Below are 109,888 nucleotides of genomic sequence, written 5' to 3' on the forward strand. Positions count from 1 at the left end.
ACAATTCCACCGTTTTGGCATTGACAAAGATCTGTACATGGCAGTTTTGCAGACACACATGAACATCTTCCCGTCTCACATTTTCCTTGAACCGCAGTCGACTAACTGCAACACACTCATCCAGGTCACTGTTAACTCCCCATCCTCGACGTGCCACCCATTGCCAACGGGTGAAGGGGCACACATTATAGCTTTCAATGAATGTCTCATTATAGCTGATCGGTAATTTGCCCTTTTGTAGTGTTGGTACAATGTGTCACTTGTCGGGGGCATAGAGAGTAGAGCCATATGAAATCCGTTAAAAATGTTTCCAAATTCCATTATATTTTTTTCCAAATTCCGTTTTAATATTTCAGAATTCTGTATTTTGCTTTGTATGCTCATTTTACCATCAGAAATAGTGTCTAATAAGTGGGAATGAATAAATGTCCACAATTTAATAAGATATAACTCCATTTAATAGGGCTGTCTTAAATACTTTGAAGTTTCGTTAGATGGGCATGGGATTTGAATATGGGGGGAAAAATCTGATTATTTAAAAAAAAAATATATATATATATATATTTTTTTTGTGCTAAATCAACTCTGCCTCTTTGTTAACTACAACAAGCAATGCTGTTTGTTATTTAAGATGAGGTCGGACTCGGCACTGACAGATGTGTTCATTGTGCTGCTTTTATAAAGCCTCAAATGACGGCTTACAATATTTCATGAAAGCAAAGTGTTTAGTTTGTCTAAGATTTTAAAAGGTTTAAACTTTACAGCACTGACAAAGTGCTGTACAAGTCTCACAACATTAAAAAAAAAAATACAGTTGATTCCATTTTTATTGCTCAATTCCGCGATTCCGTGAACGTGGATTTCATATGGCTCTAATGGAGAGTTCTGGCAAAGCCGATGATGCCGTGCAGAATGCTTTATATCTTGCATCATTCACATTCTTAGCTGATGGCTGGCCATACAGGTGGCACACATATTTGCTAAGACCATCAAAGGTAGGCTGGTCTAGGGTAAAACTGCTACCCAGTTCTGTAAATGCAGTCAGGTAGTCCTTTTTTTCCAGAAAAGGTTTTCCTCTTGCCCTTGCCATGACAGGCACTAGTAGAGTCAGATCCTGAGAAGGTATGGATCCCAATAAGTGCTGAACACACATTGGTGCCAAGGGCTGATGACACCTTAGCTATGTCAATGATCCTTGTTCTGTTGCCAACTCCTGTGCAGCATCTCGCCACATAACATAATTCAACCTTGTTTGTTCCATCTGCCGCCAACAGCTCTACGTGACCTCTCTAGATTTTTGATACTCATCTGGATACTGGTCAATCACAAAGTCGATCTGTGTGCACTTGTTCTGCAGAGCAAGTTTGACTATATACTGTAGTATGGTATCAGCGACCTCTCCAAAGGTACTTGGTCTGGCCTGCATGGCTTGGATGACTGCCATACCACCAAAGAGAATAGCTCCACCTTCAGGAACTTGGTCAACTAAGCAGTCTCCATCTTTGGTCTCTAATAACTTCATGAGTGTGATTTGTCTGTTTTAGCCAGTGAACCATCAGTACTGGCTAAAGGATATGAAACAAGGCCCAATGAATAAGAGAATTTCTCTCAGGTCTATCTCTCTACTTTGACCTTTGACCTATGATAAGTAGTCTGGAGAATAGCTTCTTGTCGGCACGCAGAATAACATCCTTGCTATGCAAAAAAATGCTAAAGGTTTTTTCTTTTTTTTTGCCAGGTCACCTAAGGTCTTCAGTTTTTGTGACTTGATGGGTGCGAATTAGGGCTGGGACTTTATCGCATTAATTTCGATTAATTAACTACAGAAAGAATTAAAAGAAAAATATGCATTTAATCGCATGGTGATTTTTATTTATTGTGTAAGAATGTTACCTTTCAAAGGACACCAGACTCATGCATGTACTATAAGTATAACGTATAATAAATCGCAAATAAAATAATTTCTTAGTCTGGTTTGTTCATAAAAAATTTTACCTTGAAAGTGCTTGAGTTTACAAAAGGTCCTTTGCGCTATATATATATTATTCCTAAAATTGCTGCACTTTGTTAAAAAAATGCATTGATCTGTTGGTCTGTGTAGTAGCTAATACAGGATTTTGCTACTTAAACGTATGTATATTCATTGATTCACTCGTATACCAAAATTAATTTGAATTGAAAAAATTTGCTTTTCGCATCAAATATTGATATGCGATTAAAATGTGATTAATTTAGATTAATTAACTATAAAGTCTCGCATTATCAAATCTCTTATCTTGGAATATACCTGTACACCCCTCTGTATTACTATTGAATGATGTTTTTGAGTTTGCAGTACATCCACAGCTAAAGAGATTGGTTTTAACGGGTATCACAGTAGCTAAAAAGCTGATCGCATCACGCTGGTTTCAACCGGAAAAAATGTGCCGGAAAGTTTGGTTTCTTATTCTCTATGTGATTTATCAAGAAATATCTACAGCAAGAATTCTGGGTCTCAATGAATCCAAAATGACAATGTGGTTAGAAGTGGTGGAGAGAATAAAAGCTAGCTTATAATGGTAGTGTCTGGTTAGGAGCGAGGGATAATGGAGGTACTATCCAAAGAGGGGTCCGGGAGGGGGGGGTTCGAGCTGGAGCATATGTGTGTAGGTTTTTAGATAACAGGTATTAGGGGTATATCCTGTATAAGACATTGGTATAAATGGTAATTTCGTTGGATATACACTGTGTATTAATGCTTGTGTATCTTATCGTGTGTTGTCATGTTTGTTTATATGTGTGTTTAAAAAATAATAAAAAAATAAAATACAAAAAAAAAAGTCTCGAATTAACTCGATTAACATTTTTAATCGAGTCCCACCCTAGTGCAAATATATCAACTTTTCGTGATAACAGTCTTTGGTCCATGAACCCCCCCCCCATTTCTCGAGTTGCAACTCTCCCAGAGCTAAGACACACAATGCCATCTTGGTGTGTTTCAAAAGGATTCAGCCATTTTTTTTGGCGAGGGTCTGCATGGGAGGGACACGCCACCCCCCGTCGCTTCCTGATTCTACTGCGCAGGCGCACCAACCGACCTGTAGGAGTCGCTGTCCACAACGTCCGATCCCCACCCACCGGCTTTCCCACCCCCTAATACTGCCAATTGTATTAGTATGAACGACAGCCAAGCTGGTAGCAACTCCGAGAGCTGGGCTCGAACCCAGCATCTCCTGCGTTGTTGGCGAGCGCCTTGCCCACTGCGCCACCTAGCCGCCTGATTCAGCATGGAATCTATGGTGGAAATTATTCCAGTCACAGCCTTTTCATCAGCATGGATACGAGTGCTGTCAAGGTCCTTACGTTTTCGTATTTCAGGAGATTTACCAGCCATTGACCCACATTGTCTCCCTTTCATGTTGCGACAATATCCAGCGATAGACCGCATCTCGATTCTGTGTTATCCCGATCCAACCACCCTTTGTCTTGGAATCTCTGTTGTATGTTTATGGAGGAGAATCCATGGTCACTTTGACGTTGGACTGTCCACTGGCCTTTAACACTGAGCTCATTGTGGCAAGAAGGATGTGTGAGGGGCAAATTGACCTTTTCCAGCCAGTATGAAGGTAAATACCTTGCATAATTCACATGATCGTAAGCAAAGAACCAAATCAAATTTATTTGTAAGGCCCGACAACACGTTAATGTCCCCATGGGCTCGAGAACCGCTGAACGAATTTTGTCACCTGAAAGGGCAATTGACAGGCAACAAATAGGGCTTTAATTAAGGAATGCACACCCAAGCCGCTAGAGGTCGGCAAAGTGGCGCGTCGCGAATCGTCCTCATGAGGGCCCACATGTGGGCCCTTGGATGTTAAGAGGTTCTGTTTTTTTTATTTTTTTTGTAGCCAAGAGTAAATACCATAACCCTATCAAAACAGTAGTCAAAGTGTATATTTTAATTTTTACCGATGTTTTATACGATTTACCGAAAATACGGATTTATCGAAAAAATGCTAATTATATCTCTTATCGTAAAACCGCAAGGAAATGGCTTAATCCAGATTCAACCCTGCCATTGGAAAGAGGAGCCTTTTCCCTATCCATAGATGTATGATTTGGCCATAATAAGGTCATGTTCAAGGTCAAATATGAATTTATAATTAAAATCGATTATCATTTATTACTGTATCTACAAATCCTTCTGTTTAATCATCTTCCCTTTATTCATTTGCTGAATGAGCTCATTGAATGAGCTCGGCTTGCTCACAATTGTAACATGGTGTTATTCACCGGTGCAGATGCAAAAATAAATCATAATTTATATTCTCCCTTTTTGCATTACAATGTACTCAAGCCTAGTAACAGACACACTATTTCTGACACTGGAAATACATACCCCCAGGTCCCTAGATGTTCCTAGATACCAAGAACATGCAAATTGGCCTTGTAGAAGTGGAGCAATCTTCCATTTACTTAGGCATGTACCTTTAGGCGAGATTTCTGAAAATAGGGCTACAGCTTAACAGGTTAAAAAAGACACATAGACATGTTACCAAGAAGTGAATTCACCTCTTGGTATAGCGGTCTGTGATGTGGCCCGTGGTGCGGCAGACCCGGGTTCGAAACTCCCTCGGGGCATCGAAGTTTAACACAGCGCAAAAAGGTGACGACATCAGCCCTGTTACATATATATACACACTGTAGGCGGCACGGTGGTGTAGTGGTTAACACTGTCGCCTCACAGCTAGAAGATCCTGGGTTCGATTCCCGCTTGGGGACCAGGTGGCGGGGTTGCCAGGTACCCAGGTGGGGTATCTCCTGGGCCTTTCTGTGTGGAGTTTGCATGTTCTCCCCCCCAGTGCTCGCAAGGGTTTCGCCTCCAGAAAAAGAGATTAAACCCAATGGGAAAAAATGCCAAACAGCTAACGCTGTTGCATCCCTGACGAAGACGGACAGGAGCACTTGGATTGGTCCCCAGGCGCGGCCCCATGCCGCAGGCCATGTCTGCTCCCGGCTGCCCTTGTGGGGGGGGAGGGAGGACGATGGGATGGGTCAAGTGCAGAGAGACATTTCATCGGCGACTCAGTGCATGTGTGTGTGTTCCTGAGGCCCATCTTGCATGTGTGTGTTAATCTGCATGACACATAAAGATACTAGTTACGCTGCTGGCCAGTATGACTTACTACCATAGTGTCTTTACACCTGTATCACTGTACATATTAACACTACAGCTCTGTAGATACATCTGATTAGGACCATAACATTACACAGTTGTACTAATTTATATATTTTATACCCAGTTTAATCACCTGTACATTTTTTATTACTATTGCACTTTACTGTTACATTTGCACTCTGGTTGGATTCCAAACGTCTTTCCGAAGACCACGGCGTAGGGCTGGACCAGACGGGGAGCCGGGACCAGACGAGGAGCCGGGACCAGACGAGGAGCCGGGACCAGACGAGGAGCCGGGACAAGTCGAGGAGCCGGGACCAGTCGAGGAGGCCGGGCGTAGAAGCCGGACCGGGTGTAGCGGCTGGGTCAGGCGTGGGAGCCGGACCGGGCGTAGCACCTGGGGCTAAGCTAACAGGGGCTAGGCTGGCAGTAGAGGCTGGGTTAGCTGAAGAAGCCCTGCTAACTGTGAGGGCTTTACTAGCCTTTCTAGACTTGCTAGCAGTAGCAGGGGGAGCTAAGCCTGTACTAGTCTAAGGGCCGGAACCACACTGAGTCTCCTAACTGAGGAAGCCATAGGTTTAGCTGTAGGGCCTGTAGAACTAGCAGTGGCTGACCTAGCAGGGGATGCTAAGGAGGTAGCTGACAAAGCTATATTGGCTACAGGGGCTACAGGGCCTGGGCTAGCAGGGAGAGCTGAGGTGCTAGCTGTAGGTGCTAAGTTAGCGGCTATGCTAGTAGCCGGGACTGTGTTAACAGAGCAGGGGTTAGCAGTACTAGCTGGGGAAGCTAGGCTAACGGCTGGGCTAACAGCCTGGGCAGTGTTAACAGAGCGGGGGTTAGCAGGACTAGCTCTGGAAGCTAGGCTAACGGCTGGGCTAACAGCCTGGGCAGTGTTAACAGAGCAGGGGTTAGCAGTACTAGCTGGGGAAGCTAGGCTAACGGCTGGGCTAACAGCCTGGACTGTGTTAACAGAGCGGGGGTTAGCAGGACTAGCTCTGGAAGCTAGGCTAACGGCTGGGCTAACAGCCTGGGCAGTGTTAACAGAGCAGGGGCTAGCAGTACCTGCGGAGGAAGGCGTGCTGGTAACCGGAGGTTCGGGAGCAAAGGACAGGAGCTCCCGAATCAGTTGAGTATATATACGACAACAACTATGGAGTTGCACAAGGGAGTTGCTTAGGTCCTTTACTCTTCTCCCTTTACATGTTACCGCTGGGTGATATCATCAGAGAACATAATGTAGATTTCCATAGCTATGCGGATGATACACAACTGTACATATCTGCTGAACCAAATGATACAGCGATTAGCTCCATTACAGACTGCTTACTGGCAATAAATAAATGGATGAGTAAGAACTTCCTGAAACTAAACGAGAACAAAACTGAAATTCTAATTATCTGCCCCAAAACTAAAAAAGAAACGTTAATAAAGAACCTGGGAGGACTAACCCCTTGGATCAAATCTGAGGTCACTAGTCTCGGGGTTATCATAGATTCAGAACTGAACTTCAATTCTCATGTTAGTAAAGTGACGAAAACATCGTTCTTCCATCTCAGAAATATAGCAAAAGTACGACCATTTATTAATCAGAACGATGCTGAGAAGCTAATTCATGCATTCATATCTAGACGGTTAGACTACTGTAATGCACTTTTCACAGGTCTCCCTAAGAAAACCACAGAGAGACTTCAGCTAATCCAAAACTCTGCAGCCCGACTGCTAACTAGAACCAAAAGGAGAGAGCACATTAGTCCAGTCTTAGCTGCTTTACACTGGCTTCCTGTAACATTTAGAATTGACTTTAAGGTCCTTCTCCTTACATACAAAGCTCTAAATGGACAGGGACCTAGCTACATCGCCAACACTCTAATAAATTATAAATTACACGCCAGCAAGAACACTGCGATCATGTATCAGTACTAAATACCTATATGTCCCTATGCCATAAATGTCATGTATGTTGTGTATGTCATAAATGTCTATATGAATTGAAAATGGGGGACCCTGATGGAAACAAGACAAACGTCTTTCTCAGGTCTGCATCCCCTTAACAATTGTATGTATTGAGCCGTACTGTATTGTACCCATTCTGCAATCTGTTAAATAAAGTTTTCATTCATTCATTCATTCATCATCAGCTGCTGGACTACTAGAGGCTCCCAGAAACAGTCAAAAGAGGATCGGTAATGCAGCCTTTATCAACTATGCCCCAAAACTGTGGAACAAACTACCCCAAAACATCAGGGAAGCCAACTCGCTAGACAGCTTAAAACCTATCTCTTTGCTCAGGCATTTCAATGAAACATCAGGGATATCCTGACACAAATTGTACTTACCTGCACTATTCTTACCCTGCCTACTTTTATACACTGCCTATCAAATTCATGTGTCGGTTCTATGCTAATTTTATCTCACTACCTCCTACTCTATGCACTGTAATTTTAAGCACACTTTTTACTTCTTACTGATGCACTGCTCTGTTGTATGTTAAATACCCTGTTGTATGTCCGTTCTATTTTATAATTTTTAGACTATTTTTAAACTGAATCATTTTAAACTATTTTTATTATTTGTATTACTGAATGAAACTGTAAACAGAGAGCCTATTGGGATGCTAGATCCTAATGTGAAACACTGTGATTTACCATACCTTGCTACCTGTCTATCTTTTTTATGCTCGCTTATGCCTGTATTTTTTACTGTTGTGAAGCACTTTGAACTGCAACCTCTGTATGAAAAGTGCTATACAAATAAAGTTATTATTATTCTGCAGGCTCTGGATTTGCACCTCTTGTTGTATAGGACCTGCAGGGGTGGTAGTGCAATACCCGTGGTACGCTCGGCTGAGCGCACCACTCTCTGTAGGGCCTTCTTGTACTGTGCCGTGCTGTTTCCATACCAGGCAGTGATGTTTCCAGTCAAGATGCTCTCTACAGCTCCGGAGTAGAAGGACTGGAGTATCTTCCCCGATACTCTGAACTTCCTTAACTGTCTCAGGTGGTAGAGGCGCTGCTTCACCTTTTTTACGACTGAGTTTATGTGTGTTGTCCATGTCAGATCCTCTGAGATGTGGACCCCCAGGTACTTAAAGCTGCTCACCCTGTCCACGGTATCCCCGTTTATCCTCAGTGGTGTGTGTGTCCCCTGCTGTCTCCTCCTAAAATCCACGATCAGCTCCTTGGTTTTACCAATGTTCAGGAGCAGGCTGTTGTCCTGGCACCAGCGTTCCAGTACCTCAACCTCCTCCCGGTAGGCCTTCTCGTCATTGTCCGAGATCAGCCCGGCCACCACCACTGTGTCGTCCGCAAACTTCACTATGGAGTTGGAGCTGAACTTGGCCACACAGTCATGTGTGTATAGTGAGTACAGCAGGGGGCTCAGAACACAGCCCTGGGGGGACCCGATGCTCAGGGTGATGGTGTTGGAGGTCTGACCCCCCACCCTGACCGCCTGGGGCCTTTCACTCAGAAAGTCCAGCATCCAGGCGCTCAGAGCGGAGCTCAGACCCAGCTCAATCAGCTTGTCCACCAGTCTGGTGGGGACTATGGTGTTGAACGCTGAGCTGTAGTCAATGAAAAATAGTCTCACATAGCCCCCCTTCTGGCGGTCTAGGTGAGAGAGGGTGCTGTGCAGTACTTGGGAGACTGAATGAATGAATGAATGAAAACTTTATTTAACAGATTGCAGAATGGGTACAATACAGTACGGCTCAATACATACAATTGTTAAGGGGATGCAGACCTGAGAAAGACGTTTGTCTTGTTTCCATCAGGGTCCCCCATTTTCAATTCATATAGACATTTATGACATACACAACATACATGACATTTATGGCATAGGGACATATAGGTATTTAGTACTGATACATTTGTGACATAGGCGGTATTCAAATATACAGTACTGTTACCCCTAGATCCTGACAGAGTATATACATATGATGGGGAGGGGACTGTACATTAGGAGGGGGTGGGTGGGTGGGAGGGAAATATACATACGGCGGGGAGGGAATATATACATGCGGTGGGGAGGAGACTGTCTATTAGGAGGTGGTGGGGGTTTTGGGCATTTACGGTGGCCAGTTTCGAATTGCAGCCTCCCGTAGGTGCTCTTTAAGGGCGGTTTTGAATGTGGGCAGGGATTCACATTCCTTTACAGCTTTGGGTAGGGCGTTCCACATTGTTGTGGCATAATTGCGAAACGTGTTTAGTCCCTTGTTTGAGCCGAATCTGGGTTTAACATGATTTGTTGAGCTTCCTCTGGTGTAGTGGTTGTGGTATTCACTGACCTTTGGGAAGTATTTTGACATGTACATGGGCACCCCGGTCGTATAGTGTATCTTGTAGACCAGGCCCATTGCAAGTTGCTGTACTCTGTCGTCTACTCTAAGCCATCCTAGGTTGTCAAAGTGGGCAGGGGTGAGGTGGGTTCTGGGGTTCAGGTCAAGTAGTAGTCTGACCAGTTTGTTTTGTGATGTTTGTAATTTTGTTTTAAGCGCCTTTGAGGTGCTTTGGTACCATGAGGTGCACGCATAGTCATAGTACCCTTGAATGAGTGCTCCTGCCAGAGTCTTCAGGGTATTCTTGTTTACCAGAGAGGAGATCCGGTACAAGAATCTAGTTCGTTGGTTGACTTTTTTTATTACATTGGATGCCATTTTGTCACAGGAAAGATTTGCCTCTAGGATGGAACCCAGGTAGGTAATTTCGTCTTTCCTTGTGACAATATTGTCACCCACTGTAACTGAGAATCCGTCGGTCTTGCTGAGTTTGTTATTTGAAACGAAGAGAATGGACTCTGTTTTGCCCATGTGTAATGATAGTTTGTTATCAGCGAGCCATATGCAGATACAGTAATATAGGAAGAGGGTAATATAGAAAGAGGGTGTTAATGTAGCAGTCATCTTTTTCTGCCGAAGACTTTGCGATCTTCTTTGAGGAAAAAGTGGAGAACATCCGCAGCTCCTTCTCCCAACCCCCACCCATTCCAAACGCTGAATCGAGAACCTCATCCTTCACTCTGTCATCTTTCTCTCCCATTACAGAAGCCGAGACCCTGACACTGGTAACGTCGAACCGTCCGACTACATGCCAGCTGGACCAGCTACCCTCCCCACTCCTCCAGACCATAGCACCGGACATCCTCCCATTCCTAACTGCAACCATCAACTCCTCACTCAACTCGGGGGTGGTCCCCACCTCCCTAAAACAAGCCAGAGTCACGCCCCTCATAAAAAAACCAACCCTGAACCCCACCGTCATAGCCAACTATCGTCCTGTCTCTCTTCTCTCCTTCCTTTCTAAAACACTTGAACGTGCTGTATCCAACCAACTTACTGCTTATCTCTTACAGAATGACCTCCTAGACCCCAATCAGTCTGGCTTCCGGACTGGCCACTCCACAGAAACGGCCCTCATTGCGGTCACAGAGGCACTTCACTTAGCAAAAGCGAAAGGCCTCTCCTCTGTCCTGATTCTCCTAGATCTATCTGCAGCCTTCGACACAGTCAACCATCAGATCCTCCTCGCAGCCCTCGCAGGAATGGGAGTGGCTGGATCTGCGCTGACATGGCTGACATCATACCTCAATGACCGCTCCTACCAAGTGTCATGGAGAGGGACTCTGTCGGCCACCCGCCCCCTCCGGACGGGTGTCCCCCAGGGCTCGGTCCTAGGACCCCTTCTCTTCTCCCTCTACACTAAATCACTGGGTAACATTATCACGTCTCATGGCTTCTCATATCATTGTTATGCCGATGATACTCAACTCTTCCTCTCCTTCCCTCCCTCAGATATCCACGTCTCTGAGCGGATCTCGGCCTGTCTGTCCGACATCTCCGCCTGGATGACGACCAACCACCTCAAACTGAACCTAAGCAAAACAGAATTGCTCCACCTGCCGGCCAAATCCTCCCCCCTGACCGACCTCTCCATCACAGTCGAGAATGCAGCTGTGACCGCGTCCCCGACCGCCAAGAACCTTGGTGTTGTCCTCGACGACCAGTTGAACTTCTCTGCTCACATCGCAGCGACAACCAGAACCTGCAGATTCCTCCTGAGCAACGTCAGAAGGATACGCCCATTCCTGACAAAAGAAGCCACCCAACTCCTCGTCCAATCAACAGTCATCTCCCGCCTCGACTACTGCAACGCACTGCTAGCTGGCCTCCCGGCCACTGCCACCAAGCCTCTTCAACTCATTCAAAACGCAGCGGCCCGCCTGATCTCAAACCTACCGAAGTCGGCCCATGTCACCCCACTTCTTAGGGACCTGCACTGGCTCCCCATTGCTGCACGTATCCGCTTCAAGGCCCTCGACCTAGCATACCGTGCGGCAAAGGGAACCGCTCCCGCCTACCTCCGGTCAATGGTCTCTAACTACACACCCTCAAAACCCCTACGCTCTGCATTTTCTGGCCGCCTCAGATCTACTCCTATCCAAGCTCCCGGAGGGTCATCAAAGAGAAGCCGCCTATTCTCAGTCCTTGCCCCACAATGGTGGAATGAACTACCCATCCCAGTTAGGACAGCCGAATCCCGTCCAATCTTTCGCCGTCGACTAAAGACTCACTTCTTCAACCATTATCTGAAATGATAAAAAAAAAAAAAAAAAAAAATCTAACCCTGACTAACCTGTCATGCACTTGTCCTAATAAACTAACCTACACTGTAACACGCAACACTTTGATGAACATTGTTACTCAGCTGATAGAGTTATACCCTTCTTGCTGTCTTGTCGCACAGAACTTGTAAGTCGCTTTGGATAAAAGCGTCAGCTAAATGACTAAATGTAAATGTATATAATATACGTTATGCATTCCACAAATAATCCCTCACGTTTTATTTCATTGCTCTGTTATTATTTATTGTCATTTTTGTATTCTCAAAAGTTGTAGCAGAGGATCGTTTTTGGGAGCTGGGTCCTTTGTTTTGGAATCGTCACTTCTTTGCTTCTTCTCGCGCGAGCGACGTATCTGACGTCATCACGTCCCGTTTCTACCTCAGTCTCTCTGTGGAGGACACTCAGGACAGAAGGTAAGCAGCTCTCCGCGGTACCTTGATATATATTTCTGGTCTTAAGAGTCGATAATGTTGTAAATAAGTTTCCAAATAATGAACCGGGTTTGTACAGTAATTCGATGTTAATGATGTGCAGTTCTTTATTTAAGAGATTTGGCCGTTTTCGCGGACTTTTCTGTGAGTTTTCTCCTACCGCAGATGTGTGTGCTACCGACGCCATTAACCCTTATGTGGTGTTAGGGTCTAATGCTTCTGAAGGGGTAAACACTGGTATGGCAGCTGTTATTCTGTTACAGCTGCTGAGCTATACTATAGCTAATATCCATCAATATCTTCCTTTTTAATTAAATAGGTTCAAGAATCGAATCAGGATTGTTAGCAGAGAGAGAGGGAGGAGGCTGCTAGTGGAGCCAGCTAACGTTAGCTTGCTGAGGCTACTAGTACATCGACATGCTGCTAGTGGAGCTAGCTAACGTTAGCTTGCTGAGGCTACTAGTACATCGACATGATGCTAGTGGAGCCAGCTAACGTTAGCTTGCTGAGGCTACTAGTACATCGACATGATGCTAGTGGAGCCAGCTAACGTTCGCTTGCTGGGGCTACTAGTACATTGACATGATGCTAGTGGTGCCAATTCCTAACACAACATGAGGGTTAAGTGCTTAATGCTGACGCGTTGTATATTATTATTCTATATGTATTTATTTTACCTGACAGACTGTGGACATCAAATAAATACGTCACAGTTTCGGCTAAAGAGAACACCACAAGCCTGTCTTTCCTTCATCATCACACACAACCGACACCGCAGAGTCGTGGCAGTGGGGGTCTGTCTGGGAGTCGTGGCAGTGGGGGGTCTGTCACCGCAGAGTAGTGGCAGTGGGGGTCTGTCTGGGAGTAGTGGCAGTGGGGGTCTGTTAGAGCCATATGAAATCCGTTTTATTTTTTTCCAAATTCCATTACATTTTTTTCCAAATTCCGTTTTTTCTGTTTTAATATTTCAGAATTCTGTATTTTGCTTTGTACGCTCATTTTACCATCAGAAATAGTGTCTAATAAGTGGGAATGAATAAATGTCCACAATTTTATAAGATATAACAGTCCATTTAATAGGGCTGTCTTAAATACTTCGAAGCTTCGTTCGATGGGCATGGGATTCGAATATGAAAATAAAATTTGATTATTAAAAAAGAAAAATTATATATATTTTTGCAAAATCAACTCTGCCTCTCTTTGTTAACTACAACAAGCAATGCTGTTTGTTATTTAAGATGAGGTCGGACTCGGCACTGACAGATTTGTGTTCATTGTGCTGCTTTTATAAAGCCTCAAATGACGGCTTACAATATTTCATGAAAGCAAAGTGTTTTGTTTGTCTAAGATTTAAAAAGGTTTAAACTTTACAGCACTGACAAAGTTGAACAAAGTGCTGTACAAGTCCCACAATATAAAAAAAATTAAAGTTTTTTTTATATAGTTGATTCCATTTTTATTGCTCAATTCCACGATTCCGTGGATTCCAAATGGCTCTAGGGTCTGTCTGGGAGTCGTGGCAGTGGGGGTCTTTCTGGGAGTCGTGGCAGTGGGGGTCTTTCTGGGAGTCGTGGCAGTGGGGGTCTCGCACCGCAGAGTAGTGGCAGTGGGGGTCTGTCTGGGAGTAGTGGCAGTGCGGGTCTGTCACCGCAGAGTAGTGGCAGTGGGGGTCTGTCACCACAGAGTAGTGGCAGTGGGGGTCTCACACCGCAGAGTAGTGGCAGTGGGGGTCTGTCTGGGAGTAGTGGCAGTGGGGGTCTCACACCGCAGAGTAGTGGCAGTGGGGGTCTCACACCGCAGAGTAGTGGCAGTGGGGGTCTGACACCGCAGAGTAGTGGCAGTGGGGGTCTGACACCGCAGAGTAGTGGCAGTGGGGGTCTGACACCGCAGAGTAGTGGCAGTGGGGGTCTCACACCGCAGAGTAGTGGCAGTGGGGGTCTCACACCGCAGAGTAGTGGCAGTGGGGGTCTCACACCGCAGAGTAGTGGCAGTCGGGGTCTGACACAGCAGAGTCGTGGCAGTGGGGGTCTGACACAGCAGAGTCGTGGCAGTGGGGGTCTGTCACCGCAGAGTAGTGGCAGTGGGGGTCTGTCTGGGAGTAGTGGCAGTGGGGGTCTGACACCGCAGAGTAGTGGCAGTGGGGGTCTGACACCGCAGAGTAGTGGCAGTGGGGGTCTGACACCGCAGAGTAGTGGCAGTGGCAGCCACGAACCTAGTACGAACCTACTTTGAGAGGATTCTCCGGCGCTGCAGCTAGAGCTGCCGCGGTATTGATGTTTTCCTTACCGCACAAATTTGCGAAATATTTCCTACCGCCGCGGTTATTACCGCACGCACACACAAATATAAAAAAAAGTTTGAATGCATTTTTTTTAGTAGCCGACGTTTAGCTTTTAGCTCCGCAGGATGACTTAAAGGGGACATGTACTGCTATTCCTAGCACTATTTGGGCTACTTTACACAATTCCTGTGAGTGTATTGGGCTACTTTACACAATTCTTGTGAGTGTATTGAAGACATCTGTACGTTCTTTAAAAAAAAAAAAAATCATTGTTTTATATATATATATATATTTTTTTTTGATCTTTTTCCCCCTCCATTTTCCTCCGATTTTCTCCCATCCCAATGTTAGTCGTATGCCAATTCCCAATCCCCTTCCTGGTCGCTGCGCACTTACCCCCCACAGTCGGTCTGGGAGAGTGGAGGCTACCACGTGCTTCCTCCGACACACGTCCAGCCAATCACCGCTTCTTTTCACCTGGCAGCGCGGATTCTCATTGAGAGGGCGTAGCGTGTGGAAGGATCACACTATCCCACTCAAGTCCTATCCGCGCTTAGCAGGTGCCCCGACCGAACTGTAGGAGTCGCTGTTTACAACGACCCGGACCCACCCCGCCAGCTTCTCCCACCCTCTGATACAGCCAATTGTATTAGTGTGAACGGCCAGCCAAGCTGGTGACAACCCCGGAGCTGTGAGCTGGATTCGAACAGGCGAATCTAGCCGCTCCGGGGTTTGGTGACGAACGCAATCTCCGTTACGCCACCTGACCGCCCTTTGTTTTATATTTCTAATCAAGTACTCAACCATAATTTTTCAGCTTCAAGATTTCAGGCTGTTATGGCCTGGCTCCGCCCATAAGCACTTTGAGTGACAGTCAGTCCACACAGTCTGCGACTGGTAGACAGAGAGAGATAGAGAGAGAGAGAGAGAGACCGACCATTATTTTTTTTCTCTGCCTCGTGCTCTTCCTTTCTTTCTATCACTCTCCGGAGGTGTGTGTGGCGCGGCAGGTCCCCCCCCCCCCCAAGTGCTCCTGAATGCTCTCTCTCTCCCTCCAGAGTAGGGATGGGTATCGTTAGGATTTTATCGATACTACTACTCTTATCGATACTGCTTAACGGTTCGGTACTTTATCGATACTCTTATCGGTTCTTTTTGATTATTTTTTTATGATTTTTATATTTGCAGTTGAGAGCATTGGTCATCTCCCTACAGTAAAGATTAGAAATGATTGAATTATTGTAAATTTGTGTGGAGTGGTGGGAATAGCTGCTTCAATAATAACTTATAACAACAACAGACAAGTTAGACAACTATGTATACAAAAAAAACGATATACACTGAATGATTAGTTGTTACCTAAAGTCCTTGGACTCCACTGCAGGCCTTTGACAACAAACTTTGTCACAGCTAGGCCTGCCGCGATAAGCAATAAATTGATTAATTGCCGCGATAATTAAAATTAATGCAATGATTTTGACGGGCGCGATTAATTGCTATTTGCGCGTTTGTTTTAATGAGGCGGAACCAGTTCCCCTTGTCAGTCACTGTCCGTGTTGGGAGGCGGGCCGCTGGCTTTACTACAGAGCACAGCACAGGAGCTCCGTGGGGCAACGCCACATAGCTTAACTACATTTCTCAATAGTGTTGCTCCTTTTAACCAAGTAGCGTTATTTATAGTGTAACGTTAGCTATTTTTAGACCCAAGTAGTTACTCGCTACTGCCCGGAGAAACTGGACTGCTAAATAAAGATGAAAGATCGAGTGTTGATTCTCATTCAATGCTAACAACATTAGCTAAATAGCTAACAAACTAAATACAACGTATAGCATAGCTACAACACAGAATAACGTTAATACAATTACATGCATCATTGTTTACAATGAACGGGTGGGGCTAGTCAAAGGACTGGACACGGGGACAAGTTAAACATGAATTCATTTATTATAACGTAGTAGGTAGTTTCGAGTCGTGCTGCAGTGCCTACGCACCACAGCTATTCTATTATATACTGCTTTGACGCTTCCTCCTCATCGTTGATTGCCTGTAGTAGCTGCATCTAACGTTAGTAGCTAACTTTAAAACTAACCTAAAGTTAGTTGTTCACCAACAATCTCAATATTTGTTTTATCATTAGCTCAAAAACACAGAACCGGACGAGACAAGTTGTCGGCTCATAGGTTCTGCTAGGATAATCACAACAATACTTCCGGTTCGGTCGGTGGGCTTCAAAATAAAAGTCTAAAACACCGGAAAAGACGGAGCGGTGGGCTTCAAAATAAAAGTTTTGGGAAATAAATTTCTCAAAAAAAAATTCTCTAACCGGTCGCAATAATATCGCGTATCGCGATATTTTCGGGGGCAATTAATCGCCCAGCAAAATGTGTTATCGTGGCAGGCCTAGTCACAGCCCTGTGACACTCGTTCACCCTATCCTCTGTCATCTTTCCTCTAGCTGCTAGGGAGAAAGGACTTTGGGTGGTGGAGGTAGAGGGAGGATGTGTGGTGGGCTCACTGGCCTGGGACACATTGGTGGCTGACGCCTCAGCTTGACGATCTATAAAAAGTTTTTAGATTGTAGTATTTGTAGCTAAACAATTTTTTTGTTTATTAGCCTATTTGTAATAATTCGTTATTAGCCTAGGAAACTCCGTATCTTGGCTTACCGGCTGCAGTGGACGTGGATGCAGATGGACCACTGCGCGCAAGGCAGTCGAATACGGCGCATTTCTGCACACTAATATCGTGTTTTGCCAACAAATGTTTTGATAGATTGCTCGTATTGCCACCCTTACTGGCAAATGTTTTGTTGCACTTGTGGCAACGTGCGTTGTCGGCATTGACCCTTGTAAAGTATATCCATACTTCGCTCTATCCGCCATCACGACTCAGTGTATGCAGACTCAGAGCTGTCTGTGTCTGTGTGCAGCACGCTTCAGCACGGAGACAGCGCTTTCATTAAGGAGTACCCGTATGTTGTATAAGAAGTACCCGTATGCAGGGAGCGAAATTAACTTTTTGACTCACCGGCCAGTGGCGGGTAGATGGGAAGAGTCTACCCGCCAAGCATATTTCTTAACTGCCAAATTTTTTTTTATTATTTTATATAATTTTTTTTTAAATAAAATATATATTATATAATCATACTTGTAGTTGTATTATCTGCGAGACATCGCCACCACGCAATAAGTCAAAATGCTTGCTATCTGCAAACAGCTCCACTGTCTGTGTGTATACTTGAGTAGCCTCCCGCTCCAGCAAGGATTCTCCGGCCCTGCAGCTAGACCCTATATTCAGCTAGACCCTACATTCAGCATGCAAGGATTCTCCGGTGATGCAGCTGGACCCTATTTAACGTTACGGTTCTTTTGTCAAATCACATTCAACATGCCCTCAGCTAGAATACGCATTCAATCAATGTTATAAGACATTGATATCAGGAGCTATCTGTAGCTACTGCTAGCCCGGTAGATAACGTTAAGACAATTTAGTTTACTGGGACAGATGGATCTAACGAGAGCTAGCTAAGCTAGCTAACGAGGGAACGGAGGTATTATGCACTCGAGTAGACTATTGCTGGAGCATTTGTTGATATCAGCAGCTATCAGTAGCTAGCCAGCTAGATACCGTTAAACAATGCCTCGTCATGTATTAAACTAAAAGTGAATAGTTGACTGGGTCATTGTTTAAACAGTAACGTTAGCTCATGGAGGTCCGATATAGACTAGAGCAGACGGAAGTAAACAAGCCAAATGATAGCTTCTGATTGGTCATTTGCTTTTTTTTCTCATGAAACCAGTCACGTCACTCTACTGTGATTGGACCGTTGACTTGAGTGCGATGTGGGACTTGTAGTTTTTTAACGATCTCGCGGCGGAGAAAAAAAAGACGAGCGGCTATAATCTGTACTCGCACAAGAGTATCGTTATGAACTACACGTCTACACGCCACACGGCGGGCAGCCCTCTAAGTGTCATGCGCCAAAGGTAAAAACAGACCGCCCCTGGCGGGCGGCGGGCTTTAGTTTCGGTCCCTGCCCGTATGTGTAGTAGTGTTGTCAAAAATATCGAAGTATCGATACATATCGATACTGAATATTTAAAACGGCTTCAATACTCATTTCCCGAAGTACCGATACTTTCTGCAGTATCAGTACCAGCTGGCTTGCTCCCGCAAGTTGTTGACAGACAGACGCGCTGCCAGAGCCTTGCCCTTCCGCCTCCTCCTCCTCCTCGCTCAGAGCAACAGACACAAGCTGCTGCAGCCTCCTCGTTGGAAACGGGGTAGTTGTGTCGAGTTCATGCGTGTACTGGTGTAGTGGGCTCGGCTTGACGTTACTCCGTTTCCATGAAGTAATAGGTGGCCAGCTAGCTAGCATTAAGCTAACGGAGGAACGACAGCTAACGTTAGCTAATAATAGCGTTGTTTACAAACTGAAGACAGGGCTGCGCTGCCCGGCTGTGAGGGGGAGGAGGAAGAGAGAGAGAGAGAGAGAGATTTCTCCGGAGCTATGCTCGGAGCATTTATTAACGCAATAAATGCGTTAATAAACATAGCTCCGGAGAACACTCTCTCTCGCTCTCGCTCTCTCTCTCTCGTCATAACTAGAAAGGTGCGCTCAGTAGACCTAAAATCTCCAGCAGCCTCTTTCTCTCTCTCTGATCTAAAGATAAACAAAGGGTTTTAAAAGTGTATTTATCTTCTCGTATAGTACCAGAGAGAAGCTGAGGAGAATCAACCAGCAACAAAAGCAAAATTTGTTAAAAAATAAATAAATAAATAAAATATAGCAGTACCGAGGAGGTCGGAGCTTATAAATACTCCGGTATTTTCTAATATAGTACCGGTTCCCGTTTAAAACCGGGGTCCGGGGGGCATCCCTACTCCAGAGTGCACGCAGAGTATGAGGAAGTGGATTGTGGGCGGGCATTAGCTACAACCACAGAGCCAATCACATCACTGTCTGCTACCCAGAGCCTGAGTAACGTCATTCAGGCCTTCAAATCAGGATGGCCTAATTTACTGGAGAAGGAAATTTATCTGAGCTGAATCAGAGCAATCCGCCAATATGGTATTTAGACACTAAAACACATTGATACAAACTCCTATTACTATAATACAATGCTAGAGACTGAAAAATGACATTTATAGTACATGTCCCCTTAAACGAGGCATAATGATTTTACTGCAACGAATGTTATAATAAAACAAAGCCTTTCTATACATGTGTCTGATTGAAAACTTTATTAACAGATTGCAGAATGGGTAAAACTCAGGGCTCTATGAGCAACGGAAGGAACTGAGCTAGTATGAACGCATAATGCTTGCTACGTTCGGGTAAATAATATGCTGATGTAGTGGGTGCTATGGACATAATTCACCATTATATTGTTTTGATGGGGCACTGTCACTTTAATGAGGTTGGTTTTGGGGGTTGGGCTTAGAGAAGACGCGCTGGTGGAATGTTGTTGATAAAATGTTTGGTGACGACGAGCTGTCAAGAGTTTAGCACGGCATAGATCCGACAGCTGTCACTTGTGCTAAAAATATAATAAATGACACACTGCTTGGTGTTGTCGCAAGATAGAAATTGTGCGTCTCTCCTTTTCGACGATTTCTACATTGGTGACCCTGTTATAAGTTTTGAAGACGCTTCCGCGGCAACATTTCTACGAACGCAGTTTCACTGAAATTACCTGAGTTCTGGGAGTCGTCAGCCTCGGCATGGTTTGCGCAAACGGAGGCATAGTTCGAGCTCCGTGAGATTACCTCGGATACCACAAGATATTATTATGTGGTGTCAGCCCTGGGAAGTTCGACAGCCAGCAGAGTGGTGAGCCTCCTCAAGAACCCTCCGGCTCGAGATAAATATCTCACGATCAAGTCTCATCTATTAAAGACATTGTTAGTTACAGACTGAGGCCCCTCCAGCACCAGTCTCTCAGTTAGTTACAGACTGAGGCCCCTCCAGCACCAGTCTCTCAGTTAGTTACAGACTGAGGCCCCTCCAGCACCAGTCTCTCAGTTAGTTACAGACTGAGGCCCCTCCAGCACCAGTCTCTCAGTTAGTTACAGACTGAGGCCCCTCCAGCACCAGTCTCTCAAGTTAGTTACAGACTGAGGGCCCTCCAGCACCAGTCTCTGTTAGTTACAGACTGAGGCCCCTCCAGCACCAGTCTCTCAGTTAGTTGCTGTGCCTCAAGCAACAAGACACCACTACCAAGCCAGCAACCATCAGAATGTTTATTGTCAAGTAGTTTTCACATACAATGAATTTGCTTTGGTCGTTTTCTGTGTGACACTAACGGACAGACAATAACGGACGGATAATAAAATAAAATGGTGGAGTAAAATAAATATTGAACCAAAAAAAAATTATGAACCAAGTTAAGATAGATTAGAAGCACAATATAATATAATTCTGAAATAAAAAATTTAAACTTGCGGGGTAGTAGAAGGGTTTACAATTCATGAAGAAGGTGTCCAGGTCAGGAGAACAGTGTTGTAGGATCACTGTCGCATCGTTACACCAGCCACGTTAAAAACAGGACCCCGGCCTGATTCGGACTATATCCTGCACCAGGGTTAGAAATTAACATTTTTTTTCAAGGGCTTTTTTTGCCCCCCTTAATTGATTTTCGGGGGCTTTTTTTTGTATTTCGGGGGCACTGAATTTTTATGATAAACTGTAGGGGTGGGACGGTTCACAAAATGGATGGTTCGGTTCGTATCACTGTTTTGGGGTCACGGTTTTCAGTTCGGTTCGATATACGTACATTTTTATAAAAAAAAATGTAACACTCAAATCTAAACATGCTTCTCATTTATTAAAAAAAAATAAAAAAGTTTACAGTGTTTACAGCCTTAAATAATGTTTGGCACACAAAGACCGAACTGACTGAAAAATATAGGCTACATTTGTAGTATTAATAACTTAGTTCAAACAAACAATATGCTCAGCCAGCACCAGGGTTAGAAATTAACATTTTTTTCCATGGGCTTTTTTTGCCCCCCCTTAATTGATTTTCGGGGGCTTTTTATTTTATTTCGGGGGCACCGAATCTTTATGATGAAAATTAACATAAAGATTATAAAACACTTTTTGTCAACACTTTTTTTTTTCAGTCTTCGTCCCTATGTTTGATAACGTAATGTTAATGTCTCCATATATAGGGCTCTACGCTAACCTTTTCCCCAAGGAGCACATGTGCTCATAAAAAAAAAAAAAAAAAGACAGACCAGTGGGAGGCATGGTCTAACAACGTTCGAGACAGGGCAGGGTAGAATTGGATAATACAAAATTGGGATGGGAGAAAAATAGAAAATGGGGAGAAAAAGTAGATACAAAAAAATAATAAAAAATCTAAATAAAAATGTAGGAGCACACAAAGAAATTTAGGAGCACAGTGAAAATTGTTCAAGTAACGGAGTTTATTAACAAACTATTTATTACATGCATATTATACTGCGCATGTGCATACTAGGGATGGCCGTGAATAATCGTTACTCGTAGCTATGAGAAAAATAGAAGAGAAAAAAAATCGAAATTATTAATAATCTTTATGAAAAAAAACGATATTTATTTTTTTACATATTTGTTCACATGTATGTGTAAGATTATAACTGTTTGTTGGTTTCCTTAAACATAAGTGAATGAACAAAAATAAGTAAAAAAAATAAAATAAAAAATCTAATAAATTAAATATGATTTTTTTATTTATTTTTTTTTATTTTTTCCCCCTTTTCGAGTAATACACGATCACTCGAGTATAGCATGCGATCAATCGATCTGGATTTTTCTTTAAAATGCCCATCCCTAGTGCATACTAAGGGCTAAACATCTGTGCAAAGTGTTGGGGGCTTTTCTTGCCCCCCTTAACTGATTTTCGAGGGCATTTGGTCAATTTTCAAGGGCATTTTGCCCCAAGCCCCCCTTAATTTCGAACCCTGGCCAGCACTAGACTTTCCTTTCTTTAATATAAACACAAAAAACAATGTCAACCATGTTTAAATTCCCTGATTGTCAGTTCTTAATGGAAAGATTCGTGTTCTGCTTGAAATTATTATGTATCTGTCTACATTTATTTAGACTAACATTATTTAAATATTGAGTGCAACTGTGGTGGATTACGTAATTCGGTGAGTTGGAACTATCTATGGGTTGGCGCCGGGTCCCCACGGACATTTTAGTGTCGCGCACCTTCAGCTCAGGCAATGTTATTATCAGCTCCGGTAGCTCCGGTAACGTTAGGAGGTGATGGCATGCAGTGGGAAAGCGGCAATAGTCCCGGTTGGAGTTAGTAAAACACAGTTGTATGTTAGCCTTCTTGGATGTTGAATAAACGCCTATCATTGTCTTTAAACACCCCGCCTCTCAGACTCCCATTTCCTCCTCTGCTAGCTAGTAGCTACGGTAACATTTCGTTGACTGTATTACCTCGCGGGCTGATTCTATAGTTGAAACGTGCGTTGTGTTGTACAAACTGCTAACGCTATGGCAAGATGTGTGTATGCCTATGCTATGTAATGTTAATGGCTATGTTTTTAAAGTCGTAATGAAGATTGATTTAGATTGTGCTTGCCATTTGTACACAAACTGACTAGCACCTGGCTCAGCTGTGGTGCTGCTGCTGCTGCAGCAGCCAGTGCTCACATCCGCCAAATGATTTTTTTTTATTTGCGCGTCATCTGAACCGTACGATACACAGACGCGCCATTACCGGATAAATATATAATTAGTAAACTGCCGGGGGCATTTTGTGCCCCCCTTAACTGATTTTCGGGGGCATTTTGTCCATTTTCAAGGGCATTATGCCCCAAGCCCCCGTTAATTTCGAACCCTGTCCTGCACCTACACTCCTTTACCATCACTTATTTTATCATGACACTGGATAGTTCCTCGTAGGCTATGTTTTAAAATGTCTTACACCTTTTACAAGCGATGGTATAAAAAGCTGAAAAGATGCATTATGTTGCAGCTTTTATTTTGAAAGATTCTGATAGAAAGTCATATTGTTGTCGCTAGCTTGACACAGGTCTTTGCTACGAAGCTTGCGTTACAATCTCTTGGAAGATTCAAGCACTTTGACAAAAATAAGTTTGGCAGATGTAGGCTATTGTCGGTACATTATGAACTAAGTCAGATCACGCATCAATTTTTCTTACACCGAAGTACAGACAGAAAATTAAAAGTACTCCCGTAGTCTCGCGAGAGGTGCAGAAATGGGATGTGACGTCAGAGGATACGATCCGGTCAGTGTTTCACAACACAGACTGGAATGTGTTCCGCGACACAGATAACATTAATGCCTACACGGAGACAGTGCTGGACTATGTTTGTACTAGGGTGAAAGAAACAATCCCCACTACCAAAATGAAAGTTTACCCAAATCAAAAACCCTGGGTAGACAAATCCGTCCGTGAAGCTCTGAGAGAGCGCACCAAAGCATACAACGACGGCCTAGAGGCAGGCAACATGAATGACCACAAGGTGGCGCGATACAACGTAAGGAGGACTGTGTCAGAGGCCAAACGACGCTACAGGGATAAAATTGAACTCCAGTTTGAACAAGCTGACTCTAGAGCTATGTGGCAGGGGCTCAAAACGATGACAGACTACAAAGGCGCCTCCCTCAAACTGAACAGTGACATCTCCTTAGCAAATGACCTCAATACCTTCTATGCGAGGTTTGATGCTGGTAATAACAACACCAGCTCACAAGCCTCGGCAATGGGGGGGGGGGGGTCGGCTGCTGATGGAGGCGCAGTGTTCAGGGTAACAGAGCATGAGGTGAGGCGGACCTTTAAAAAAGTGAATATCAGGAAGGCAGCAGGTCCAGACGGCATCCCCGGCCGCGTCCTAAAAGTCTGTGCCGACCAACTGGCCCCAGTATTCACTGACATATTTAACCTGTCCTTAGAACAGGCTGTCATCCCCACCTGCCTGAAGAAGTCCACTATTATCCCTGTACCCAAAAAATCCAAGCCTGCTTGCCTCAACGACTACCGCCCTGTAGCTCTCACCTCCATAGCCATGAAGTGCTTCGAGAAGCTAGTAAAGGGCTACATCTGCTCCTCCCTCCCCATCAACATGGACCCCCTGCAATTTGCATACCGCCCCAACAGGTCCACGGAGGACGCCATATCCCATGTGCTGCACACAGCAGCATCACACCTGGACAAGAGGCAGGGGAACTATGTGAGAATGCTATTCATCGACTACAGCTCGGCATTCAATACCATAGTCCCCTCCATACTCATAGCCAAGCTCAGGGACCTGGGCTTGGGCTATGACCTCTGCCAGTGGGTCTTGGACTTCCTGACTGGCAGACCCCAGGTGGTGAGAGCAGGCAACTGCACCTCCTCATCCATCACCCTCAACATAGGGGCCCCCCAGGGCTGTGTTCTGAGTCCCCTCCTCTACTCCCTGTACACACACGACTGTGTGGCTCAGCGGAGTAGCAATACAATCGTCAAATTTGCTGACGACACAGTGGTGGTGGGCCTGATCTCTGCCAACGACGAGAGGGCCTACCTGGAAGAGGTCAAGGTCCTGGCGGGATGGTGCCAGGAAAACAGCCTCTCCCTGAACGTCAGCAAAACAAAGGAGATGATTGTGGACTTCAGGAGGTCGGGGGTCAAGGACTACAGCCCCCTCAGCATCGACGGGGCACCGGTTGAGAGAGTCAACAGCTTCAAGTACCTCGGAGCCTACATATCCGAGGACTTGACATGGACCACACACATTAACAGTGTGGTGAAGAAGGCACGACAACGCCTCTACTTCCTCAGGCGCCTAAGGAAGTTCCAAGTCAGCCAGAAGATCCTTAAGAACTTCTACTCATGTACAATAGAGAGCATCTTGACCGGCAACATCACCTCCTGGTTTGGGAATAGCACTGCAAAAGACCAAAGCAGACTACAAAGAGTGACACGTTCAGCCGAACGCACAATTGGAGGGGGGCTCCCCACCCTCCAGAACATTTACTACAAGCGTTGCAAGGGGAAGGCTAAGAGAATTATTAAGGACTCGAGCCACCCGAACAACTGCCTCTTTGAACTGCTGCCGTCAGGCAAGCGATACAGGAGTCTCAAGGCGAGCACAGAAAGACTCAGAAGTAGCTTCTATCCCCAGGCCATCAGGCTGCTAAACGAACAATGAATGAACACTACACAACAACAACCACCAAACACACATAGCACACACATCCACACGCACACGCTCACTTTAAACAAACACACTGTAGCACCCACTCCACACACTTTATAGCACACACCCACTTTAAACAAACACACTGTAGCACCCACTCCCCACACTTTATATTTATGGATGAAGGATTGCACTACAACTCGTACACCTTACTGTAAATTGTACCTAAAATTGTACCTCATCCCATTTCTGCTTTGCACTAGATAGTACTGTACATTAGTACACTGCATAGTATTGTGTATTGTATATTATATGGTAACTCAGAACATTGTACATATGTCTATACCGAACACTGTGACCTCATTTTCTTCTTCTAAATTCATGCTATATTATGTTATTATGTTATTTGATACTATCTTGTCTAGCACAGTCTCTGGAGCGTAACAGTAAGAAGCATTTTGTATGAAAGTATTCTGTACTTCTGTATGACAACTATTAAAGAACTTGAACTTGAACTATGACATGAAGGTATCTTTTTCTCTTAACCTGCTGTAATTTAGTTTTTTGGCAAATAATCCACTCCGTCCACTATGATGAATTTGTTTTGTGCATCTTTGTGTCAATGTCTAGAAGAGAACCCCCTAATGGAGTGTCCAGACGTCCACACGCTTCTCATCACCCGCGGCAACGAGGATGGTCTGCTGGACACAGACGAGCTCGCCAGAGGTGATCATTTTACCTCTTAATTTACATTCTTTAAAGTCATTTTGTTCTTAATTTCTATCATTCCTAAACACCTCATGGAAGTCAATCAATCTACATTTTATTACGGACTCAGGGTCCATATAAAAGACAATACATAGAATAAATTACACATAAAACATAGTTTAAAAGATAAGAAAAGAAAATACTGATTAATGTCTTACATACAGACAACTGTCTCAGGGATAGATCCACAAAGAATGGATTGCACGGTGCTAGTTGCACCCTTACTTACAATTCATTATGAATTGCAAATGGGGGACCCTGGTGTAAAAAAGACGAAAGTCTTTCTCTGGTCTGCATACTGTATTGTACCCATTCTGCAATCTGTTGATAACATTTTCATTCAATCAATCTGTGTGGTTGATACGGTTACATTACTGGGAGTCATAATAGATAGTCGACTGACATGGGTAGAGCACATTGACACAGTGGCTAAGAAAATGGGTAATGGCATTTATATGGCAAGAAAATGCCTTCCTTATGTTCCAGCACATATTCTGGGACAGGTCGTTAAGTCATTAGTTTTAAGCCACCTGGACTGCTGCTCACCTGTTTGGTCCTCTGCATCTGACAGTGCACAGAGGAAACTACTAATGACCCAGAACAGAGCTGCCAGACTAGTCCTACATTGCCCCATAACAACAAACATATTAAACAGTATGCATAGGGAACTCTTATGGTTATTGGTAGATAAACGGCTTGTCTTAAATATAGAGATGTTCCGATACCATTTGTTCCTTCCTGATCCGATACCTAAGCCAGGGCTCGAAATTAACATTTTTACTTGGTAGCACTGGTGCTCCCAACTTCAAAAAGTTGGGAGCACCAGCAAACATTTAGGAGCACCCATCAAAATGTAAGGAGCACCAACAATATATATGTAATATATATTTTTTATTGATACAAAAACGACAATATAACAGTACTGTAATGCAGTAAAACAGTGAAAGTAGCCTTAAACTATGTAGTGTAGACCTAGTAGTGTAGCCTATAGTGTAGACTAGGCATGTGCCGGTATGACATTTTGAGGGTACGATAACCTTGGGCAAAAATGCCATGGTTTCACGGTATCCTGTACATAAAAAAATTCCCCATTGAACAAAACGTCTTTTATTACAGTGCACGATAAGCTTTTCTGTAAGTGTTATTTATGAATGTGTGACGACTGTCTGTATTACACACAGAGGGAACTGTCTGACCACTTTCAAACTAAGTACAGAATATACAATACTTCCATTTGACATTAGCTATTTATGGGTGGAATATTCCGATACTAGATCAGTCACATTAAACTTTCTTTTTGTGTAGCTTATAGGGGTGGGCTTGAGCGATTACTCACGGCTATGAGAACTCGAACTTTCAGCCAACAACAGCCAACTAATGAATGAATGAATGAAAACTTTATTTAACAGATTGCAGAATGGGTTTGATATTGTTTCTTTTTCCAGGAAGAGTAACTAATAATGTAGCCTCTTATGTAAGCTTTAAGGGTCTCCCAGACTATAGCTGGTGAGGCCGAGCCCCTATTACTCAATAAATACCAGTCCAACTGTTTGTTAATTAATTTGACAAAATCCTCATCGTTATTTAGAAAATTAGGAAACCTCCAGCGTTTGGAGTTTGTGTGAGAGTCGCTTAAGGCTATTTTAGTCAAAAGGGGGGCGTGGTCTGAGTGTGTCATGGCTAAGTATTCGCAGGACGACACAAGATGGAGTTTTGCTGTATGTATAAAGAACGTATCAATCCTAGAGTAGCTATTGTGCATGTGTGAGTAGAAGCTGTATTCCCTTTGAGATGCATGCCCCTCCCGCCATGTATCCAACAAATTAAGATCCATAAGTTCTTTTTTAAGAGCCTTGGCCGCTGAGGTCAAAGGTTTAGGGGTAGGGGAGGATCTGTCCATAGCAGGGTCTAATACCAGGTTAAAGTCACCACCAATTATAAGTTCTGAAGGGGCGCATGTCACTTTAAGAAAAAGGTTCACATAGAAGTTAGGGTCATCGTGGTTCGGACCATATACATTCAGCATAGTGACCAGTTGGTCTCCCATATATCCCCTGACTAAAATATATCTTCCCCCTTTATCCTTTTCAACTAGGTTCGGTTGGAAGGGGATCCCAAACAATATCAAACCAAATTACGCTCACTAGAGTCTGATATAAAAGCGCTTGAAAATCAACACTCCCTATTACAATCACAGACCTTATTGGTTCAGATAACGGCAAAAAAGGCAGAATATAACACTATCACCTCGCGAGAGGTAGAAAACGCTATGTCAAGGTTGAAACATCGCTACTATGAGCAGGGTGACAAGGCAGGGAAACTACTAGCGTGGCAAATTAGAAGGGAGGATGCCGCTAGGTGTATTCCGGCCATTAGGGTAAGCGACAAAGGGGAGTTGACCCGGAACCCACTGCTCATAAATCGGGCCTTCTCAGACTTCTACAAGTCTCTCTACTCCTCGCAGGGGGAGAAGAGACAGGAGAGGTGTGAGTTCTTGGACAACCTAGACATACCTACGATAACAAAAGGCACAAGGGGGGTCCTTGACGAGGCGATAACTAAGCAAGAAATACTAGATGCCTTATCAAAACTGACGCCAGGGAAAGCTCCAGGGCCGGACGGCTTCTCCATAGACTTCTACAAGGCATTTATTAGCAAATTGATAGACCCTCTCCTAGAAATGTTCAACTACTCTATTGAGAATGACCAACTACCTGATACCCTTGAGCAAGCTCTTATTATAGTCCTGCCAAAACCAGGGAAGGACCCTACCTTATGCGGGTCGTACAGACCAATTTCGATCCTTTCCAACGAATATAAAATAATTACTAAAATCATAGCCACTCGACTTGAGAGAGTAACCTCCTCACTTATTAATACGGACCAGACCGGTTTCATACAAAATCGCTCATTAATAGACAACGTGAGAAGATTTCTTAACTTGACGCATTGTGCCAAATCCATAGAAGACCCAGTCATAGCGATCTCGTTGGACGCGGAGAAGGCATTTGACCGAGTAGAGTGGCACTTTCTCTTCGCTGTTCTACAAAAAATGAACTTTGGCCCAAATATGCTAAGAATGATCCATATGCTGTACCTTAACCCTACAGCCAGGATACAGACCAACTCAGAGATTTCACCTTCTTTCCCTCTAAGGCGCGGTACTAGGCAGGGTTGCCCTCTTTCCCGACACTTTTTGCGCTGGTAATCGAACCCCTGGCTATAGCAATAAGGTCACATAAAGCTATTAGTGGGATCAAGGTGGGTCCTGAGAGCCATGTCATCTCTTTATACGCGGACGACATAGTCCTGTTTCTAACCAATCTCGACTCATCCATGCCTGCCCTTATGGAAACACTGTCAAAGTATAATGTAATCTCAGGCTACAAGATTAATGCACAAAAAAGCGTGGCCATGCCACTTAACTCACTAGCCGAAAAAATGCCAAGGTCCAATTTCCCCTTCCAGTGGAACTCACAATTTGTAACATATTTGGGTCTAAAAATCCCGAACCAAATAGATACAATTTTCTTACTAAATCATGACCCACTACTTAAAAAGGTGGAGAAGGACCTAGATAGATGGATGCAGCTGCCTCTCTCGCTAATCGGACGTGTGAACTGCATTAAGATGAACATCCTACCTAAATTTCTCTATCTTTTTCAAACCCTCCCTATATCTATACATAAGAACTTCTTCAAGAAATTACAAAGGATAATATCTGCATTCATATGGAGAAGGAAGGTCCCTAGAATTAAAATTAAAACCCTATATAATTCCCCCCAGTGTGGTGGACTGAAACTCCCGGACTTCCAACGCTATTACTGGGCTGCACAGACAAGGGCTCTTTGGATTTGGCAGAATGAGTCGACTAATTCCCCTGCCTGGAGACAAATAGAACAATGCCATACGATGGACGTACCGCTGGCCGGAATTCCTTTTATCAGGAAGTACCACACCCTGAAGAATTGTTCAGATAACCCATTTATTAAACACACAGCAAGAACATGGTTTGAGATTCAGACACATCTTGGTAGCTTTATTGCATTTCACAGGAAGACTCCCTTCCACAACAATCCAGCTTTGCCAGAATCACTTAGAGATGGCATCACCAAGAAGTGGTACACTCAGGGAATTAAAACTTTTGGGGACCTATTTGATAATAACATACTTATGTCCTTTGAACAGTTACGTGCCGCCTTCCACCTTCCAACTACTAATTTCTTTAAATACCTACAGGTCAGACACTTCATAGGTACAGGTCAGGGAGGAAACTCCACTCTTCCAAAACCCCTCCTCATAGATGATATTCTAAAAGGAGTTATTCACACTAGAGGCATCCTATCATTAACATATGATAGAATCCTGACCAGTACAGAAATTATACCCCTAAATGCCAAGAACAAATGGGAGCGGGACCTGGACTGTACCTTTGATGAAGATGAATGGGAATCACTATGTGAGTCTGCACTATCTTTTTCATATAACACTCGACATAAACTTATGCAATTTAACATTCTCCATAGAACCTATTTTACGCCGGAAAGACTTCACAGGATGAATGAGGCTATCTCTGACCTTTGCCCTAGGTGCTCAACGGAAACAGGTAGCCTGCTCCACATGTTCTGGGAATGTAACAAACTGAGACCTTACTGGGGCTCAATTTGGGAGACTCTCGAAGAGGTCACAGGCCTTGAGATCCCATGTACACCTAAATTAGCATTATTAGGAGACATGTCTGACATTTCTCCAGATAAGAGAGGCAAGGTGCGGATCATTAAATTGGCCATGATTGCAGGGAACAAGTGTATTGCCATGCTGTGGAAAAGTGCTGAATCCCCCCCCATGTCTATGTGGCTTAGTGAAATCTCTTCGTACATGGCATCAGAGAAAATAATGTTCAATCTTAAGAAAAAACCACGTCTCTTTGATAAATGCTGGGCTGGGTTTAGGCAATACTTAGAACAGATTACATAGTAGGTTGATGATATAGGCTATTATTGAAGCTCCCTTTTGTCTTTCTGAAGGGTATATATTGCAATGAATGATACTGTAAATGTTATTAGTTGCTCTTTGAAGAGAAAAGATGTAATGGTAGACATTTATTTGTTTGGTGTAGAAGTATGGGCACCTGTTAGACGGGTGTAACTGGGTTTACAAAACTCTCAAAATGTGTAAAAAAAAAGAAAAAACTGAATTTGTCGAGGTCCTAGTCTGGGGGAAGGGAGGGGGGGTCTGGCCGATTTTTTTTTTCTTTTTTTTTCTTCTTTTTTTCAGGGGGGGGGGGTTAATATGCATCTATTTTTCTGTAACTCGGGGAGGGGGGGGGCAGTTGGCAGCATTTCCTTTTGTATGGTTGTTGAACTGATGCTGTTAAACTGAAAAAAAAAGAAAATACCTATAAACATATTGTTTAAAAAAAAGAATGAAAAGGGAACAAGGGAACTATAAAATAAATTGAAATGTAAATAAACAAGGTAAAGATAGAATTGACCGTTGAACCCATGTCGCCCCCTCTCTTTTATTTTTGTTTTCTTTTTTAGTGATGCACGATATATTGGCCGCTGACATAATATCGGCCGATATGGCCGTTTTTTTTTTTTACACATCGGTATCGGCCCGATATCAAGATAGGGCCGATATGGGCCGATATAATTTTTTATTTTTTTTTATTAAAATTTAATATTATTTTTTCTTTTTACATGTTTTGGCCTTAAATTGTTTCAAAATATCAGTAATTTCTGAAAATAAGTTACAAAAGTAAAAAAAAGTATGCGTTTTGGAAAGTAGCTCTTTGTTTGATTATCATAAAAAAGTGTTTTCTGTGCAGAGATGTCGACATCGGTGGATGTCGGTGCCGGCCAGAACAGCAATATTAATGTCGGTTATCGGTATCGGCCACCATTTTCACATCGGTGCATCACTATTCTTTTTGATGTTATAATTTTTTCTTTATTGTTTCTGTCTGTTTAATTGTATTGTCTGAGATGTTTGTAAATCAAAAATGCAAATAAAAATGTAAGTTAAAAAAAAAAAAAGATTGCAGAATGGGTACAATACAGTACGGCTCAATACACACAATTGTTAAGGGGATGCAGACCAGAGAAAGACGTTTGTCTTGTTTACATCAGGGTCCCCCATTTTCATTTCATAGTGACATTTATGACATACACAACATACATGACATTTATGACATAGGGACATACATGGTATACAGGTATATAGTACTGTTACATTTGTGACATTACACATTACTGTTACCCAGAAATCCTAACATAAAATATATACATATGATTGGGAGGAGACTGTACATTAGGAGGGGAGAAACCCCTCTTTATCATCAATGTACATAGATACACACACTACTGCACTATGAACTGCCAGCCAGCTAGCTGGCTACCCGAATCCACAACAGCCAGGCAGCCAACCGTACAAAATACAGTCTCAGCCAATCACATCGATTTGTACAGTTAGTTAGCTCCACTCCATTGCGAATTAAAAGGTAGTCAGTATTAGCTAGCTACAGTTGCTAGGTAGCTAACGTTAGCTAGCTAGCTAGCCAACAGCTGCAAAAACGAATGCATATGATGGTATCAGCCGTTGACACAAGCGCCTATCAGTAGCTAGCCAGCTACATAACGTTAAACAACGCCTTGTGCATTAAACTAAAGTGAATAGTTATTTTGTTAAGTGATGTTGAAAGAGGAGCTGCACTCTTGCTCTCTTCAGAGCGAATGAGAGATGTTGACTAGAGTGTGGTTCTCAACTGGTCTAGCCTCGGGATCCAACATTTTCCTTAGTCATTAAGTCGCGACCTAATTTTTTTAACCACTATGATTTATTTCAATTTCTTTTTTTACAGTAATACACAATCTTTCATGCACTGTTAAAAACATGAAATAAACACAAAAAATTTCAATGACCCACTCAAAATGGTCCCGCGACCCACTTTTGGGTCGCGACCCACCAGTTGAGAAACACTGGACTAGACGGTCTGTGAGGGGGAGGGGCATGGGCAATGCGAGCACTGGGAGCAGCGTGTGTGAATGTGTGTGCGTCAACAACTTGCTGTAGGATGAGAGAAGACAGCGAGGCTTGAAGGCTAATCTTAACCAATCTAAAATCAGCATTAAATGTAAGAACGTCAAGCTCACGTTTGATTGGTTAGAAGGGTCACTGTCAACTCACAAGGCACATACTGAGTGACAAACTAGCGAATGGAGAGGGGGGGGGGGGAGGTTGCACCAGAACAATTATTTGCACTTGCACGAATGCTCCCAATTATATTTTGAGGTTGCACAGATACAATTTCGGTTGCATATGCGACAAATTCGGTTGCAATTTCGAGCCCTGTAAGCTTTGGGTATCGGCCGATACCGATACTGATCCGATACCAGTGCATACATTAAAAAAATTATAATAATATTATATATATTATAAAACTTTTTATATATATTTTTTTTTACAGCTACAGATACTGTTTTATATATACTGTTTTTTTTTAGTAATAACTAGAAAGTAATGGTATTTAATCAACAACAGGTGATTGTATAGATTAGTATTAGTATCATTAATTGACAACTATGCTCAATGAGTTCACCCACGGAAAGGTTGTTGGGACATTGGTTCCGCACGGACGTTATACGTTGTTGCACTTGCTATCCACAGTAGCCAGTCTGCTCCGGTTCAGTTAGCTAGTAGCAGAGGCTCTGACTAGTAGTAACGTCTATGTTGTGATTTTTAATGCACAATAAATATTCAACATTCTCTTTTGAGACTCCGCCTCAGGCACTAAAAGCTAAACATTGTCACCGGTATGGCTGTCCGCAACATGTCCGTAATTGCGTGCATGTGTGGGAGAGGTCGATCAGTGACGACACTTAGGTTAGCCAGTTACCAGTTAGCGTGAGCTAGATGGAAAGACAATGTAACGTTACTGGTGAAAAAGTGATTTACCTTGGAATACTCCTTTGCCAACTTGCTGTACTTTGCTTGCAGGTCTGCAGCCATTATTGCTGGATTATGAATAGCTCCAACTTTAGCCAGGGTCACGTTAAGCTAAAACTAGCTTTTCAGATAGCTCTTCAGCTAATGCTAATAACACCAGCAAGCGAACACATCAGAGCTCCCGTCACACCGCTCTGTCGGGACGATGGCATTTAAGAAAGTATCTGCTGTTAAAATGACAAACAGCATTGACACTTTAATTCACGGTCGATTAAAAACATGTTTGTTTTATAATGCTCACTTCAGCAGGAGTATACATCATATGGCATCGGAGCATAGATTTTACGTGTACTCGCCGATACCAGCATTTTAGGCTGTATTGGAGGCATTTCCGATACTGGTATCGGTATCGGAACAACTCTAATTTTCAATGCATCATAACATACAGTATATGACATATATGACATACATGACATACAGATAGACAGTACTGCTACATCTTGTTTAAGAAGCACAGTGAAGGTACCGGTTGTTATTTGATTGATTGATTGAAAATTGTATTAACAGATTGCAGAATGGGTACAATACAGTACAGCTCAATACACACAATTGTTAAGGGGATGCAGACCAGAGAAAGACTTTCGTCTTGTTTACATCAGGGTCCCCCATTTTCAATGCATCGTAACATATATGACATACATGACATACAGATAGACAGTACTGCTACATATACATTTATGACATACCAGATTTACAAATACAGTACTGTTTGTGATACAAGAAGAGTCTAAAAAAGAGAGTATATACATTTGACAAAGAAACTGTACATTGGAGGAGGTTGGTAGGTAGGAGATTGGTAGGTGGGGTGGAGGGGGGGTATTTCGTATAACACACTCCACGTGACCCCAGAACCTCAATGTAAATAAATCATAATCACCCTACAAAAACAGTACTGTATTTGTAAATCTGGTATGTCATAAATGTATAGATGTAGCTGTACTGTCTATCTGTATCTCATGTATGTCTGTAAACTTGTCCACAACGGAGTGTGGCTCTATAGCAGAGTAGAGCCACATATATGAAGTTTGTAGTTAGATGGCATGCTTTGTAGCAACCTCCCTCTGCAAAAGGACACTGAAGCGATTTCACTGGATGTCCTGGCCACAATGGAAGTATGGATATATTCGTAACGAATAATAAAAAAAAAGATAGTTAACTGGAATATGTTAGTTGTTTACACAATGTTGGATTATGTAATTGGTTTGTCATAGGGCTGTCGCGGTAACCGCATCACCGCAATCCCGCGGTGTGTCAAGGCACCCGCGGATGCAGAACAGACAACCGCGACAACCGTGGGGGGGGGAAAGGGGCGTGATCATTTTTTACTCTGTTCATTTAATGACGAGACGTCCGTTTTCCAGTAGCATGAGCTAACTTCACGTTTCCTTACAGTTTACAACTCACAGATGAAATCAGGATTTATTTTCATATCCCGGACTCGAGCCCCCAATGTATACCTTTCCCTGTATTAATCTGAACCGTAGTGGAGTAGGCTACAGGGGAGCGTTCTCCTAACTGTATTAATCTGAACTGTAGTGGAGTAGGCTACAGGGGAGAGTTCTCCTAACTGTATTAATCTGAACCGTAGTGGAGTAGCTACAGGGGAGCGTTCTCCTAACTGTATTAATCTGAACCGTAGTGCAGTAGGCTACAGGGGAGCGTTCTCCTAACTGTATTAATCTGAACCGTAGTGCAGTAGGCTACAGGGGAGCGTTCTCCTAACTGTATTAATCTGAACTGTAGTGCAGTAGGCTACAGGGGAGCGTTCTCCTAACTGTATTAATCTGAACCGTAGTGGAGTAGGCTACAGGGGAGTGTTCTCCTAACTGTATTAATCTGTACTGTAGTGGAGTAGGCTACAGGGGAGCGTTCTCCTAACTGTATTAATCTGAACCGTAGTGCAGTAGCTACAGGGGAGCGTTCTCCTAACTGTATTAATCTGAACTGTAGTGGAGTAGGCTACAGGGGAGCGTTCTCCTAACTGTATTAATCTGAACCGTAGTGGAGTAGCTACAGGGGAGCGTTCTCCTAACTGTATTAATCTGAACCGTAGTGGAGTAGCTACAGGGGAGCGTTCTCCTAACTGTATTAATCTGAACCGTAGTGCAGTAGGCTACAGGGGAGCGTTCTCCTAACTGTATTAATCTGAACTGTAGTGCAGTAGCTACAGGGGAGCGTTCTCCTAACTGTATTAATCTGAACCGTAGTGGAGTAGCTACAGGGGAGCGTTCTCCTAACTGTATTAATCTGAACCGTAGTGGAGTAGGCTACAGGGGAGCGTTCTCCTAACTGTATTAATCTGAACCGTAGTGGAGTAGGCTACAGGGGAGCGTTCTCCTAACTGTATTAATCTGAACCGTAGTGCAGTAGCTACAGGGGAGCGTTCTCCTAACTGTATTAATCTGAACCGTAGTGGAGTAGGCTACAGGGGAGCGTTCTCCTAACTGTATTAATCTGAACCGTAGTGGAGTAGCTACAGGGGAGCGTTCTCCTAACTGTATTAATCTGAACTGTAGTGCAGTAGGCTACAGGGGAGCGTTTTCCTAACTGTATTAATCTGAACTGTAGTGCAGTAGGCTACAGGGGAGCGTTCTCCTAACTGTATTAATCTGAACTGTAGTGCAGTAGCTACAGGGGAGCGTTCTCCTAACTGTATTAATCTGAACTGTAGTGCAGTAGGCTACAGGGGAGCGTTCTCCTAACTGTATTAATCTGAACCGTAGTGCAGTAGGCTACAGGGGAGCGTTCTCCTAACTGTATTAATCTGAACCGTAGTGCAGTAGGCTACAGGGGAGCGTTCTCCTAACTGTATTAATCTGAACCGTAGTGCAGTAGGCTACAGGGGAGCGTTCTCCTAACTGTATTAATCTGAACCGTAGTGGAGTAGCTACAGGGGAGCGTTCTCCTAACTGTATTAATCTGAACCGTAGTGCAGTAGGCTACAGGGGAGCGTTCTCCTAACTGTATTAATCTGAACCGTAGTGGAGTAGCTACAGGGGAGCGTTCTCCTAACTGTATTAATCTGAACCGTAGTGGAGTAGGCTACAGGGGAGTGTTCTCCTAACTGTATTAATCTGAACAGTAGTGCAGTAGCTACAGGGGAGCGTTCTCCTAACTGTATTAATCTGAACTGTAGTGCAGTAGGCTACAGGGGAGCGTTCTCCTAACTGTATTAATCTGAACAGTAGTGCAGTAGCTACAGGGGAGCGTTCTCCTAACTGTATTAATCTGAACTGTAGTGCAGTAGGCTACAGGGGAGCGTTCTCCTAACTGTATTAATCTGAACTGTAGTGGAGTAGGCTACAGGGGAGCGTTCTCCTAACTGTATTAATCTGAACCGTAGTGCAGTAGCTACAGGGGAGCGTTCTCCTAACTGTATTAATCTGAACCGTAGTGCAGTAGGCTACAGGGGAGCGTTCTCCTAACTGTATTAATCTGAACCGTAGTGCAGTAGCTACAGGGGAGTGTTCTCCTAACTGTATTAATCTGAACCGTAGTGGAGTAGGCTACAGGGGAGCGTTCTCCTAACTGTATTAATCTGAACTGTAGTGCAGTAGGCTACAGGGGAGCGTTCTCCTAACTGTATTAATCTGAACCGTAGTGCAGTAGGCTACAGGGGAGCGTTCTCCTAACTGTATTAATCTGAACTGTAGTGGAGTAGGCTACAGGGGAGCGTTCTCCTAACTGTATTAATCTGAACCGTAGTGCAGTAGCTACAGGGGAGCGTTCTCCTAACTGTATTAATCTGAACCGTAGTGCAGTAGCTACAGGGGAGCGTTCTCCTAACTGTATTAATCTGAACTGTAGTGCAGTAGCTACAGGGGAGCGTTCTCCTAACTGTATTAATCTGAACTGTAGTGGAGTAGGCTACAGGGGAGCGTTCTCCTAACTGTATTAATCTGAACTGTAGTGGAGTAGCTACAGGGGAGCGTTCTCCTAACTGTATTAATCTGAACTGTAGTGCAGTAGGCTACAGGGGAGCGTTCTCCTAACTGTATTAATCTGAACCGTAGTGCAGTAGCTACAGGGGAGCGTTCTCCTAACTGTATTAATCTGAACTGTAGTGGAGTAGCTACAGGGGAGCGTTCTCCTAACTGTATTAATCTGAACTGTAGTGGAGTAGCTACAGGGGAGCGTTCTCCTAACTGTATTAATCTGAACTGTAGTGGAGTAGCTACAGGGGAGAGTTCTCCTAACTGTATTAATCTGAACTGTAGTGCAGTAGGCTACAGGGGAGCGTTCTCCTAACTGTATTAATCTGAACCGTAGTGCAGTAGCTACAGGGGAGCGTTCTCCTAACTGTATTAATCTGAACCGTAGTGCAGTAGCTACAGGGGAGCGTTCTCCTAACTGTATTAATCTGAACTGTAGTGCAGTAGCTACAGGGGAGCGTTCTCCTAACTGTATTAATCTGAACCGTAGTGGAGTAGGCTACAGGGGAGCGTTCTCCTAACTGTATTAATCTGAACCGTAGTGCAGTAGGCTACAGGGGAGTGTTCTCCTAACTGTATTAATCTGAACCGTAGTGGAGTAGCTACAGGGGAGCGTTCTCCTAACTGTATTAATCTGAACCGTAGTGGAGTAGGCTACAGGGGAGCGTTCTCCTAACTGTATTAATCTGAACTGTAGTGCAGTAGGCTACAGGGGAGCGTTCTCCTAACTGTATTAATCTGAACTGTAGTGGAGTAGGCTACAGGGGAGCGTTCTCCTAACTGTATTAATCTGAACCGTAGTGGAGTAGGCTACAGGGGAGCGTTCTCCTAACTGTATTAATCTGAACAGTAGTGGAGTAGCTACAGGGGAGCGTTCTCCTAACTGTATTAATCTGAACTGTAGTGCAGTAGCTACAGGGGAGCGTTCTCCTAACTGTATTAATCTGAACTGTAGTGCAGTAGTCTACAGGGGAGCGTTCTCCTAACTGTATTAATCTGAACTGTAGTGCAGTAGCTACAGGGGAGCGTTCTCCTAACTGTATTAATCTGAACTGTAGTGCAGTAGCTACAGGGGAGCGTTCTCCTAACTGTATTAATCTGAACTGTAGTGCAGTAGGCTACAGGGGAGCGTTCTCCTAACTGTATTAATCTGAACCGTAGTGGAGTAGGCTACAGGGGAGCGTTCTCCTAACTGTATTAATCTGAACCGTAGTGGAGTAGCTACAGGGGAGCGTTCTCCTAACTGTATTAATCTGAACTGTAGTGCAGTAGCTACAGGGGAGCGTTCTCCTAACTGTATTAATCTGAACTGTAGTGGAGTAGGCTACAGGGGAGCGTTCTCCTAACTGTATTAATCTGAACTGTAGTGGAGTAGGCTACAGGGGAGCGTTCTCCTAACTGTATTAATCTGAACTGTAGTGCAGTAGCTACAGGGGAGCGTTCTCCTAACTGTATTAATCTGAACCGTAGTGGAGTAGGCTACAGGGGAGCGTTCTCCTAACTGTATTAATCTGAACTGTAGTGCAGTAGGCTACAGGGGAGCGTTCTCCTAACTGTATTAATCTGAACTGTAGTGGAGTAGGCTACAGGGGAGCGTTCTCCTAACTGTATTAATCTGAACCGTAGTGGAGTAGGCTACAGGGGAGCGTTCTCCTAACTGTATTAATCTGAACAGTAGTGGAGTAGCTACAGGGGAGCGTTCTCCTAACTGTATTAATCTGAACTGTAGTGCAGTAGCTACAGGGGAGCGTTCTCCTAACTGTATTAATCTGAACTGTAGTGCAGTAGTCTACAGGGGAGCGTTCTCCTAACTGTATTAATCTGAACTGTAGTGCAGTAGCTACAGGGGAGCGTTCTCCTAACTGTATTAATCTGAACTGTAGTGCAGTAGCTACAGGGGAGCGTTCTCCTAACTGTATTAATCTGAACTGTAGTGCAGTAGGCTACAGGGGAGCGTTCTCCTAACTGTATTAATCTGAACCGTAGTGGAGTAGGCTACAGGGGAGCGTTCTCCTAACTGTATTAATCTGAACCGTAGTGGAGTAGCTACAGGGGAGCGTTCTCCTAACTGTATTAATCTGAACTGTAGTGCAGTAGCTACAGGGGAGCGTTCTCCTAACTGTATTAATCTGAACTGTAGTGGAGTAGGCTACAGGGGAGCGTTCTCCTAACTGTATTAATCTGAACTGTAGTGGAGTAGGCTACAGGGGAGCGTTCTCCTAACTGTATTAATCTGAACTGTAGTGCAGTAGCTACAGGGGAGCGTTCTCCTAACTGTATTAATCTGAACTGTAGTGCAGTAGGCTACAGGGGAGCGTTCTCCTAACTGTATTAATCTGAACTGTAGTGCAGTAGCTACAGGGGAGCGTTCTCCTAACTGTATTAATCTGAACCGTAGTGCAGTAGCTACAGGGGAGCGTTCTCCTAACTGTATTAATCTGAACCGTAGTGCAGTAGGCTACAGGGGAGCGTTCTCCTAACTGTATTAATCTGAACTGTAGTGCAGTAGCTACAGGGGAGCGTTCTCCTAACTGTATTAATCTGAACTGTAGTGCAGTAGCTACAGGGGAGCGTTCTCCTAACTGTATTAATCTGAACTGTAGTGCAGTAGCTACAGGGGAGCGTTCTCCTAACTGTATTAATCTGAACTGTAGTGCAGTAGGCTACAGGGGAGCGTTCTCCTAACTGTATTAATCTGAACCGTAGTGGAGTAGCTACAGGGGAGCGTTCTCCTAACTGTATTAATCTGAACCGTAGTGGAGTAGCTACAGGGGAGCGTTCTCCTAACTGTATTAATCTGAACTGTAGTGCAGTAGGCTACAGGGGAGCGTTCTCCTAACTGTATTAATCTGAACTGTAGTGCAGTAGGCTACAGGGGAGCGTTCTCCTAACTGTATTAATCTGAACCGTAGTGCAGTAGGCTACAGGGGAGCGTTCTCCTAACTGTATTAATCTGAACCGTAGTGCAGTAGGCTACAGGGGAGCGTTCTCCTAACTGTATTAATCTGAACCGTAGTGGAGTAGCTACAGGGGAGCGTTCTCCTAACTGTATTAATCTGAACTGTAGTGCAGTAGCTACAGGGGAGCGTTCTCCTAACTGTATTAATCTGAACTGTAGTGCAGTAGCTACAGGGGAGCGTTCTCCTAACTGTATTAATCTGAACTGTAGTGGAGTAGGCTACAGGGGAGCGTTCTCCTAACTGTATTAATCTGAACTGTAGTGCAGTAGCTACAGGGGAGCGTTCTCCTAACTGTATTAATCTGAACTGTAGTGCAGTAGCTACAGGGGAGCGTTCTCCTAACTGTATTAATCTGAACTGTAGTGGAGTAGCTACAGGGGAGCGTTCTCCTAACTGTATTAATCTGAACTGTAGTGCAGTAGGCTACAGGGGAGCGTTCTCCTAACTGTATTAATCTGAACCGTAGTGCAGTAGCTACAGGGGAGCGTTCTCCTAACTGTATTAATCTGAACCGTAGTGCAGTAGCTACAGGGGAGCGTTCTCCTAACTGTATTAATCTGAACTGTAGTGCAGTAGGCTACAGGGGAGCGTTCTCCTAACTGTATTAATCTGAACTGTAGTGCAGTAGCTACAGGGGAGCGTTCTCCTAACTGTATTAATCTGAACTGTAGTGCAGTAGGCTACAGGGGAGCGTTCTCCTAACTGTATTAATCTGAACTGTAGTGCAGTAGCTACAGGGGAGCGTTCTCCTAACTGTATTAATCTGAACTGTAGTGCAGTAGGCTACAGGGGAGCGTTCTCCTAACTGTATTAATCTGAACTGTAGTGCAGTAGGCTACAGGGGAGCGTTCTCCTAACTGTATTAATCTGAACTGTAGTGCAGTAGGCTACAGGGGAGCGTTCTCCTAACTGTATTAATCTGAACTGTAGTGCAGTAGCTACAGGGGAGCGTTCTCCTAACTGTATTAATCTGAACTGTAGTGCAGTAGGCTACAGGGGAGCGTTCTCCTAACTGTATTAATCTGAACCGTAGTGGAGTAGCTACAGGGGAGCGTTCTCCTAACTGTATTAATCTGAACCGTAGTGGAGTAGCTACAGGGGAGCGTTCTCCTAACTGTATTAATCTGAACTGTAGTGCAGTAGCTACAGGGGAGCGTTCTCCTAACTGTATTAATCTGAACCGTAGTGCAGTAGGCTACAGGGGAGCGTTCTCCTAACTGTATTAATCTGAACTGTAGTGCAGTAGGCTACAGGGGAGCGTTCTCCTAACTGTATTAATCTGAACCGTAGTGCAGTAGCTACAGGGGAGCCTTCTCCTAACTGTATTAATCTGAACTGTAGTGCAGTAGCTACAGGGGAGCGTTCTCCTAACTGTATTAATCTGAACTGTAGTGCAGTAAGCTACAGGGGAGCGTTCTCCTAACTGTATTAATCTGAACCGTAGTGCAGTAGCTACAGGGGAGCGTTCTCCTAACTGTATTAATCTGAACCGTAGTGCAGTAGCTACAGGGGAGCGTTCTCCTAACTGTATTAATCTGAACTGTAGTGCAGTAGCTACAGGGGAGCGTTCTCCTAACTGTATTAATCTGAACTGTAGTGCAGTAGCTACAGGGGAGCGTTCTCCTAACTGTATTAATCTGAACCGTAGTGGAGTAGCTACAGGGGAGCGTTCTCCTAACTGTATTAATCTGAACTGTAGTGCAGTAGCTACAGGGGAGCGTTCTCCTAACTGTATTAATCTGAACTGTAGTGCAGTAGCTACAGGGGAGCGTTCTCCTAACTGTATTAATCTGAACCGTAGTGCAGTAGCTACAGGGGAGCGTTCTCCTAACTGTATTAATCTGAACCGTAGTGGAGTAGCTACAGGGGAGCGTTCTCCTAACTGTATTAATCTGAACCGTAGTGGAGTAGGCTACAGGGGAGCGTTCTCCTAACTGTATTAATCTGAACTGTAGTGCAGTAAGCTACAGGGGAGCGTTCTCCTAACTGTATTAATCTGAACCGTAGTGCAGTAAGCTACAGGGGAGCGTTCTCCTAACTGTATTAATCTGAACTGTAGTGCAGTAGCTACAGGGGAGCGTTCTCCTAACTGTATTAATCTGAACCGTAGTGCAGTAGGCTACAGGGGAGCGTTCTCCTAACTGTATTAATCTGAACTGTAGTGCAGTAGCTACAGGGGAGCGTTCTCCTAACTGTATTAATCTGAACTGTAGTGGAGTAGGCTACAGGGGAGCGTTCTCCTAACTGTATTAATCTGAACCGTAGTGGAGTAGGCTACAGGGGAGCGTTCTCCTAACTGTATTAATCTGAACTGTAGTGCAGTAGGCTACAGGGGAGCGTTCTCCTAACTGTATTAATCTGAACTGTAGTGCAGTAGGCTACAGGGGAGCGTTCTCCTAACTGTATTAATCTGAACCGTAGTGCAGTAGCTACAGGGGAGCGTTCTCCTAACTGTATTAATCTGAACCGTAGTGCAGTAGGCTACAGGGGAGCGTTCTCCTAACTGTATTAATTTGAACTGTAGTGCAGTAGGCTACAGGGGAGCGTTCTCCTAACTGTATTAATCTGAACCGTAGTGGAGTAGGCTACAGGGGAGCGTTCTCCTAACTGTATTAATCTGAACTGTAGTGCAGTAGCTACAGGGGAGCGTTCTCCTAACTGTATTAATCTGAACTGTAGTGCAGTAGCTACAGGGGAGCGTTCTCCTAACTGTATTAATCTGAACCGTAGTGCAGTAGCTACAGGGGAGCGTTCTCCTAACTGTATTAATCTGAACTGTAGTGCAGTAGCTACAGGGGAGCGTTCTCCTAACTGTATTAATCTGAACTGTAGTGCAGTAGCTACAGGGGAGCGTTCTCCTAACTGTATTAATCTGAACTGTAGTGGAGTAGCTACAGGGGAGCGTTCTCCTAACTGTATTAATCTGAACCGTAGTGCAGTAGCTACAGGGGAGCGTTCTCCTAACTGTATTAATCTGAACTGTAGTGCAGTAGCTACAGGGGAGCGTTCTCCTAACTATTAATCTGAACCGTAGTGCAGTAGCTACAGGGGAGCGTTCTCCTAACTGTATTAATCTGAACTGTAGTGCAGTAGGCTACAGGGGAGCGTTCTCCTAACTGTATTAATCTGAACCGTAGTGCAGTAGCTACAGGGGAGCGTTCTCCTAACTGTATTAATCTGAACCGTAGTGCAGTAGCTACAGGGGAGCGTTCTCCTAACTGTATTAATCTGAACCGTAGTGCAGTAGCTACAGGGGAGTGTTCTCCTAACTGTATTAATCTGAACCGTAGTGCAGTAGCTACAGGGGAGTGTTCTCCTAACTATTAATCTGAACCGTAGTGCAGTAGCTACAGGGGAGCGTTCTCCTAACTGTATTAATCTGAACTGTAGTGCAGTAGCTACAGGGGAGCGTTCTCCTAACTGTATTAATCTGAACTGTAGTGCAGTAGCTACAGGGGAGCGTTCTCCTAACTGTATTAATCTGAACTGTAGTGCAGTAGCTACAGGGGAGCGTTCTCCTAACTGTATTAATCTGAACCGTAGTGCAGTAGCTACAGGGGAGCGTTCTCCTAACTGTACTAATCTGAACCGTAGTGGAGTAGGCTACAGGGGAGCGTTCTCCTAACTGTATTAATCTGAACCGTAGTGGAGTAGGCTACAGGGGAGCGTTCTCCTAACTGTATTAATCTGAACCGTAGTGGAGTAGCTACAGGGGAGCGTTCTCCTAACTGTATTAATCTGAACTGTAGTGCAGTAGCTACAGGGGAGCGTTCTCCTAACTGTATTAATCTGAACTGTAGTGGAGTAGCTACAGGGGAGCGTTCTCCTAACTGTATTAATCTGAACTGTAGTGCAGTAGCTACAGGGGAGCGTTCTCCTAACTGTATTAATCTGAACTGTAGTGCAGTAGCTACAGGGGAGCGTTCTCCTAACTGTATTAATCTGAACCGTAGTGCAGTAGGCTACAGGGGAGCGTTCTCCTAACTGTATTAATCTGAACCGTAGTGGAGTAGCTACAGGGGAGCGTTCTCCTAACTGTATTAATCTGAACTGTAGTGCAGTAGGCTACAGGGGAGCGTTCTCCTAACTGTATTAATCTGAACTGTAGTGCAGTAGCTACAGGGGAGCGTTCTCCTAACTGTATTAATCTGAACCGTAGTGGAGTAGGCTACAGGGGAGCGTTCTCCTAACTGTATTAATCTGAACTGTAGTGCAGTAGCTACATGGGAGCGTTCTCCTAACTGTATTAATCTGAACTGTAGTGCAGTAGCTACAGGGGAGCGTTCTCCTAACTGTATTAATCTGAACTGTAGTGCAGTAGCTACAGGGGAGCGTTCTCCTAACTGTATTAATCTGAACTGTAGTGCAGTAGCTACAGGGGAGCGTTCTCCTAACTGTATTAATCTGAACTGTAGTGCAGTAGCTACAGGGGAGCGTTCTCCTAACTGTATTAATCTGAACCGTAGTGCAGTAGGCTACAGGGGAGCGTTCTCCTAACTGTATTAATCTGAACCGTAGTGCAGTAGGCTACAGGGGAGCGTTCTCCTAACTGTATTAATCTGAACCGTAGTGGAGTAGGCTACAGGGGAGCGTTCTCCTAACTGTATTAATCTGAACCGTAGTGGAGTAGGCTACAGGGGAGCGTTCTCCTAACTGTATTAATCTGAACTGTAGTGCAGTAGGCTACAGGGGAGCGTTCTCCTAACTGTATTAATCTGAACTGTAGTGGAGTAGGCTACAGGGGAGCGTTCTCCTAACTGTATTAATCTGAACTGTAGTGGAGTAGCTACAGGGGAGCGTTCTCCTAACTGTATTAATCTGAACTGTAGTGCAGTAGCTACAGGGGAGCGTTCTCCTAACTGTATTAATCTGAACTGTAGTGCAGTAGCTACAGGGGAGCGTTCTCCTAACTGTATTAATCTGAACTGTAGTGGAGTAGGCTACAGGGGAGCGTTCTCCTAACTGTATTAATCTGAACCGTAGTGCAGTAGGCTACAGGGGAGCGTTCTCCTAACTGTATTAATCTGAACTGTAGTGCAGTAGCTACAGGGGAGAGTTCTCCTAACTGTATTAATCTGAACTGTAGTGCAGTAGCTACAGGGGAGCGTTCTCCTAACTGTATTAATCTGAACCGTAGTGCAGTAGGCTACAGGGGAGCGTTCTCCTAACTGTATTAATCTGAACTGTAGTGGAGTAGGCTACAGGGGAGCGTTCTCCTAACTGTATTAATCTGAACCGTAGTGCAGTAGGCTACAGGGGAGCGGTCTCCTAACTGTATTAATCTGAACTGTAGTGGAGTAGCTACATGGGAGCGTTCTCCTAACTGTATTAATCTGAACTGTAGTGCAGTGGCTACAGGGGAGCGTTCTCCTAACTGTATTAATCTGAACTGTAGTGCAGTAGCTACAGGGGAGCGTTCTCCTAACTGTATTAATCTGAACTGTAGTGCAGTAGCTACAGGGGAGCATTCTCCTAACTGTATTAATCTGAACTGTAGTGCAGTAGGCTACAGGGGAGCGTTCTCCTAACTGTATTAATCTGAACCGTAGTGCAGTAGGCTACAGGGGAGCGTTCTCCTAACTGTATTAATCTGAACTGTAGTGGAGTAGCTACAGGGGAGCGTTCTCCTAACTGTATTAATCTGAACTGTAGTGGAGTAGGCTACAGGGGAGCGTTCTCCTAACTGTATTAATCTGAACTGTAGTGGAGTAGCTACAGGGGAGCGTTCTCCTAACTGTATTAATCTGAACTGTAGTGCAGTACATTTACATTTAGTCATTTAGCTGACGCTTTTATCCAAAGCGACTTACAAGTTCTGTGCGACAAGACAGCAAGAAGGGTATAACTCTATCAGCTGAGTAACAATGTTCATCAAAGTGTTGCGTGTTACAGTGTAGGTTAGTTTATTAGGACAAGTGCATGACATTAAGGTTAGTCGGGGTTAGATTTTTTTTTTTTTTTTATCATTTCAGATAATGGTTGAAGAAGTGAGTCTTTAGTCGACGGCGAAAGATTGGACGGGATTCGGCTGTCCTAACTGGGATGGGTAGTTCATTCCACCATTGTGGGGCAAGGACTGAGAATAGGCGGCTTCTCTTTGATGACCCTCCGGGAGCTTGGATAGGAGTAGATCTGAGGCGGCCAGAAGACGCAGAGCGTAGGGGTCTTGAGGGTGTGTAGTTAGAGACCATTGACCGGAGGTAGGCGGGAGCGGTTCCCTTTGCCGCACGGTATGCTAGGTCGAGGGCCTTGAAGCGGATATACGTGCAGCAATGGGGAGCCAGTGCAGGTCCCTAAGAAGTGGGGTGACATGGGCTGACTTCGGTAGGTTTGAGATCAGGCGGGCCGCTGCATTTTGAATGAGTTGAAGAGGCTTGGTGGCAGTGGCCGGGAGGCCAGCTAGCAGTGCGTTGCAGTAGTCGAGGCGGGAGATGACTGTTGATTGGACGAGGAGTTGGGTGGCTTCTTTTGTCAGGAAGGGGCGTATCCTTCTGACGTTGCTCAGGAGGAATCTGCAGGTTCTGGTTGTCGCTGCGATGTGAGCAGAGAAGTTCAACTGGTCGTCGAGGACAACACCAAGGTTCTTGGCGGTCGGCGACGCGGTCACAGCTGCATTCTCGACTGTGATGGAGAGGTCGGTCAGGGGGGAGGATTTGGCCGGCAGGTGGAGCAATTCTGTTTTGCTTAGGTTCAGTTTGAGGTGGTTGGTCGTCATCCAGGCGGAGATGTCGGACAGACAGGCCGAGATCCGCTCAGAGACGTGGATATCTGAGGGAGGGAAGGAGAGGAAGAGTTGAGTATCATCGGCATAACAATGATATGAGAAGCCATGAGATGTGATAATGTTACCCAGTGATTTAGTGTAGAGGGAGAAGAGAAGGGGTCCTAGGACCGAGCCCTGGGGGACACCCGTCCGGAGGGGGCGGGTGGCCGACAGAGTCCCTCTCCATGACACTTGGTAGGAGCGGTCATTGAGGTATGATGTCAGCCATGTCAGCGCAGATCCAGCCACTCCCATTCCTGCGAGGGCCGCGAGGAGGATCTGATGGTTGACTGTGTCGAAGGCTGCAGATAGATCTAGGAGAATCAGGACAGAGGAGAGGCCTTTCGCTTTTGCTAAGTGAAGTGCCTCTGTGACCGCAATGAGGGCCGTTTCTGTGGAGTGGCCAGTCCGGAAGCCAGACTGATTGGGGTCTAGGAGGTCATTCTGTAAGAGATAAGCAGTAAGTTGGTTGGATACAGCACGTTCAAGTGTTTTAGAAAGGAAGGAGAGAAGAGAGACAGGGCGATAGTTGGCTATGACGGTGGGGTTCAGGGTTGGTTTTTTTATGAGGGGCGTGACTCTGGCTTGTTTTAGGGAGGTGGGGACCACCCCCGAGTTGAGTGAGGAGTTGATGGTTGCAGTTAGGAATGGGAGGATGTCCGGTGCTATGGTCTGGAGGAGTGGGGAGGGTAGCTGGTCCAGCTGGCATGTAGTCGGACGGTTCGACGTTATCAGTGTCAGGGTCTCGGCTTCTGTAATGGGAGAGAAAGATGACAGAGTGAAGGATGAGGTTCTCGATTCAGCGTTTGGAATGGGTGGGGGTTGGGAGAAGGAGCTGCGGATGTTCTCCACTTTTTCCTCAAAGAAGATCGCAAAGTCTTCGGCAGAAAAAGATGAGGGAGGAGGAGGTGGGGGGGGAGTGAGGAGGGAGGACATGGTAGCATGCAGTTTGCGAAGATTCTTGGCAGAGGCCTCGATCCTATGGTGAAAGAAAGAAGCTTTGGCATTAGTAATGGTTTTGGAGAATGTTAACAAGAGGTTGTGATATGTGTCGATGTCAGCAGTGAGGCGTGACTTTCTATACTTCCTCTCAGCCGCTCTCAGGACCTGTCTTTGTTCTCTCACTGCATCCGTCAGCCATGGACTGGGTGGGGAACGGCGGGCAGGTTTCTCAACGAGGGGACAGAGCTTGTCGAAGGAGGTTGCAAGGCTACAGGCTACAGGGGAGCGTTCTCCTAACTGTATTAATCTGAACCGTAGTGCAGTAGGCTACAGGGGCAGGGCTGTACGCTAAGCTTTTTCACTAGGGGCACACTTGCCCCTAAATGAGAAATTTAGGGGCAAACAATATTTTTTAGGGGCACATTTTTAAATAACTATTTTACCATTATAGTAGGGCCTCTAAATGATATCGTGATATTTTGACATTTCCTCTAAAGCACTTAAAAATGCTTGATTTAACCCTTTGATGTATACAGTCACGCCAATATGATGCTTATAATAAGTCCCTGCAACATATGTTTGCATTATTAAACCATGAAGATGCTTTAAAAAATAATTTAATGAAAATGTACTAAGAGTAGTCTACTGACACACTAATAAAAAAAATTATTTACATCTAAGACAATTTATATAAAAACTCTTGGGTGCCTTTTACACAGTACTGTGTTTTCTATCCACTTTAGCCAAACACACACACACACACACATATATATATATATATATATATATATATATATATATATATATATATATATATACACACACACTACTGTGAGAAAATAATAATCACACAGACTTAATGATTTTAGAATATTTCAGATAATGAAATTAAATGTTTATATCATCAACTATCCAGTTAGTATTTATACTGTGTGTAACATTTGGCTACTTTAAATCATTGAATGTAGAGAGAGAGCGAGAGAGAGAGAGAGGAGAGAGAGAGCGAGAGAGAGAGAGAGAGAGCGAGAGAGAGCGAGAGAGAGCGAGAGAGCGAGAGAGAGCGAGAGAGAGCGAGAGAGAGAGCGAGAGCGAGAGAGAGCGAGAGAGAGCGAGAGAGAGCGAGAGAGAGCGAGAGAGAGAGAGAGCGAGAGAGAGCGAGAGAGAGCGAGAGCGAGAGAGAGAGCGAGAGAGAGAGCGAGAGAGAGAGAGAGGGGGGGGCGAGAACGAACAAGAGAGCCAGCCCCCCCTTCGCGTTTTGATAGTCTAAGCTGCCGTAGGTGATGACGTCACACTCGAATGTAAACAGGAAGAGATGGAGACACACGGAGATGGAAATTCAATGATATACAGAAATGAATAACCAATAAATATGAAGTTATGTTTAAACTTCTGTTGTCAAGCGTTGTCAATATAACCCACCCCTTTCCTCACGAATGGAACTAGTCTTGTGGAGTCCGCTTTGACCGTTTTCCAGGGTTAGCAGAGATCGCTAGTTAGCTTAGCATAATCCTAATGGTAACCTTGGTTAGAAGCTACCGTTAGCTCATTGCTCGTGTCAATTAAATTGCATGTTATTAAAGGTCCGCGCTGGTCTGTCTAATGAAATTACAACCGCAACATTATATTGCACTGTACAGCCCTGGTTGTAGGCTAATGTTTTACTACAATTTGTATGGATTAATTTAGGAGTGAAATGCGAATGAAGGGTTGAAATCACCACTCGCAAGCTTGCCCCCAGATATTATTTTAAACTCGCACGGACCAAATTAGGGGGCAATTTGCGATCATATCATCGCAGTGTACAGGCCTGAGGGGAGCGTTCTCCTAACTGTATTAATCTGAACCGTAGTGCAGTAGCTACAGGGGAGCGTTCTCCTAACTGTATTAATCTGAACCGTAGTGCAGTAAGCTACAGGGGAGCGTTCTCCTAACTGTATTAATCTGAACCGTAGTGCAGTAGCTACAGGGGAGCGTTCTCCTAACTGTATTAATCTGAACCGTAGTGCAGTAGCTACAGGGGAGCGTTCTCCTAACTGTATTAATCTGAACTGTAGTGCAGTAAGCTACAGGGGAGCGTTCTCCTAACTGTATTAATCTGAACCGTAGTGGAGTAGCTACAGGGGAGTGTTCTCCTAACTGTATTAATCTGAACTGTAGTGCAGTAGGCTACAGGGGAGCGTTCTCCTAACTGTATTAATCTGAACCGTAGTGCAGTAGCTACAGGGGAGCGTTCTCCTAACTGTATTAATCTGAACTGTAGTGCAGTAGGCTACAGGGGAGCGTTCTCCTAACTGTATTAATCTGAACCGTAGTGCAGTAGCTACAGGGGAGCGTTCTCCTAACTGTATTAATCTGAACTGTAGTGGAGTAGGCTACAGGGGAGCGTTCTCCTAACTGTATTAATCTGAACCGTAGTGGAGTAGGCTACAGGGGAGCGTTCTCCTAACTGTATTAATCTGAACCGTAGTGGAGTACACTACGCTACACCCCCGCTACACTCTGACTAACCCCCACGCTCACTTCGTTAACGTTATCATATAGCTATATTATGATCTGTAATGTCAACTGGATAACGTTAGCTTTGTTTGCAAACGTTGGTGTTCGCTATCTATAACGTTAGCTATTAGGCTAGCTATCTATAACGTTAGCTATTAGGCTAGCTATCTATAACGTTAGCTATTGGCTAGTTTCCCCCAATGATTGATGACACAAGTTGTGATATTTAACTAGCTATGTATGTGCATTCAAATTCACTAACGTTAAAATAGTGTTATAATAACGTTAAATGTTCGCTCAAAAAACGTTAGTTTTAAGTTGGAGAAGGGATGTGTGACTGCTTGCTGCTTGTGTAGACCTACAGTATATATCCCACAACGCATCACTCTTAAAGGAGCAGGCAACACCCTACTACTTGTATCACATTGCAGAACGTTGAGTGACAAATGGATAGATTATCAAACATGTTAAAAATAGTTTTGGGACTCCTACGACCTTAGCATTTTTGTCTAATCACGATCGCGGGTGAACTCGCATGTCTTAATAATAATAAAAAAATATATACAGGTATATAAAAAAAGAATGAATTTCTTATTTTTTTATATAGAAGTGCGGTACCACCGCATCCCGCTGTGATTAGCCACACACAACCGCGTGAGAAAATGTCATACCGCGACAGCCCTAGTTTGTCATGACCCATTGTCAAAACAATAATACATTGCAGGATTTATATGAAGTTTGTTGTTAGATGGCATGCTTTGAAGCACCGCACCTCCCACTGCTTCTAGACACGGAGGCAACTTTTTTTTATTTTTTTTTATCTACTTTTTCTGCGGATGGTTTTGTGAATAAATCTCCATTATGCTTCAATTACTGTGTGTTTATTCTATAGCAATAAGGTTGGGTGAATTCGGCCATTGTATAAAAGACATTACATCACTTGAAGTTGTGTGTTATAGGAATTGGATCAGGCCTATGGGGGTCTAACGACCCTCGGCTGCACCTCAGGCCTAACAACCACCCATAGGCGCAGTGTTTCCCCTGAAAAACAATTCAACAGCAGTGCTGCGCGCACTCTGCCGGAATCCATATTGGCATACGCTGCCGGAGAAATAACTTAAAACTACCTCGTTCGAGATTCTCGAACAATGTGTTGTTCGTTATTCATGTTCATGGAGTCATCTGTGTGTCCGCTGACACTAGAAGTGCTCTGGAGGCCCAGGTAGCTGCATATTTGTACACTGCAAAAAAAGAAATCTTATCAAGTGAAAATATCTTTTATTTGGTACAAGAAGTCCAATATTGAGTAGAATTATCTTATTCCACAGATCATTTTGCTTTTTTTTCATGATTTTGGTCAATTTAATCTTGTTTTAAGAAAATGTTAATCTTGTTTTCTTAAAACAAGATTAAATTGACCCAAATCAGAAAAAAGTTAAATTATCTGCCAGTGGGATAAGATAATTCAAGATAATTCTACTCAATATAGACTTATTGTACCAAATACAAGATGTGTTTGCAGTGTAGTTGTAATCAAAGTAATTGTCAAGATTAATGACATGCCTCAACACTTGTACACTATTTGTATTGAACATAGATATAGATGATTTAATAGATAATATAAATACTAACATACTAACTGTCTAACATACACAAATCATAACACTACAACCAGTGCCGTCTGGGAGAAATGCGAGGCCATGTGCAAGATTTAAACGCGAGGCCCCCCCTAAAGGTTAAAAAAAAATAATAATATTATAATTTATTTATTATTATAATTATTTTTATTAATAAATGTTTTTTTTTTTTTGTGTGCATAGTCGACATATTCTTAAATAATAGCGCTGCCCGAGGCATAGTGGCAATGCACCTGTACAGTCGTACACCTGGCAGTAACAGGGAAAATGCATAAAATACCCCTGGAACCTGATAAACAAGCTTAAAGCCAGGTAAATTTTTCAAGCACGACATGCAGATTTGCAGTTTTGCCTTATTTTAATCGAACTCTATAAGCTTAGTACACACGTCACAAACTGCATGATGCAACACACCGAGAGAGAGAGACCGAGAGAGAGACAGAGGGAGACAGACAGAGAGAGAGAGAGAGAGAGCGCGAGCGCGAGAGAGCGAAAGTATCGATATTGCGGGAAATTAGTATTGAAACTTTTAAATATTCAGAATCGATATTTTTCACAACACTACTGCATCTTAATGTTTGTTATTCATATTATTATTATTACTCCCTGCAGACCCCCCACAGCTCTCTGTGTGTGAAGAGGAGGTTCCCCCTGAGCAGCAGGAGAGGAGCCCCAGTCTGGACCAGGAGGAGCCAGAGCCCTCACAGATGAAAGAGGAACAGGAGGAACTCTGGACCAGTCAGGAGGGAGAGCAGCTTCAAGGTCTGGAGGAGGCTGATATCATCAAGTTGACATACAATCCTGTCCCTGTGAAGAGTGAAGATGATGAAGAGAAACCTCAGTCCTCATGGTTTAACCAAACCCAGGACCCAGAGCTCCTACAGATTAAAGAGGAACAGGAGGAACTATTTCAAGATCTAGAGGAGGCTGATGGCTCCAAGATGACCTTACACCCTGTGAAATATGAACATGACGGAGATAATACTCTGTCCTCACTGCTCAGCCAAACCCAGGACCCAGAGCTCCTACAGATTAAAGAGGAACTACATCAAGGGCTGGAAGAAGCTGAGCTCTCCAAGATCACAGTAGACCCAGTGAAATGTGAAGATGGTCAAGAGAACGCTCTGTCCTTCCAGCCTCTTCAAACCCAGAGGGAGAAACACAGAGAAGCTTACTCTTTACCCAGCACCTCGACTGGACAGATGAAAACAGAACCTGAAGGAGAGGACTGTGGAGTATCAGAACCAGCCAGTAACTTGGATCCAGCTGGTGATTTAGAACCAACTAGAGATGACCAGCTTCTCTCTTCAGACTGTTCTGAGACTGATGACAGTGATGATTGGAACGAGAGTGGGGAACCTCAGTCAGGTTTAAAGATGCTAATATTAAACAAGAAACAAAGAACATGGAGCAAAACGGGCAAGACATGTGCTGTTCCTGGCTGCCAAGCAGCGAATACGTCCTTGCACTCGTTTCCTGACGATATCGTGCTCCGCAAGCAACGGGCCAAGTTAGTTTCTGGAGACCCCCCAACTGCTGTAACTTCTCATAGTCGGGTGTGCGCCGCACATTTTTGCAAAGACGACATTGAAGGACTTTATAATGCTGGGGAGATTTCCAGGCTGTTGCTAAAGAAGGGAGCTGTACCAAGTCTTCGGGATCCGAAAGAAAGTATCGAATCAGTAAGTACATGAGTCGTAATTAGTTACTAACTAATTGTTGCTACTAGCTTAGCTAACGTTAGCTATCTTAGCTCTGTTTTGATGGATTGATTGAACATTTTATTAACAGATTGCAGAATGGGTACAATACAGTACGGCTCAATACACACAATTGTTAAGGGGAGGCAGACCAGAGAAAGACTTTCGTCTTGTTTACATCAGGGTCCCCCATTTTCAATTCATCATAACATATATGACATACATTGAGGTAATCAGAAATAACATCACACCACCTACATGTAGCTTAGATGTCTCGCCGCCCTGTTCATCCACCTTGGCCTGTTTTCAACCCATCACCCTCTCTACTCTCACAAATATAGTCTCAGCCATGAAACCGACCACCTCCCCCCTTGACATAGTTCTTCTCAAAGAAGTATTTCCCACAACTGGCCCCAGCATCCTCTCTATCATTAGGCCTAAAAAAAATAATGGTTTGTTTCCGGTTGCCGACCGACCCTGCCGATTTAGGTGCGACCCAATATATTTTATGAGTTAAAAATATATATATATATATATTTTTTTAATAAAGTTTCATAGAAATCTTAGTTAAACCGAATTGCTCCACCTGCCGGCCAAATCCTCCCCCCTAACCGACCTTTCAATCACAGTCGAGAATGCAGCTGTGACTGCGTCCCCGACCGCCAAGAACCTTGGTGTTGTCCTCGACGACCAATTGAACTTCTCTGCTCACATCGCAGCGACGACCAGAACCTGCCGATTCCTCCTGAGCAATGTCAGAAGGATACGCCCCTTCCTGACAAAAGAAGCCACCCAACTCCTCGTCCAATCAACAGTCATCTCCCGCCTCGACTACTGCAATGCACTGCTCGCTGGCCTCCCGGCCACTGCCACTAAGCCTCTTCAACTCATTCAGAACGCAGCGGCCCGCCTGATCTCAAACCTACCGAAGTCGGCCCATGTCACCCCACTTCTTAGGGACCTGCACTGGCTCCCCATTGCTGCACGAATCCGCTTCAAGGCCCTCGACCTAGCATACCGTGCGGCAAAGGGAACCGCTCCCGCCTACCTCCGGTCAATGGTCTCTAACTACACACCCTCAAGACCCCTACGCTCTGCATCTTCTGGCCGCCTCAGACCTACTCCTATCCAAGCTCCGGGAGGGTCATCAAAGAGAAGTCGCCTATTCTCAGTCCTTGCCCCACAATGGTGGAATGAACTACCCACCCCAGTTAGGACAGCCGAATCACGTCCAATCTTTCGCCGTCGACTAAAGACGCACTTCTTCAACCATTATCTGAATTAAAAAAAAAAATCTAACCCTAACTAACCGTACTGTCATGCACTTGTCCTAATAAACTAACCTACACTGTAGCACTCAACACTTTGATGAACATTGTTGCTCAGCTGATAGAGTTGTGCCCTTCCTGATGGCTTGTCGTACAGAACTTGTAAGTCGCTTTGGATAAAAGCGTCAGCTAAATGACTAAATGTAAATGTAAATGTAAATGTAAACCTTTAGTATTATGGATTCAGATTCAGATTACTTTATTCGCCATTTTATACAGGTACAAAATGGAACGTGATTTGACATTACAATGCATACTTTTTTTCACAATTAAGAACAATACAACAGTAAATAAATAATTTTAAGTAAAGTGCAAGACGGGACAGAACAGTGAGACAACAATAAGACAGTGAAAGTGCGGTGGTTGGGGACATGGATACAGTGCAACACAAAGTTCAAGTCCAGAAGTCCAGCCCTAGCAGCTCGCCATAGAGGGGGGGGGGGGGCAGGGGGACACCTGACTCGTTTACCACAGTGTTTCTCAAAGTGGGGGGCGCGCGGGAGATTCCAGAAAATTATCGCTAAAGTGCTATCTGTTGCAGCTGCACTGTTCTCCTTGAAAATACAATTTCTCAAAATCTGAAAATCATTATTTAATAAAACACAGAAAAGGATCACCAAGTTACTCTGGATAAAAAAAAACTTTACAGACAACATTGAGACAAAGCTTCCTGACATCTCCATCCAAACTCTTGGAAGAACTCATTGAAATCTCATCTGATACCACCTGGAGAGCTAGTTTCAGAGTGTGGTGCTGAGTACCAAGTATCTCATCTCATGGCCCACCAAGTATCTCATGATGCAGCAGTTAAGGTGTTGATACCATTCAGCACCACATACAGTATCTGTGTGAAGCTGGCTTTTCATCCATGACAGCTCTGAAAACAAAATATAGGGCCAATTTGAAAGGTCATTTGGGTGTTATTTCAATAAATTTAAACATGGCCCATTTCATGACTATTTTGTTGGGGCGAGGGGGGGGGGGCAAAATATTTTGGTCCGCCAAAGGGGGGCCTGACAGAAAAAGTTTGAGAAGCACTGGTTTACCAGGTGAGCTGCTGAGGGGATGAAACTCAGTCTGTGGCGGGACTTTAGTGTCTAGGGCAGCCGTAGCCGCCTGCCGTGGGGGAGCATGGTGAAGAGGTTGTGACCCGGGTGGGCGGGGTCTGCCATGATCTTCCTCGCCCCCCTCAAGGCCCTGGTGGAGTGTAGGCTGGTGGTGTCGTCCGCAAACTTCAGGAGTTTGACCGAGGGGTGCAGAGAGACGCAGCTGTTGGTGTACAGGGAGAATAGTAGTGGGGACAGAACACAGCCCTGTGGGGAGCCAGTGCTGATGGACTTGGGATCGGAGATGTTGATTCCCAACTTCACCCGCTGTGACCTGTTAGTCAGGAAGTCCGTGATCCAACTGCAGGTAGAGTTATTAAACATGCTGGCAGAGTACATGCATCCATGTTGTTGTGAACATTTTAATTAAATAAAGAAATTCCCTATCCATAGTCGCCGTGGGAAAGAATAAAATAAAATAAATTCCCTACCTACCCATGGTCTTAACTGACAACCAACAGGAAACAAACAATATTTTTTGTTATGCCTTAACACCTCCCTAGTCACTGGTACCGTTCCAACCTGCTTCAAACATGCAGTGGTCCAGGCCCTTCTAAAAAAAACCCAACCTAGACTCCACCCAGCTCAATAATTACAGGCCAATCTCCAAGCTCCCATTCCTATCAAAGGTCCTTGAAAAGGCTATTCCCTCCCAGCTGTCTCCCTACCTGCACTTGAACAACATCCTGGACAGATTTCAGTCAGGTTTCAGAGCCAACCACATTACAGAATCTGCCCTTCTTTAGGTCACCAATGACCTGCTCCTCACTACCGACAACCGAGACTGTACTGTCCTTATGCTTTTAGACCTCAGTGCAGCTTTCGACACTATAGACCAGGGGTGCCCAACCTTTTTTGAACCAAGATCTACTTTTTAATTTGCCACCTAGCCGAGAGCTACTAGCCCAAATTTGTCCTTCTCTTGGCTAAGATAAGATAAGATATTCCTTTATTGATCCTGTTGAAAGCTACAGGTCGCCTCTATGATATCTCAATCACCTACTCGAGATATAAACCTGCGGCCGCTCGATATCCCCCGGCGAGGTGCTAAACTCGCCAAGTTCTCGAGTCATTTTACTATTTCTGTCTAGATTACTTCAAGTCACTGGTCTTGTGATATCCAGTTGATATGAAATGTAATCATGAAGAGTTGTTAATCTCTTCTTGTTTGAAATAAACCGAATATATGTCTAGGAGAACCATTATCGCCTGTAATAAAAATAATATTATTATTATCATCATTTTACGAAAGGGCTTGTAATACTGCTCATTTGAAAGCTTGGTTGTATTACTACTTTTTTAATAAGTATTACCACTGTACTAACACGTAGTCATTGTTTGCACTCCCCGGCGCCTCCTGTCCTCCTCCTCCTCCTCCGTCAGCGGAACCGACCGTCTTGAACCCTGCAGTGATTCAGACGGTCGAGGTCCCACACAAGACAGAGTCCGTCTGGACACAGAGACACCGGAACCCGCAAACAACACCCATCTACATGCATAGTATTTCTTATCAGTACATAGCATATACATATATATATATATTTTTTAGCTGAAAAGCATTAACCAGTCAATTGATTCAATCTGTATTTCAGGACATAGTCACCTCAGAGGAAATCAAGGCGCGGCTGGTATTTGCTGGCAGGGATCAGTCCAAGAACTCAATGGATTATAAAAAGTCATCTTTATTTCAATGAAGTTACAGAAAAAGACTAAATAAAAAATATCCATTACAGTTTAAAAGATTATATAAAAACAAAACATGTCATCTGCATCTTGTCTTCCAAGTCACACACTGGTAAAAACTTCAAAATCTCTCAAAAAAGTCTAAGTACCATTCTTCTTCTCTCTCCAGCTCAGTGTAAAAAATCCCCCTGTGCTCTCGCCAGTTGGCCCTTTTTATAAGGTCCGTCACGTCACGCCATCATCAGTACATAGCTCCAATCACTGTACAGTACGTGTCATATCCCTCCTTCAGTTATTTGTTACTTTGCAGTTACATATCAAATCAAGTAATTCATAAGAATACAATGCCCCTCTGACTAGAGCTCCCTCTTCTTGGCCTTGCATTCCAGCCGGTCACTTCCCTACTGCATGGGGCCTCTTTCGTTCTGAGACGAGGACGAGGCAGACTGCCGTAATATATCTTACATAGCCCACCACATACATATACAGATATATACAGGTACAATAGGTTACAGGTACAATACAGTACTCGGTGTACTATATTACATTAGTTTACATTACATTATAGTCATTATAGTCTGCTCTCCTCTCCTTCCTCTTCTGATTCAAGACTTCAACCAGCAACCCTTCCCGTCTGAAAGGGTTAACATTACACAGCTCTTTCTCCTCTGTCTCTGTCTCTCTCCTCTCCAGAGGCCCACATTCCGCTGGTTCACTCCCTTTTCACAGCTTTTCACAGACATTTTCTATGGAGACATTTAAAGGCTCAGTTCCATTTTTTTATAAGTAGAGCCATCATAGAGCTGTCTTTCCAGAGTTCAGTTTAAAGATTTATAATGGTCATATAGGAACGACCCAGGATGTCATTGTCAAAAAGTGTCACTTGTTCTGTGGCACTTCTCACCCACTCTGTCATTCTGGGCGGTCATTGTCCATCATCAACTGAATAATGAAGCATATAATTACATGTGAAAAATAGGTATATACGGCTATATTGGAACGACTCAGGATGTCATTGTCAAAAAGTGTCACTTGTTCTGTGGCACTTCACACCCACTCTGTCATCCTGGGCGGTCATTTTCCATTGTCTTAATAGCGTCTGTACTGGGGGACGAGATGGCGATTGTGGGGTCACGTGGCTGTGACTCTCCACACCCCCTCTGCCATCTTGGTACCTTGTTACCCTGGTAGCCGGCGGGAATACTTGCATCTGTTGTTCCCTGGCTGGACGGCTCGACAGGATAGGAGTCACGTTGTTGCTTGGTATCCGGCGGGAAGACTTGCATCTGTTGTTCCCGGCCGATGCACCCAGGCTGTTGTCGTCTCGGTCATCTTGGTCATCTTGGTCATCTTGGTCATCTTGGTCATCTTGGTCGTCTTGGGGTCGCCCCCTCTGACCTCTTGGATCTTGTTACCCTGGTAGCCGGCGGGAATACTTGCATCTGTTGTTCCCTGGCTGGACGGCTCGACAGGATAGGAGTCACGTTGTTGCTTGGTATCCGGCGGGAAGACTTGCATCTGTTGTTCCCGGCCGATGCACCCAGGCTGTTGTCGTCTCGGTCATCTTGGTCATCTTGGGGTCGCCCCCTCTGACCTCTTGGATCTCTCCCATAGTTTGAGGTAGGTTGATTTGTCACTTCTCGGGCGACCCCCACGGGTCCCCGAGAATTGTAGCAGCAGTCCTCTATTGAAGTGTGGTTGCCCTGGTCGTGTGACCCTGTCCGTAGGCCTCGCAGGACATCACAGATACAGTCCACAGAGGACTCATTCCTTTTCTCTCTTTCAGGTCCATTCAGGGCTCTCGTCGCCCTGTAACCTGGGTCCAGGCCGATGTCTCTCTGTCCGGTCTGGGAGGTCTAGGAGGTCTGGGAGGTCTGGGAGGTCTGGGAGGTCTAGATGAGGACCCTGAGGATGCTCTGGAGCTTGACCTATCCCGGTCTTCCTCCATTTCCGATTTCTGACCTGAGTCAGTATATTCCTTTTTGCCATTCGCTGCGTCGTCCGCTGACTCCGGGGGACCCCCCCCCCCCTGTCCAAGAATGCGGCACTGGTTCAGGTTTTGTCCCTTTACCAGCGCACCTTTACCAGCGCACATTGTTCACAGGCCTTTCGGACTGTTATCGCTCTTTGTTTGGCTTTATGTATGAGAATGTTGTTAGTTCTCAGGTATACCAACATCCTCCTGCTTCCGGCATGTCCAAGGTTATCATATACCTGTCCGATCATGTGAGTAGCCTCGTCCTGTTAGCAATGGCTAGTTAGCCTGCTATTCGCTCCTATTCGCAATGGCTATTTCAGCCTGCTATTCGCAATGGCTATTTCAGCCTGCTATTCGCAATGGCTATTTCAGCCTGCTATTCGCAATGGCTATTTCAGCCTGCTATTCACAAAGTAGAGTTTTTTCTACTTAAGTTCTGACTTTAAGTAAGCATTTAGTTACTTCAAGTTCAAGTGACTTTAGGGCTCCCTAGCCCTATTAGTCGCGAGTAAACGCCACTTCAAGTGGTTTCTTATGAACCCTCTCTTGTTCCTGATAGATTTTTTACCTCTTAGGCTGTCTGCTGCGCTTTGCAGACCTCTACGTCACTCATTGTTCCAGATCTCGAGCACTTAGGAGGAGTCTTGGTTGGAGAGGATTGCTTGCTGATAAGATCACACTTGAGTAAGGTTTTAACTCAAATCTGTAATAAATTTTACTCCAGAGGCCCCTGACCGCAGTTATTTCAGTTCATATTCTTTCGGCTTTTGATACCTATTCAATTAGCATAAAGCCCAACTCACGAATGTTCTAAGCCCCAGAACCTCCAATCCGTTTTGACAGACCTATAAACCAGTGACTCGGCCGCCCAAGCATCACAGCGTCCTGTATGCTGAAGCTTCCGAGTCCCCACAAATCTGATAGGCCCGTCGGATATAGAGACCCTGATGCTCGCTCTGTCCCCCCGCGTCAGGGTGCTAAGCTTGATGAGAGTTTGCAGAGTCTCAATTTTTATCCATAGGCGCTGGTGAGTGTACATCTCACGCAGCTGATATGGTTGGTACAGGTGCTAACCTACCAGATGGTAGCTGTCAGGAAATCCCCTTTGCATGAAATAGATTACAAATTCTTTCGTCCTCTCTACTCTGGTTTAGAGAAAAGACGGACATCTTTACAGTATTTGTGTTGAAAAAGCATTTTGACTTGGTCATACAGCATGCATTCCGTCCGTAACTGGTCTCGGGACCATGCTGCGCATTTGGCTGCAAGACGGTTACCACCTGGTACACCGATGAATAGCTTTTCAAGCAGTAAGCCTGATCTTTGCCTAGGCGTTCCACGTATGACTGATTCTGCTGCAACAGTGAGAGACAAGCTCCCGTCTCGCACCTGTGGGATTAGTTTCTCCACCATATTTTCCCCTGGATCTTGACCGGGGATTCTTACTTCCATTTCCATCATTTGGGCCATTGAAGCCCCTTCGGGGACCTCCAGTCCTTTGAGGTGTCTCAAAATGCGAGCGGCCTCCGGGTCATCATAGAGAGGTGACCCATGGAAAATCTGAGCACACTTATGGATATAAGCAGCCTGGGTCTCCCCTCGAAGCATTTCTGGGGCCAGTTTTTTGAGCACTTGGGTTTTGCTTAACAATTCTTGTGCTTTGTTGCTTTCTCCATATTGGGTGCTGTCACGCAGACTCCTGCCTGTATGTGAACTCTTTCCTCTCGGTCGGTAAATGTCTCCGGGAGATTGGGCTAGTATGGAGTGAGGGCTCACTTCCGGTCGGTGTTCCTCTGTGCTGTGTCTCAGGGCTCGGATTGGGCTTATGGACGGGGCCTCGTTCAACCAGTTTCTTTCTCTCTTGGCTATTTCAGCCATGGCCCTGTCTAGCTTGTACACCTGTTCACGTAGTATGTCATAGCCTGCATGTAAGTGTGCATGCTTGTATGGTTCTGTTACCCCAGGGTGAGACAACACTTTTTCTGCCACGGGTGACCGGGCTAAGGCCTGAGCCGTTCCCCATCTCACGGGATATGCTGGCATAATATCCCCTGTTTTCTTTCCTTCCAAGTCTCCTTCACTCTCTTCGGAGACGTCCTCCAATCCTGAGCTCCAGGTCAAGCCCGAGGGTGACTGAAAGGTGGTGCCTTTCAGAGTAGGCCCCTTGCCTATAGGTCTCAGTTTGACCGGTTTCGCTCTCTTGTTTCGAGGTCTAGGAGGTTCGCCCCTCGGGTACCGAACTCTCTCCCTAGATCTTGATCGAGATGAAGACTTGGAGGATGCTCTGGAGCTTGACCTATCCCGGTCTCCCTCCATTCCTGAGTCCTGATTTAGGTCAGTATACTCCTGTTCGCTACTTGCTGGGTCGTCCCCTGAGTCCGGGGGACGGCCTAGAAGTCTATGGATACTCCTGGCCTGAGATCGCGCAGGTTCCGCCTTTTCAGGTTCGAACGGTACTGTCGGTCTCCTGGGTGTGGATGATCTCCCTCTCTCCGCTGCTCGGGAGGAGTTCTGGGAGTTGGACCTTTCTTTCCTGGGTACGGGTCCCGATCCCTTAGGGTTCGGAGGGGGAGTGAGAGGTACCAATGCAGGCTCATCGTCCTCGTCTTCCTCACCCTCCCCGGCTCTATCCACGGCCAGGGTTATTGACTCATGGTCCCTAGGTTCCATCATGAGACGGATCTCCGTGTGCCCTGCACTCCTTAGGCTTGAGATTGCGCTGATTACAGCTTTCCCCAACCATATGCCTCTTTGGCCATATCCTCGAGACCTGCCCCACATCAGGTTTATGGCTAGTCGGTAGGGCATGTCCTTAGTACCGTGGCCAGCATAGATTTCCCTTTTCTGCAGTAGTTCCTTTATACGGGACACCAGTCTGTCCCAGTTTATGTGTGAGGACTCTATCTCCTTGTATTGGTCTTGACTTAGTGTCACATGGACAATTTTCTCCGCGTGAAACACCTCATAATCACACTCTGTGATTACTGCCTTGCCTGGTTTCAGGGGCTTTTTGGTCCTTTTTTCCATTACCTGTTTCCTCAGGTTTCGGTAGTAAGAGCCTCCTGCCGTTACCATGCTTGTTTCCCATCTACCATAGTTCGTCAATGACGGTCCAGTGAAGGTGAGGATTGACCATGGTGTATCAGAGTTATCGGTCCAGACTGGGTGGTTAGTGACTGTTATGTTTGGTGATTGTCTGTGAGACCTTGTAGATGTCACTCTCACCCCTGAGTGTTCACCACGGGGAGATATATAGGTTGCTCTCGCTTGCCTCACTTCCTCGTGACCACGTGGTCCTGGGCTTATGCACTGCAGGGAGTGATCTCGCTCCTGCAGCTCCTTCAGCTCCTCCTCAAACTCCTCCTTCTCCAGACGAGACTGCAGCAGCTCCTGTTTGGTGCTTCGCAGTTCGTCTCTGGTGGTGTGGAACTGCTCCATCCAGTGGGCACTCTCGTCCCTGCAGTCCTCTAGCTGCTGCTGCAGGGAGCGCACCGAGGTGTTCACACGCTGCCGCTCTGCCTCGATACCTGCCAGAGACTGGGACACCTGCTCCATGCTGCTCCTCAGCCTCTCCATGTCGGTGCTGTACTGCTCCCTGAGGGTCTCGGATCTCCCGGTCGTGCGTGGCCACCTCGTCCTTCAGCGCCCCCTTCAGGGCCGTGAGCTCCCGCTCCCGCTGCCTCAGCGTCTCCTGGAGCTGGAGGTTGTCATCCAGTTAGCATTCAGTTCACTCCTGGCTTGTTGGCGGATGGCGAGCTAGTTAGCTTCCGTCTGGCTAAAGCCAGCTCATGGGTGTTAGCACTGGCTTGTTAGCCGATGTAGTGCTAGTTAGCTTCCGTCTGGCTACGGCCAGCTCCTGGGTCTTCCGTCTAGCCAGCTCATGGGTCGCACCGTCTGGCTAGCTCATGGGTCTTCCGTCTGGCTAGAGCCAGCTCATGGGTGTTAGCACTGGCTTGTTAGCCGATGTAGTGCTAGTTAGCTTCCGTCTGGCCTGTTCGTTTTGGCTTCGCTTCACATCCAGTCTCCGCTCCTTACAAGGTGTCTCTGGGCTAGGGAGCCTTCGCCTTTCTGTGAACGGCCGTTTTGGCTCGCTTCACATCCACACTCCGCTCATACAAAGTGTCTCTGGGCTAGGGAGCCCTCGCCTTTCTGTGAACGGCCGTTTTGGCTCGCTTCACATCCACACTCCGCTCATACAAAGTGTCTCTGGGCTAGGGAGCCCTCGCCTTTCTGTGAACGGCCGTTTTGGCTCGCTTCACATCCACACTCCGCTCATACAAAGTGTCTCTGGGCTAGGGAGCCCTCGCCTTTCTGTGAACGGCCGTTTTGGCTCGCTTCACATCCACACTCCGCTCATACAAAGTGTCTCTGGGCTAGGGAGCCCTCGCCTTTCTGTGAACGGCCGTTTTGGCTCGCTTCACATCCACACTCCGCTCATACAAAGTGTCTCTGGGCTAGGGAGCCCTCGCCTTTCTGTGAACGGCCGTTTTGGCTCGCTTCACATCCACACTCCGCTCATACAAAGTGTCTCTGGGCTAGGGAGCCCTCGCCTTTCTGTGAACGGCCGTTTTGGCTCGCTTCACATCCACACTCCGCTCATACAAAGTGTCTCTGGGCTAGGGAGCCCTCGCCTTTCTGTGAACGGCCGTTTTGGCTCGCTTCACATCCACACTCCGCTCATACAAAGTGTCTCTGGGCTAGGGAGCCCTCGCCTTTCTGTGAACGGCCGTTTTGGCTCGCTTCACATCCACACTCCGCTCATACAAAGTGTCTCTGGGCTAGGGAGCCCTCGCCTTTCTGTGAACGGCCGTTTTGGCTCGCTTCACATCCACACTCCGCTCATACAAAGTGTCTCTGGGCTAGGGAGCCCTCGCCTTTCTGTGAACGGCCGTTTTGGCTCGCTTCACATCCACACTCCGCTCATACAAAGTGTCTCTGGGCTAGGGAGCCCTCGCCTTTCTGTGAACGGCCGTTTTGGCTCGCTTCACATCCACACTCCGCTCATACAAAGTGTCTCTGGGCTAGGGAGCCCTCGCCTTTCTGTGAACGGCCGTTTTGGCTCGCTTCACATCCACACTCCGCTCATACAAAGTGTCTCTGGGCTAGGGAGCCCTCGCCTTTCTGTGAACGGCCGTTTTGGCTCGCTTCACATCCACACTCCGCTCATACAAAGTGTCTCTGGGCTAGGGAGCCCTCGCCTTTCTGTGAACGGCCGTTTTGGCTCGCTTCACATCCACACTCCGCTCATACAAAGTGTCTCTCTAAACTGCCAGACATTTTAGAGAGAGGGTTTTCTTTACCCTTTTTTTTTTTTTTAATCCAATTTTGCGGGCTCAACCGCTCCACCAGCAATGCCCCCACTATGCAGATGCCTTTAATTTGCCACTGCTCTCCATCGAGGGCCCTACAGATCAATATCCTTTGACTGGTGTATTCTAAAACTCGGTTCTCCGTTTTTTTTTTTTTCAATATTTCTAGTTTATTTTATTTTGGCTGTTATCTTACCGATCTCAGCCCTAACCAGGGACGCCATGTTGAAAGCTACAGGTCGCCTCTATGATATCTCAATCACCTACTCGAGATATAAACCTGCGGCCGCTCGATATCCCCCGGCGAGGTGCTAAACTCGCCAAGTTCTCGAGTCATTTTACTATTTCTGTCTAGATTACTTCAAGTCACTGGTCTTGTGATATCCAGTTGATATGAAATGTAATCATGAAGAGTTGTTAATCTCTTCTTGTTTGAAATAAACCGAATATATGTCTAGGAGAACCATTATCGCCTGTAATAAAAATAATATTATTATTATCATCATTTTACGAAAGGGCTTGTAATACTGCTCATTTGAAAGCTTGGTTGTATTACTACTTTTTTAATAAGTATTACCACTGTACTAACACGTAGTCATTGTTTGCACTCCCCGGCGCCTCCTGTCCTCCTCCTCCTCCTCCGTCAGCGGAACCGACCGTCTTGAACCCTGCAGTGATTCAGACGGTCGAGGTCCCACACAAGACAGAGTCCGTCTGGACACAGAGACACCGGAACCCGCAAACAACACCCATCTACATGCATAGTATTTCTTATCAGTACATAGCATATACATATATATATATATTTTTTTTAGCTGAAAAGCATTAACCAGTCAATTGATTCAATCTGTATTTCAGGACATAGTCACCTCAGAGGAAATCAAGGCGCGGCTGGTATTTGCTGGCAGGGATCAGTCCAAGAACTCAATGGATTATAAAAAGTCATCTTTATTTCAATGAAGTTACAGAAAAAGACTAAATAAAAAATATCCATTACAGTTTAAAAGATTATATAAAAACAAAACATGTCATCTGCATCTTGTCTTCCAAGTCACACACTGGTAAAAACTTCAAAATCTCTCAAAAAAGTCTAAGTACCATTCTTCTTCTCTCTCCAGCTCAGTGTAAAAAATCCCCCTGTGCTCTCGCCAGTTGGCCCTTTTTATAAGGTCCGTCACGTCACGCCATCATCAGTACATAGCTCCAATCACTGTACAGTACGTGTCATATCCCTCCTTCAGTTATTTGTTACTTTGCAGTTACATATCAAATCAAGTAATTCATAAGAATACAATGCCCCTCTGACTAGAGCTCCCTCTTCTTGGCCTTGCATTCCAGCCGGTCACTTCCCTACTGCATGGGGCCTCTTTCGTTCTGAGACGAGGACGAGGCAGACTGCCGTAATATATCTTACATAGCCCACCACATACATATACAGATATATACAGGTACAATAGGTTACAGGTACAATACAGTACTCGGTGTACTATATTACATTAGTTTACATTACATTATAGTCATTATAGTCTGCTCTCCTCTCCTTCCTCTTCTGATTCAAGACTTCAACCAGCAACCCTTCCCGTCTGAAAGGGTTAACATTACACAGCTCTTTCTCCTCTGTCTCTGTCTCTCTCCTCTCCAGAGGCCCACATTCCGCTGGTTCACTCCCTTTTCACAGCTTTTCACAGACATTTTCTATGGAGACATTTAAAGGCTCAGTTCCATTTTTTTATAAGTAGAGCCATCATAGAGCTGTCTTTCCAGAGTTCAGTTTAAAGATTTATAATGGTCATATAGGAACGACCCAGGATGTCATTGTCAAAAAGTGTCACTTGTTCTGTGGCACTTCTCAGATCCCCTTGGGGAAATTCAGGCATCATAGCAGCATGGGGGAAGGGGGGGGGGGGGGTACAGATAGTAAAAACAACACAAGCAGTGTAAACAAATGGGTCAATATAATTTACTATCTAACTAACTGAAAAATATATTCAGTGTCATAAGGTGCATAAGGCTAGTATAGTATTACCCATTCAATATGCACATATTTTCTGTCATGTGCATATTGAATGGTATAATATAATATGCTATTTTATATATCATTGTAACAGTGTAGTGTAGGAATGACAAGACTGTAACTGTAACTTCTCACGTTTATTTCACACTCTGCATACACACTGACAACCAGGGATGGGTACCTTTCACATTTGAACCGATACCGGTACCGGTACCTGTGAATCGATACCGGTACCCAACGGTACCTTTTTTCGGTACTTTAGTCTCAAGAAATGTAATTTACCTACCTCAGTCGTAAAAAAAAAAAATCCAAACGTCAAATAACTACAATTTCAACAGTCTTCGGCTTGTCATTGCTCCGACTGCTTTGTTGTTGAATCAAGTCAAATCCTAGGTAAGCATATATTGTGCGTGTGAACGTTGACATGAAAAGAAAAAAGTTAAAAAAAAATTTAAAAAAAATTTATAATTTTTTTTTTTTTTCTTCTCTCGGTTTCTCACTTGATTCGATACTTGGTAGTACCGACGTGTTTTGGTTCGGTACCTCAAAAGTACCGAATTCGGTACCCATCCCTACCCTACACACCACATTATTCTCAGGAGCAGCCCAGCACACACACATACACACACACCACATTATTCTCAGGAGCAGCCCAGCACACACACATACACAACACACACCACATTATTATCATATATTGCTGACGCAGTTTTTAAACTTTGACGTGACGTTGATCGATTGTTCGATTGAAGCTCATAGCCATCATTCTCTCGCTAAACAACTTGTACACCTCGTTGTTTTTGTGAGTGGCCACAAGCAGCTGTGTAATTTGCTCGTCTGACTAGGGCTGGGCGATATGGCCTCTAAAGGATATCGCATTTTTTTTTGCTATATCACGATACACAATATATATCGCGATATTTGGACATTTACTCTAAAGCACTTAAAAATGCTTGATTTAACCCTTTGATGCATACAGTCATGCCAATACGATGATTATAATAGTCCCTGCAACATATGTTTGCATTAAACCATGAAGATACTTTAAAAAATAATTAAATTAAAAGTTTCTAAAAATGTACTAAGACATTGTCTCTACTGACATACTAATACTTTTAATTTTTTTTTTTTTTTTATAATCTACTGTAAGACCATTTATATAAAAACTCTTGGGTGACTTTTGCACAGTACTGTTTTCTATCCACTTTAGCTAAAAACACACACACACACTTTATATATACACACTACTGTGAGACAATAATAATCACACACAAAGGGATAATGGCTTATAGCAGGGTTCGAAATTAACGGGGGCTCGGGGCAAAATGCCCTTGAAAATGGACAAAATGCCCCCGAATATCAGTTAAGGGGGGCAGAAAATGCCCCCGACAGTTTACTAATTATATATATAATTATATATATGATCTACAGTGCGAGCATTGAGACGAGTGACGATTGACGATTACAAAACAGCTCCGCTGTTATAATAGTCCCACATTACACAAGGCGCATAAACGTCCAATCACAGTAGCGCCCGAAAACAAAGTCACGGTACCGGCTTAGGCAAGTTATACATTCAGAATCAGACAACGCAAAAAAATCAGCCAGCCATGAAGCCCATTCATTTTTATTTTGAGCAAAAGAGAGACGAGGAGAAAGAGAGGAATCCGGCTGACATGGCTTTTGAAGTGATATTCGCACGTGTTTTTGCGGGTCCAGTCCACACGGTATGTTGACAGAATTCGCAAAACACCTTATCGACTGAAGCATAAAAGTCATTAGGATACTGCTCTGCTCTGAATTTAGGGCTTAGTGGGGAATTTCTTCCGACGCTAACGTTAACGACGCACCGAAGCAGCTAGACCATTTCTCCGTGTTGTGTGTAACACGCAGCGGTCCCCGCCTCCTCCCTCCTTGCAACAAACGTTCCACCCAAAAACGGAATTTCTATTTCATAATGAATTAAATAATTGTATAAAGAATTTTCAATGTTCTGTCATCTAATAATATATTCCATTACCTTTCCTATCTGTATCAAAGTCAAAATGTTGGTATCATAACAACACTACAACATACAAAAGCAGCTTGACAACCGATATCCTTTGCGTTTGATTGATTGAAAACTTTATTAACAGATTGCAGAATGGGTACAATACAGTACAGCTCAATACACACAAGTTAAGGGGATGCAGACCAGAGAAAGACTTTCGTCTTGTTTACATCAGGGTCCCCCATTTTCAATTCATAGTGTGCACACGCACATTATAATAATTCATGCGATAAATAGTTAATAAACTCTGTGTTACTTGAACAATTTTCACTGTGCTCCTAAATTTCTTTGTGTGCTCCTAAATTTTTATTTAGATTTTATTTATTAACATTTTATTTAGGAGCACATGTGCTCCTTGGGAAAAAGGTTAGCGTAGAGCCCTATATATGGAGACATTAACATTACATTATCAAACATAGGGACGAAGACTGTAAAAAAAAGTGTCAACAATGTTTTATAATCCTTATGTTAATTTTCATCATAAAAATTCAGTGCCCCCGAAATACAAAAAAAAGCCCCCGAAAATCAATTAAGGGGGGCAAAAAAAGCCCTTGATTTTTTTTTTTTTTTCTAACCCTGGCTTATAGCAGACTTAATGATTGTATAATATTTCAGATAATGAAATTAAATGTTTATCATCAACTATCCCAGTTAGTATTTATATTGTAATGTGTATAATATAGTAAACATTTCTGACGCACATTTGAGCGACCCACATCACAATATCCTTTCTAAAGGTTTATCGTTTGTCCCGGCTCGGAAGGCGGACTCCTTTACTACCAAAGTGGAGTTATTTAAGTTTTTTAGAAACATTAAGTTAAAAGCATTTTATGCCAGAGGGTTTGATAAGAGAACTCTATGTTGCTAATGAAAATTTGCCTATAAGCGATGATGTTGATGAAAGGCCAGAAACAGAGCCTGATACCCTTTGTTCTAAAAGAACAGTATTTAAACCACGCAGCGTGTTTACCCCTCATCTCAACCCACCCTCAGTGGAGACATTTTGCAGATTGGTACAAAATTATGTCCTTAAATTATGTGAAACCAGTCACAAAGCCCATCTTTACCCTAATTTATTAGAATCAGAGTCAGCAGCACTCAAGGAACTCATGAAGAATGATGATTTAATTTTTAGGAAAGCCGATAAAGGTTCTGGAATCGTGCTCCAAAATAAGAGTTTGTATGTATCTGAGATCAATAGACAATTGAACGATATAGAGGTATATACCCTTTTGAATACAGACCCAGTATTTAAATTTTCCGCGGAAATTAAAACAATCCTTAAAAGCCTTAGATTGGCAGAGGTGATTACGGAAAATGAATTTAAGTTTATGTTTGTAGAGTACCCGGTTACGCATATTATTTACACTTTACCGAAGATCCATAAGGATCTGGTTAACCCTCCTGGTCGACCGATCGTCTCTGGTATAGGTTCTGCTACAGAAAAAATCTCGCAATTTGTTGACTCGCATATTAAGGATTTGGCCTCTTAACGTGGTTATTTAAAAGACACTACTACTTTTTTGAGCAAACTATCGACCTGCAGTATTAGTCCCTCTGACTTATTAGTTACCATAGATGTAGTCAGTCTATACCCCAGCATTCCACATGCTGACGCGCTAGACGCACTGAGTTTTTATCTAAACTCGAGAGAGGAATTACTCCCCTCCACAGAAGCGCTAGTTAATCTAGCCGACCTAGTTCTAACTCGGAATTATTTTAGATTCCAAGATCAATACTACTTGCAAAACGGAGGCCTCAGCATGGGCTCCCCAGCCGCTGTGAACCTAGCCAACCTGTACATGTCCAAGTATGAGTCTGACCACATTTTTAATAATAACCCGTTTGAGAAATTCGTCAAATCCTATATGCGATATATTGATGATATGTTTTTTTATTTGGTCTGGTACATCGTCTGATCTTGATGCCTTCCTTGAGTACCTGAACACCTGTAGAGAAACTATAAAGTTTACATTAAAGTTTGATATGCATATTCTACCTTTCCTAGATGTTTTGATCAAGAAAGCCCCTGATGGTATCTCATTACATACAGAGGTCTTCAAAAAGGAGACAGACCGTAACTCGTTCTTACATTACTCCAGTTACCACACTCCTGCCTTGAAGAATAGTCTACCTTTCAGCCAAATACTCTGTTATAGGAGAATTTGTGACACTGAAGATAGATTTAATGCGCAAGCAGAAGTCCTGCGTGGCAGTTTTCATGAGAGGCTATAGTGTCGATTTGACACGTAAAGCCTTGAATAAAACCAATCTGATCGATAGGGCCACGTTGTTTATCCCCAAAAAGAAAAAAGAAAACACAGACAAAGTATCTTTTGTGTCCACTTATAGCCCCATTACGAGAGGCATACGGAGCATCGTCAATAAATATTGGCATATTCTACAGTTGGATCCAACAATAGGGACAGCGTTTCAACATTCGCCTAATTACTTTTATAAAAGGCAAGCGAATTTATCTAACCTATTAGTTAAAACCGACTTGCCCGTAAGGAAACCTACACATTTTGTCGAATATCCCTGATGGAAATTTTCCTTGTCAAGCCTGTGTACAGTGTCAAGGCATGATCAAAGAGAAATTTTACATGCACCCGAAAACGAACAAAAAAATACATGTTAAAGGGCGTATCACGTGTAATTCATCCAATCTTGTGTATCTGCTAAAATGCCTGTGTAATTTTTCTTATGTGGGGAAGACAACCAGAGCCTTTAAAACAAGAATCGGTGAACATAAGTGTTCAGTGAGAAATTCAGATATAAAGTCGTCTGTAGCTAGACATTTTTCCAGGTGTAAACATACCGTTAACAATCTCAGATACATGGGACTTGAGCTAGTCCACAGGCCCGCGAGAGGGGGTGACGGACACAAGTTACTATTGCAACGGGAATGTTATTATATTCCCCTGTTTAATTGCATAGAACCTAGAGGAATGAATGAAGAGAACGTGTTAACCTGTTTTAAGTACCTTTTACCTATAAGATTATGGTTTAATCCATGTGGTTGTTTCAAGTATGAGGTATGTTTATCCTATACAAATTTATGTAAATAAGTAAAGGGGCTCAATTAGCCCTATAAACTACGGGCAGGTTACATATCAAGTTTCTGGTAATGTAAGGTATTTTTGCTTTTGCTTTTTTATGTATGTTGTATATTTGTATTTACTAACAGACTCTATTTTGATAGGTCTTTCCTTTGGTCATTGAGGACCAATAGACTCAGGCACACCTGCGCCGTGATGCCATTTCCTGCCAAGTCATTAACCACCTGTGTATATAACCACCATCTTGACTGCATGTGCATTGCAAGCTATAACATTGACGAAGGAATATGTAATTCCGAAACATGTTTGTTTCAGGCTGCCATTAAATTCTTGAACCTGAGAGTGCTGGTCTAGCTTCACTGCTTCTTTTTTATATAATACTTAATGGGATTTCAGCACCCAGTGTCGAATCTTGAGAGCGCGGTCTAACTTGACATATTGTAACGTGTGGCCACTTTAAATCATTGAGAGCGAGAGAGAGGTTCCTGCTTGCTGCAGGGCTGTATAACAATATAGGGAGGGCTGGAAATCTATTGTGCTCCCACTGTCCTGTGGAGGGCAGCAATACGCCTAGATGTGTAGTCCGCCGGAAATATACAAGAAGAGAGATAGAGAGAGCGCCTTTGAGCGTTCTGATGCTCCGTAGCTAACCACACCAGGATTGCATTTTGTCAACACAGTTGGAAGCTGGAGGAAGCGATATAAAGAAACTAATTGCCAATAAATGTGAAGTTATCTTTGGACCTGTTGTCAAGCCTCATCAATATACCCCCCCCCCCCCCCCCATTTCCTCACTAATGGAAATGGTATCGCGGAGTCACGTTAGTTAGATAGTTGAGAAGCTAACAGCGGCTAACTAGCCAGTTGCTCAATTCAATTCAATTGAAGGTCTGAGCTGGTCTGTGTCTAATGAAATGACAATTGCTCATCATTGAAGGTCTGCATTGGTCTGTGTCTATAATGAAATGAGAAGAAAATGCTGCGCTAAAGCAAGTCGGTCCGTGTTGATAGTTTGTTTTTAGCCGCGGCGGCTAACTGACGGCTAATACTCGATGTTCACGATATAGCAATTGACTACATCTCACGTAGAACAAGCCACGATACATCGAGTATACTCGATATATCGCCCAGCCCTACGTCTGACCATATTTCAATCAGGGCTTTCACGTCCTCATTTGCCCACGTCTGTCCACAAGACATTTTTGGCAGTGTGCGCTGCTGTGTTTGTTTTGTCTCCTTCTACCCAAGATACACAGTTTATTGGGTCACTTCCTATATTTGGTCTTGCTTTTGGTCCGATGAGCATTCACACCACAAAAGTACCCACCAGGGTTCACTTGGAAGTGAACCGTGCAGGGTTTCCGTTAGAATTTTTTTTGCAGGCCTCAGTGTCCGGTAGATTTCAATCTACCGGTCAAATGAGAGAAATTCCGGTCAGAGTTTATTGAGCTTAAAAACAATTGATAGGCAAAAGAATGACAACAAAACAAAAGAATGACATCATCAAGGCATGTAGATTTATAATATTTTTACTTAAAACTAGGCTACTTTTGCGTATAAGGTCATTATATTCCAAATAAAATAAGTCCCGAGACTCCGTGCTGCTGCCGACTTTAAATCAAATAGGTGTCTGTGGGCAGTCGCCCGACATTAATAAACGGCAGTCTGTTATAATCACATTTTTATCAGCTAACGAATTCCGTTATATTGGACATTTGTATTAATTATATCAAGCGAAGAACTGAGAAATTTGGCAGAGAGAGACGGCAACATTATCGTGGGTTTGCGTGACGACTCTCTCTCTCTCCACCTCCCAAGGCAAAGTAAAATATATTGTTGGTTTCCTGTTGGTTGTCAGTTTGGCCATGGGTAGGTAGGGAATTTATTTTATTTTTTTATTTTATTCTTTCCCACGGCGACTATGGACAGGGAATTTCTTTATTTAATTAAAATGTTTACAACAACATGGATGCATGTACTCTGCCAGCATGTTTAATATCCATAATACTAAATGTTTGACTAAGATTTCTATGAAACTTCATTCTATTAAAAAAAAAAAAAAAAAAAAATGATTTTTTTTTTTTTTTTTTTTTTTTTTATATAAATATAATTTTTTTTTTAAACTCATAAAATATATTGTGTCGCACCTAAATCGGCAGGGTCGGTCGGCAACCGGAAACCAACTATTAATTTTGTTAGGCCCAATGACTTATTTGCGAGAGTATGTCGATGCAGAGCAGCAGATTCAGCTGTTATTGGCTCTTTTCTGGGGACCGCACAGTAGCGCCCCCCACCCAACAGCTGAATTGCCAATGGCTGAATTGGAGTACTGCACTGTGCTGCTGCTGCTCCGGCTCTGCAGCTTCGCATGCATTCGCACACCCAGCACTAGGCTCTCGCTGACAACGTCGTTGTCATTATTAGAAGCAACGATGAAACAAATGTAATGATTGTTTCGTTCATCGCATAGGCTATTTAATTTTAGCCTATTTTAATACAATTCAAATAATCAAATTGTGCTTAGACTCAGGGAATTATTTTCACCAGACATTAAGACCGGAGAGATTAAATATGTCAGACTTCAACAGATTTTGCCGGTCAAATACAGGTAATTACCGGCTAACGGAAACGCTGGAACCGTGACCTACGTTTTCAGGCGGACCAGAGTTTGCTTTTTTGGTCTGCACCAGAGTTTGAATGAGCTTTCACACCACCCCAAACCAAGCGGACTATCCGAGGAAATTAAATCTGGTGTGTTTAAAGTGGACCAAACAGCTCTGGTGTGAATGCGACCTAAGCCATCCTAGGATGTCAAAATGGGCAGGGGTGAGGTGGGTTTTAGGAGTAAGGTCAAGCAGTAGTCTGACCAGTTTGTTTTGTGTAGTCTTGTTTTTAGTGCCTTTTGAGGTGCTTTGGTACCATGAGGTGCAAGCATAGTCGTAGTACCCTTGAATGAGTGGCGTGGTCCTGTTAGAATCTTCAGGGTATTCTTGCTTACCAGTGAGGACATCCGGTACAAGAATCTTGTTCGTTGGTTGACTTTTTTTATTACATTGGATGCCATTTTGTCACAGGAAATATTTGCCTCTAGGATGGAACCCAGGTATGTAATTTCATCTTTCTTTGTGACAATATTGTCACCCACTGTAACAGAAGTGTGTAATTTGCATAAATTAGGAACAGTAACGGTCCTAGTATGCTTCCTTGTGGAACACCGCAGCTCACTGAGAGGGGTGCGGGATAGTGTACCATTTCACTGTTTCCCACAGGATTTTGTGAGACTGGTGGGTGAACCTCGGCCCCTCTTGCTTGGCTTTCTGTGTTCCTGATGAATTTCAACTGAAAAGTTAGACCTTTGTTTGTTAGGATGAATGTACAATGTTCTGATATTTCTTTCCTTACTTTCCCCCAAGATTGGTCTGAATATGACCACCCCTAGCCCCTCACACCTTGGTTTGAGAGAACTGTCGGTCTGTTTGGTGGACTGCATGAAATCGCCACAGCAGGAGCAGAGCTGTTTGGACTGCATGGAAACAGGTATGGACATGTTGACTTTAATCTGTAAACATTATGAAAGTGTTGACTTTAACCTCTTAACACATTGGCGCCCAGCCACGGAGATGTCCGTGTTTTGAATCCAACGCTAGAGGGCCATCCACGGACATGTCCGTGGCAAGGTTGTTTTGGCTTTTATTCCATTTTAATAACCTACTCAAGGTCACCGAGCGGCACTGCAGAAGTACCCTACTCTTTGAATTCTCATAAGTGCATTACCGGCCAGATCCTCTTAGGGGCGCTGTCTCAATAATGCAGTGTGCCCTGTGGCAGAACGGTGCACTTTTTTTCTACTTTCAATGTAGTTTCCAGTCAGCTGGATTCTATATGTGCAGCTGTAGCTTGGAATACCTTTTGCGACGCCGAATTCACTATGCAGTAAAGGAATATATCATCAGCCAATGGACATATCGATCTACCAGATGGCGATTGGTAACTGGGAAATCCTTTTGGGGATCCAACCGGCCCACGGTAAGATCTTTTTCACGTAAATTACACACTGATCAGGCCTTGTTATGATAGCCAACCACCCGATCAGCGAATGTGGCTACTGAGGCTAACGTGGTTATTGATAATCAGCAACGACGTCCCCCGCCCCCCCTTCATGCATTCATGGTGGACCATCAATACCGACGATATGCATTTTGCGTTTTATCTCTAGCTTCTTTATAGCCGAAATGCTGTTCGATTTAATGTTATTAGCTTAGCGCCCTGTATCTCGCCTTCCAGGAAATATACTAGACCAAACCCCATATAATGCTTATATTCAAGATGCTATAAAATGAGAACGTATTGATGAAAAAGTATTTCTTTAAGCCATTTTGAAGGGACGGTTTATGGTCTCAATTGACAATGAGAATGGACAGATAGCAATACTATAAAGTATAGATTTAGCTCTACAAACAGCTCCACGGACTATGCAAGTCTGTTTAGAAATGCTGGCCGTCTAGAGTGATATTAGATGGATCCAAATGGCCCTGAATGTGTTAAGCCAGACTCTAAATTTCCCTAAAAGTATCTAGGGACATCTATGGACCTCAGGGGATGTATTCCCGGTGTCAGAAATATTGTGTCTGTTACTATGCTTGAGTAAATTGTAATGAACCAAAGGAGAATATACATTATTTTATAAAAAAAAATTATTCACTTTGAAGGTGAATAACACCATACTAATGGCGCTTTTCCACTGCATGGTACCTACTCTACTCAACTCTACTCTACTCTACTCGCTTTAGGTACCTGGTACTTCGTTCCTTTTCCACTGCAGGTACTAAAATAAAGTATTCAGTTTGTCTCCGTGAGGGGAGGCGGGGCTGCTGGTGTACAGCTGAGAGCTCCATAGCTCTGTGAGAGCTCCACCAGCATAGCTATGTCCGTGAACTAGTAGGCGCAAGCCAGAGTAAAACACAGTTTTCAATCAATCAATCAATAACAACATTAACGAGACTCTCGTTGTGTCTATTCTGCTAACGCTAACGTTACCTCTCATTGTGTCTATTCTACAAGCGTTAACGTTAGCTAGGCTGTCTATGCTAACGTTAACGTTAGCATTAGGCTAACAAGCCGTAACGTTACCAGTCGCGTCTATTTGCTAACGTTAGCATTAGGTAATAACCGGTTTAAAATGGATGGTGATTACCTCACGTTGTGTCTATTCTACTAGCATTAACGTTACTCATACAAACAATCAATAGCGAGTTATATTGATCAGGCTATGTACGATAGCCATGCTAAAACGCTAACACAACATTAGCACAACATAAGCTTAAGCCTTAACAAGTCAGCGATCTTTTTGCGAGACTAAACTCTCCGCTCGGTGGCAAATTGTGTTGATGTCGGTTTTGTTTAATCAATAAATGAGGCAGAATACACTGACTGTATCGTTTGTTTATTGAACTTGTGCCTGCTGCAACCATAATGAAATCCTATGCGAGACATTAAAGATGGCGGCTTTCTGTTTTCGTTCAGACTCTCCAAACAGTGACGCGTCTCTCTTCTGACCAATCAGTGGTCTGCAGTTTTTCACGTGACTTTTGTGGTACCAGTTCTACTCGCTTGGCTCGCGCTAAGAACCACCTCAGAGCAGGGACTAAAAAAGTACCCAGAAAGTACCCAAAAAGTACCTGGTACCATGCAGTGGAAAAGCGCCATAACATTGACCAGATGTGGAAAAATTGCTTAAGCAAATTAATAAAGGGCACATGATTTACAGGTTTTTTTGTAGATACAGTACTGGATTTTGTCATCCGGACAAATGCTATATGAATATAGAATACCAGGTCTGTGAACGTCTTGAAAAATGGAGGAGCATTTTCATTACAAAAAAGTAACTGTACTTACAGTAGATTTCATTCACGGTCCTGGTGGTACTAAATCCAGATTTAACTCTTCCATCAGGGAACAAAATGAACTTTTTGGCTTACCAGCCAAGGTGGCTCGTAGATTAAAAAAACTACCAACCAGGCAGATTTTTTACCAGCCAAAAATTTTAAATAGCTTTTTAGTATATCGTGATGTGTTATTATTATTACTATATTGTTGAAAGCCTACGGGATGTCTTATCTATCTCAAATCACCTACTCGAGATAGAACCCTGTGGCAGCCCGATATCCCCCAGCGAGGTGCTAAACTCGCCAAGTTCTCGGGTCAATTACTATTCCTAATCACGCTTACTTCATAGTCACTAGTTAGTTATATCCAGTTGATATGAAATATAAGCGTAGAAGAGTTGTTAACCTCTTTGTTTGTAATAAACCGAATGTATGTCTGGGAGAACTCCTTGCCTATAATAATAATTATTATATCATCATTATCATCACCATCATCATCATTTTAGGAAACGCCTATAATGCTAATTGTAACTGAGGGGTACAATTCCCTGACTGTATTGATAAGTATGGTATCATTAAACCACTACCGCTTTATGTACTTTAACTACTGGCCATACAGTACACGATATCTGAATATGATGAACACTTTCCACAATGAAATCGGTTCCAGTCAAAGGTAATAATCAAATATTTAATGGAGCAAAAGGTACATAGGATATTCACTATTACATTTATCATTTGAATGCACTTGTAAGGCAAATGAGTACTCGTAGGCAAATCAACACTGAATGTCCAATCTCTGGTTACGCAGGAAGCAAGTATACAACCTGGCTCTTAGGGAATTATATCTATGGTACACTTAATGATATAGCGGGATATACTGGAGGGGGTCCTCCCGGTTGTAAGCCGGCAGGGGGGGTAGGAGAGCCGTCGGTAGTAGACCGTCTGGTCAACGATATCTATGGAGACTTCAAGTACAGAAGACAGTGCAATAGACTCTTGATCCGCAGATGAATACACCTTGGTTCTCTTGTAGGCTGTAGCTCCACAATAAGAAGAAGCTAGGCGACCTCAGTCTCTCTGAGCGCCGACTCAACTTGACTCCTCTCGGGGGTAAATCCAACACTCACAGGCGTCGGCGATTATCCGCTCCACAAATCACAGTACCAAAGCAAATATATATTCCAGCCGCATAGGGCTCAGCAGTCGTCGGGTAGGTAATCCAGTGTACATGTCCCTCGGTCCTCGCCTAGATCTCCTCGGATGAAAGCGCCATGTGGTCGGCCCAACCTGGATAAGACTCTAGATAACACGAGGAAGCGTTGGAGATGCTGGTCACTTTAGAACTCTAACCGCACGATGCACCATACACGATAGACTATTATTACTTAATAGAAATACGTCGCACTCGACGGTACAGTGCCAAACTCTTGACAATTCAGTTATTAATTCGCACGAGGTCTCAATGCTATTCTAGGGCCAAACAGGCCATACTGCACCGCACGTCGTATCGTGGGTGAGGCTTCACGTTCTGTTACTAAGTTGGGAAGAAGGGTAAGGGACTTCTACATTTACTTGCGCCATATTTATATGCACGGTGAACAAATAGTGCCACTCTCATTTCGGTAGCCGTATTCCTGCGCAGAGCCGGGGCTAGTCCGGACATGTCTCGTCGGTACCTTTGAACTTGACTCAAGGGGCTGGTCCCCTGGCGCCTGGTCCTTTGTCCAATAAGAGAATGAACTATTATGGGCTATAGTAGGCTAAAGGGATATTCCGTGTATATGTACAAGGAATATACAAGGGATATCAAACGATATACAAATACTATTCAATATATATCCATAAATAAATATATATATTCGGTTTAATCTGATCCTTCGTAACAGCCGCCCCCTAATTAGTCCCACCTAATTAGCTAAGCAGAGACAGATTAACCGCACTGTCCACTACTCAATGTCTGCTGTGAGGGTCAGTCAATTCACAAAGTCATAGGGTCATGGTCGTCATCGATAGTATCTGGGAGCCTTGGCAGTTCTATTAGCCTCGCCACGGGTCGGGTGTAGGTCCGCCCTTGGACGAGCACTTCAGCTGCTCGGACCTTTCCATCGGCACCGGTGATCACTTTGCTTACGCGGCCAGCCGGCCACATAGCTCGGGGTAGTGACTGGTCGATAATCATGACGACTGTTCCTTCTGTCAAATTGTCTCTCTCTTTTACCCACTTCTGGCGGGTCTGTAGAGACGGTAGGTAGTGGAGTAGGAAGCTGTTCCAAAACTTGTCAGCCAGTACTTGACTGTACCTCCACATTCTTCGGCCGTTCGCTTCTTCAGGCCTGTACATTGTCTGGGGTAGCGCGGGGTCCAGCCGCCCCATCAAGAGTGTGTTGGGGGTGACTGGGTCGACATCTGCTACATCACTTGAGACGTAACCGAGGGGCTTTGAGTTCAATACTCCCTCGATCTCCGTGAGGACTGTCATTAGGACTTCTTCCGCCACGGTCTGGGCCCCAAGCACGGCGTACAGGGCTGTCTTTATGGAACGTACTTCTCGTTCCCAAGTTCCACCGAAGTGGGGTGCGTTCGGGGGATTAAACTGGAAGTCAATCTGAGATGGAGCGAGGTGGGTCTTAAGTTCTGGGCCCATAGCTTGGAAGCTCTCTCTCAGCTCTCTTTCTCCGCCTTTGAAGTTTGTCCCGTGATCAGACAATAATGTAGACTGTTTTCCTTTCCGTGATGTGAATCTTCGAAAGGCCATAAGGAATGAGTCTGTGCTCATGGTTGGAAGGAGTTCGATATGTATTACAGTGGGTGACAATATTGTCACAAGGAAAGATGAAATTACCTACCTGGGTTCCATCCTAGAGGCTAATCTCTCCTGTGACAAAATGGCATCCAATGTAATAAAAAAAGTCAACCAACGAACTCGATTCTTGTACCGGATCTCCTCTCTGGTAAACAAGAATACCCTGAAGACTCTGGCAGGAGCACTCATTCAGGGGTACTACGACTATGCTTGCACCTCATGGTACCAAAGCACCTCAAAGGCGCTAAAAACAAAATTACAAACATCTCAAAACAAACTGGTCAGACTACTGCTTGACCTTACTCCTAGAACCCACCTCACCCCTGCCCACTTTGACAACCTAGGATGGCTTAGAGTAGACGACAGAGTACAGCAACTTGCAATGGGCCTGGTCTACAAGATACACTACACGACCAAGGTACCCATGTACATGTCAAAATACTTCCCAAAGGTCAGTGAATACCACGATCACAACACCAGAGGGAGCTCCACAAATCATGTTAAACCCAGATTCGGCTCAAATAAGGGACTAAACACGTTTCGCAATTATGCCACATCAATGTGGAACGCCCTACCCAAAGCTGTAAAGGAATGTGGATCACTACCCACTTTCAAAACCTCTCAAGGGACACCTACGGGAGACTGCAATTCAACACTGGCCCCTGTAAATATCCTAACCCAACCCCCTCCAATGTACAGTCATTTACCTAGTATGGTTTTGTCAATAGTCCAATGTACAATTTTGTTTGTGTGTACAGTGTCTCCCCCCCCCCCCCCCCCCCCCCTCAATGTACAGTTTTGCTTGTATATACAGTGTGCCCCCCCCCCCCCAACCACCTCCAATGTAGATTACCCAGTATGGTTGTCAATATCCCAGTGTACCCAACCCCCCCCACCCAACCTCCTCCAATGTACAGTTTCTACGTCAAATGTATATACTCCCTTTTCCTGACTCCTTCTGTATCACAAACAGTACTGTATTTGCAAATCTGGTATGTCATAAATGTATAGATGTAGCAGTACTGACTATCTGTATGTCATGTATGTCATATATGTCCTGATGAATTGAAAATGGGAGACCCTGATGTAAACAAGACGAAAGTCTTTCTCTGGTCTGCATCCCCTTAACAATTGTGTGTATTGAGCTGTACTGTATTGTACCCATTCTGCAATCTGTTAATAAAGTTTTCAATCAATCGCTCTGGTGGTCATGCATTTGAATACAATACCCCACCGCTTCTCGGTTCCTCTTCCTTTCTTTATATACAGCGGGCCGAAACAGTCCATACGCCCATACGTACCTACAAATTTATTTGGAATAACAAACCACCACGTATAAAAAGATCCACCGCACAGAGAAACAAAGCAGATGGTATGGCATTTCCAGATTTTTTCCACTATTTTAAGGCATACACTTTAAGACCATTGACAATATGGTTTGATCCCCAAGCATTAGTATCCTGGAGAAATCTAGAAGAAAATATAGTAGCCCCACATAGACTCAAGGACATAGTATACACTAAATTATCAATTAAGCAATGTGAACGGAAATTTGGCCCCATAATTACTCATGCAATCCGGATATGGCGTGAAACACAGAAAAAATATTCTAACCCACAAAAATGGCATAATCATACTCCCTTATTCAATAACAATGCACTCTTGATTGGAAAACGACGATAAGATTCCCGATATGGCAAAAGCAAGGCATACACTCATTAGGTGATGTTTTTAACAAACAGGGTTTTTGTAGTTATGAAGAAATACGCAAAAAATTTAATCTCACCAAGTCCACACCTTTTTTACGCACAGTTACTGTTATGTTTGAAGTCTCACGGTGTTCCATTAAAGATACCAATTGAACACCACAGATACCACAAATTCTTCTATGAAAGAGACATCGAGAGGTTTTGTTTCAGATTTTTATCATCAATTATTAACGTCCGCATACGAAACCCTCCAACTAGACTCTGTCTGGAGGCGGGATATACCAGACCTGGAAAGTGATTTTGATTGGCAAGAAGTTTGGGCGAATGTTAAATTTACATCAAGGAACCTGGACCATCAACAAATCAATCTTAACTATATTCACAGGACATACTTGACTCCTATAAGACTGAAAAAAATGGGTCTTATACAAGATTCCAAATGCTCCTTATGTACAAATGGGGATGAGGGGACATTTATGCACATGTACTGGGACTGCCCACCAGTTAAGACATTCTGGAAAGAGGTGACTCAGCAATTATCAAATCTCTCAACTTGGAATATACCTGTACACCCCTCTGTATTACTGTTGAATGATGTTTTTGAGTGTGCAGTACACCCACAGCTAAAGAGATTGGTTTTATCGGGTATCACATTGGCTAAAAAGCTGATAGCATCACGTTGGTTCCAACCGGAAAAAATTTGCCGAAAGGTCTGGATTATTACATATCTCGATGTGATTTATCAAGAAATATCTACAGCAAGAATTCTGGGACTCAATGAATCCAAAATGACAATGTGGTTAGAAGTGGTGGAGAGAATAAAAGCTAGCATATAATGGTAGTGTCTGGTAAGGAGCGAGGGATAATGCGGGGTCTTGGAGGGGGGGTACGAGCTGGAGCATGTGTGTAGGGTTTTAGATAGCAGGTATTGGGGGTATATCCTGTATAAGACATGTAACTAAATGGTGATTTCACTGGATGTGCACTGATAACAATGCTTGTATATCTTATCGTGTTTTGACCAGTTTGTTTATACGTTTGTTTAAAAAATAATAAAGAAATAAAATGCAAAATGATCATGCAACATAAAAAGAAAATTGTAGGAACGGTTTGGGAGAGGGAGGTTCTGGCGGTACGCAAACTGCAGAGTGCAATGGGACGATAGTGATTCAGACAGGAGGTTATAGTGTTTTTCTTTGGCAGGGGCACGAGGGTGGTGGTCTTGAAGCAGGTGGGCACAATAGCTTGTGCTAGTGACGAGTTGTATATGTCAGCAAGTACGTCAGCCAGCTCTGAGGAACAGACCCTGAGGGCACGGCCGGGGTTGTTGTCTGGGCCGGCTGCCTTCCGTGGGTTTGTTCTGCTCAGAACCGTACGTACCTCTGCCGCTGTCACCGTGAGTGGTGAGTCCTGCGTGCGCTCCGTGGTCAGAACCCCTCTCTGTTGGTTGGTGTTGGGGACTTCAAGATGGGCGTTGAGTCTAGAACTGTAGACGACTCTGGACTACACTGTGTTCTTAAACTATAAAACCCAGCTACATACCATTATAAATCTCTTACATGAAAATTAAGCTGAATAAAATCACCAAATATCTCCTTCCTCTAACACTCTTCTCCATCACTATCTCCGTCCAGATAGCTGTCCTGTCAGGCCTGGGAAGAAACCAAGAGGCTTGGATGGAAGAAAAGGTCTCTGCTGTGACCAGTGTGGAAAAAGCTTCAGTTCAAAGATTAATCTCAATAAACACCAGCGCATTCACACAGGAGGGAAGCCCTATTCCTGTGACCAGTGTGGGGAGAGCTTTACTCGACTGTCTACTCTGAAAGCACACCAGAGAATTCACACAGGAGAGAAACTCTATTCCTGTGACCAGTGTGAGAAGAGCTTTAGTCGACTGTATCATCTGAAAACACACCAGAGAATTCACACAGGAGAGAAGCCATACTCCTGTGACCAGTGTGGGAAGAGCTTTATTCATCTGATTACTCTGAAATCACACCAGAGAATTCACACAGGAGAGAAGCCCTACTCCTGTGACCAGTGTGAGAAGAGCTTTAGTCGACTGGATCATCTGAAAACACACCAGATGATTCACACAGGAGAGAAGCCCTACTCCTGTGACCAGTGTGAGAAGAGCTTTAGTCGACTGGATCATCTGAAAACACACCAGATGATTCACACAGGAGAGAAGCCCTACTCCTGTGACCAGTGTGAGAAGAGCTTTAGTCAACTGTCGTCTCTGAAAAAACACCAGATGATTCACACAGGAGAGAAGCCCTACTTCTGTGACCAGTGTGAGAAGAGCTTTAGTCAGCCACGTGATCTGAAAAGGCACCAGAGAATTCACACAGGAGAGAAGCCCTACTTCTGTGACCAGTGTGAGAAGAGCTTTAGTCAACTGGTTAATCTGAAATCACACCAGATGATTCACACAGGAGAGAAGCCCTACTGCTGTGACCAGTGTGAGAAGAGCTTTAGTCAGCCACGTGATCTGAAAAGGCACCAGAGAATTCACACAGGAGAGAAGCCCTACTCCTGTGACCAGTGTGGGGAGAGCTTTAGTCGACTGGATCATCTGAAAACACACCAGATGATTCACACAGGAGAGAAGCCCTACTTCTGTGACCAGTGTGAGAAGAGCTTTAGTCGACTGTCTACTCTGAAAGCACACCAGAGAATTCACACAGGAGAGAAGCCCTATTCCTGTGACCAGTGTGGGAAGAGCTTTAGTAAACTGAATAATCTGAAAGCACACCAGAGAATTCACACAGGAGAGAAGCCCTATTCCTGTGACCAGTGTGGGAAGAGCTTTAGTCTACTGAATAATCTGAAATCACACCAGAGAATTCACACAGGAGAGAAGCCCTACGCCTGTGACCAGTGTGGGAAGAGCTTTAGTCGACTGTCGTCTCTGAAAACGCACCAGATGATTCACTTGGGAGAGAAGATTCAGGGAAATATCAAACCTGTCAATTCACCTGCACATTCCTAGGAGATAACCCCCACTGCTGTGACCAGTATTAGAAGAGTTACACTCATAATGATGCTCCTGAAATGATATCAACGTCATTCACACAGGAGAGAAACTATACCACTGTGGGGAAAACTTCACGTGAAAAATAGGTACCATTTTAACTAATGTAGCAGGAATTAAAAACCATCCAAACTGATAATACACAACACACAGGGAACAAGGTCTACCATTGTGACCAGTGTGGGAAACGCTTCAGTACGTCATTACAGCTGTCAGTCCATCAACACTCATAACAATAATAGTGGTAGTAATATTTGGTCGTTCTTTTGAAATAAACTATTACCAAGAGCTTTTGACAGAAGCCTCTGAGAGAGATGCAGTGCTAACATAGACACGGTTTTCATTGATGACAACAGTTGTGTTTCTGTCGCTCTGAGGAGTGAGACCGACGGTGTGGATGTTCCTGGGACAATATGTCACGGTATAAGAGTGAACACACATTTATTTAACCTTTATTTGACCAGGTAGTCACTTGAGATCAATGATCTCTTTTTCGAGAAAGACCAGGCCAAATGGCAGCAAAACTAAAACTAAAACAAACATACAAACGCAGACGGAGACATAAAAGGCAAAGTGGGGCAAGGGGACACATTTGAGCTGCAGCTAACAAGATTGAATGGGATTGGGCGGAGATTGGAGGGTAGGGTAAAAAAAGGTAGAAAGAGGAGGGAAGGTGAGGCTTTGCAGGAGGTTGCTGGGGAGAGAAGGTTAAGTTAATAAATATAAAATATAACACCACATTGTTCTGGTGTTTTTAAATACTGGGATCATAGGAACTTTCTGGCCTCAGTGTGGGGTGACCAGCCAAAAGCCAAGATGGTTAACAAACACACGTTGTACACACTGGAGGGGGAAACTGCTTCTCGTATGGATTTTTATATTTTAATGTGGATACTAGTGATTCTTTTTAATTTAATGTCACACATATTGTCAACATTCCTAGTACTACACAAGAAGTGTGATATTTTAGAGTAATGTTCCATGTATTGTCTTCATTGGTATTCTTTTAAAGGAATGGATGTTCCTTTATATGAATTGATATTTTGTCATTGTGTGTATATTGACAGAGTAATGGTTGCACTATTGATGAAACTATCAAAACGTTATAGGGTTGGAATCAATTCACTTTAAATTCAATCAATTAAAAATCAAAACAAGTTGTTTACTTTATGATGATAGAACATCCATTCATATTTACTTGTCATTAGGTTGGATAGTAAAACCTTTTCATGATGGAACTTGTACAATATTTTAAATAAAATCTACATCTTGAATAAAAAAGTGAATTGATCCAAACTTTGAAACATTCTCATTAGAATGTATGATATGCAGCGGTTAGGTGGCGTAGCGGAGATTGCGTTCGTCACCAACCCCGGAGCTGTGAGCTGGATTCGCCTGTTCGAATCCAGCTCACGGCTCCGGGGTTGTCACCAGCTTGGCTGGCCGTTCACACTAATACAATTGGCTGTATTAGAGGGTGGGAGAAGCTGGCGGGGTGGGTCCGGGTCGTTGTAAACAGCGACTCCTACAGTTCGGTCGGGGCGCCTGCTAAGCGCGGATAGGACCTGAGAGGGGTAGTGTGATCCTCCCACACGCTACGCCCTCTCAATGAGAATCCGCGCTGCCAGGTGAAAAGCGGTGATTGGCTGGACGTGTGTCGGAGGAAGCACGTGGTAGCCTCCACTCTCCCAGATGATCTGACTGTGGGGGGTAAGTGCGCAGCGACCAGGAAGGGATTGGGAATTGGCATAACTAACATTGGGATGGGAGAAAATCGGAGGAAAATGGAGGGGGAAAAAGATCAAAAAAAAAAAAATTATGATATGCTAATAATATGGGGCGACATTGGCTCGGGAGGTAGAGCAGTTGTCTGGTAATCCGAGGCTACCGGTTAGATTCCCGCTCCTCCCGGGCAACGTGTCGAAGTGTCCTTGAGCAAGACACTTAACCCCTAATTGCTCCCGATGAGCAGGTTGGCACCTTGCATGGTTGCCTCCGCCATCGGTGTGTGAATGGGTAAAAATGTGAGGAACAAATTGTTAAATGATTTGGATAAAAGCGCTATATAAATGCAGCCATTTACCATTTAATAATATGGATATTCATTTGATTGATCACAGTGCTGTAATTTCATTTTCTAATAAATATGCATGATCAAGTTCGCTTTTATTTTGATATTCCATGTTGAAATTACGCGATACATTAAAAAACTCCTAAATAAAATGAGTCATCATCCCATGTAGCCCTATTCTCGGTTTCCTTGGAAACAATTCCACCGTTTTGGCATTGACAAAGATCTGTACATGGCAGTTTTGCAGACACATGAACATCTTCCCGTCTCACATTTTCCTTGTTTGGACTGGTCAGATGAGCTCAATGGTACACTGGTTGAAGAAACATGGCTTGGTTTCAAAACCAAATTTTCAACGATACTAAACAACATGGCCCCCCTAAGAACCACCAGGGTAAAAAATTTCGCGGAGCCGTGGATGCACGCTGAAATACTGACCGCTATGAAAACCAGAGACAAAAAATTCTCAGAGTTTCGTAAAAGTCAGTCAAAGCTTACCATAAGCACGAGCAGTGAACTCCAAGCCCACGTGACTGAACTCAAACTGGAAAGAAGCAGACTAAGAAATGATGTAAACTCCATGATCAGAACAGCAAAAAAAAATGCATCAATGACAAAACCGAGGAAAACAAAAACAAACCATGTGAACTTTGGAAATTACTCAATAACCAACTAGGCTGCAGTAAAACATAAACATAAAGACGGACAACACGCTCATCACAGAAAAGCTGGATGTAGCCAATTACTTAAATAGTTTCTTCACAAACATAGCCACAACACTGGTAAACAAACTACCCTCCCACTCAGGGCATTATGGGGTAGAACACATGGTAGCTTACTACAAGAACCTAGGGGTCCACAAAGACGACTTCAAACTGGAAATGGTAACAACAGATGAGGTACTCAAAAAAACTGAGCGCCCTCCAACCTAACAAGGCCACTGGCCATGACGACATCCCCTCCAAATTCCTCAGAGACTCAGCAGCCGCCATCACCCCAGTCATCACACACATAATAAACCTCTCCATAAAACAGGGACACTTCCCCAAGGACTTCAAAATTGCGAGAGTGACCCCTCTGCACAAAAAAGGCAGTAAATTAGACCCAGGCAACTACCGCCCTGTTTCTATCCTTACCTCCACCTCGAAAGTCATGGAAAAAATTGTATACGAACAGGTCGAAAAATACCTCGCGGAAAAAAAACGAATCTACGAATTCCAATCTGGCTTCAGAACATCCCACTCCACTGACACATCCCTTCTCTATTTAGACGACCACATCAAACAAGAGGTGGACGCGGGCAAATACTGCTGCATGGTCATGCTGAACCTACAAAAGTCCTTCGACACTGTCAATCACACCATTCTGATTGACAAGCTAAAAGCAATTGGTTTTGATAGTCTATCAGTGAGCTGGATGCAATCCTACCTGGAGGGGAGAGAGCAGATGGTGGTGGTAAACGGTACCCTATCCCCCCCCCTCACAGTGAGCTGTGGTGTTCCACAAGGAAGCATACTAGATCCGCTACTGTTCCTAATTTATGCAAATGACATGTCGTCAGCTTGTGACTGCAACTTGTTCCTGTTTGCGGACGACTCAGCCCTGCTGGTCTCTCTGACAAGAACAAGTTACAGGTTGAAAACCCTCAGCTCAGAACTAGGCAAAATCTGCATATGGCTCTGCTGATAACAAACTATCATTACACATGGGCAAAACAGAGTCCATTCTCTTCGGTTCAAATAACAAACTCAGCAAGACCGACGGCTTCTCAGTTACAGTGGGTGACAATATTGTCACAAGGAAAGAAGATATTACCTACCTGGGTTCCATCCTAGAGGCACATTTTTCCTGTGACAAAATGGCATCCAATGTAATAAAAAAAAGTCAACCAACGAACTCGATTCTTGTACCGGATCTCCTCACTGGTAAACAAGAATACCCTGAAGACTCTGGCAGGAGCACTCATTCAAGGGTACTACGACTATGCTTGCACCTCATGGTACCAAAGCACCTCAAAGGCGCTAAAAACAAAATTACAAACATCTCAAAACAAACTGGTCAGACTACTGCTTGACCTTACTCCTAGAACCCACCTCACCCCTGCCCACTTTGACAACTTAGGATGGCTTAGAGTAGACGACAGAGTACAGCAACTTGCAATGGGCCTGGTCTACAAGATACACTACACGACCAAGGTACCCATGTACATGTCAAAATACTTCCCAAAGGTCAGTGAATACCACAATCACAACACCAGAGGGAGCTCCACAAATCATGTAAAACCCAGATTCGGCTCAAACAAGGGACTAAACACGTTTCGCAATTATGCCACATCAATGTGGAACGCCCTACCCAAAGCTGTAAAGGAATGTGAATCACTACCCACTTTCAAAAACACCTACGGGAGACTGCAATTCGAAACTGGCCCCTGTAAATGTCCTAACACAACCCCCTCCAATGTACAGTAAATTACCAAGTATGGTCTTGTCAATATTCCAATGTACAGTTTTGTTTGTACAGTTGTACAGTGTCCCCCACCCACCCCTCCTACCCAACCTCCCCCCCCCCACCCACCCAACCACCTCCAATGTATAGTCCCCCCCCCCCACCTACCCAATCCAATGTACAGTTTCTACGTCAAATAGAAACTCTCCCAGAGCTAAGACACACAATGCCATCTTGGTGTGTTTCAAAAGGATTCAGCAATTTTTTTTTGCATCTACTTTTTCTCCCCATTTTTCTATTTTTCTCCCGTCCCCAATTTTGTATTGTCCAATTCTACCCTCCCCTGTCTCGAACGTTGTTAGGCCACGCCTCCCACAAGCCGGCTGCAATGTGGACGAAGCCTTGCATCACGTGTCCCCTCCGGTACTCGAGGAGGCAGCTGTCGCATCTTTTCACCTGCGCAGCTCGATCTCTGTGGCGAGGAGTAACGCGTGGGAGGGACACGCCGCCCCCGTTGCTTCCTGATTCTACTGCGCAGGCGCACCAACCGACCTGTAGGAGTCGCTGTCCACAACGTCCGATCCCCACCCACCAGCTTCCCTCCCCCTAATACTGCCAATTGTATTAGTATGAACGACCAGCCAAGCTGGTAGCAACGCCGAGAGCTGGGCTCGAACCCAGCATCTCCTGCGTTGTTGGCGAGCGCCTTGCCCACTGCGCCACCTAGCCGCCTGATTCAGCATGGAATCTATGGTGGAAATTATTCCAGTCACAGCCTTTTCATCAGCATGGATACGAGTGCTGTCAAGGTCCTTACGTTTTCGTATTTCAGGAGATTTACCAGCCATTGACGCACATTGTCTCCCTTTCATGTTGCGACAATATCCAGCGATAGACCGCATCTCGATTCTGTGTTATCCCGATCCAACCACCCTTTGTCTTGGAATCTCTGTTGTATGTTTATGGAGGAGAATCCATGGTCACTTTGACGTTGGACCGGCCACTGGCCTTTAACACTGAGCTCATTGTGGCAAGAAGGATGTGTGAGGGGCAAATTGACCATTTCCAGCCAGTATGAAGGTAAATACCTTGCATAATTCACATGATCGTAAGCAAAGAACCAAATAAAATAAATTTTATTTGTAAGGCCCGACAACACGTTAATGTCCCCATGGGCTCGAGAACCGCTGAACGAATTTTGTCACCGGAAAGGGCAATTGACAGGCAACAAATAGGGCTTTAATTAAGGAATGCACACCCAAGCCGCTAGAGGTCGGCAAAGTGGCGCGTCGCGAATCGTCCTCATGAGGGCCCACATGTGGGCCCTTGGATGTTAAGAGGTTCTGTTTTTTTATTGTTTTTTTTGTAGCCAAGAGTAAATACCATAACCCTATCAAAACAGTAGTCAAAGTGTATATTTTCATTTTTACCAATGTTTTATACGATTTTATCAAAAAAATGCTAATTATATCTCTTATCGTAAAACCGCAAGGAAATGGCTTAATCCAGATTCAACCCTGCCATTGGAAAGAGGAGCCTTTTCCCTATCCATAGATGTATGATTTGGCCATAATAAGGTCTAGTTCAAGGTCAAATGTGAATTTATAATTAAAATCGATTATCATTTATTACTGTATCTACAAATCCTTCTGTTTAATCATCTTCCCTTTATTCATTTGCTTAGATTTTCTTTTACACTTGATCTCAAGAAGGTGCTGAATGAGCTCAGTGAATGAGCTCGGCTTGCTCACAATTGTAACATGGTGTTATTCACCGGCACAGATGCAAAAATAAATCATAATTTATATTCTCCCTTTTTGCATTACAATGTACTCAAGCCTAGTAACAGACACAATATGTTCCTAGATACCAAGAACATGCAAATTGGCCTTGTAGAAGTGGAGCAATCTTCCATTTACTTAGGCATGTACCTTTAGGCGAGATTTCTGAAAATAGGGCTACAGCTTAACAGGTTAAAAAAGACACATAGACACGTTACCAAGAAGTGAATTCACCTCTTGGTATAGGGGTCTGTGATGTGGCCCGTGGTGCGGCAGACCCGGGTTCGAAACTCCCTCGGGACATCGAAGTTTAACACAGCGCAAAAAGGTGACGACGACATCAGCCCCGTTACATATATATACACACTGTAGGCGGCACGGTGGTGTAGTGGTTAACACTGTCGCCTCACAGCTAGAAGATCCTGGGTTCGATTCCCGCTTGGGGACCAGGTGGCGGGGTTGCCAGGTACCCAGGTGGGGTATCTCCTGGGCCTTTCTGTGTGGAGTTTGCATGTTCTCCCCCCCAGTGCTCGCAAGGGTTTCGCCTCCAGAAAAAGAGATTAAACCCAATGGGAAAAAATGCCAAACAGCTGACGCTGTTGCATCCCTGACGAAGACGGACAGGAGCACTTGGATTGGTCCCCAGGCGCGGCCCCATGCCGCAGGCCATGTTTGCTCCCGGCTGCCCTTGGGGGGGGGGAGGGGGAGGACGATGGGATGGGTCAAGTGCAGAGAGACATTTCATCGGCGACTCAGTGCATGTGTGTGTGTTCCTGAGGCCCATCTTGCATGTGTGTGTTAATCTGCATGACACATAAAGATACTAGTTACGCTGCTGGCCAGTATGACTTACTACCATAGTGTCTTTACACCTGTATCACTGTACATATTAATACTACAGCTCTGTAGATACATCTGATTAGGACCATAACATTACACAGTTGTACTAATTTATATATTTTATACCCAGTTTAATCACCTGTACATTTTTTATTACTATTGCACTTTACTGTTACATTTGCACTCTGGTTGGATTCCAAACGTCTTTCCGAAGACCACGGCGTAGGGCTGGACCAGACGAAGAGCCGGGACCAGACGGGGAGCCGGGACCAGACGAGGAGCCGGGACCAGACGAGGAGCCGGGACCAGACGATGAGTCGGGACCAGACGAGGAGCCGGGACCAGTCGAGGAGCCGGGACCAGTCGAGGAGGCCGGGCGTAGAAGCCGGACCGGGCGTAGCGGCTGGGTCAGGCGTGGGAGGGGCTAGGCTGGCAGTAGAGGCTGGGTTAGCTGAAGAAGCCCTGCTAACTGTGAGGGCTTTACTAGCCTTTCTAGACTTGCTAGCAGTAGCAGGGGGAGCTAAGCCTGTACTAGTCTAAGGGCCGGAACCACACTGAGTCTCCTAACTGAGGAAGCCATAGGTTTAGCTGTAGGGCCTGTAGAACTAGCAGTGGCTGACCTAGCAGGGGATGCTAAGGAGGTAGCTGACAAAGCTATATTGGCTACAGGGGCTACAGGGCCTGGACTAGCAGGGAGAGCTGAGGTGCTAGCTGTAGGTGCTAAGTTAGCGGCTATGCTAGTAGCCGGGACTGTGTTAACAGAGCAGGGGTTAGCAGTACTAGCTGGGGAAGCTAGGCTAACGGCTGGGCTAACAGCCTGGGCAGTGTTAACAGAGCGGGGGTTAGCAGGACTAGCTCTGGAAGCTAGGCTAACGGCTGGGCTAACAGCCTGGGCAGTGTTAACAGAGCAGGGGTTAGCAGTACTAGCTGGGGAAGCTAGGCTAACGGCTGGGCTAACAGCCTGGACTGTGTTAATAGAGCGGGGGTTAGCCGGACTAGCTCTGGAAGCTAGGCTAACGGCTGGGCTAACAGCCTGGGCAGTGTTAACAGAGCAGGGGCTAGCAGTACCTGCGGAGGAAGGCGTGCTGGTAACCGGAGGTTCGGGAGCAAAGGACAGGAGCTCCCGAATCAGTTGAGTATATATACGACAACAACTATGGAGTTGCACAAGGGAGTTGCTTAGGTCCTTTACTCTTCTCCCTTTACATGTTACCGCTGGGTGATATCATCAGAGAACATAATGTAGATTTCCATAGCTATGCGGATGATACACAACTGTACATATCTGCTGAACCAAATGATACAGCGATTAGCTCCATTACAGACTGCTTACTGGCAATAAATAAATGGATGAGTAAGAACTTCCTGAAACTAAACGAGAACAAAACTGAAATTCTAATTATCTGCCCCAAAACTAAAAAAGAAACGTTAATAAAGAACCTGGGAGGACTAACCCCTTGGATCAAATCTGAGGTCACTAGTCTCGGGGTTATCATAGATTCAGAACTGAACTTCAATTCTCATATTAGCAAAGTGACGAAAACATCGTTCTTCCATCTCAGAAATATAGCAAAAGTACGACCATTTATTAATCAGAACGATGCTGAGAAGCTAATTCATGCATTCATATCTAGACGGTTAGACTACTGTAATGCACTTTTCACAGGTCTCCCTAAGAAAACCACAGAGAGGCTTCAGCTAATCCAAAACTCTGCAGCCCGACTGCTAACTAGAACCAAAAGGAGAGAGCACATTAGTCCAGTCTTAGCTGCTTTACACTGGCTTCCTGTAACATTTAGAATTGACTTTAAGGTCCTTCTCCTTACATACAAAGCTCTAAATGGACAGGGACCTAGCTACATCGCCAACACTCTAATAAATTATAAATTACACGCCAGCAAGAACACTGCGATCATGTATCAGTACTAAATACCTATATGTCCCTATGCCATAAATGTCATGTATGTTGTGTATGTCATAAATGTCTATATGAATTGAAAATGGGGGACCCTGATGGAAACAAGACAAACGTCTTTCTCAGGTCTGCATCCCCTTAACAATTGTATGTATTGAGCCGTACTGTATTGTACCCATTCTGCAATCTGTTAAATAAAGTTGTCATTCATTCATTCATTCATCATCAGCTGCTGGACTACTAGAGGCTCCCAGAAACAGTCAAAAGAGGATCGGTAATGCAGCCTTTATCAACTATGCCCCAAAACTGTGGAACAAACTACCCCAAAACATCAGGGAAGCCAACTCGCTAGACAGCTTAAAACCTATCTCTTTGCTCAGGCATTTCAATGAAACATCAGGGATATCCTGACACAAATTGCACTTACCTGCACTATTCTTACCCTGCCTACTTTTATACACTGCCTATCAAATTCATGTGTCGGTTCTATGCTAATTTTATCTCACTACCTCCTACTCTATGCACTGTAATTTTAAGCACACTTTTTACTTCTTACTGATGCACTGCTCTGTTGTATGTGTGAGGTTTCTGTCCTTGCGCTCTCACTCGTTCTGTTCCTTTAACCACCTCGCTCTGTTTTCATTTGTTTTTTCTGTTAATTATTTCAATTCCCTCATTCACACGCTTCTCCCCAGTGGCGTCATCAGAGACGTCGCTGATTGGTTCTCTCAGGTCCGCACGCTTTTCAATCACATTCCCCAGCTGTCACTGCTTGTCAATCAATCAATCCCTTATTATTTATACCCCGTTTCTCCACTCTAAGTTTGTTGGATCGTCTTGATTTTTCTCTGGTTGCATTCTCCGTTTTGCTGCTGCTGCTGCTTTTGCTCTCTGTGCTTTCTCCAGGATTTTTCCAAGAAGCCTTCCTCTTGGACACCTGTTCCCGTGGCGCGCGCTCGCTCCGCTGTTGTTCCAGCACCATTACGCATTACGTCTGGGTGAGTTTTTATTGACTGTCTTGATCTATTCCGTTTTTCGTGTGTTACTATTACACTGAAGATTACCACCTTTTTGTCAGACAGTCACTCACCCAGCGTTCCCTTTTGTTTGTTCCCTCTGGGATAATATTTTTGGGATTTTTCATCTCCCTCTGTGTGTTGCTCACACCGAAGATATTATTTCACATTTGGATTGTTTTTGGACTTCACTACTGTGTGTATATTACACGAAGATATTCACTTGGGACTGTGTTTGGAGTTTTGCTCACTGTGTGTATTACACGAAGAGATTCACTTGGGATTTGTTTTGGAGTTTTGCTCACTGTGTGTATTACACAAAGAGATTCACTTGGGATTTGTTTTGGAATTGTGCTCACTGTGTTTAATTACACGAAGATTAGTTCACCCTGTTCTCCTGCTCGTTCAACCTGCACTGTTGTTGACTCGTTCCCTCTCTCCCTCTCTCGGTCTCGCAACACATCGGAGATTCTGCCGAGAGAATTCTGCAGAGCGGTTCTGACGTCAACATCTGCTATTCCCAAACTACCACCACGGGAGAAGCTGCAGAGCAGCAGAACTTTTGCCCCCTGGCCTATGTACCTGTCTTGTTGACTTGCCTATCCTGTACTCTTTATATTTAGTATTCAAATAAACAAGCCCTTGTATTTGGCAACTCTGAATTCCTACTCTCTTGTGTCGTGCGTTTGGGGTCGGTGTCAAACCATAACATTACGATCCAACCAAAATGACGACCCCAGCCGACACAGAGAGGGTCAGAACCGCACTTGCAAATCAAGTCGAGTTGACCAGGGATCACAGTCTCCAATTAGAGCGGGCTGCGGCTGCGGTGCAGAATCTCAGGGATCAGGTCCTGCCTATGCAGGGTTCAATGGCCGCTATGGCGGGACAACAGTCCGACATTCTCGCTCAGCTTCACTCGCTGGGCGACACCGTTAATACCTTTCATCTCTCACACCCTTCAGGAGCATTCCCCGCAGCCCCAGCAGATCTCGCATCTCGGGAACCCCGTCTCTCCGTCCCACGGCTGTTCGACGGTAATCCCGAGGAGTGTGCCACATTCATCATGCAATGTGAGTTGGTTTTCCGTCATCAACCAAGCCGTTTTTCTGCTCGTGGGTCCCAAGTGGCTTATATAACGAACTTACTTTCAGGCCATGCTGCCCAGTGGGTCACTTCCTCCTGGGCAATGGAAGCAGATTTTTTGTTTTCCTATCCAGACTTCGTGGCGGAGCTCCGCAGAGTGTTCCACCATCCAGCCCGAGGTCTGGACCCTGGAGCCCGGTTGGGGACCTTCCGACAGGGGAGCGGCAGGGTGACGGACTATGTCATGGAGTTTCGACTGGCGGCGGTGGAGAGTGGATGGAACGAACCTGCTCTTCGCCTAACCTTCTTGAGGGGGCTCAGTGACGCAGTCCGGGACCAGCTCGCTACCCGGGAGTTGCCCGACTCCCTCGAGGATCTGTTTAGCCTCGTCATCCGTATTGACGGACGCCTCCTGGAGAGAACTCCACCGACTGCCCCACCCGGCCAAAAGATCAGGCTCACCGAGACCCCGGGAGATCCTGGTGAGCCGTTTTTCCCATTCCCAGCGCCGCGCACCACCTGACCATCTGATGAGCGTCACCCTGGCCTGGGGGGACCAACGTGCCACGGTGGAGGCCCTCATCGACTCTGGGGCAGACGAGAATTTCCTCGACTTCGAGTTTGCCACCCGAGCCAACATACCTCTTGAGGACCTTGTGAGGCCCTTGGAGATCTTTTCGTTGGACCAACACCGCCTGGCCGACATCTCTCAACGCACCGGCCCAGTCGTGCTGACCATCGCTGGTAACCACGTCGAGAGAATCCAGTTCCTCATTACCCAATCCCCCCTTGTCCCGGTGGTCCTGGGTAGGCCCTGGCTCGCGCTGCACGAGCCCCACATCGCCTGGTCCTCCGGTACCATCAGGGGCTGGAGCTCCTCCTGTCACGCCCGCTGTCTGCAGGCGGCGTCCTGTCCCCCGCCCCGGAGGCCCGCTGGTGAGTTGCCCCCGGACCCCTCGTCCATACCTCCCGAGTACCACGACCTCATGGAGGTATTCAGTAAGACCAGGGCTCAGGCCCTTCCACCTCACCGCCCCTATGACTGCGCCATCGACCTCCGCCAAGGGGCTCCCCTTCCCGGCAGCCGCCTCTACAGTCTGACTGTCCCGGAGAAGAAGGCGATGGATCTCTACATCTCTGAGTCATTGGAAGCAGGACTCATTCGGCCTTCCTCCTCCCCGGTGGCGGCCGGGTTCTTCTTTGTTGGTAAGAAGGATGGGGACCTGCGACCCTGCATCGACTATCGTCAGCTCAACGAGATCACCATCAAGAACAAATACCCCCTACCTCTCATGAGCTCCACCTTCGAGCCACTGACCCAGGCCTCGTTCTTCACCAAGCTGGACCTCCGAAGTGCCTACCATCTTGTCCGTATCCGTGAGGGCGATGAATGGAAGACCGCCTTCAAGACCCCCAGGGGCCACTACGAGTACCTTGTAATGCCGTTCGGCCTCACCAACGCCCCGGCGGTATTCCAGGCACTCATGAACGACGTCCTTCGTGACATGCTGGAGGTGTTCGTGGTGGTGTACCTGGACGACATTCTCATCTTTTCCAGGACCCTCGAGGAACACATCCTGCATGTCCGCCGTGTGCTGGAGCGCCTCCTCCACAATCGGCTCTTCGTCAAGGCGGAGAAGTGCCGTTTTCACTCCAACTCCGTCGACTACCTGGGCTTCATCGTTGAGAAGGGCTTGACCCGAGCGGATCCTCGCAAGATCCAGGCTGTGGAGGATTGGCCAGAACCCACCACTCGGAAGGAGTTACAGAGTTTCCTCGGGTTCGCTAACTTCTACCGAAGGTTCATCCGGAACTACAGTCTCTCTTACCAAGCTAACCTCCCCCGCTCTGCCGTTCGACTGGTCCCCAGCGGCATGCGCTGCGTTCCGCTCCCTCAAGAGAAGGTTCACTTCTGCCCCTATCCTGCTCCACCCTGACCCCAAGAGACAGTTCATCGTGGAGGTGGACGCCTCGGATTCTGGCCTGGGCGCTGTCCTATCCCAGCAATCTCTTTCAGACCAGAAGGTGCATCCTTGCGCCTTCTACTCGCGTCGCTTCCTCCCCGCCGAGAGGAACTACGACACCGGCAATCGGGAGCTGCTGGCGGTCGTGGCTGCGCTGGAAGAGTGGCGTCATTGGCTAGAGGGTGCCGAGGAGCCTTTTACCATCTGGACGGACCACAAGAACCTGACGTTCATCCGCGCTTCCAGGCGCCTCAACGGTCGGCAGGCGAGATGGGCCAGTTTCCTCAGCCGGTTCGACTTCTCGCTGACCTTCCGCCCCGGTTCCCGCAACACGAAGGCCGACTCCCTGTCCCGGATGCACTCCAAGGGGGCTCCACCCTCTGAGGACCCTTCTCCCATCCTCCCGGAGGCCCGAGTGGTTGGAGCCATCACCTTGGGCATCGAGGGTGTGGTGAGGCGTGCCCTACGCTTCCAACGTGCTCCAAGCAACGTCCCTAGGAGTCGTCTCTTCGTCCCCGACTCTGCCCGGTCCCAGGTACTGCTGTGGGGCCATACCAGCCGGTTCGCCTGCCACCCTGGCGTCCATCGCACGTTCTCCTTCCTGGCTCGTCGTTTCTGGTGGCCCACCATGCGGAACGACGTCAAGGAGTTCGTATTGGCCTGCGCGGTCTGTGCCCGCAGCAAGGCCTCTCACCAGGCACCCTCCGGGCTCTTGCAGCCACTTCCCATTCCGAGCCGTCCGTGGTCACATGTGGCGCTCGACTTCGTCACTGGTCTGCCCTCCTCCCAGGGGAACACCTGCCTTCTGACCGTGGTGGATCGATTCAGCAAGGGGGTCCACCTCGTGGCCCTCTCCAAGCTTCCCTCGGCGGCCGAGACGGCGGACCTCCTGACGCACCACGTGTTCCGCCTTCATGGCTTTCCCCAGGACATCGTCTCTGACCGGGGGCCCCAGTTCACCTCCCAGGTATGGCGGCCTTTTGCAAGGGATTGGGGGCAACGGTCAGTCTCTCCTCTGGTTATCATCCCCAGACTAACGGGCAGACGGAGAGGATGAACCAGAGCGTAGAGTCTGCTCTTCGGTGTGTGGCAGCCGAGAGACCAGCATCCTGGAGCCGTTTCCTTCCCTGGGTTGAATACTCCATCAATTCAATGGTCAGTTCCGCCACCGGCCTCTCCCCTTTTGAGGTCTCCCTGGGCTACCAGCCCCCTCTTTTCCCCGCACAGGAGACGGAAGTGGCAGTTCCCTCCGTGCAGGTCCACCTCGACCGCTGCCGACGAGTTTGGGAGATCACCAGGACCGCGCTGCTCCGGACATCTGAGCGCGCCTGTCGTGGTGCCGACCGGCGCCGGGTTCCTGCGCCGACTTACCGCCCTGGGCAGAGGGTGTGGCTCTCCGCGAAGGACCTCCCGCTACGGTCCTCGGCCAAGAAGCTCAACCCCCGTTTCGTCTGGCCTTTCGAGGTCCTGAAGGTACTCAGTCCGGCGGCCCTGCGCCTGAAGCTTCCTGCATCCATGCACATCCACCCCGTGTTCCATGTCTCCCGGGTTAAGCCCGTCTCCCTCAGTCCCCTTATGCCTCCAGCTCCTGATCCGCCGCCTCCCGTGTTGGTGGATGGTCACCCCCAGTGGCAGGTCCGCCGGTTGATGGGCGTTCGTCGGCGGGGCCGGGGGTTCCAATACCTGGTGGACTGGGAGGGTTACGGCCCTGAGGAGCGTAGCTGGGTCTCCCGGCAGCTCATCGTGGATCCCGGCTTGATCACCGACTTCCATCGAGCCCATCCTGACGAGCCGGGTCGGCCTGGTCGCCGGGTGGCTCCCGTGGAGGGGGGGGTACTGTGAGGTTTCTGTCCTTGCGCTCTCACTCGTTCTGTTCCTTTAACCACCTCGCTCTGTTTTCATTTGTTTTTTCTGTTAATTATTTCAATTCCCTCATTCACACGCTTCTCCCCAGTGGCGTCATCAGAGACGTCGCTGATTGGTTCTCTCAGGTCCGCACGCTTTTCAATCACATTCCCCAGCTGTCACTGCTTGTCAATCAATCAATCCCTTATTATTTATACCCCGTTTCTCCACTCTAAGTTTGTTGGATCGTCTTGATTTTTCTCTGGTTGCATTCTCCGTTTTGCTGCTGCTGCTGCTTTTGCTCTCTGTGCTTTCTCCAGGATTTTTCCAAGAAGCCTTCCTCTTGGACACCTGTTCCCGTGGCGCGCGCTCGCTCCGCTGTTGTTCCAGCACCATTACGCATTACGTCTGGGTGAGTTTTTATTGACTGTCTTGATCTATTCCGTTTTTCGTGTGTTACTATTACACTGAAGATTACCACCTTTTTGTCAGACAGTCACTCACCCAGCGTTCCCTTTTGTTTGTTCCCTCTGGGATAATATTTTTGGGATTTTTCATCTCCCTCTGTGTGTTGCTCACACCGAAGATATTATTTCACATTTGGATTGTTTTTGGACTTCACTACTGTGTGTATATTACATGAAGATATTCACTTGGGACTGTGTTTGGAGTTTTGCTCACTGTGTGTATTACACGAAGAGATTCACTTGGGATTTGTTTTGGAGTTTTGCTCACTGTGTGTATTACACGAAGAGATTCACTTGGGATTTGTTTTGGAATTGTGCTCACTGTGTTTAATTACACGAAGATTAGTTCACCCTGTTCTCCTGCTCGTTCAACCTGCACTGTTGTTGACTCGTTCCCTCTCTCCCTCTCTCGGTCTCGCAACACATCGGAGATTCTGCCGAGAGAATTCTGCAGAGCGGTTCTGACGTCAACATCTGCTATTCCCAAACTACCACCACGGGAGAAGCTGCAGAGCAGCAGAACTTTTGCCCCCTGGCCTATGTACCTGTCTTGTTGACTTGCCTATCCTGTACTCTTTATATTTAGTATTCAAATAAACAAGCCCTTGTATTTGGCAACTCTGAATTCCTACTCTCTTGTGTCGTGCGTTTGGGGTCGGTGTCAAACCATAACAGTATGTTAAATACCCTGTTGTATGTCCGTTCTATTTTATAATTTTTAGACTATTTTTAAACTGAATCATTTTAAACTATTTTTATTATTTGTATTACTGAATGAAACTGTAAACAGAGAGCCTATTGGGATGCTAGATCCTAATGTGAAACACTGTTTGATTGATTGATTGATTGAAAACTTTATTAACAGATTGCAGAATGGGTACAATACAGTACAGCTCAATACACACAATTGTTAAGGGGATGCAGACCAGAGAAAGACTTTCGTCTTGTTTACATCAGGGTCCCCCATTTTCAATTCATCAGGACATATATGACATACATGACATACAGATAGTCAGTACTGCTACATCTATACAATTATGACATACCAGATTTGCAAATACAGTACTGTTTGTGATACAGAAGGAGTCAAGAAAAGGGAGTATATACATTTGACGTAGAAACTGTACATTGGAGGAGGTTGGGTGGGGGGGGTTGGGTACATTGGGATATTGACAACCATACTGGGTCATTTACATTGGAGGTGGTTGGGGGGGGGGGGGGGCACACTGTATAAACAAGTAAAACTGTACATTGAGGGGGGGGGAGTAGACACTGTACAAACAAACAAAATTGTACATTGGACTATTGACAACCATACTAGGTAAATGACTGTACATTGGAGGGGGTTGGGTTAGGATATTTACAGGGGCCAGTGTTGAATTGCAGTCTCCCGTAGGTGTCCCTTGAGAGAGGTTTTGAAAGTGGGTAGTGATCCACATTCCTTTACAGCTTTGGGTAGGGCGTTCCACATTGATGTGGCATAATTGCGAAACGTGTTCAGTCCCTTATTTGAGCCGAATCTGGGTTTAACATGATTTGTGGAGCTCCCTCTGGTGTTGTGATCGTGGTATTCACTGACCTTTGGGAAGTATTTTGACATGTACATGGGTACCTTGGTCGTGTAGTGTATCTTGTAGACCAGGCCCATTGCAAGTTGTTGTACTCTGTCGTCTACTCTAAGCCATCCTAGGTTGTCAAAGTGGGCAGGGGTGAGGTGGGTTCTAGGAGTAAGGTCAAGCAGTAGTCTGACCAGTTTGTTTTGAGATGTTTGTAATTTTGTTTTTAGCGCCTTTGAGGTGCTTTGGTACCATGAGGTGCAAGCATAGTCGTAGTACCCCTGAATGAGTGCTCCTGCCAGAGTCTTCAGGGTGTTCTTGTTTACCAGAGAGGAGATCCGGTACAAGAATCGAGTTCGTTGGTTGACTTTTTTTATTACATTGGATGCCATTTTGTCACAGGAGAGATTAGCCTCTAGGATGGAACCCAGGTAGGTAATTTCATCTTTCCTTGTGACAATATTGTCACCCACTGTAACTGAGAAGCCGTCGGTCTTGCTGAGTTTGTTATTTGAACCGAAGAGAATGGACTCTGTTTTGCCCATGTGTAATGATAGTTTGTTATCAGCGAGCCATATGCAGATTCTGCCTAGTTCCGAGCTGAGGGTTTTTTCAACCTGTAACTTGTGATTTACCATACCTTGCTACCTGTCTATCTTTTTTATGCTCGCTTATGCCTGTATTTTTTACTGTTGTGAAGCACTTTGAACTGCAACCTCTGTATGAAAAGTGCTATACAAATAAAGTTATTATTCTGCAGGCTCTGGATTTGCACCTCTTGTTGTATAGGACCTGCAGGGGTGGTAGTGCAATACCCGTGGTACGCTCGGCTGAGCGCACCACTCTCTGTAGGGCCTTCTTGTCCTGTGCCGTGCTGTTTCCATACCAGGCAGTGATGTTTCCAGTCAAGATGCTCTCTACAGCTCCGGAGTAGAAGGACTGGAGTATCTTCCCCGATACTCTGAACTTCCTTAACTGTCTCAGGTGGTAGAGGCGCTGCTTCGCCTTTTTTACGAGTTTATGTGTGTTGTCCATGTCAGATCCTCTGAGATGTGGACCCCCAGGTACTTAAAGCTGCTCACCCTGTCCACGGTATCCCCGTTTATCCTCAGTGGTGTGTGTGTCCCCTGCTGTCTCCTCCTAAAATCCACGATCAGCTCCTTGGTTTTACCAATGTTCAGGAGCAGGCTGTTGTCCTGGCACCAGCGTTCCAGTACCTCAACCTCCTCCCGGTAGGCCTTCTCGTCATTGTCCGAGATCAGCCCGGCCACCACCACTGTGTCGTCCGCAAACTTCACTATGGAGTTGGAGCTGAACTTGGCCACACAGTCATGTGTGTATAGTGAGTACAGCAGGGGGCTCAGAACACAGCCCTGGGGGGATCCGGTGTTCAGGGTGATGGTGTTGGAGGTCTGACCCCCCACCCTGACCGCCTGCGGCCTTTCACTCAGAAAGTCCAGTACCCAGGCGCTCAGAGCGGAGCTCAGACCCAGCTCAATCAGCTTGTCCACCAGTCTGGTGGGGACTATGGTGTTGAACGCTGAGCTGTAGTCAATGAAAAATAGTCTCACATAGCCCCCCTTCTGGCGGTCTAGGTGAGAGAGGGTGCTGTGCAGTACTTGGGAGACCGCATCATCAGTGGACCTGTTTGGCCTGTATGCAAATTGCATAGGGTCCATACCTCTTTTAATCAAAGCTTTTACAATTTATAAAACAGCAACTTAGAAGCCCATATCATTATTCATGATAAATAACAATTGACTATACATGAAAAACCAAATGGAATTAGTATTTGTCCAAATCTAGACAAAATACAAAAAATTTTGTACTGGGGACACAATAGGCACCGCCCTACCGCCCTGTTTCTATCCTTACATCCATCTCGAAAGTCATGGAAAAAATAGTATACGAACAGGTCGAAAAGTACCTTGTGGAAAAAAATCAAATCTACGTATACCAATCTGGCTTCAGAACATCCCACTCCACTGACACATGCCTTCTCTATTTGAACGACCACATCAAACAAGAGGTGGACGCGGGCAAATACTGCGGCATGGTCATGCTGGACCTACAAAAGGCCTTCAACACTGTCAATCACACCATTCTGATTGACAAGCTAAAAGCAATTGGTTTTGATAGTCTATCAGTGAGCTGGATACAATCCTACCTGGAGGGGAGAGAACAGATGGTGGAGGTAAACGGTACCCTATCCCCCCCCTCCCAGTGAGCTGTGGTGTTCCACAAGGTAGCATACTAGGACCACTACTGTTCCTAATTTATGCAAATGACATGTCATCAGCTTGTGACTGCAACTTGTTCCTGTTTGCGGACGACTCAGCCCTGCTGGTCTCTGACAAGAACAAGTTACAGGTTGAAAAAACCCTCAGCTCGGAACTAGGCAACATCTGCATATGGCAACAAACTATCATTACACATGGGCAAAACAGAGTCCATTCTCTTCGGTTCAAATAACAAACTCAGCAAGACAGACGGCTTCTCAGTTAAAGTGGGTGACAATACTGTCACAAGGAAAGATGAAATTACCTACCTGGGTTCCATCCTAAAGGCTAATCTTTCCTGTGACAAAATGGCATCCAATGTAAACGAACTCGATTCTTGTACCGGATCTCCTCTCTGGTAAACAAGAATACCCTGACGACTCTGGCAGGAGCACTCATTCAAGGGTACTACAACTATGCTTGCACCTCATGGTACCAAAGCACCTCAAAGGCACTAAAAACCAAATTACAAACATCTTAAAATAAACTAGTCAGACTACTGCGTGACCTGACTCCTAGAACCCACCTCACCCCTGCCCACTTTGACAACCTAGGATGGCTTAGAGTAGACGACAGAGTACAGCAACTTGCAATGGGCCTGGTCTACAAGATACACTACACGACCAAGGTACCCATGTACATGTCAAAATACTTCCCAAAGGTCAGTGAATACCACGATCACAATACCAGAGGCAGCTCCACAAATTGTTAAACCCAGATTCGGCTCAAACAAGGGACTAAACACGTTTCGCAATTATGCCACATCAATGTGGAACGCCCTACCCAAAGCTGTAAAGGAATGTGAATCACTACCCACTTTCAAAAACACTCTCAAAGAACACCTACGGGAGACTGCAATTCGAAACTGGCCCCTACAAATGTCCTAACCCAGTTGTACAGTAAATTACCAAGTATGGCTTTGTCAGTATTCCAATGTACAGTGTCCCCCACCCACCCCCTACCCAACCCCCCCCCCCCCCCCCCCACCTCCAATGTACAGCCCCCCCCAACCCCACCTACCCAACCTCCTCCAATGTACAATTTCAACGTCAAATGTATATACACTCTTTTTCTGGACACTTTTTGTATCACAAACAGTACTGTATTTGCAAATCTGGTATGTCATAAATGTATAGATGTAGCAGTACTGTTTTATCTGTATGTCGTGTGTGTCGTATATGTTATGATGAATTGAAAATGGGGGACCCTGATTTAAACAAGACGAAAGTCTTTCTCTGGTCTGCATCACCTTAACAATTGTATGTATTGAGCTGTACTGTACTGTACCCATTCTGCAATCTGTTAATAAACTTTTCAATCAATCAATCAATAAAAAAATTGACTGAGCTCCCCCGAAGACCTTGGTATGGTTTGCACACTGGAGAGGAGAGAAATGCGACTGTCTCTAGGAAGGGCTGGAGAGGAATCAACAACACTGGACCTACAAGATACACTATACGACCGGGGTGCCCATGTACATGTCAAAATACTTCCCAAAGGTCAGTGAATACCACAACCACTACACCAGAGGAAGCTCAACAAATCATGTTAAACCCAGATTCGGCTCAAACAAGGGACTAAACACGTTTCGCAATTATGCCACAACAATGTGGAACGCCCTACCCAAAGCTGTAAAGGAATGTGAATCCCTGCCCACATTCAAAACCGCCCTTAAAGAGCACCTACGGGAGGCTGCAATTCGAAACTGGCCACCGTAAATGCCCAAAACCCCCACCACCTCCTAATAGACAGTCTCCTCCCCACCGCATGTATATATTCCCTCCCCGCCGTATGTATATTCCCCTCCCACCCACCCACCCCCTCCTAATGTACAGTCCCCTCCCCATCATATGTATATACTCTGTCAGGATCTAGGGGTAACAGTACTGTATATTTGAATACCGCCTATGTCACAAATGTATCAGTACTAAATACCTATATGTCCCTATGCCATAAATGTCATGTATGTTATGTATGTCATAAATGTCTATATGAATTGAAAATGGGGGATCCTGATGGAAACAAGACAAACGTCTTTCTCAGGTCTGCATCCCCTTAACAATTGTATGTATTGAGCCGTACTGTATTGTACCCATTCTGCAATCTGTTAAATAAAGTTTTCATTCATTCATTCATTCATTCATTCAACAAACTGAGTAGTTGTTGTTCTGATTTACATCCATACTGTACTGTTCTACGACTACAGCAGATACAGTAATATAGGAAGAGGGTAATATAGAAAGAGGGTGTTAATGTAGCAGGTATATAATATACGTTATGCATTCCACAAATAATCCCTCACGTTTTATTTCATTGCTCTGTTATTATTTATTGTCATTTTTGTATTCTCAAAAGTTGTAGCAGAGGATCGTTTTTGGGAGCTGGGTCCTTTGTTTTGGAATCGTCACTTCTTTGCTTCTTCTCGCGCGAGCGACGTATCTGACGTCATCACGTCCCGTTTCTACCTCAGTCTCTCTGTGGAGGACAGAAGGTAAGCAGCTCTCCGCGGTACCTTGATATATATTTCTGGTCTTAAGAGTCGATAATGTTGTAAATAAGTTTCCAAATAATGAACCGGGTTTGTACAGTAATTCGATGTTAATGATGTGCAGTTGTTTATTTAAGAGATTTGGCCGTTTTCGCGGACTTTTCTGTGAGTTTTCTCCTACCGCAGATGTGTGTGCTACCGACGCCATTAACCCTTATGTGGTGTTAGGGTCTAATGCTTCTGAAGGGGTAAACACTGGTATGGCAGCTGTTATTCTGTTACAGCTGCTGAGCTATACTATAGCTAATGTCCATCAATATCTTCATTTTTAATTAAATAGGTTCAAGAATCGAATCAGGATTGTTAGCAGAGAGAGACGGAGGAGGCTGCTAGTGGAGCTAGCTAACGTTAGCTTGCTGAGGCTACTAGTACATCGACATGATGCTAGTGGAGCCAGCTAACGTTAGCTTGCTGAGGCTACTAGTACATCGACATGCTGCTAGTGGAGCTAGCTAACGTTAGCTTGCTGAGGCTACTAGTACATCGACATGATGCTAGTGGAGCTAGCTAACGTTAGCTTGCTGAGGCTACTAGTACATCGACATGAGGCCTTTAACCTTGAACTGGAGGGTCTGGACTGGTCAGATGAGCTCAATGGTACACTGGTTGAAGAAACATGGCTTGGCTTCAAAACCAAATTTTCAACGATACTAAACAACATGGCCCCCCTAAGAACCACCAGGGTAAAAAATCGTGCTGAGCCGTGGATGCACGCTGAAATACTGACCGCTATGAAAACCAGAGACAAAAAATGCTCTGAGTTTCGTAAAAGTCAGTCAAAGCTTACTAAAAGCACGAGCAGTGAACTCCAAGCCCACGTGACGGAACTCAAACTGGAAAGAAACAGACTAAGAAATTATGTAAACTCCATGATCAAAACAGCAAAGAAAAAATTCATCAATGACAAAACCGAGGAAAACAAAAACAAACCGCGTGAACTTTGGAAATTACTCAATAACCAACTAGGCTGCAGTAAAAAACTTAAAACCAGATTCTCAAACATAAACATAAAGACGGACAACACGCTCATCACAGAAAAGCTGGATGTAGCCAATTACTTAAATAGTTTCTTCACAAACATAGCCACAACACTGGTAAACAAACTACCCTCCCACTCAGGGCATTATGGGGTAGAACACATAGTAGCTTACTACAAAAACCTAGGGGTCCACAAAGATGACTTCAAACTGGAAATGGTAACAACAGATGAGGTACTCAAAAAACTGAGCGCCCTCCAACCTAACAAGGCCACTGGCCATGACAACATCCCC

The 109,888-nt window shown here is 44.9% G+C and overlaps 1 protein-coding gene and 1 long non-coding RNA gene across 2 annotated transcripts; both read left to right on the forward strand.

Annotated features, from left to right (window-relative positions):
* Positions 1-26,272: 26,272 nt before the first annotated feature.
* Positions 26,273-54,125, forward strand: LOC311225098 (uncharacterized protein; the record flags this gene model as incomplete). The annotated part of the gene is made up of 3 exons (XM_084310303.1): positions 26,273-26,364; positions 53,756-53,984; positions 54,122-54,125. The coding sequence occupies exons 1-3, from the start codon at positions 26,283-26,285 to the stop codon at positions 54,123-54,125; spliced, it is 315 nt and encodes a 104-aa protein (XP_084166429.1). The 5' UTR covers positions 26,273-26,282.
* Positions 54,126-54,166: 41 nt separating this feature from the next.
* Positions 54,167-85,524, forward strand: LOC311224618. The gene is made up of 3 exons (XR_014619460.1): positions 54,167-54,825; positions 76,784-76,907; positions 85,405-85,524. It is a non-coding gene; the product is annotated as an uncharacterized lncRNA (long non-coding RNA).
* The last annotated feature ends 24,364 nt before the right edge of the window (positions 85,525-109,888 follow it).

This window comes from Notolepis coatsorum, assembly GCF_963971535.1.
Source record: "Notolepis coatsorum genome assembly, chromosome: 3".
NCBI classification, from domain to species: Eukaryota; Metazoa; Chordata; class Actinopteri; order Aulopiformes; family Paralepididae; genus Notolepis; species Notolepis coatsorum.